Below are 144,179 nucleotides of genomic sequence, written 5' to 3'. Positions count from 1 at the left end.
TGATGTATTTATACATGTTAATTAGATCTCCTCTAAGGCGTCTTTTCTCTAGACCAAAATAAACCCAGTTTATCTAACCTTTCTTGGTAAGCGAGACCTTCCATCCCACGTATCAATTTTGTAGCTCGTCTCTGCACCTGCTCTAAAACTGCAATATCTTTTTTGTAATGTGGTGCCCAGAACTGAATTCCATATTCCAGATGTGGCCTTACTAGAGAGTTAAACAGGGGCAATATTATGCTAGCATCTCGAGTTTTTATTTCCCTTTTAATGCATCCCAAAATTTTGTTCGCTTTAGCTGCAGCGGCTTGGCATTGAGTACGATTATTTAACTTGTTGTCGATGAGTACTCCTAAGTCCTTCTCCAAGTTTGATGTTCCCAACTGTATCCCATTTATTTTGTATGGTGCTAGACCATTGGTACGACCAAAATGCATGACTTTACATTTGTCAACATTGAATTTCATCTGCCATGTATGTGCCCATATAGCCATCCTATCCAGATCCTGTTGCAATATGACACTATCTTCCTGAGAGTTGATGATTCTGCACAATTTTGTATCATCTGCAAAAATAGCAACATTACTCACTACTGCATCTACTAGGTCATTAATAAATAAATTGAAGAGCAATGGACCCAGTACAGACCCCTGTGGGACCCCACTGCTAACAGTCTCCCATTTTGAGTACGATCCATTGACCACAACTCTTTGTTTTCTGTCCATTAGCCAGTTCCCTATCCATGCACACAAACTCTTCCCCAGTCCTTGCATCCTCAACTTTTGCACCAGACTTCTGTGGGGAACAGTGTCGAAGGCCTTTGCAAAGTCCAAGTATATCACATCTACAGCATTCCCAATATCCATATTAGCATTCACTACCTCATAAAAGCTGAGCATGTTAGTCAAACAGGACCTGTCTTTAGTAAACCCATGTTGATGCTGAGAAATAAGATTATTTTCTACTATGAAGTCATGTATAGTATCTCTTAGTAACCCCTCAAATAGTTTGCATACAACTGATGTTAAGCTTACAGGTCTATAATTTCCTGGATCAGATTTTTTGCCCTTCTTAAATAATTGGAAAACGTGGGCTGTACGCCAATCCACTGGGACTCTGCTAGTTGCAAGAGAGTCACAAAAGATAAGATAAAGGGGCTTAGCTATCACTGAACTTAATTCTCTTAGGACCCGAGGATGCATGCCATCCGGGCCAGGTGCCTTGTCTATTTTTAATTTATTTAGTCTTGCCTTTACTTCTTCCTGCGTTAAGTATTTAATATTACAGTTAGAAGATTGAGACTCTTCTGCCTCTGTAATTTGCAACAGTGCTGTTTCCTTTGTGAAGACAGAAGCAAAGAAAGCATTTAATAACTCTGCCTTACCTTGGTTATCCACCATTGAGTTCCCACCCTCATCCTTTAGGATTCATATACAGTCAACCTTTCTTTTTTTAGAGTTGATGTACTTGTAAAACTTTTTTGGGTTAGATTTGATATCCCTAGCGATTTGATTTTCAGCTTCGATCTTTGCCAGCCTAATTTCTTTTTTACAATTTTTATTGCACTCCTTATATTTGCTTAGTGCAGCCTCAGTGCCCTCCTGTTTTAGGACCTTATAGGCATTCTTTTTCCTCTTCATTTTATCCCTAACCTTTCTATTCATCCATAGAGGCCTTTTTTTATTCCTAGACATTTTGTTTCCATATGGGATATACATACTACAATGTTGATTGAGAATACGTTTAAAAGCTTGCCATTTCCCTTCAGTGTCCTTCCCTTGTAGTACATTATCCCAGTTCACCAAACTTAGTGCCTGCCTAATTTGATTGAACTTTGCTTTTCTAAAATTCATAGTTTTAGTGGTCCCGCTGCCCCGTGGCCTATCAGTCACCAGATCAAACGTTATCATGTTGTGATCACTATTTCCCAAATGTTCTTGAACCTGCACATTTGATACATTATCTGGTCTATTAGAAATGATCAGATCCAGTAACGCATTCCCCCTAGTTGGTTCCGTTACCATTTGAGTCAAGTAATTGTCCTGTAGTGCTGCCAGAAATCTGCTGCTTTTACCAGAATGGGTAGCCTCAATACCCCAGTCAATGTCTGGAAAGTTGAAGTCGCCCATAATTATGACCTCATTTTTACTTGCAGCTTTTTCAATCTGCTGTAGTAATCGCAGTTCTGCAGCTTCATTAATAAGAGGTGGTCTGTAGCATACCCCAATAAGCAATTGGCAACTTTTATTTCCACCATGAATATTTACCCAAACGGACTCCACATCTTCGCAATCTTCCTCCATCTCATCGTTGAGGACAGCTGTAAAAGAAGTCTTAACAATTCTTATGTTTAACTCCACTCCATAACTCCATTATGTTTTATAACAGAAAACCCTAGCTCTGCGGCAGAAGGAGCTAGCACTTTGATTGTCGGTTTGGGATGTTCATATTTTGACTAGTAACGGTCCCACTCGTTTTCATGTTAAATGAAAATATAGAATTCTGATAAAGAATTGTTATTATTTCTTACTAGTTTAATGAAAGTGAACATCTAATTCCCTCTCCTTCTGCCCCCCTTGGTGGTGTCTTTTCACCTGTCAGGAAAAAGTGGTTTGTGGCAGTGAGTTGGTAAGCGCATCATCAGTAAGCCTTTTGAACCACACATCTCAGCTCTAACCTGGTGCCAGCCTGTCGCTTGGCTAGATTATTGCAGGAAGAATTTTATGGCTTGATGGTCCCTTTTCTTGTAAACAAGACATTTCCTGATGAAAGCTCTGGAATGTCATTCCTGATAGAATTACAAAAACTCAAACTTAAGGGGAACTCTGGAGCAAGTCTTTGAGCGTTAACTTGCACGCACATGGGGAATCTGACCGATATACTAAAGAAGATAAATAGAGGAAAGCCACGGAATGGGCAGTACATTTTAGAACCAAGGATAGTACCAGAGATATGAACCAGTGGACCAGAGATCTGTGGTCAAGGTGGGAATAACTTTATATTAACTGAGTAAAAAAAAAATCATCCAATAAGAAATAACGTATTTAGTTTAGTTCACCTTTCTAGTTTATTTTAGTGTGCACTGTCAGATTTAGGAGAATTGTGATATAAAGAAAATAATATTTCTGCTGGTTTCCATGTTTACCGTCTCCCTGTGATGCCAAATGTGAGATCTTTTCTGCCCTTCCTTTTTTTTCAACCCAGCTCAGTGCTACTTTTCCCTATTTACCCTACTGCCACAACTTACTGTCCCTCCCACACCAAACAGCACCTAGACAACAGACTTGCATCACTGTGTAAACTCTTCCACTTCATGGGGGGGGGGGGGTATTGGGGAACATATATACAGTACTTAAGAAGTTCAAGTCACTGTACAGTCATGACATCCGGTAATACAAGCACAAATACATACATAGTTAATGTGTGGATTGAGATATCACTAAAGTTGGTAGGCGTTCATATAGTAAATTACAGCAAAATAAGAAACAATAGGAGGAGGTCCGTGCCCTTGTAAGCGTACAATCTACAGTTCCTGCAGTTAGGACCCATTTCCACTGCTGTTGAATCTTGTGGGGAAATGCTGCCCATTCTGCCAATAGTATTGTTGTCCAAATATCATACATATGTGATTCAGGAGACATGCTGCATTTTATCGCAGTATGCACCCGAATCCTTATAGCTGTGCATGGCAGGGCTACAGATATTCTAATGTGTACTCTGGCTCAGTGGAAAACAGCCATTATTCAGGCAAAGTCACACACACCAGGTACAAAACAAAACAAAAAAAATAAGTGGGGGGACTTATAGGGACTTTACAAAGAAAGGGGTTTGCATATACTTTTGAGACACTTTATTTTGGCATTCAATTTTATTTTTCGGATGCTACAACCCCCTTTAGCAAAATATATATTATAATCGAGATCTAAGCTACATGTTGTGCCAATGCAATGTATAGCAGCAGATCGTACCAGTAACAGAAAGATTGGATGCAAATCAAATGGTATCATACCATGTGACGATAATGAATGTACACCCCTGTATATATACAAATCATTACCAGAGGGAAACATCATCATAATAATAATAATATTTGAATGCGTTACCAAAATCTCAGACCATTAGAATATTGTGCAAATATTCAATATTTTAGGTTGAAAGTGTGAGGCCAGGTTCACAGTAGGATGTTGCGTTGTGATGCGATGTTAAAGTTGCAATGCAACAAAAAAGTGGTAACGTACATAGACGCTGCATAATCGTTGCATTAACCACTTGAGGACCACGGGCTTACACCCCCCCTAGTGACCAGGCTATTTTTCACAAATTAGCCCACTGCAGCTTTAAGGCCTCGCTGCAGGGCCATACAACTCAACACACAAGTGATTCCCCTTCTTTTCTGCCCACCAACAGAGCTCCCAGGATGTTTATTTTTTTATAATTTTTTTAGTTTTATTTTTAAACAAATATTATAATTGTGAGAAAACGCGGAAAAGCCGCCGCATATGCCAAGAACGAGGCGGCTGATTCCGCGTCCAAAGCGGCGGTTTGCACGCATGGACACGCGTCTGGTAGTATGGTGGAATGCGGAAAAGCCGCTGCATGTCCTGACAGCAAAGCGGCTGCTTGCATGCGGCGGCGTGTGCTTGGTGTGGCTGGGTCTGTTAGTGCACCTAGACAGATGGAGAGCTATGCACGCGTGGGCCTGAATGCATGACCTTTATACCAGCAGGGGAAGTGTCAGCTGATCAGGAAGGTCAGCTGACTCCTGTAGGACTCATGATTGGCTGAATGGTTCGGGCGGGGCAGCAGAGTCCAGCAACTATATATTCTGCTGCTTGTCAGTTGCTGGTTGTCTGCCATTGCTAACACTTGCGTGAAGGCACTCAGACCTTAGCTAGACCTGACAGTGTGCCAGAATCGGCTGGAGCTAAGAATCCACACTGAGTCAGATTCTTGATAGCTGAAAGTACTAATTGTATGGTATTATTTGTTAGACTAGTTCCAGGGTGTTGAGATCAAGGCCCTCACACCCCAGACTAGGAATACTGTGTATCCTCTGTGTATTCTCTAGACTAGTTCCAGGGTGTTGTGAATACGGACCTCACACCCAAGACTAGGGAACTGTATTATCTTTTATGTTATGCTCCAGACTAGTTCCAGGGTGTTGTGAATACGGACCTCACACCCAAGACTAGGGAACTGTATTATCATTTATGTTATACTCCAGACTAGTTCCAGGGTGTTGTGAATACGGACCTCACACCCAGACTAGGTTGTGTTATTACTGTGTTACGTTAGCCCAGTTCAGGGCAAAGCCTTACATATTAGCAGCAGGGCTTCCTGCGCCCCAGCCTTGGTCCCTCGCTCAGGGGTCCACAGGCCGTTTGCGCCACCAGAGACAGATTCGTGGTAGAGTGGCCAGAAGGTCTATCTTACACGACTCTTCTCGGTCTCCCTCACCTCCAGGCGAACCTATGCAAATTGGGTACACAAGGTTGAATCTGGGGGAAAAGAGTCGCAGGAGCCCAAAGAAGAACGCTTTACATGGTTCCACTAGGCCAGACAAAAGCTATCGCCTAGGATTAGTCAAAATCATAGGTGAGCAGGGTTCATCCCTGAACGATGGTCGGCTGATCCTTCCTTGTTCGGTTACGTGGGAAGGTCGGACCAAGTCCGCAGAAGCCATGGTGGACTCGGGTTCGTCAGCGAACCTCATCGATTACGATTTTGCCAAAAGTCTGGGGATACCGTTATCTGCACCCGACCGGCAGATTTCGGTCACTGCAGTGGACGACTCTCCATTGCGCAGTGCCCAGTTTCTTTCCCAAACCCCCCTACTGTCATGTTGTTTAGGGGCAGTGCATGAAGAGAGTTTACAGTTCCTGGTCCTGCTGATGAAAGGGTCTGCTGTTGTTATCGGTATGCCCTGGTTGCAACTCCACTCTCCACTGATTGACTGGGCTTCAGGACAGTTACTGAACTGGTCAGCTCATTGTCATGAGCACTGTTTAAAGAAGGGTGAGGTGGATAAAACCAGGATACAGGTCGCAGGAAAGGCAGGACAGTGTACAGTTATTTCTAATGGTTCCTGTTCCTCACGGTTTCCTCTCATGCATAAATCTGATAGCAAAAGCCCCAAAGCAGACACTTTAGACAGGGGTTTTTGGCCCAAAACCTACCACCAAAAAAAACAGGCTGACAAAAAATCATTTCCTGTGTCCTCGCCCGGGGCAGCGCTGCAGGTGGATTCCCCTCCCTCCCTCCCTGGGTGGATTGATGGCCGGCCTGAGTATGAGATAAAAGGAAAATTCTCTAACTTACGTCCTGGAAAGCCAGGAAGGAGATGTCCGGAGTCCACTCCTCAGGGGGGGGGGGGGGGGGGGGGGGTACTGTGAGAAAACGCGGAAAAGCCGCCGCATATGCCAAGAACGAGGCGGCTGATTCCGCGTCCAAAGCGGCGGTTTGCACGCATGGACACGCGTCTGGTAGTATGGTGGAGTGCGGAAAAGCCGCTGCATGTCCTGACAGCAAAGCGGCTGCTTGCATGCGGCGGCGTGTGCTTGGTGTGGCTGGGTCTGTTAGTGCACCTAGACAGATGGAGAGCTATGCACGCGTGGGCCTGAATGCAGGACCTTTATACCAGCAGGGGAAGTGTCAGCTGATCAGGAAGGTCAGCTGACTCCTGTAGGACTCATGATTGGCTGAATGGTTCGGGCGGGGCAGCAGAGTCCAGCAACTATATATTCTGCTGCTTGTCAGTTGCTGGTTGTCTGCCATTGCTAACACTTGCGTGAAGGCACTCCGACCTTAGCTAGACCTGACAGTGTGCCAGAACCGGCTGGAGCTGGGAATCCACACTGAGTCAGATTCTTGATAGCTGAAAGTACTAATTGTATGGTATTATTTGTTAGACTAGTTCCAGGGTGTTGAGATCAAGGCCCTCACACCCCAGACTAGGAATACTGTGTATCCTCTGTGTATTCTCTAGACTAGTTCCAGGGTGTTGTGAATACGGACCTCACACCCAAGACTAGGGAACTGTATTATCTTTTATGTTATGCTCCAGACTAGTTCCAGGGTGTTGTGAATACGGACCTCACACCCAAGACTAGGGAACTGTATTATCATTTATGTTATACTCCAGACTAGTTCCAGGGTGTTGTGAATACGGACCTCACACCCAGACTAGGTTGTGTTATTACTGTGTTACGTTAGCCCAGTTCAGGGCAAAGCCTTACATATTAGCAGCAGGGCTTCCTGCGCCCCAGCCTTGGTCCCTCTCTCAGGGGTCCACAGGCTACAGGAATCTCACCCACCGCTCAGGGGTGAATTCCTCGGGAGTATAGGCCACCAGCTCCTCTGGTGGTCTTTACTCAGAGTTGTTACTGTTGCACCAAACACTTACACTCTCCCTGGTGTCTAGAGGTTAGACATATCTGATTATTGATGATTCCGCAGATCCTCAATAATCGGGTATATCTGTATTCTTGGGGATACTGCGGATCGCTAAGGTTCAGATTCTCTCTCTGGTTGCTGACACCGATCGTTACAATAATTTTTTTTCCTCTTTATCGCAATGGCCCCTTCGTCCCTCCCCCCGCCAGCCAATTACAGCGATCGGATGTCATAGGCATCAGCCTATGACAGCGGGATTACTCCTGACACTCTCAGGGGGACAGCCGTGTCACACAGTTGTCCCCAGTACAGCACTGCCGTGGATCGCAGCGCTGTACACAGTAAATAGACGGCGGTTTTGGCGTCTAACAGTCTCCTAGCGGTGATTTCATCAGCGCGTGCGATCTCCTGCAAAACCTTGCCACAGGACTTGACGCCTAGGCGTTAGGCGGACCTGGGGCTGCCACCGCGTTTACACCCATCGGCGTGACGCGGTCGTTTAGAAGTTAAGTAGGTACAGTGAAGCATACAAGCAATGAAAAGTATGCTTTCCTGTATCTGGTAACGTGTGTGTTTAAAGGTAACACAGCAGTGCATTACAATAACGCTATATGTTACAATATGATGCTAACGTTGCATCGTTAACGTCGCTTAGACTTCTTATTGCAATGCGGTAAGCTGCGTTATAAGACTTTACAATGCAGCACCGCAACGTCCTACTGAGAACCTAGCCTCAGACTCTAATCAGCTAATTAATCCAAAACACCTGCAAAGGGTTTTTATTTCATATATTAGTTTCACCTTTTAAGTTGTTGAATTACTAAATTAAATGGACTTTTGCACAATATTCTAGTTTTTCGAGTTCACCTGTATTAATAGGAATTTCCTGCATTGATAATTTGCTTGCTCCATCGCCATCATTGCTGAGAATCAGACATTTTGGACAGCTGATTAAAAGCCTGTGATTAATTCTATTATTCACCGTCTTCTTGTTTCCCACTTCTCTCTGGGAAACTGCGTCACTCCAGCCCAGAGAAAAGACATCTATCTCCTCATAGCTGCCTCTTTGTGTGAATATAAAAAGCCTCTTAATTGGGCAACACGGCTTCCTGCTGGCCATGTGTGACACTGTAGGTATGCTGCGCGTCGCCTAGCCGTTCACAAATTGCCGGATTCATATGTTAGCTATTAAGTAGAGAAGGAAACCTTCTTAGGCAGAAAAACATCAGATGTTTTATCTAACAAAGAATTTAATAGATGTTGTTTCTGCAGATATATATGTTTTTTTTTAGGTTTGCATCACTGTGAATTCTTATTGTTTGACAGAACATCTAACAATCAGAGCATAAAAAATAGCATTTTACTGGAATAGAGCCATGATCCGACTAACAGGGCATTTGGAAATGTCATGAGCTTCTTGTATTAAGGCATCAGCGCAAAGAATTTGTCTTCATTGTGGCCTATATTTTTTAAAGCAAACCTTTCGTTGTATGACAGATGTCAAGCTGAAACACTTAACCACCAGCACCAAGAGGCACTTGCATATACTTCTTTATCTTTTTTTTCTCTGAGAGCCAGCTGAATCCGTTTTTTTCAATATTCCACCCTTAGCCCTGAAGTTGGGACTTTGGGGTACCAACCTCTTCTCTTAATTTAGTCTTCTAAGCCCTAAATTCTAAATTCATGGTATGTGTACCCAAGTGGATACTTTAGTTAACCTCAAGAGGTACTTAAAGAGGCACTTAAGTCTCCCCAAAAAAATGAGTTTTACTCACCTGGGGCTTCCCTCAGCCTCCTGCAGCTGATCGGTGCCCTCGCCCTGTCTCTGCAATCCTCCCGTCCCCGCCGGGGAGACTTAAGGTTCACTTTAAACTTGCCACAGTCTATATATTATAACAATTCTTACAACTTAAAAAATAAATAAAATATAAATACATCTGAATAGGCATTCATAGTTATTATATTAATAATCGTATAATAATAATGAGAAACATTGTTCTAAGCTTAACCACTTCACCACCAAGAGGCATTTTTAAACTTCAGCATTCCTCCTATTCATTTGGCCATAACTTTATAACTGCTTATCACACCTAAACTACCTATATCCTGTTTTATTGCACCACAGATTAGGCTTTTTGTGGGCGATATTTGTTTTCATTAATTACTTTAATTTTTATTAATCCATTGGGAAAACAAGGAGAAGATACACTCTTTCTCCAATTCCACCCCCTATAGTTTTAAAATAAACAATGCTACTGTAGATAAAGCCCACACATTTTTTTATTTGCCTATTTGTCCTAGTTATCACAACGTTTACCTTATGTCCCTAGTACAATGTATGTTGATAATACATTATTTGGAAATAAAGGTGTATTTTTTGTTTTCTTTATTTACACTATGAATGATTTCAAGCCTTTATTTGCTAAAATAACAGTAATATACCCTTGCGACATACATAGTGTAAGAAATCAGAGTTCCTAAGGTAACAAAATATGTATTTGCTTTTAAATTCTGTACCTTTGTTTTCTTTTTACAAGTTTTTTTTTATTTTGGTACAGAATATATGAAAATAATTTTATTGCTTTTAATGCAGTTTGAAACTAAAAATAATTCACATAGCGTTGGCCTCAACCCTAAAACACACTGAAATCCATTCTACAACCTATCACAGTTAAAATGATATCGTATATGTCTCAGTTGATAGCTAGGTGGGCTTTTTTACCAGATCATTGACTCCGAAGTGTACATGTGACTTTCTACATTTTTTGTTTGTTGCGCAAAGTATTTTAGAGACATTCTTTGTTTGCATAGACCCCGAACAGTCTTACCAGCAGAAAAAAAGCCACACATGTCACCATTATGGATAGCTAACAACCAGGGCTATTCAAATGTGGGTGTAGTTGTGCTGAAACATTCCCAAGTGTGAGCATAATTTTGAAAAATACATTTTTGATAGTTTGATTATGTTTTTCCCTAACTAGTTTTTATGTGACATGAGTCCAAGCTATAATGCATCAAAATTTATTAAACAGCTTGTCACGGGTAAAATGACATTTGCCACATTTAGTAACAAACTGGTGGTGCAGCAATCCATTTTACTCAAAGTACAGTTATGGCTTGTTGCATTGCATTTTTTCCCACTTATTGTTACAGCACCATACTTTGTTTGCATAGCCCTAGAAGAGTCTGACCAGCAGAAAAAGGCCACATAGATATGTCACCATTATGGAAAGCTAACAACCATGGCTATTCAAAAGTGGTTGTTTTGTAAACAACCGACTCGTGTAGTTGTGCTAAAACTTTCCCAAGTCTGATCATAATTTGAAAATGATTTTTTTTTTATTGTTAGACTGAGTTTTTCACTACCTATTTTTTATGTAACATAGGTCCAAGTTGTAAGACACATTAAAATGTATTCTAAAGAGTGTCACGGGTAAAATGACAGCACATTTACCGAATTCCATTTTACTCAAGGTACAGCTTTTGCTTGTTGCATTCCATTTTTGCTGAAAAATGAAACTTTCCCAAGCGTGATCATAATCTGAAAATACTATTTTTTGACAGGAGCTGTTAGAGAGGCTTATACATTCCAATGGTACCGTAGTCCTTTTTTTTATAACTTTTTAATGCTTTTAGCCCCCATACCTAGCCTATTAACCTCATACCTGCCCATTAACCCCTGATCCTCCCTCTCCCTAACCAATTAGCCCTTGGGGTCTTTTTGATCCCCACATCCACTGCTGTTCTGTACTTTTTGGTACTTTTCCTCTTCTCTACCTACCCATATTTCTATCTATTTTCTTCTATTATTTTCCTTATTCCCTAAAACACATGTTCCTGTGCACCAATCCCTGCACTGCAAGTCCCGCCAGGCACGAGCGGTGGGTGAGCACATGCGCACAGCTGATTGAAAGGACGTGCCTGTGTGTTCTCTTTGCGATAACGAGTCACAAACTGGACGTCCAGGCACGTCCGATGGTGGTAAAAAGGACCGCAATCGCAAAAAAAACTGTAAAATTTAAAATACATACATATAAAAGGTACATTTCTACCGGAGTCAAATACTCTACAAATTACTTTTTTCCTATGTAGCTTTCACTTACAGTAAGTAGTAAAAATCTTACTAATCTGACAGATTATTTCCTCTTAGGGAATTCTCATTATTACCTTTAATCTTTGTTTATTATTTATGAAAACATTCCCTGGAAAGGATGTATACAAAGATGCCAGCCAGCCTCCCTTCTTGCTTGCATATTATTTTGGTAGTTGGACTGGGCAATTGGCATTCATTAAGTGCTTTTGTAAATAGAGAAAAGCCTGATAATCCTCCATGAGGAGATGGACTAGTTCAAAACTTGTCAGATTTTACCACCTACAGTAAGTGACAACAACCTAGTAAAAAGGTAATTTATAGTGCATTTTACTCTGGAAGAAAGTAAATGTTATATGTATGTATTTTAAATTTGACACATTTTTGTGATCGTTCTCCTCTAACCAGCAATGAGGTTCACATTATACGGAGTACTGCCCGAGCATCAACTTTCTGGAAGATGGTCTTTTCTTATTTCATGCACTGAAGGCTACAGAGGGCATTTGAGCAAGTCTAGGTGCCTCCTATCTAGTATGTGTGGCAGTTTGATAGCTTTTCTTTACTATTTTACATTTTCTCACATTCCAGCTGTTACTTCCAGGACTTGTGTGACTGTGATTGTTAGCTGTGGGGAAATAGCGAAGAATGAAGCAATGTGTATCTCCTTAGTTCAGTGATATTCTCAGTCTCCTGCATTCTACAACTCTGTTATTGCCGTGGCATAAACTTAAAGGATACCTTAGTCCAAAAGAAAATGTAAAAACAGTGCGAGCAGGCATGTATTGTGGGCTCTCCTCATGCCCTCCGTTCCCCTCCGTCTCCTCTGGCACCCTCCATTACTCTGTACTAAACCTCCAAAGCTACTTCCCGGTCAGAAGGGTCGGTGAAGACTGCACAGGCGCTGCCCGGCGCCGCATGTCCTTGATCACGCCTGCGGCCAGGAGTGCTCTACACATGCGCACTATATTACAAATACATAATGCTCATGTGCTCCCGGCCACACAAAATTTTCTTTTGGACTAAGGAATCCTTTAAAAAATCTCCCAATAACTACTGTGTTAAAAAAAAATATTTTTTTAATGTACAAAATCATTACAGTTAAAATTATTAAAACTTCTCATCTATGCCAAAAGAATCCTCTCAGTGACATTGGCATACTAATATGGCATGCAGAGGTTGAGACTGCACCAGTTGCTGCATTATCCCTTTATTGGTTCTTTATTGATATTGATTATCTTTATATACTGTAGGCTTAGAAAAATGGTAGTAATTAACAAACCATTCCTTTTCTTCTGCGTATACCTCTCTCACACAGTGAGAAAAGAAGGATGGCCGTGGCCAAAAGGAGAGGTCTTTGGCTCGGTGGGCTATTTGCAAGAAACAGCCTTTCACACATATGTCCTGCTGGACAGGGGACTGGGAGTAGACATGCACGTCAGTATTCAGTGTAGCAGTCCTTCTGATAGATGCTGTGAAAGTCTTAGATCTGGATCACGTTGGATCACTTTGCAAGATGCCTGGCAGGCTATGATGAGAGTGCTCAGGCAGGGAAGTATTCTGATGATCAGGTAAATATGCTGCAGCAGTTTTCTTTTCCAATACCAGTGCTCAAATTAAGTCAAAATGCAGAAGCAATGTGTGAACAATTGTTTACTCTTTCTCAAGAATTAAGGGACTAAGTAAGTATTAATCAAATGCATTTGATTAATGGACAGCAGAAAGTGTGACCACCACCTCCATAATAGTCCGAGTTTTGGCAGTATGCTCTTCTATAGTAGCCTGGTTTGTGTTAGCACAATGCCAAGGAGAAAAGACGTCATCAATGAATGTTGTTGCTGTCCATCACGATGAGCAAGACAGCCAGAGAACTGGCATGGTTTGAAAAGAAATGGAAGTGACAGTCTTCATATTATTCTTGCTACAGGGTCACTTTAACACCCACAATGCGAGTTCAGAAGGTGGTGTGAATGAGCATTTTTATATGGGCTCATTCATGACAATAAGGATATACATTTCTCCCCACAAACTCACAGCCAGAAGATGTTCATGGAAGAGCAAGAGGGGAATAGATTTTTTGAAAATACAAATAACAGCAGTAGAGGAAAGAAATGATGGGCATTCTAGACATCCTACCTACTTGTACTGTAATATTGACTTTGTCTTATGCTGGGGATACACGGTACGTTTCAGTACCATATATCGACCAGCTGATCCGGCCAGCTGATAATATTCAGCTGGCCCAATCAAGCCGCTCGACCCCCGCCCGCTAGATCCCCGCCGGCGGACAATGGCAGGAAATCGAGCGCTGATAAGGAAGTGCCGGTGGGGACGAGCGTCAATCAATACGCACGCACGGACGAGCGGGGATGCGGCTGAGGTCGATCTGCCGGCTAATCGAGCCGCCGGTCGACCCATGTATTGCAAGCATTAGAGGCTATGTGGCTGCACTATTGCATTGTAGCAAGAGAGGGGGGGTTTCCTCACTCAGTAAAACAAAAACCTGTTAGGGCTATTTTCCTCTAGCGGCATTTTGCAATATGATTCCAATTGAAAAATTACAAAGCGCTGCGTCATTCAAAACTGATAGAAATTGCATGGGAGCATTTCTGTTAGTGTGACATAATTGCATGCAATTTTTCTCGATCACAAACATAGGTCCTACTGCATTTTTCATGCACTTGACAACAATCACATTGTGACACCCATCGGAGTGCTCCATAAAAGCATACAATGGGTGAACTACTAATCACAAACAGCCTTAACTCATATATGTCAAACTCCGGCCCTTGGGCCAAATATGGCCCTCGGAGCCATCAGATATGGCGCTCAGGTGATTTCCCCACTTTGCATTATGTTTAGCCCACTCTATACCACCAGAGAAGCTACTTTGGTGGATAAGCCTTATATCACCAGGGAAGCCATATGGAGAGGAGGGACAGCACTAGATACGAGGGAACTGTATAGGAGAGGGAAGGGGCCACTATACACCAGGTAACTGTATAGGGGAGGGAGGACCACTAAACATCAGGGAATTGTATAGATGAGGGAGGGAGGACCACTTAACATCAAGGAATTTTATAATGGAGAGAGGTGACCACTAGACATCGAAGTCGGCCCGCAACTTGGTCCCAGAGCTCAATTTTGGCCCAATTTGTATTTGAGTTTGACACCCTTGCCTTAGATATAGGCTAATAAACCCTAGGATATGGTAAGCAGAATCAGGAAATTTGGGCGCCAGGGGCTAATGGTCTATTTGGGTGTCCCATAGGAGCTTATGCAAAATATCAGCTATTTTCCACCAAAGAAGAAATTTGGGGGCCTGATAAATTGCGGGTGCCAGGGCCTGTCCAATCGAAAACATTTTGTTTTGAGAATTAGTGTGTTGAAAAATATTTTGAAATTTGTTTTGAGAATTCTATCTATGTAAATTATCATTTTGAAATGTATTATCTTAGAGAAGTATCGCTTTTTTGTATTAACATTATTTGCAGCGGAGAGAGGGTGTTTTAGCGTTAGGCATCAGGCAGGGGGGTTTTAGGGTTAGACGTCAGGAAGGGGGTTTTATGGTTAGGCACCACCAGGGGGCTCTCAGGGTTAGGCACCACCAGGGGGCTCTCAGGGTTAGGCACCACCGGGGAAGGGTCTTAGGGTTAGGTGAGGGTTCTGTGTGAGAGTAGGCTTAGGCTTAGTATGTTTGTAGTAAAACATCAGTAATTTTCACCAGTGTTGTAATATGCTTATTACGACTAAATATATCTTCATTTTCATCCTTATAGAAAATATTTTTATGATTATAGATGATAAAAATATTGTTATATAGACAATAACTTTAAAATTCAGCTATACCACGCACCCTTTTTACCTGGCGCCTTTATTTGATGTTTGCATGATCGTGGACTCTGTTTTCTGCTTTTCTGCATTCTTGTGACTTTTCCAACAGTCAGCAGTCCAGCAGGCATAATTACCACAATCTTTCCAGGCAAAATACTGCTGTCAGGGTTGGGCTATTGCATGTCAATTTTGTTAACTGGAAAGTTGAAACTAGCAGTTAGAGTAACATTTTTTCAAGCACTATGTATTGTGCAGTTTGTTTTAGTCTGTGTGTTTATCTGGTGCGTCGCTCTCTCCCTTTCTTTTTACAGAAAATAATTTTCATTACTGTAGATCAGATATCTGCCACATAATTGCTTTTACTTGTGTTGAAATGCCCAAAGGCAGGAATGAAGATCAGACTATCAGCTTGTTCTCCCACGTGAATGCTTCCTGGTCATATGCAGGGAAATATGAGAGCCAGAATGTCTCCTGCAGCCTCACATTCTGCATGGGACAGTACATTATGTCACTTCCATTAGCGCAGAGCACAGTTGTGATGTAAATGCTATTAATATTATTTCCCAGTACTGCTTGATACATATTGAACTTGCAATTTCCAATAAATAACAAATTTTTCAGAACAGTAAACAATAAAGCAGTGGTATAGCTGCTAGCAAGAGAACCAAAAGCCCCAGTATGGCTCACCCTACTGCTGTCACAATACCCCCTCCTCAGTACTGTTGCCACTCCAATTACTGCCACCCATCCGGCACAAGAGCTGCTGCCCCCCCTAGAACTGCCAGCCCTTCAAGCACTGCTTTCATTCTTAGTGCCTAGGAATCCAATGGAAGATCTACTTTGCAGTACTGGCAGCTAAACCGAAACAGGAAAAAAGGCCGCAGGAAGCCTTACAGAAAAAAGGGCACTGCCATAGGCAGCCATTATAAAAGCCGCAATTGTCGGAAATGCAGGAAAATTTGGGCACCTGGATGCACCCGCTAAAATTGCTGTGCAATGGCTCAATTTGCATATATGCATGCCTTGGCATTGGTTATTTTACAGGGCACCCTGTGCACTCAAATTTCCCTGCATTGTCACTAATTGCGACTTTGCAGTGGCGCCTCCGGGTACACATATGGGGATATAATGGTGCTAGGAGGGGTGGTTAAGTGTTAGCCACCACCTAGGAGAGGTTTGGGGTTAGCCATAGGTAGAGGAAGGTCTTAGGTCTAGGCATCAGTAGCGAGACATTTTAAGATTAGGCATCACTAGAGGGAGGTCTTGGGGTTATTCATCGGTAGAGGGAGGTCTTAGGGCAGGTGTCGGGGACCTTTTTGGCTGAGAGAGCATTAAACACCACATATTTTAAAATGTAATTCCGTGAAAGCCACACAGTATGTTTAAAACTAAATACAAGTACAGTACTGTATATACTTGAATACAAGTCAACCCCGTACATAAATCGACTCCAATATTCAGCCCTCTTAAGCTGGAATTTTTTTATTGATTCAAGTATAAGTCTACCCAGCAAAGTTAATGGCTGTACTTGGGGCTAAGGACTGGTTAATCTGTCCCTTAAGTGCAGCCAATACCTCCTCCAGGCCCCAAGTGCAGCAATTATTCAGTCCTTTTTATGCAGCCCAGTATTTTTCCCCTGCCCTTTTTCTTGTTAATTGTTGTGGCCAGGACTTTCAGACTTGTGTTTTCTTGGCATTTCCTTTCCTGGAGGTATCACTTACCACTGGGTAAATTGCTGCAAATGAGAATGTCACTATTAGTACACACATTACACAGTACACACATTACATTCCACAGTGTGCTCAGTATTGCCTGTGACTTGTGTATAAGCCGACTCCTATACTTTTATGAAGTGAATCAGACCTACATTTCTAGATGTATACTTGAGTATATATAGTAAATGTGTGCTTTTTATGTAAGAACAACACTTTTATAGTCCATTAAGTCTCTGAATTATTTTTAATAACGTTGTTATGCCGTTGCTAACTAGTGATAAAGTACTTCTTACCATTAATGCAACTTCTGGTGCTGTATGGTGTGATAAACCCTCACAGACCATCAAGGTAGGTTAGGCAACTGGTGGAAAGTGGCACCGTGCCTGAAATATGCCTTGTACCTAATTGGGGCCACAATCAGGGCCTGCCCAAGATGAGAACTCACCCAGCAGAGCAGGGGCCTAGATTGCATTCGCGTGGGCTGCCGCATGAGGGCTAGGCTGAAGCCGAGGCCTTGATTTGCTGCTGCCTGTTGGTGATGTGACTTAAGGCCCGGTCAGCCACGGATGCTGTAGGGCAAGGTAGGGTGGATCCCAAGGATGCTGGATGCGATATGGAGGAAGGCATGGCGTGCGCTCGGCAGATAGCAGAAATGTTCTAAGCCTTAGAACATGTCTTCTATCAGCCGAGCACATGCTACACCCCCTGTTATTTTTTTTAAAGATTTGGCAGCAAGCCAGATGCAGCCATCAAAAGAGCCACATCTGGCTCAAAAGCCATAGGTTTCCATCCCCTGGCTTAGGGTTAGGCATCAGTAGAGGGAGGTCTTAAGGTTAGGCATCGGTAGAGGCAGGTCTTAAGGTTAGGCATTGCTAGAGGGAGGTCTTAGGGTTAGACATTGGTAGAGGGAGGGTTCTGTGTGAGAGAAGGGTTAGGTTAAGATATGGTATAATATCAGTAAGATAACTGATGTTTTACTATTGGAATAGTGATTTTTTTTTTACATCATTACCATTGCCAGTGGCTCTTTTCAAGTAGTCCAAATCTTAACATTTTTGCTTTGAAAAATACTGTATATACTCGCATACAAGCCGAATTTTTGACCCCCAAAAAGGGGGCCAAAAGTTGGGGGGTCGGCTTATATGCGAGTCTTGGGTGGTGGGTGGTGGTCCGCGGCGCCCCCCCCCCCTGACCGCTTCCTCCCTCCACGGCCGCCGCTGCTATTACCTGTTCAGCCGGCGGCCGCTTTCTCTAATCCGGGTGCCCCTCTCGCTCTGCTCTCCATCATGCGTATTAGTGTATCACAGCAGCGCGCCAGGCGCTGCTGCTGTGACGAGGCTGGAGAGAGCGGTTCCCCTTGTAACTGCGATGTGTATCACCGTTACCAGGGGAACCGCTCTCTCCTTCCTCGGCACAGCAGCAGCGCCAGGCGCGCTGCTGTGATACACTAATACGCATGATGGAGAGCAGAGCGAGAGGGGCACCCGGATTAGAGGAAGCGGCCGCCGGCTGAACAGGTAACAGCAGCGGCGGCCGCGGAGGGAGCGAGCGAGCGGGCGGGCGGGGGGTTGGGGGGGGGGGGGCGATCGCTATACTGGGCACTATACTGGGCACTATACTGGCTATACTGGGCACTTTACTGGCTAAACTGAGCACTATACTTGCTATACTGGGCACTATACTAGCTATACTGGGCACTATACTGGCTATACTGGGCACTATACTGGCTATACTGGACACTTTACTGGCTAAACTGGGCACTATACTTGCTATACTGGGCACTATACTAGCTATACTGGGCACTATACTAGCTATACTGGGCACTATACTGGCTATACTGGGCACTATACTGGCTATACTGGAAACTTTACTGGCTATACTGGGCACTTTACTAGCTATACTGGGCACTATACTAGCTATACTGTGCACTTTACTAGCTCTACTGGGGCACTACCTAACAATACTAGGGCACTATACTAGCTATACTGGGGCACTACCTACCCAGACTGGGCACGATACTAGCTATACTGGGCACTATACTGGCTATACTGGGCACTATACTGACTTTACTGGTTATACTGGGCACTTTACTAGCTATACTGGGCACTATACTGGCTATACTGGGCACTATACTGGGCACTATACTGGCTATACTGGGCACTTTACTGGCTATACTGGGCACTTTACTGGCTATACTGGGCACTACCTACCCATACTGGGCACTATACTAGCTATACTGGGACACACTGGGGGCATCACGCGGCCTGCACCAATCCAGCATTTCCTACCCCGGCTTATTTTTAGGTAAAAGTTGGGGGGTCGGCTTATATGCGGGTCGGCTTATATGCGAGTATATACGGTAATTGAATCCGTAAACCAACAATCTGCGCAATGAGATAAGAATTCTGGGAGATTCCGTGCATCAATCGATGTACTGTTCTCATCGGGGCCGGATTTTCCATAAGGCACTGCAGGCGCATGCTTACAGTCGCATCATGATGGAGAGGCGGCTCCCTCCTGTCCCCAAGCACCTCCCTCCCTCCTTCCCTGTGCAGAGTCCTGAACGGAGCATAAATGATAAGTTACTCTGGCTCCCTAAAACGAAGGGACCCCTGTGGCTACCTATGTTGAGCAGGGAAAGTAGAAAAGAGCTGACAGCTGGGCCAGCCAGCACACTTGTAGTGCGGTTCAGCGGGGGTTTGTGGGCTCCATGAGGGTGAAGTCTAGGGTGCCAGAACATTTGTGCCTATAGGCTCCTGTGATGTAAATCCGGGCCTGGTTCTCATGGTTACAAGCAGGTGCCATCTGATTTTGTTGTTTCCAGAAATGTATAGCGTGTGTAACTGTAAATTAAAATAGAGATGTAGCTGTTAAAAACATAAACTACAAAGGGATTTGTATAGCAGATATACAATAAAATAATTTTATAATAAAATATATATTTTATTATATTTAGGTTTACTTTAATGAGATTCCTATTTCTTGATTAATAGAACTTCTCTCTGTTGTTTTTCAGTGCTTTGCCCTTTGGATGAGCCATGCTTTATTTGCTTATGGGAATTTTAGGTATCTGGCTTTTTGTGGTTAGGAGAGAGCGAAATAAACAATGTGAAATAAGAAGTTGCTGCTGGTGGTATGAGTGTATCATCTGTCACCTAGCCTGTGAATACTTAGTGAGTATGTTTTGTAAAGTCAGAACCTGACTCAGCACTGTCCTGTCAACAGAAAGGAGAATGCTGACTTTGGTTTTTCAAGGTAACAAAGACATCATTCAGAAGATTTCCATGTTGCAGATATCTGCATCATTTGTGCCAAGCCTTGGAGTGCGCGATTTCTTCTCTAGGTACATTTGCTGGGATGTGAGTTGGTTAATAAACGCTATATGACAATAAAAATACTTAAAATTGACTTCCATTTTACTGTGTTAAATAGTAATGAACAAATTAAAGGTAGCACAACTATCACCAAAATCCTGTAAAATACATTTAAAAGTAGATTTCTTCTAGAGTAAATTGCACCCTGGTGTTGACATCACACTGTGGGAGCCTTGTTGCATTGTGGGAAAAATAACAGCTGTTTATAACTGCCAAAAAAGCAGCATTTCCTTTTACAGACATCACCAGCCAGCAGTAAAGATGTCGCCATGTGATAAATGTCAGAATGTCAGGTAGAGGAAAGATCTTACAATGGGCAAACACTGACTAAATAATTTATGAATAATTATTGAGTACTATTTTCATTACTTTATTTTTCCTGCAATTCCTCTTTAAAGAGAGTCTGAAGCCTTAAAAAATATCTCTTTTTACTTGTCAGTCCTCTTCAGCAATAAGATCCTAGCTGAAACGCTGCATTCCCACGGCAGAACAATGTATTTATACCCCCCAAATCCCAGGGCAGAATTCCACGACTTTCCAGGTCGTGGATTTTGCTGCTTGGGGGAGGCAGAGCTTTTCACTGTAGCTCTGCCTCCAGTACAGTCAACCTCCGCCTCTCCCCGCCCCTCTCAGTGAAAAAAGACTGAGAGGGGCGGAGATCGGCGGAGATTGACTCCAGCAGAGGCAGAGCTAATGCACAAAGTTCTGCCTCTATCAGGAAGTAATCCCCGAATTTTACCCCAGAGATTTGGGGGGTATAAAGACATCGTCCTGCCATGGGGATGCAGCATTTCAACTATGATCGAATTGCTGAAGAGGACTGGCAAGTAACAAGAGATAGTTTTTAGGGCTTCAAACTCTCTTTAAACAGTGGTACAAAGGTTAATATAAAAACATTGACTTGCATGCTTTATCCCTTTCCAATCCATTGGGTAGATCACCCTCAGAGTCAGCACTTACCTATCCATCCGCTGTGCAGGGGGAATGTCGGTGATCTCTGCGGGCTGTGCCAGGGGAGGTAGTGGTGGTGGGGTCACTAATGATACAATCTTTTTTTTTTTTTTTTTTGCTCAATCATACCAAATTATTATAGCAGAAGGGTGATCTGAGTGAATATACTTTGAATAGATATTTCATGTAGTCCCTGTAGTTTTACATAGAAATGGTAAGATTGGACAAAAAAACATCTTGAGTAGGCACCTTAACATTCACCAATGACTCATCAGAGGCACAGGTTTGGGATCAGGGACTTGAGTTTGCGCAGCCACCAGGAGTAACCAGATACATGAGAGAAACCAAGGGAATGTTAGGCAGACACTGACTACTCAGGGTGCCTCTAAAGCTACATACTCACGGGGGACAATTGTCCCCCGTAGCATGTGTGCATGCGAACAGGGAGTCACAGCTCCCTGCCGGCAACAGCTGTCCACACGTCTCGCCAGAAAGGCAGAGACGCGGCGGAAGCTGTTTGTGAATGGAGCATCCCCCAGCCGGATGCTCCATTCACTCGCGTAGGTCTCCTGTCGCTAGCCCGCGTACTCACGCGGGACTATCGACAGTTCCGGCGAAGTTGCGGCGACAGCTGTAGCCGGCGATTTAACCACTTAACGACCGCCTAACGCCGATAGGCGTCGGTGGGTCGTTAGTGGTATAGCATGGAAACGGCCGCTCGATCGGCCTTTCCATGCCAGTTCACGGAGACTGTCTCCGTGAACAGTGTGCGAGCCGCCGATTGCGGCTCGCACGCATAATGTAAACATCCGGGGAACAAAATCCCCACTGTTTACATCACACGGCGCTGCTGCGCAGCAGCGCCGTGACGTAGATCGGCGATCCCCGGCCTCTGATTGGCCGGGGATCGGCGGCATCTGATAGGCAGAAGCCTATCCTATCAGGCGCAGGACGGAACTCCGTCCTGCGCAACTCACAGGGTAAGGGAGAGGGAGGGAAAGCCGGGGAGGGCGGAAAGCGCTCCGGAGGGGGGCTTTGAAGAGCCCCCCCCGGAAACTGCGGGTAGCCGGCGGCGATCAGACCCCCCCCAGCAGGACATCCCCCTAGTGGGGAAAAAGGGGGGGAAGTCTGATCGCCCTGGCTATTTCCTGATCGGTGCTGCGGGCTGGAGAGTCCACGCAGCACCGATCAGAAGAAAATACCCTGGTCCTTAAGTGGTCAACATGTCAATCGCCTGGCGACAGCTCCGATGGGCGACGGTTCGGGGCGCGCGCGTTATACACATGGGTGACCTGTCGCCGCAACACGCGCGTGCCACGTGGTTGCGGCGACGGCCGTACCCCGTGTGTATGGGCCTTTAGTCTAATAGCAATCAGTGTGTGACGGCTGGGGTGGGAGGGAGGGGGAGCGCACTTTGGTGTCTCAGCCTTGGGTGCTGGAGGACCTTGTCCCGGCTCTGAACATGTGTGAAAGTTATATAGCACTTCCAAATAAACAATATTCTGTTGGATAAATATATAAGAAAAAAAGTTTTCGTCAGTAGTAATAGGAATAAGATGATACTCGGTCTCCCGACAGCAGTCTAATGTACTCAGGGGTAGATTCGTAATCTATCCATCCCACCCAGATAAGGTAGTACTTGTCATATTTATTCTTCCCCACCAGTATGGTTTTTCTTCTGCGTTGTTTAACTCTCAAACCATTCTTTACAGGATGGAACATTGTCACTTTTCCAGAACTTCGGTATAAGGCTCTTTGCTGCGTTTTGAAGGTGACCATGAGGTGGGAGGGATATGGAGGGTGCCATATTTATTTCCTTTTAAACAATACCAGTTGCCTGGCAGTCCTCCTGATCCACTGCCTCTCATACCTTTAGCCATAGACCCTGAACAAGCATGAAGCAGATCAAGCACTCTGACTCTGCTGACTCAGGTTTTACTGGATTAGCCATATGCGTGTTCCAGTATTTTGACTCAGACACTACTTATGGCAGAAAATCAGCAGAGCTGCCAGGCAACTGGCATTGTTTATAATGTAAGAAAGAATGGCAGCCTCCATATCCCTCTCACCTCGGTTCTCTTTATAAGACAGCGTATGTCGATGGTTCCTGTGATTTTAACAACCCCAGGTTCAAAAGACAAAAGGAGACCAGGAGCCCAATGGTGCAGAATCGTGTAAGATTCAGAAAAGCAAATTGCCAAGGATGTATATACTCACAAAGGGGGGCTGCCAATTCTTGCAACCACCATCAGAGCAGGTGGGAAATAAACCGTCCCGCTCGGTTTTCCAGGTCTGAGACAGGAACTGGGTGGTCGCTCTCCGGAAGATTTTTTAGGACAACTAAAAATCTATCACCTCTAAGGGCTCATTCACACTTGAGCAGGAATCGCGCGATTCCCACTTAGCACAAAACGCTATCGGTTTTTGAAAACTGCTAGCCCATGTAAGCCTATGGCAGTGTTCTAACTGCCATATACGTTTGTGGTTAGCGTTTACCAAAAACGCATGACATGCAGCATTTTGCCCACGATTTGCGATCGAGCGTGATTAGCATGCATAGCACCGCTAATCGCGATCACTCCCAAAACGCTACAGTGTCCAGTGATTTTTCTGCGTTAATCGCGGAAAAATAACTTCCACAAAGCGGTTTTAGGTTTACATGGGGCCTAAAAGCTGGAAGCCAGGCTTACAGATAACATCTTTGATACTTTTCAGTCAGGATTCAGGAAAAGGCACAGCACTGAAACAGCATTAGTCCGAGTAATGAATGATCTACTTACTGCAAGGGACAAGGGTGATTGCTCAATTTTGATTCTTCTTGACTTGTCTGCAGCATTTGATACCGTGGATCATGAAATACTAATCCAGCGACTGAAGAATTACTGTGGCCTAAGGGGTACTGTTCTTAGCTGGTTTCAGACCTTCCTATCTGGCAGGACACAGCAAGTATGTCTGGGCACACACTACTCTAATCCAGTGCCACTTCCCTATGGAGTTCCACAGGGTTCTGTACTATCACCATTACTCTTTGCAGTCTACATGCTCCCACTGGGCAAAATAATCCAGAACTATGGCCTAGGATACCATTGTTATGCAGATGACACACAACTGTATCTGTCCTTCAAGCCTGGCACCCAAGACCCATCAGCATCCATAAATGCGTGTCTAGTGGATTTACAAAATTGGATGAACACCAGCTGGCTGAGGCTGAACTCTGACAAAACAGAGGTGTTGGTGGTAGGTGGTCCACACATGATGGATAAAGTTCAAAACGCTCACCACCTCAAACTAGCAATTGGGGGAGATACTGTACAGTATAAAGACTCTGTGCGAAACCTTGGGGTGATCCTGGATGGAAATCTAAAACTCAAACAGCAGATATCAGCTGTCGTCAAGTCTTCCTTCTTCCATCTAAGAAATATAGCGAAAATCAAACACCTTATCCCAGCTGAAGACCTACCTGCCCTGGTTCATGCATTTGTATCCTCCCGCCTAGACTACTGCAACGCCCTGTTCATTGGATCTACAGAAAAGGTTCTGCGCCCCTTACAGCTAGTACAGAATGCTGCAGCCAGACTCCTAACCAATGCCCCCCGCAGCTCACACATCACCCCAGTACTGCAAACTCTTCACTGGTTACCAGTAAAATGGAGAATCAATTTTAAGATCTGCCTGCTGACATTCAAGGCTCTACACCACATGGGACCCAAATACATAGCAGATCTATTGGAACTTTATGCCCCTCCACGCACCCTCTGCTCTGCCAACAAGATGAAGCTGGTTATTCCCAGGATACACTTAAAGAGAACCCGAGGTGGGTTTGAAGAATACTATCTGCATACAGAGGCTGGATCTGCCTATACAGCACAGCCTCTGTTGCTATCCCAAACCCCCCTAAGGTCCCCCTGCACTCTGCAATTCCTCATAAATCACAGCCACGCTGCTGACAAACAGCTTGTCAGAGCTGGCTGTGTTTATCTCTATAGTGTCAGTCTGCTGCTCTCCCCGCCTTCTGCAGAACTCCAGTCCCCGCCTGCATCCCTTCCCTCCCTGCTGATTGGAGGGAAGGGACGGGGGCAGGGACCGGAGCTATGCAGGAGGCGGGGGAGCAGCTGAGACTGACACTACAGATGTAAACACACCCTCACAGCACGGCTGTGATTTATGAGGGATTGCAGAGTGCAGGGGGACCTTAGTGGGGTTTGGGATAGCAACAGAGGCTGGGCTGTTTAGGCAGATCCAGGCTCTGTATGCAGATCACATTCATTAAACACACCTCGGGTTCTCTTTAACATTTGGTGCTCGGGCCTTTTCCTACGCAGCCCCTACTCTATGGAACTCACTTCCACAATCAGTACGGGAGGCTCCCTCTCTGGACAGCTTTAAAAAAAGGCTAAAAACTCACCTCTTTACCCTAGCCTTTGAGACTGCATAATGCAGGTTCACAGCGCTTTGAGTCCCCAGGGAGAAAAGCGCTATATAAATATTATTGTTATTGTTATTGTTATTGTTAAAAGAGGTATGACAAGACACTTAAAACAGGGGTGGAGGCGCCAATGCATAAAAGATAGGCTAAGCTGTTAATCTTATAAACAGAGAGGTAATCTTACCTCTCATGAAGAATTTGCACCCCTGTTTAAGTGTCTCATTAAAAGAGCTTCTGCTCATGTGAAAAATACTCTGCCAGGGTTCTCTCCACTCAGGACCGATAATTCTGTATTAGGGCTAATTTGCCTTGTACACACATCAATACTACTTATTTGCTATGTAGATCTAGTCTAGTGCACAGCAGAACACGTATCTTCATCTAGTAATTACAAACCTCTATTTTAGCCGATGCCAATTGTCTACTTACTTTCCTGGATTCTGATAAATTTATCATAATCTACAATGTTTTCTCTGTGTTATTAACACAGCATTTGAAAACAGGATGTCTTTCTCTACTAGATGGAGTTTTAAAAATTGTGCCAGACCCCATGCTGAACTGTAGGAGGTTTGCAGATGCCTTGGTGCATACTGGCTCAGCCTATGCATTATGTATGTGTGCATAGCTTGGAGGGTGGCCACTGATATGAAACTAGAACACAGTGATTAAAAGGCAGCTGTAAAATTAGAGATGGAAGGGCTGATAAGTGTAAAAGGAAAAGTTAACACTTTTACAAAGAAGAAATACAAGCAAAATGATGTCCAGCTGAAATTCTTACAACTATGCCTGTTTAAAGGAAACCTAAAGGGATTAAAAAAAAAAAGACAGTTTAAATTACCTGAGGCTTCCAAACCGGTCCTCTAGTCCTCCGCAGTGACTCAGTATTGTTTTCGGCGACTGATTCAAGTGGATGGCCACTGCGCCTATGCGGCCCTGACCGCGTGCATCTTTGTGCGAGTCGCTGCTAGAGACTGGAGGATCAGTTTGTCCCGGCACAGGCACAGGGGGCTGCAAGGGGCTGTAGAGGGCTGGTAGAAGCTCCAGGTAAGTTAAACTGTTTTTCGTTTGTAATCGCTTTAGGTTCCCTTTACTTTAGACTGCAGATTCTTAAAAAAGGGGAAGGTAGTTTTCTCAATGTTACAGAGCTCGCGTACACAAACCTTATACTATTTAACACGATCTTGTGAACGTCACAGCAGATCGGATCATTAAGGTCCCCGACGACTCCACGCAAAGTACTGCGATCACTTATCTTCCCATGCGCACACGTCGTGTGCTGTCGTGTGACGTCGCTCATATCCACCGGCCGGAAAGTAGGATCGGGGAACACTGGTCATGAAGGGGACGTCGCTAGATCCATCTTCCTCTGTCAGCTGGTGAGTATTCAGCTTTACCCACCCAGAGTTTTATTAGCTGTAAATAGTTATCAGGGAGAGGTATGCTACGGTCTGACTGCAGTCTCTCTGCAGACAAACAGGCATCTAAAGCCATTGGGCCTGATGCAGTGCGCAGAGAGCTGTCCCGTTAAACCGCTGTACGGTCTTGGTCACTGTGCTGCAGCTCCGTTTCAGGGTGCTGGCAATCTTCTTATAGATATAATAAATACATACAATGTGCTGCCAGCCTGTAACATCTGTGTAAACCATTCAAAGTCACTTTTAGCCTAATAAGTCCCAAATGACATGCAGAATCCACGCTGGTCTTGAAAATTCCAATAGAGATGGCTCGAACCTCCGATTTTTGGTTCGTGAACCTCGAACGCAAACCTCCGCAAAAGTTTGGTTCACGCGAACTTCGGCAAACCGCAATAGACTTCAATGGGGAGGCGAACTTCAAAAATTAGAAACATTTATGCTGGCCACAAAAGTGATAGGACAGATGTTTTAAGAGGTCTAACATCTGGGTTTTTGCATGGAGGAGTGGAATACACGCAAAGTCCCGGGGAAAAAATCTGGATTTGATGCACAGAAATCACATTGCAATGCTAAATTAGAGGCCTAAAGTGCTTTAAAACATCTTGCGTGTGTATACATCAATCAGGTAGTGTAATTAGTGTACTGCTTCATACTGACAGACCAAACTCACTGTGCAACGCACCGCACACAGCTGCTTGTGTAGTGACGGCCGTGCTGGACTGGTGCACACCATGACGAGAGTGCCGGTGATGGCGGCTTTCCAGCCCATATGGTCGCCGGGCTAAGGTAGCTCAATGACAGAACAGTGACTGTCCAGCTGATTGAATTTGGTCTATCCACAATGAAGCAACAACCTTATTATCTTGGGTGTGCCCCCCCTTCGAGACACTCATATAGCCGGCAGTCATTGCTTCATTGTGATACGCAAGCCCCTTCACTGCGGCAAGGTAACGATCACGAAGGGGAATTGACACATGTACATGACTTTTGTTTTGTTGTTGCAATTAGGCAGGCATGTACACGCACCAGAAAAATTATTATAGCTGCCGCCTTAAAAATTCAGGAATCCACCAGGTACTGTGAACAATTACCGTATTTTTCGCCGTATAAGACGCACTTTTTCTTCCCCAAAATGTTGGGGGAAAAGTGGGTGCGTCTTATGCGGCGAAGGTACGGATTTCGGGATGCAGAGGTGCGCAGGGAAGCACTATATACATTACCTGCTCCTGCCGCCGCGCTCCTGGCTCCAATCCTGGCTCCCCGATCCTCTTTTTCCATCTACCGCTGCCCGCTGCTGCCCCCGCCGAACATCGCTGGCCGGTCTTAATTAGCTGCAGGGATACGCTATCAGCACACCACGTGCCGGGGTTACGCATGCCGCCGAACGCTGGCCGGTCCTAATTAGCTGCGCAGGGATACACTATCAGCACACCACGTGCGCCGGGGTCACGCATACGCATGTGTGACCCGGCGCACGCTGATAGCGTATCCCTGCGCGGATAATTAGGACCGGCCAGCGTTGTTCGGCGGCATGCGTGACCCCGGCACGTGGTGTGCTGATAGCGTATCCATGCGGCTAAGACCGGCCAGCGATGTTCGGCGGGGGCAGCACAGCAGCGGGCAGCGGTAGATGGAAGAAGAGGATCGGGGAGCCAGGAGCGCGGCGGCAGGAGCAGGTAATGTATGTGTACCCACACTACCTGCACAGGGGGACACCGGCACTGGAGGACACACGGACAACGGGGCCACAGGCACAGGGGACGCTACCACAGGGGACACTGCTACAATAGGGGGACACTGCCACAACAGGGGGACACTGCCACAGGGGACACTGCCACAGGGGACACTGGCATAATAGGGGACACTGCCACAGGGGGACACTGGCACAACAGGGGGACGGGGGACACTGGCACAGGGGGCTGCAGGCAGAACAGGGGGACACAGCAGGCACAGGGGGACACAGCAGGCAGAACAGGGGGACACAGCAGGCACAGGGGGACACAGCAGGCACAGGGAGACACAGCACATAACACTGTCCCCATATGTGGTGTAATAGTATGTAATGTAACTGGAAAGGGGGAGGTAAAAAGTCCTTAAGACACCCCTGCATCATAGACACACCTAGGTTTAGTTTTTTCTTTTTTTCCTGATTTTTGCCCTCTAAATCTGGGTGCGTCTTATATGCCGGAGCGTCTTACACGGCGAAAAATACGGTATGCAATGACTAGTATTACAAATTTGCAGCTGTCACACACATAGATACCGTGAACAGGTGCAGTGACACTGCGTGCGCTCATGTAGGTAGGTAGGTAGGTGCACTGAACAGGTGGGTATGCAGTGATTGGTATTACAAATGTGCAGCTGTCACACACACAGGTAGTCACTGAATGTGCTGGGCCTGGCAGTGGCACAGTAGGAATTACCAGGGGGCCAAGGTCCAGCAGCTGCGACTGACTGACAGGGCTATATATGCAACACAAGTGTCTGCGGGACACACACACACACACACACACACACACAAAAATAGATCACAAGAAAAACATTAGCTCTCAAAAGAGCTGTTGAGGATGAGGAGTGCTTTTTAGCAATAAGATCAGCAAGAAGGTGCCACCCAACAAACCTAACAAGCCTAACACAAGAGCCTAACTAAGCTTTCCCTATGTCAGCAGCCAGATTCTCTCCCTTCTCTAATTACTGCAGCCACACGACTGAGTGAAATGGCTGACGCTGCCTGTGTTTTATAAGGGGGGGGGGGGGGGGAGGCTCCAGGAGGGAGTGTAGCCTGATTGGCTACCCTGTGTCTGCTGACTGTGATGTAGAGGGTCAAAGTTGACCCTAATGATGTAGTATAGGGGGCGGGTCGAACTTGCATAAAGTTCACATTCGAACGCGAACCACTAATGTTCGCGCAAATAAGTTCGCATGCCAACCGTTCGGGCCATCTCTAAATCCCAACTGTCACAGTACCTCAGGAAGAAGAGAACAAGAAAACCTTCATTCCCTGGTGTACACTCTATGTTTATATACAGACTATGCTATGAAGGTTTTCTTGTTCTCTTCTTCCTGAGGTACTGTGACAGTTGGGATTTTCAAGACCAGCATGGATTCCGCATATCAGTTGGGACTTATTAGGCTATAAGTGACTTTGAAATGTGTACACAGATGTTACAGGCTGGCAGCACATTGTATGTACTTATTATATGTTTTATAGGGTATTTGATGTAACATTAACTGGATGCAGCAAGCCTACTGTAGCATCACAAATTAGTTCTTGGTAGCGCTCAAATTATTCTATTCAAATCTTATAGCGTAGGCCTTCTTTATATAGAGCAACAATTCTTTTTTTTAAGATCCTCAGAGAGCTCTCTGCCAGGAGGTGCCATGTTGATCTTCCAGTGACCAGTATGTGAGCGTGTGAGAGCGAAAACTCCAAATTTAGCCAACCAGCTACGCATTAACACCTGGGAACTTGTAACACTAACGAGTAACATGACCCCTGCAAGGGAAAATGTCTAACTGGGCAGAATTTTGACATTCTTTACTTAGGATTGTACTCAGTTTTTAATTGCCAGTGGTTTACACATTATTGGCTGTGTGTTGCGTTATTTTGATGGGACTGTTATACAAGCTGTACACGGACTACTTTATACAGTATTGTATGAAAGTGTTATATCTTCAGTGTTGTCCCATGAAAAAATATAATAAAATATTTACAAAAATGTAAGCGGTATACTCACTTTTACAAGATATTGTGTACATGTATATCAGGGGCGTAACTACAAATCATGGGGCTGCTCAGCAAAAACTCTGATGAGCCCCTCCGATGTTCACAGCTTTTCTCTTGCCAACCCTGATGACCGTCACAGCCTGGGGGACCATCTTACAAGGGTCATAAAACAAGTGTGGACATCAAAATCCTTATGCCCATAATAAAGCCTCAGAGGGAAACAGTAGTTGGTGCCCCCTTACAGCTCTGGGCCCCCCTGCGGTCACAGGGGCTGCTCCCCTCTAGTTATGACCCTGATATATATATATATATAGATAGATAGAAATACACACATAGTATATATTTATCTCTCCCTGTCACATGTCACATACCCTTTAATTTGTGGTGGATATATTGGATAAATGTAATACAGCGTGAAACCATGTAACTACAATTGTTTCTGTTCTTGCTTGACAACTCACTTATGTTGTTGGACATTTATTTATTATTATTATATTTGGCCATTTATTTATTATTATATTTCATGTGCCAACGTATTTTGTGAACAACAAAATGGGGGTGCTGATGACAAACAAGTAAAAAAAATGACGGCACAGTAGGAGAAGAGGACTCTGCCAGACCTGCTTTCCATCTCAGAGAGGTGCCCATCAAGGCATCAATGTACTTGTTCCAGAAAGAGGAGGTGTCAATATTTTCCTGATTTTCTCTCTCTCGTGTTCCCAAGGTGAGTAAAGAAAATGAAAGGAGATGTTGATTGTTTGTTAGGGGCACAACTGATTGGACTTGCAGAGAAATGTCAATCAGCACTTCCTGTATGTTGGGATCGTACTCACCTAAAGAACGCAGATTGGTTTCATTTAGCGATGCTTTTAGTGTATTTATTCACGGAGCAATCAAAGAGCCCCAATCCATAGCATCCAAGCAGAATAAGCTTTCAGCACTAAAAGCACTAATTTACTGAACACGGCTATCCAGCTGCTTGCTATGTGTATCAGCACATCCTTTGTCTCTTCATCTTGTTATTAAAGTGCACCTGCTTTTTTCCAATGTAGAATAATGCCATAGTGGAGGTGGATAGGTGAAAAAAGCACGTTCTTAGGTTCAATTTGTTCTCTATGTGTTTTCTGCATTAGTGAAGGTTTAAGCAGAAAACAAGTGCCTTGAAGAAGAGAGATAAGACTTACAGGGAGGAAGCCAGAGAGAGAGAGCGTAACATGACGGTTGTAGAAGGCTGTGAGATCTGTCCTCTGGTTTTAACACTGATTACTCTTTGAAGGCTGTTCTATTTACACTTCCACCTGCAAAGCACTTATCCTTCACACACATACACATTATTCCAGACCAGACAACTAGGCCGCTAGTTTTAACCCCTTAGCAGTCAATCATGCTTTAACCTGGTAATGCCCATGGTGCTACAGGGTTAACGTGCGGTGCTCCCACAGAGTTAATAACGGTAAAATTTCCGTATATTCCAAGCGCACGGCAATTTAACCTCATTGTTGTGCATCAGGCCCTAAGTATTTCTCCATACTTATTTTTCACCTTATTTATAAAATATCTTTTCACCTCTTCCTAAGCCGGAACTGCAAAATCACAATGTAACTTGTTACTGCCTTAATGGCGGATGGAACTGCAAATTGAAAACTCATATCTATTGATAGGCACAAGACTAGTAAGGGTAACTTAGTTTTCCTCCACTCCTATAAGGAGAGCTTCCTGTAATGTAGCACCTTCCAAGACACAGGCGCTGGTCATGGTTACAGGTAATGTAAACATTTATCTATTAAAAATAAAAAATGGGGAAAACTTTTTACACTAGCAGCTCTTGTAGCAATAGGTACAAGAGTTTTCAAACTGCAGTTCCAACGCACTTTAATTTTCTTGCCTTTTTTAAATTTTTGCTTAAAAGGTTTTCTATGGATAGGATGACATATCGTAGTTAAAGTGGATCCGAGATTAACTTTTACTCATTGCATAATTGTGTTCCTTTCATATAGTTTATAGGGAATTCCTCAAGCCAAATACTTTTTTTTTGTATTAATACTCTAATTCCCTATAAACTAAGCAAGCCTTGCCCACAGTTTCTCCAGAGTGCCTTGGCACTGTAGCAAGGGCTTATGGGAGCTCAGTCTGGGCAGGAGGAGGAGGAGGTTACTAGCCAGAGATTTCAGAGGAGGAGAGAGGAGGCGGGAGTGAAGTTTTCACAGACTGAGGGCTGGAGATGCTATAAGCCTGCCTGTGTGTAATGTGACAAACAGAACATGGCTGCCCTCATTGTATCACAGGAATAAATGATCATAAACTGTTGAAGCTGTTTGCAGCTAGATTTGCTGTGTAAACTATCTAAACTTTAGATAAGATATATAGACAAGGAGGCCGCAATAGCAGCATAGGGGGCGATATACAGGCTTGGAACACGAACAATCACTCGCGTTCCCATGCCTGTCGGCCGGTGACGGCCAAACCGGAAGTGTTCGCCGGCGGGTGCAGAGGCATCGGAGCGGAGCTGCGAGGGCACCGATCGGCTGCAGGGGGCTGAGGGAAGCCCCAGGTGAGTTAATCTCAATTTTTTTTGTGGCTTTAGGTTCACTTTAAGGTTGAGGAATGTTTTGTAAAACAACTCCTGTGTTGGATACTTTGGTCACATGATAAAAATAAATGAACTAGAATAGTGTTTCTTCTTACATTCTTGCTCTGAAGGTACACATACAGAACAATACAGAACAATACAAAATATGCTATTTTGGTAATAAAAGAATATGTTTTATTTGACAAAAATCTGTGAGCAACAATATTACAGCCAAAAATGAATAATTCAATGTAATTTAACAATCCTCAGATAACTTATCAAAGTAGATCAATAAAAAGCACTAGTGACCAAATACAATAAATAACATAACATAAATAAGTACACAGCACCCCAATGGCCCCTTTACAACCTATGAAAGTAGGATGTGACTAAATACAATTTATTATCCCTGATTGTGCTTACATCTGTGCCCATACTTACCATTTTTTTTATTAAAAAAAATACTCTAGCATGGTGATCATTGGTATGAAACTGGTCTCAAGAGAATATTATACTGTGAACTGTGAACGTTCAAAAGGCTCGTGACACCAATAAGGCAGGGTTCACACATATCAAAAATCATGTTCGAATTGCAACTTTCTGAAATCGTGATTGATACACGTCTACTGTATAATATCAATGGCATTGCATTTTTTTTTTTTTTTTTGCGTTCATATGTGAATTTTTTATTTTTTGGCATTTCAATTTCAACGACAGGCATGCTTTTATCGTGTTTCAATGCAAGTTAATAGGAACGCCGAAAAATTGCACGCATTGACTTCATTAACCTTCCTGGCGGTAACCCTGAACGTAGTTCGGGGTAAGCCACGCAGGAGGTTTTCTCCGGCCCTACTGGGCCGATTTTCTTAATTTTTTTTTTTTGCTGGACGCAGCTAGCACTTTGCTAGCTGCGCCAGCACACTGATCGCCGCCACCCCGCGCCCGATCGCCGCTATACGTTGCGGCGCCCCCCCCAGACCCCGTGCGCTGCCTGGCCAATCAGTGCCAGGCAGTGCCGAGGGGTGGATTGGGACTCCCAATGACGTCACAACGTCGCTGACGTCGGTGACGTCATCCCGCCCCATCGCCATGGCGACGGGGGAAGCCCTCCAGGAAATCCCGTTCTTTGAACGGGATTTCCTGATCGGAGATCGCCGAAGGCGATCAAAGAGGGCGGGGGGATGCCGCTGAGCAGCGGCTATCATGTAGAGAGCCCTGGGCTCGCTACATGATTTAAAAAAAAAAAAAAAAACTGCCGCGCTGCCTTCTGGCGGAATTTTTCATACCGCCAGGAGGGTTAATATGGACGGAAAAATCCTAAACAAAAATGTGTATAAAAGAATTGCAAAAAAGCCGATGAAAATTCTTGAACAGAATAATTCTGCATGCCAGCTCACTGCCCATACAATTCTATGGGGATGTTCACATCTCTGCCTTGTAACGGATCATGTTATTCTAACTGTATGCAGGTTTTGAATAAAAGTCTGTCCAGCCTCCATTGCAGTTCATACTCATTATAACGTGTGTGTTATGCAACACACACAGTGTAAATCTAACCTAAATCTTCATTGTGCATGCCTCCAGTCTAACACATAGCTATAGGTGGTAATTGGCCTCCTTATCCAGCTAGTCAGTGGTGGGTTCCAGTGGTTTGTGATATGATTTGTACAAGACAGAATACTTCCTAAGTGTCGAGGTTTATTGTACATTATGCAGACAAGGTCAAGTCTGCTAGGGAAAGAAGCCATATACAGTATGTACATCCAGAGGAGTAGCTATGAGGGGGGGGGGGGGGGGGTTTGAGGGGTACATCTGTCCCTGGGCGGCGCAGTATCTGGGAGTCTATGAAAGACGGTGGAAGGATCCAATCTTCTCCCCTGCTTCCTCCTGCTCTCTGCCTCAGTGTTTTGTTTTATTTTATCTCCCTGCTGTAATCAGCGCTTGCCATGTTTGCATCAGCAAAGTAGATCATGTGTATTTCTGCGCATCTCCCGACTTTCTAATGCCTGGTACACATGATGCAATTTCCTGCCAGGTGGATGGGTAAAATTGATAATTTCCAGCATGTTCGATCTGTTCCTGATGGAGAACAGGATCGATTTTGTGCAGTGCAGATCTGAAAATCTATCTTTTTTTTATCAGGCGCAGATCGGATATGTAGGAAATTATTCTAAAACTCAAACATCTCTAGGAAAGCATGATGGACCCCCTTATGGTTCACACCTTGTTATGAGGGGGCACAAAAAACGGACTTTGTCCCCAGGTGCTGAAAACCCTAGCTACGCCTCTGTGTACATCTGATGACTTGGTAGCTTGACTTATTTCCTGTTGCTACCACTGGAGTTTAGGGCAGTTCAGAAACTCTTCCAGTACTGACTATTTCTAGGGTTTTTATTTCTCCCCAGGTTTTCCTGACAGTCCTAGCTAGCTTCACTCTCTGTAGTTCATTTACAAAGCCTTTGGCTGGACTTATTTGTGAGAACCTTGAACGTTTCAATCCAGAGCTTTCTTCATAGCTCCAACTTGTTTGTGTAGAGCATGTGCTGGCCAATTCCATTTCCTCGCCAGACTCTCAGTTCCTATGCTCTGTTGTTTCAATATTTGCAACTAATCTAGATTTATTATAACATCTGGCCCTCTTTCATTTAGAATTCTTTGGAGACGATAAATTTATGAATGTCTATGATTGGTAGCTCATATTTTTGGCAGTCCTCCACATTTTACACATGTACAGGAGATCAGATTTTTAGTTAATGTTAAAGAGTCTAGTTTTGATGTTTTTGGAGATATGTGTATTCGTCCACACCAGATACGTACAGCCAAAACCAAAAGCATTTGCTTCTTAATTCTATCTTTAAAAACTTCTCCAGCACCTTCTTTTTAGGTTATCATAATAACTTTGTAGGCAAAAGAGCTTGAACTATCTTGCTCCCTCCCTGCCACTTTAAAGACTGTATCTATATTTACATTAATTTCCATTTCTTTCTCTGTCTTGACAGATGATAGATGCGTTTACAACCAGTTTCAACAATGTTTCTTGCAAATCTCCTTCTCACTGTTCCAGGAAACAAATCAGCAATGTATAACCTTACAAACCTGTTATCCAGCCACCATAGCAATCCTGGTTTTTATTGGTGGCTGGATAATGTAATGGTTAATGGCTCGGGCTCTGCCTCTGACACAGAACACCTGGGTTTGAATCTCAGCTCTTCCTGTTCTACTGACAGCCGCTATTCAGTGAGGAGACCTTGGGCAAGACTCCCTATCCCTGCTACTGCCTACTGTGCGTGCCCTAGTGGCTGCATCTCTGGCGTTTTGAGTCCGCCAAGAAAAAAATGCGGTATAAATGTTCTGTGTCTTGTCTTCCTTTGACCACTCTTGTCATTGCTCATGATGACTCAGAATCACTAGGAATTATGTTTAGGCTTCCAGTGTGGTTACTAGTAAGCAGCCTCTTAACAGTCCTGCCCTCTTCTTGGCAATAGTTTTCTGAATGCCTACCACATTATATGCTATTCAGAAGCTTGAATTTTGTATTTGATTTTATATTTATGATCACAGTGTTTGTTGTTCAATAGCATAATGCTTACGTCATTTACACACCATATAGTTGTACCATAATGCTGTAGCACAGATTAATGCAAAGGTCATGAGGTATTAAGGTTCCTTAGTGCGAGCGCAGGAGATTTGGGCGCAGCGGGCACCACCATAGGCTGTAATAGGAATTACGGCTATAGCAGAGGTCACTGAGTAACGTCGGCGCCGTCATAAGATGGAGCGCAAATTACTTTTAAAACACTGTAATTTGGCTGCCAGCAATAGCTGGAGGCCGAATTACATCATTCCCTACCATCCATGGAGGAATAGTAATTAACGCCGCTGGGACTTGTGTGCAGAAGTGTGATCCGTATATCGGCTTTATCCTGCGGCCAAATCTCCCAGCGGCATATTCCTAGGTATGCCCTTAAAGAGAAACTCCGACCAAGAATTTAACTTTATCCCAATCAGTAGTTTATACCCCCTTTTACATGACAAATCTATTGCATTTCACAAACAGACCATCAGGGGGCGCTGTATGACTGATATTGTGGTGAAACCCCTCCCACAAGAAGCTCTGAGTACCGCGGTACTCTGGGCAAACTGCCACAATGTAACAATGTTCACAGACAGGAAATGGCTGTTTACAGCTGTCTGTAACAGCCAGAACAGCTAGAAACAGCTACATAACCTGCCCACAGTAACAATGTCACCATGTAATACATGTCAGAATGTGAATCTGGGAGAGGAAAGATTTTACAATAAACAAACACTGACTAAATCATTTATACATAATTATTGTAAAAATGAAGCACTTTTTTTATTACATTATTTTCACTGGAGTTCCTCTTTAAGGGGCCCATACACCTAATGATTTTCCCGCCGATATACAGCAGATTCGATCACTGTGATCGCGCAAACGTTGACAGAACAATCTATTTCCGTCCAAAATCAATCGCTCCCGTCGATCAGTCCGTGCGGAAGATTTCGCTCGATTTCTTGGTGGGTCAGGAGTGTGTCGATAGCGGTGTTCGAATGCCCGATGAGCGACGCTAGTGGCAATACATTACCAGCCCTGGCTGGCCTGAGTCCCCGCAGTCACCGCTGCTCCTTCTCCGCTGGGTTCCGGCTGGCTTTACTTACTTCCTGTCTGACAGGAAGTTTAAACAGTAGAGCGCCCTCTACTGTTTAAACTTCCCCAGACAGGAAGTTCAGTGAAGCTTCAGCCCTGGAGCCCAGAGCGGAGAAGAAGACAGCGGAGACCGGGGGACTCACGCCGGCCGGATCAGGTAATGTATGCGGGCGGGCGGCAGCAGCGGCAGCTTCACAGATGGTGAATCGATTTCATGCTGAAATCAATTCACAATCTGTTTGCAGTAAAGGCAGCCATATGATCCCTCTCTTATCAGATTCGATCAGAGAGGGATCTATCTGTTGGTCGATTTGATGGCAAATCAACCAGTGTATGGCCACCTTTAGTGAAGATATTACTTTGCAAGCGCCAGTCAAACCTCATGGATTTCTTACATGTGACAGTTATGACACACTATTTCCTTTTATCTACCAAAGAGGAAAGTCAAACACAGTTTAACATACACAAATATAATAAGCATGACTTTGAGGAGGGTGGAAAGGTCAAGTGTATGCCTGTGTGTATATGAAACAGTAGTTAGAAAATGTTCCATTCACAAGTGTCTGATGGCTTCCAGTGAATACACCAATGGAGCTGTCAGAGTGGTGATAGTATTTTTAAACCTGATGAATGATGCTCACCTGTATAAGACATACAGATAAAAGCCCCAAGAGCTGTTCTCTCCAGGTCAGTTTTATCGGCAGATAATAAAAGTCCTCCCAGTATCTATGTAAAGCAAAGGTACCCGTTTTTAATATATACAACATGGCTGTGAATTTATAAGCGGTAGCAGTGAACATGTTATATAGGGGCTTTGTAACTGGAGTGTTCAACTCCAAATGTACGCCATCCAGCATACCTGAAAAAATATCAGTGGTGTGAAAAGCTGTAGGAGGCTCACCGGGGCAGTTTGGAACATTATTCTTGTAGACATGGAAATCTGTACAACTACAAAGTCATGCACATAGCTACTCTAAAGTTAAAGAGGAACTGTAGTCAAAATAATAATGAATAAAATGGCTTTTTTTTTACAATATTAAAGTGGTTTAACACCCAGCATTTCAACTTTGCTTTAAAAGATTGCTTACAGCTTAGAAACTATTATTATTTGCAGAAATTCACTGAATGGGTTAAACATGACATTTTAGTGTTGCATTTAGCTAGAAATCCGTGTCTGTGCTGAGGTTTAGATACAAATGTATCTATTTTCAATGTAAATAAACAAACACCTCTCTGAGAGAGCACAGAGGGCTTCCCAGACAGGCTTTTCAGAGGTCTATTTGCATTCCAAACAAAGATACATTTGTATCTACACCTCAGCACGGATGCGGATTTCTAGCTAAATGCAACACTAAAATGTCATGTTTAACCCATTCAGTGAATTTCTGCTTAAAAAAAAATCTGGCATAATAGTTGCTAAGCTGTGTGTAATCTTTTAAAACAATGTTGAAATGCTGGGTGTTAGACCGCTTTAATTTATAAATTATTTAATAAGTGTTTGCCTGTTGTAAAATCTTCCCTCTCCCTGATTTACTTTCTTTAATGTATCATAGATGGCAACATCTTTAGTATTGGCAGGTGATCTCTGGGGAATGTTCGTTTGCTGAGAGTCCTGAAGCCAGCAGAAAATATCTCTGGTCTCCCAGAACAGGATTTTTAACGTAAAAGTGAGTCTACTGAATAATTTACTGCATTCTACTATATGTCGTTACAGTTCCTCTTTGATAACTGTTAATTCAATGACTTTAGCCTCATGCCCAAGCGGCTTTTTATATCACCTTCCATCTGAGTGCAGAGTGGCACCTGAGGTAGGTATTAAGCTTTGCTAGGGTTAGGAAGGTTAGAGATGGTGTGATCATCATTAGGTTTTAGACCAGTGTTAGGGTCAATTCTTGTTCACACTTATTTTGCATGCGTTTTCCTATGTATAATATGCACATTTGTACGTGTTAATGTGTCTGTGGCCACTAATAATACATGAAATGTAAACATTTGAGGCGTGAGCAGTAAAAAAAACATACGGCTCCCAAGTTTGTTTTCTGTGGATGGAATAATGTATCAGATGTGAGCAAGCCCATTGATTACATGGGCTGTAAGTTTAAAGCACTTGTATATTGTAGAAATATCTGAAATATTGAACACTTTGTGAACACGGTTTTCAAATAAGTTTATTGGTTACAGCTTGGTGAAAGTATGAGGATGGCTAAAGTCATACTAGTTACACACGATGCAATTTCCCGGCAGAGATGGGTAGTCTGATGGGAAGTTGCATCTTGTGTACAGTATATGTCCAAACTGCTACCAATCAATAATGGGATCAATTTTCAGATCATCTGGGAGAGGTGGCAGGGCTTCCCAAAACAGGCTGCATCTGAAGAAATAACAGCATAGGTTTGCAGAGCCTAATTGTAGGCAAAATACATATCTTGCATTCAAAACGATGCAACAAATTAACATTAATGGAGGATGTTTGCTTCCAAAAACTGTTTGCAAGCAGAGTGTTCCGTACTGGACCCTTCCACCGTGATGAGGCCATCATTCTGGAAGGGACCCTAACCTCTAACTGATTACCAAACAAGCATAGTGTGAAGCTGGCCATAAAATGGTTTACATTTTCAGATCATCACTTTACAAAATCAATCCAATCATCAATTGGGAGCAGATCAGACAAGTCGGCAGTAATCGGTATGACCCGTTGATCTGACGGGAAGTTGCACCGAGTGCACCTAGCATTAGAGACTGCTTAGGGATCATGTTAAAGGTTAGGTTAAGGGCTAAGGAATGATAAAAGGTTTCAAGCAGTAGGCACTTGGGAGGCAAAGAGTTAGGTGCAAGGTTAAGGCTTGGAGTGTCAAGGGGTGACGCGTAGTTATGAACAGGTTATATTTAGTGTTATGTGAAAGAGAGATGTAAGGTTCAGGAATAGGACAAGTGTGTGGTTGGGGTATGTGGAGAGGACAATGTGCAGCTGTGGTCCACAAGGGTGGCTGAAATAATGATATTACAGTATTTCCGTTACCCTGATATCCTAAACCCAGTTAAATGGATCTGCGGTTCTGGCACAGAAAACGCATGTATGCTTTTGATGCCGAAGCTAAACTGAGCTAATTTATTGAATGGCAAACTGATTTTAAACAGGCCAAATGAATGCAACTCATATGAAACTGAGGTCACGCGTTTTTCTAAAAGTGAGGAAACTAATGACCGTTCAATGTGACCAAAATATGTGCTAAAATATGGATTGAAGTGTAGTGCCAGTAGTTGTTGGCCCAGCCATGGAGGTAAAGTCTTTGATGTTTGTCTCAGAGTCCACCATCTGCTTGCTACCCATTGCTTTCCTGGTCAGCAGACCCCCAAGTCTCCTGAGCCATGTGCGCATGTCCTCTTTAAATGAAGGTGTGTATAGTCCATATACCAGGGGGTCAGTGCAGGTGTGAAGGAGACCAAAGAGAAACAGGCTGTGGTGGACGTATTCAGGGGTGAGAAGGATCATCTCTGGTTGGAACCAGTACCATATTCCTAAGAGATAATAAGGAGTCCAACAAATCATGAAGGATACCACAATAACCAGTGTCATCTTCATAGTTTTTAGCCTTGCTTTGGAGATGAGGTCATTCTTACTTCGTGCAAGCTCTGAGAAATTATAAAAACACACATCAGTTATAAATCAGTTGTTTGTAGGTCACTAGCTGAATTATCTTGGGGTCTCCGCTGCAAACAAACACATTCACTATAGCTCCTAAGTGATGAAAAGCATGTTAAATATTTTAAAGTACAGGTGCTTTACAATGTGTATAGAAACATCAGTGTAAAATGCTGCTGTCCTCTTGTACAAGCAAAAATATTTCAGCTAGACTGTAATTTGCTAAAACTCTCCACACTGCCCTGAACATAATTTGATGCATTATGAATTATTCAGATTTTAGATACAATAGTATCTGAATTTTCTGTGAATTTCAAAAATAAACATGTTCCACGTAGCTTTCAAATCACCTTAACTTTCTTTCAATCAGTGCTACCCATTTCCTGTTGTGCCGTGATAAAGAATGAAAGCAGTAAGTAGGGCTCTGCCCCAGAAACATAATGTTTCTCCACCCATCCTCACCTAGTTAATTATGCAGTTCCCTGCCCATATTTTGAATGCCATTGTCAATGTACTAGGTACACACTTATGCGTTGTCAGAGATGGCTCTTACGATAAGTGCAAGTTTTCAATTCAACCAATATCAAATCTGGGTTTTTCTCACACCCCTTCTGCTGGGAATACACGATTACTTTTTTTTCGGGAGATAGATAGCTTGATAGATAATGTGTATTTATTTTATAATAAAATAAAGCCTGTGTATATCTTGAGCTAGTAAGACCTGTCATCTGCAAACAGTATAACCTGCAGCTGCTGGTTTCCTCACTCTGAAAGAGCTGTCCAGATAAGATTCCAGTGTGTAGTCACCAGTACAGGTGTCACTTTTGGCTTCCGACCATGTCCTCTTAGATTTCCCACAGTGCGGAACATCTTGAATTTTTTAATAATACTTTGCACTGAAGCCACTGGAACTTGAAAACATTTAGAAATGGCCTTGTAGCCCTTTCCTGACTTGTGAGCAGCCACAATGCGCAGCTGCAGGTCCTTACTGAGCTCCTTTGTCTTAGCCATGACTGTCTACAAACCAACTGCAGAGAGCTGCTGTTTTTCACCTGTTGAGTTGATTAAAACAGCTGTTCCCAATTAATCAGGGTAAATAGGATGCGTTACAACAGCGAGACAGTTTGTGAAGGGTATGAATGAATAATTTTGGACTGGACACTTTTGCTCAAATGTAAATAAAAACTGATGCTGTCTTATTATCTTTTGGGAGACACCTATGTCATTTCCCATCAAAAAATGACTTGCTGGTTGAATAAAAGTAACTTTAAGTCAAAATATGCCAGAGGTATGAATAATTATAAGCAGCACGGTAGCAACTAACAACATGATAACTCCAGATAATAACAAATGTTGCCATTGTGTACCCCTGATGCCTAACCCTGAGCGCACCCTACTGGTGCTGCCTAACCCTAATACCCCTCAGTGTGCCTGACATTAAGACCCCCCCCCCCTGGTGGTTCCCAACCCTAAGATCACCCTGGTGGTGCTTAAAGGGAACCTAAACTGAGAAGGATATGGTTTTTTCCTTTTAAAATAATAAAAGTTGCCTGACTCTCCTGCTGATCATGTGTCTCTAATACTTTTAGCCATAGCCCCTGAACAAGCATGCAGATCAGGTGCTCTGACTGAAGTCAGACTGGATTAGCTGCATGCTTGTTTTATATGTGTGATTCAGTCACTGCTGCAGCCAAAGAGATCAGCAGGACTACCAGGCAACTGGTATTGTTTAAAAGGAAACATCCATATCCCTCTCAGCTAAGGTTCCCTTTAAACCTAAGACCCTTCCTAGTGGTGTCTAACCCTAACCCCCCTGGTTTTTCCTAACCCTAAACGCCACCCGAACCTTTCCTCTCCCTCTACCACAAAGCCGCAATATGCGGCAAAAATAGGTAACTCTCTGTAAATCTTAGTACCGACATTTGATATTATTATTGCTGCTAATCGGGCACCATTATAAAAGATTACGGCAAAGAAGGCAGATAGAGGCGCCCGGAGGTGCCCGATAGCGGCTGCCGCTGTGCACCCAAATTTCCTCTCTTTGCAGCTAATCGCGGCTTTTATTATGGGCTCCTATGGCAGCCCTATTTTTTTTTCGAAAGAGCTCCAGCGCCTTTTTTTCTGCTTCTTCTATGTTCCCCTTCTTGTAACAATTGCTTCCATATGTCCCCCTAAAAACTAGTGCTGCCCTACGTGTCATCTGATAACCAGTGTGGCCGTCGACCAGTTATGCCCCTCCGATAATAACTTAATGATATTATGCCCCAACATAAATAACTTGGAAGGCCATTTGAAATGCTTTATTTTATTATGCACGTGGCACTTGAATGGTAAACTATTATTTTCCCTGAGATTCTGCATGGCAAAGTGAATGAACAACTGTGTTGCAGATGACCATGAGCCTAGATCTTTTTTTTTTTAGTGTTTTTCCATTCCAACATGCGTTACAAATGTATGTAGAGCTCTTAGTCACCTAGGGGAACCATAGGAATAGGGGAATTGTAAATGCATTTTGCTGCACTTCCTGAGGAAAGACTCTGAGCAACAAGTCATTACCCCCCTGTCATTCGCTATAACATAAATGAGGTTTGCAAGCTCCCTCTTAGCCTGACTTAAGAGGGATGTTGTAAACCCAATTAGCAGCCTTTCTTTACATCCTAAAGCCTAGATAAACTCGGACTGTGCAGATATTGGGCCATAGCAGGGAATCCCTGAGAAGCTTTACGTCAAGTTGGATAGTCAAAGAGGATTTTCATGTTCTCACTTCTGCGCTGACATCTTTCACTCTATTCTACCATTCATGGGGAACACGTGGTCTCTGGTGACAAAATCTGGGTTATTAACCAGTTCCCCACCACATGTTATTGTCCCTTGAAAACATCATGCTCCTCCCATTAATTCGCTTATAACTTTATCGCTTATAACTTTATCCCCACTTATCACACTAAAATGATCTATACATTATTTTTTTCGACACAAATTAGGCTTTCTTTAAGTGGTACATTTTGCTTAAAAAAAATGTTTTATTATATGCCTTTTAATGGGAATAATAGGAAAATTTTTTTAAAAATTATTGTTTCTCAATTTTCAGCCATTATAGTTTTAAAATAAAATGTGCTATGATAGATAAAACCCATGCTTTTTATTTGCCCATTTGTCCTTGTTGATACAACGTTTAAATTGTGTCCCTAGTACAATGTATGTGGACAATATTTTATTTGGAAATAAAGGTGTATTTTTTCCATTTGTGTTTCTTTAAACTACGGAAGATGAATAATTACGGTACAATGATCAATACAAATTGCTTAGCTTTGTTAATAAGTATGTCATAAGGGTATATCACTGTGTCCCTAAAGTAACTATTTAAGATTCTTTGAATGCTGTCACTTTTTTTGTTTTAAGCAAGGTAACCATAGTGGAGAGGGAAATAAGGGGTTAAAATTGGGGACATTTTATTTATTTAACATTAGTATGTGCATTTTTATTTTTGGCCACTGGATGTCGCCACACGATCCTGTGTCAGTACACAGGAATTAGTGTAAAACTGTGTCTTTTACTTTTGTTTTGTAAATGCCCATCGGCATGATCTGATTGATGCCAGATGATCATTCACTACTGGCAATCTGCTCAGTGAATGGCAACACATGTTCCTATTCCCCAATCAGTACTGTACCATGGGGGGGTCGCAGGTGCGAGTGTCAGCGCATGCACGGGCGCGCGCTACTGTAAACTGCAGGATACATGTATCTACGCCCCTGGAGCTGAAGTGAAGTCCACAGGGGCGTACATACACTGTCTAGCCGTGCTGTATTAGTTAAATATACTTAAAGAGGCACTGTAGTTGCATATAGTAGACTGCAGTAAATTATTCAGGATTCCCACTTGTACAATAATTTTCCTAGTTTCAACATCAGAAACCCTTCCTATATCTATATATTGCTGTATATTGTATGTGACCCCGCCCTCCCCGTGATGCTTAGCCTCAGGCTGTTTAGTTTTGCGGAATTCTCAACCCAGAGCATTCTGGGAGACTGGGTATTATTTGTATTGGCTTTGGAGCTCTCAGTCAACAAATATTCTGCAGAGATCACCTGACAGGACTAAAGATGTTGCCAATAGTGATACATTTCAGAATGTAAATCAGGGTGAGGAAAGGTTTTACAATGGCAAACACTTACTAAATATACTAAATAATTTATGAATGAATATTGTAAAAAACATAAACAAAAAAAAAAAAAAAACATTTTATTCATTATGTTATTTTCACTACAGTTCCCCTTTAATACATTTGGTTAATAATACACAATGGTCCTAATTTACTATGGTCTCCTGAGCTTCAAATCATTGGAGAAAGCATTACCCAGAAAACCTGTGTTTATTATTAACAAATGTCTCTACAGGCTTCTTATCCATGCAACATGGCTATGGTCATGACAGGTTGTGGTTGGAGCCAAAAAATGGTAAATTTAGCAGGGGTGTAACTACAATTCAGTTTCGGCCAACCCCCAGCAAAATCTTTGTATCAATTCCATTTCTGTGGAATAAAAAAAAATAAGGCCCAAACTGCCATACAAACAGCCACACATAAGGTAATGAAATAGTGTATGTACTGTTTTGCACAACAATCGTAATCATATGGATGTTTTCTGTTCTTCATCCTAAAGGTGAGTGCTAAATCTGACAAAGGCGTGTTGCCTATGCAGCACCAAAAAAAAATGGCAGGGATAGTTCACTGGCGCTTTCCACAGAAATGTAATTTCTCCTCTGTGTTGTGCATAATGTGAATGGACCGTAAGGTGATCACGCCTCTTCTACTAGCTTTCATTGGTTCTTGAAAAACTGGTCTTATGCTTGGAATACACAATACAATTTTTCAGCAGATTTACTGTCCGATTGTTTTTCCATTCGATTTTCTGATTGATTTCCATTCATTTCTATGAGAAATCGATCAGAAAAACGATCGAAAATCAGATCGGACCTGTCAGAAATGATCTATCGAACCATCTATCTGGCAGAAAATCTCATGGTGTATTCCCAGCATTAGGTTACATACCTGTTTGAGATTAAAAATAAAGGTATTTGGGTTTATTCATTTTGACAAGTAGAGCATATTTAACCTGTCAGGGAAGCAATCTAAAAATCATCATGAAAACTTTCACACAATTTAAGCTGACAGCACACATCAACTCATATGTGATGATATTAATGATTCAATTTATTGCAACTGAATTGAATTCTCATCCGTGGTTGACTCAATGTAACTACACTGATTGCAGCTGTGTTATTGTGTTAGTATCATTAACCCCTTCGGGACCGGTTGCCTTAAGGACCAGGCATTTTACATGCGGGAGGGGTATGGGTTTGGGGGTTCAGGCAGCCGATCCCTGCTGGGGTTTGCTGGGCTGTGTATCCCCCCCTTCTTCCAGATGTCCCCCCTTCGCCAGCAGCCTTTACTCACCTCCCAGGCTCCAGCGATGAGCAGCTGTAGACACCTCCGCTCTCGCTGGCTTCCCGGCTCGTACTGCCGCTAAGTGCCAGTGCTCTAACGAATTAACCCACACCGTCGAGCTAACCTACTTCCCATAGACTTAACTATTCCATCCCCTTCCCTAACCCTTAACCCTCCTGCTATGCGTTTGTCACTGGATGTAGGAAGATCAGATGGGTAGGTTATTTCATTGGCACACCGGGTCCCGGCTTGATGATGTCATCAAGCCGGGACCCGGCACTTAGCATCAATACAGCAGGGATGCTGGCCAGAGCGTAGGGGAGCGCCGATCGTCGGGGGAACGGCAAGAAGGTGAGTGGATCCTCTTCTTTCCCCCCCACCGCCGTAGCTCTATAAGTGATCACTATGATCCGCCGGCGATCATAGTGATCACGTGATCAGAAGCCATGCGCGATGGCTTCTGATCACTGAGGGGGGATGTCAGCTGTCATATGACAGCTTAATCTCCACTCTCCGGTGCGCACGACCGCGTCGGGACGGTTCGTAATCGTGGACGTTGAATCTACGTCTAGTCAGGGCGGCAGCACCACCTGCTGGACGTAGATTCAAACTATGTCAATCCGCAAAAGGTTAAAATGGCTTAGTTTAGAATGGAATATTCTTTTTACTTGCACTGCCAACATTGTTATAGGATTAGCTTTTGGGATCCCTGCTATTGTCAAAATAACTAAGCACTGAATTGTAACACCTGAATTTACAGAGACAGTTGTCGGGAAAAGGCCACAAAAGGCTGGGCCTTGGGCAGCAAGCCCAAGAGGGCACCTGGTCATGAAAAAGAGGTTGATATATATGAAAGAAGTGGCTGGAAATGGGGAGAATCGTAAGAAAAAGGAAATCTAATATTCATGCAAGCTGTTCAAGAAAGAGAGGGGCTGCAGTACATAGATGCACATGGAAGAGGGGGCTGCAAATGGAATAGGAGGGGCGCTGCTGCACATTGAAGGGGAGTCACAGTACATTTGGCCCAGGGACAGAAAATATATGAATCCGGCCTTGGCAGTCATATCAGTCAATGGAACATATTCACTAAACTGCAGTAATGAGAATAACTTGTTTACTTACGATGATGAGTAGAACGTAATGCATTGTATGTAATGTAGTTATTTAGGCTCTACTCATGGTACGCAAGACTTTATGCATCACATTTTAGTGAATATACCCCAATGTGAAACTATAGCAAGAATATAAACAGTCATAAATAAGAGTTTAGGAATGCGTAGCACATGATCATCTGATTATAAAGAAGCAGTTCTCTCGCTCCATATAGCAATATAACACCAGAAACTGTGCAATCACAACCTCATCCAGACCGTTTATTGTCAAAAGATTATAAACTTGTTCACCCAGTATTGTGGCATATATCATGCTACAGACGTGATTTGGGAAGCTATATTGCGGTAACCTCACAGAAACTACAAAAAAAATCTGAATAATTTATTTTGCCAAGCATGACCGGGTCATGCCCGGGATTGGGTTGGCACATACATAACTCACCACATCATATTAACAATGTACAATGCAAAGACAAAAGACAATACAGTAACAATCACCTACCATGGAGACACACCAAAGAGGTGACACAGTAAGGTGTGCCACATTCGTTACAGGTCTTGCAGACAGAGTGCTAAACTGCATTAAAACAATGTAACAGAACACGGATGGTGATTGTTTTAATATTGGCCATGACTTTTCCAAAACAAATGATCAAAACATGACTGTTATAGTTTTGTAGGGTCATTTAAAAATGCTCATGAAAGAAAGACATTTGAAATCAAAAGATCCGGGTCTCAACATTGATCTGGACTTTCTAAGCCTCCATCTAACAATTTCAAAACTAGTTGTATCCCTGTGATAATCTTTCCTGCCACATTCCTGAACTCCTATTTATGATTGTTTGTACTAGTGCTACATTCCCACATGGAAACAGAAAGAATTGAATCAGGATGATATCATTTATTGGCTAACTTACAAAATTTAGACCATAAAGCAACCCTGAAGCTAAAAATCTTAGTGAATGAATAGAGTTGGGCCGAACGGTTCGCCGGCGAACGGGGTTCGCGCGAACTTAGGTGGTTCGCGTGCGGGTACCGCACGCGAACCTTTTGCGGAAGAAGTTCGGTTCGCCCCATAATGCACCTGAGGGTCAACTTTGACCCTCTACATCACAGTCAGCAGGCCCAGTGTAGCCAATTAGGCTACACTAGCCCCTGGAGCCCCACCCCCCCTTATATAAGGCAGGCAGCGGCGGCCATTACGGCCACTCGTGTGCCTGCATTAGTCAGAGTAGGGCGAGCTGCTGCAGACTGTCTCTCAGGGAAAGATTAGTTAGGCTTAACTTCTTCCTGGCTGCATACCTGTTCTGTTCAGTGAGCCCTCAGCCCACTGCATACCTGTACTGTGATCCTGCCACTGCATAGCTGTTCAGTGATCCTGCCACAGCATACCTGTTCTGTTCAGTGAGCCCCCAGCCCACTGCATACCTGTACTGTGATCCTGCCACTGCATACCTGTTCAGTGATCCTGCCACAGCATACCTGTTCTGTTCAGTGAGCCCTCAGCCCACTGCATACCTGTACTGTGATCCTGCCACTGCATACCTGTTCAGTGATCCTGCCACAGCATACCTGTTCTGTTCAGTGAGCCCTCAGCCCACTGCATACCTGTACTGTGATCCTGCCACTGCATAGCTGTTCAGTGATCCTGCCACAGCATACCTGTTCTGTTCAGTGAGCCCTCAGCCCACTGCATACCTGTACTGTGATCCTGCCACTGCATACCTGTTCAGTGATCCTGCCACAGCATACCTGTTCTGTTCAGTGAGCCCTCAGCCCACTGCATACCTGTACTGTGATACTGCCACTGCATACCTGTTCAGTGATCCTGCCACAGCATACCTGTTCTGTTCAGTGAGCCCTCAGCCCACTGCATACCTGTACTGTGATACTGCCACTGCATAGCTGTTCAGTGATCCTGCCACAGCATACCTGTTCTGTTCAGTGAGCCCCCAGCCCACTGCATACCTGTACTGTGATCCTGCCACTGCATACCTGTTCAGTGATCCTGCCACAGCATACCTGTTCTGTTCAGTGAGCCCTCAGCCCACTGCATACCTGTACTGTGATCCTGCCACTGCATACCTGTTCAGTGATCCTGCCACAGCATACCTGTTCTGTTCAGTGAGCCCTCAGCCCACTGCATACCTGTACTGTGATCCTGCCACTGCATAGCTGTTCAGTGATCCTGCCACAGCATACCTGTTCTGTTCAGTGAGCCCTCAGCCCACTGCATACCTGTACTGTGATCCTGCCACTGCATACCTGTTCAGTGATCCTGCCACAGCATACCTGTTCTGTTCAGTGAGCCCTCAGCCCACTGCATACCTGTACTGTGATACTGCCACTGCATACCTGTTCAGTGATCCTGCCACAGCATACCTGTTCTGTTCAGTGAGCCCTCAGCCCACTGCATACCTGTACTGTGATACTGCCACTGCATACCTGTTCAGTGATCCTGCCACAGCATACCTGTTCTGTTCAGTGAGCCCTCAGCCCACTGCATACCTGTACTGTGATCCTGCCACTGCATACCTGTTCAGTGATCCTGCCACAGCATACCTGTTCTGTTCAGTGAGCCCTCAGCCCACTGCATACCTGTACTGTGATCCTGCCACTGCATAGCTGTTCAGTGATCCTGCCACAGCATACCTGTTCTGTTCAGTGAGCCCTCAGCCCACTGCATACCTGTACTGTGATCCTGCCACTGCATAGCTGTTCAGTGATCCTGCCACAGCATACCTGTTCTGTTCAGTGAGCCCCCAGCCCACTGCATACCTGTACTGTGATCCTGCCACTGCATACCTGTTCAGTGATCCTGCCACAGCATACCTGTTCTGTTCAGTGAGCCCTCAGCCCACTGCATACCTGTACTGTGATCCTGCCACTGCATACCTGTTCAGTGATCCTGCCACAGCATACCTGTTCTGTTCAGTGAGCCCTCAGCCCACTGCATACCTGTACTGTGATCCTGCCACTGCATACCTGTTCAGTGATCCTGCCACAGCATACCTGTTCTGTTCAGTGAGCCCTCAGCCCACTGCATACCTGTACTGTGATCCTGCCACTGCATAGCTGTTCAGTGATCCTGCCACAGCATACCTGTTCTGTTCAGTGAGCCCTCAGCCCACTGCATACCTGTACTGTGATCCTGCCACTGCATACCTGTTCAGTGATCCTGCCACAGCATACCTGTTCTGTTCAGTGAGCCCTCAGCCCACTGCATACCTGTACTGTGATCCTGCCACTGCATAGCTGTTCAGTGATCCTGCCACAGCATACCTGTTCTGTTCAGTGAGCCCTCAGCCCACTGCATACCTGTACTGTGATCCTGCCACTGCATAGCTGTTCAGTGATCCTGCCACAGCATACCTGTTCTGTTCAGTGAGCCCCCAGCCCACTGCATACCTGTACTGTGATCCTGCCACTGCATACCTGTTCAGTGATCCTGCCACTGTATACCTGTTCTGTGAACCCGCCACTGTATACCTGTTCTGTTCAGTGGACCCGCCACTGTATACCTGTTCTGTGAACCCGCCACTGTATACCTGTTCTGTTCAGTGGACCCGCCACTGTATACCTGTTCTGTGAACCCGCCACTGTATACCTGTTCTGTTCAGTGGACCCGCCACTGTATACCTGTTCTGTGAACCCGCCACTGTATACCTGTTCTGTTCAGTGGACCTGCCACTGTATACCTGTTTAGTGAACACGCCACTGCATACCTGTTGTGTTCAGTGAACCTGCCACTGCATACCTGTTCTGTGAACCCGCCACTGTATACCTGTTTTGTTCAGTGGACCCACCACTGTATACCTGTTCTGTGAACCCGCCACTGTATACCTGTTCTGTTCAGTGGACCTGCCACTGTATACCTGTTTAGTGAACACGCCACTGCATACCTGTTGTGTTCAGTGAACCCGCCACTGTATACCTGTACTGTTCAGTGAACCCACCGCATCAGTGCGCATACCTGTGCAGTTAAGTGAACCCACCTACCTACGTGAGTGCACGCAGTGTGATATACCACTCCGTGCATACCCGATATGGACAAAACAGGTAGAGGAAGAGGTAGTGGCAGAGGCAGAGGAAGGCCACCCGGCAGGTCTGCGCGAGGTCGTGTAAATGTAATTTCGTGTGGACCTGGCCCACAGTACAGTGCTCGGAAGAAGGCACGTCCCATCACCTCCCAAGATTGTCAGGACGTGGTTGAGTATTTAGCGACACAGAACACCTCATCTTGCTCAGCCACCAGCGCTACTACTAGCACCACTTCCGCTGCATTTGACACTTCGCAAGAATTATTTAGTGGTGGTGAAATCACTGATGCACAGCCATTGTTACAGCCAGATGAATTTTCACCAGCTCATATGTCTGCGTTACGCGACAACACTATGGATGTAACGTGTAAGGAGGATGAAGGACCTACACATTTGGATTTTTCTGAGGCAAGCGAAGCTGGGCAGGATGATTACGATGATGACGATGATAGGGATCCTCTGTATGTTCCCAATAGAGGAGATGAAGAGGGGGACAGTTCAGAGGGGGAGTCAGAGAGTAGTAGGAGGATAGAAGTTGCTGAAAGAAGCTGGGGCAGCTCTTCGTCAGAAACAGCTGGTGGCAGAGTCCGGCACCATGTATCGCCAGATTCGCCACCTATGTACAGCCAGCCAACTTGCCCTTCAGCATCAGCTGCTGAGGTGCCCACATCCCAGGGTGGCTCAGCGGTGTGGAAATTTTTTAATGTGTGTGCCTCAGATCGGACCAAAGCCATCTGTTCGCTCTGCCAACAAAAATTGAGCCGTGGAAAGGCCAACACTCACGTAGGGACAAGTGCCTTACGAAGGCACCTGCAGAAAAGGCACAAACAGCAATGGGATGGCCACCTGAGCAAAAGCAGCAGCAGCACACAAAAGCAAAGTCACCCTCCTTCTCCTCTTCCTCCTTCAGGTGCATCATCTGCTTATGCCGCTCTCTCCCTTGCACCTTCACAGGCACCCTCCTCCACTCCGCCTCTGCCCTTGAGCGGTTCCTGCTCCTCTGCCCACAGCAGCAGTCAGGTGTCCGTGAAGGAAATGTTTGAGCGGAAGAAGCCACTTTTGGCCAGTCACCCCCTTGCCCGGCGTCTGACAGCTGGCGTGGCGGAACTGTTAGCTCGCCAGCTGTTACCATACCGGCTGGTGGACTCTGAGGCCTTCCGTAAATTTGTGGCCATCGGAACACCGCAGTGGAAGATGCCAGGCCGCACTTATTTTTCCAGAAAGGCCATACCCCAACTGCACCGTGAAGTTGAGAGGCAAGTGGTGTCATCTCTTGCGAAGAGCGTTGGGTCAAGGGTACACCTGACCACGGATGCCTGGTCTGCCAAGCACGGGCAGGGCCGCTACATTACCTACACAGCCCATTGGGTGAACCTGGTGGTGAACGATGGCAAGCAGAAAGCGGCGGACCAAATTGTGACACCTCCACGGCTTGCAGGCAGGCCTCCTGCCACCTCCTCTCCTCCTGCTACATGCTCTTCGCTGTCCTCCTCCTCCTCCTTGGCTGAGTGGCAGTTCTCCTCTCCAGCTACACAGCCCCAGCTCCGCAGGGCCTATGCTGCATGCCAGGTACGACGGTGTCACGCCATCTTAGACATGGCTTGTCTCAAAGCGGAGAGTCACACTGGAGCAGCTCTCCTGGCTGCTCTTAAGAAACAGGTGGATGAGTGGCTGACCCCGCACCACCTGGAGATAGGCAACGTGGTGTGCGACAACGGCAGCAATCTGCTTGCCGCTTTGCATATGGGGAAGCTGACACACATACCCTGCATGGCACATGTCATGAATCTGGTGGTTCAAAGATTTGTGGCAAAGTACCCTGGCTTAGCGGATGTCCTGAAGCAGGCCAGGAAGTTCTGTGGGCATTTGAGGCGCTCTTACACAGCCATGGCACGATTTGCAGAAATTCAGCGTAAAAACAACATGCCGGTGAGACGCCTCATTTGCGATAGCCCCACTCGCTGGAACTCGACCCTCCTCATGTTCTCCCGCCTGCTAGAACAGAAGAAAGCCGTCACCCAGTACCTCTACAACTGGAGTAGAACGAAACAGTCTGGGAAGATGGGGATGTTCTGGCCCGACAACTGGACAATGATGAAAAATGCATGCAGGCTCATGCGGCCGTTTGAGGAGGTGACCAACCTGGTGAGCCGCAGTGAGGGCACCATCAGCGACTTAATTCCCTACGCGTACTTCTTGGAGCGTGCTGTGCGTAGAGTGGCGGATGAAGCTGCGAATGAGCGTGACCAGGAACCGTTACGGCAGGAACAGGCATGGGACCAATTTTCATCAGACCCAGCTGTTTCCTCAACACCTGCGGCAGCACAGAGGGGGGAGGAGGAGGAAGAAGAGAGGTCATGTGCAGAAGATGAGTCAGACTCAGAGGATGATGAGCAAGGTGTTTCTTTGGGGGAGGAGGAGGAGGAGGAGGGGACAGCGGCAGGAGAACAACCGCAGCAGGCGTCGCAGGGGGCTTGTGCTGCGCAACCTTCCCGTGGTATTGTTCGCGGCTGGGGGGAGGAGGTTGACTTACCTGACGTCACTGAGGAAGAGCAAAAGGAGATGGAGGGTACTGGATCCGACTTTGTGCAGATGTCGTCTTTTATGCTGTCCTGCCTGTTGAGGGACCCCCGTATAAAAAACCTCAAGGGGAATGAGCTGTACTGGGTGGCCACACTACTAGACCCTCGGTACAGGCACAAAGTGGCGGACCTGTTACCAACTCACCGGAAGGTGGAAAGGATGCAGCACATGCAGAACCAGCTGTCAACTATGCTTTACAATGCCTTTAAGGGTGATGTGACGGCACAACGCCAGCAAGGTACCACTGCCACTAATCCTCCTCCCGTGTCCACGCAGTCAAAGACAGGACGCTCCAGCGATCTCATGGTGATGTCGGACATGCGGACGTTCTTTAGTCCAACGCCTCGCCGTAGCCCTTCCGGATCCACCCTCCACCAACGCCTGGAACGGCAGGTAGCCGACTACCTGGCCTTAAGTGTGGATGTAGACACTGCTGTGAACAGCGATGAGGAACCCTTGAACTACTGGGTGCGCAGGCTTGACCTGTGGCCAGAGCTGTCCCAATTTGCCATCCAACTTCTCTCCTGCCCTGCCGCAAGCGTCCTCTCAGAAAGGACCTTCAGCGCAGCTGGAGGCATTGTCACAGAGAAGAGAAGTCGCCTAAGTCACAAAAGTGTTAAGTACCTCACCTTTATAAAAATGAATGAGGCATGGATCCCGGAGGGCTGCTGCCCGCCCCAAGACTAAGTCAGTCCCCGCACATACAGCATCTCTGCCTGCACGCCGTGTGACTGGCTGCCTGGCCTGCCCCAAGAAGACTAAGTCGCTCCCAGTCCCTCCACACAGCATGTCTGCCTGCAGGCCGCTTCACTACCTTCTCCGCCACCACCAACAGGGTCCGGGACTCCAGGCGGATTGCTGAATTTTTTAGGCCGCTGCTAGCAGCGGCCGCTGTAATAATTTTTCGGGTGCGTGTACATGACTGCCTAATTTTTCTGGCTGCACTGCGGGCAGCTGCAACAACAAAAGAAAAGGCATGAACATGCGCCCATTCCCCTTCGTGATCATTACCTTGCCGTGGTGAAGGGGCTTGCGTATCACAATGGAGCAATGACCGGCGCCTAGATGAGTGTCTCGGGGGGCACACCCACGATAATAAGGTCGTTGCCTCATTGTGGTCAGACCAAATTTGATCAGCTGGACAGTCACTGTTCTGTCATTCAGCTACATCAGCCAGGTGACTGACCATATGGGCTGTAAAGCCACCAAAACCTGCACTCTCGCCATGGTGCGCACCAGTCCAGCACGGCCGTCACTACACAAACAGCTGTTTGCGGTGCGTTACACGATGAGTTTGGTGCGTCAGTGTGAAGCAGTACCTTAATTACACTACCTGATTGATGTATACACATGCAAGATGTTTGAAAGCACTTTAGGCCTGTCATTTAACATTCAATGTGATTTCTGCCCTTAAAACGCTGCTTTGCGTCAAATCCAGATTTTTCCCGGGGACTTTTGGCATGTATCCCACTCCGCCATCCCCCCCTCCAGGTGTTAGACCCCTTGAAACATCTTTTCCATCACTTTTGTGGCCAGCATAATTAATTTTTTTTTTCAAAGTTCGCATCCCCATTGAAGTCTATTGCGGTTCGCGAACTTTAACGCGAACCGAACCTTTCGCGAAAGTTCGCGAACCCGGTTCGCGAACCGAAAATCGGAGGTTCGGCCCAACTCTATGAATGAAGCCATTCGTGAGCTAGATAACTTGCTACTGATCATCCTCTTACTGCCTGTTCGCTTTTGTTTTTGAGCTCTTCAATATTCTACGGGCCTCTCAGTCAAATATCCTCCAGGAAGTGCCCATGGCTGTGCACAAGCACTATGTGAGTTCCAAACTGGGCATGTCCAGTAAAAGAAAGCATTTGTGCGCAAAAGAAAGAAGACACACACAAGCACTTTCTTTCACTAGGCATGTTCAGATCGGAACTTGGGCATGCCCAGTTCAAAACAGGTTGTTCATTGGCCAGTGAATATCCCGAAGGCTGTAGGGAAAAAGGTCCTGAAACGAGGAATGGGAGGGACTCCAAACACAATGATCAGCTGGAGCATGATCCGTAGTGGGTACTATAGTCCACCATGTTTTAAAATTGTATGTTTTATCACACTTTAAGGTGGTTTAAGCTTTCAGCCTAAAAACCTAAAGTTTAGAAGTCTGAAGAATGTTTTTAGGCAAAAGGCTAATACTTTGAATTATTTAAGTTGGCAAATGAATGGTACTATACTGATTCAAAACTTTCAAAACTATCTGATAGCTAACACAGTACAATACTCTGCTATTTCCACTTTGCTTGATATTGCTACCTCTTTATAGTTAGAAGTCAAGTTTAAGTTACACATATGTACAGAGCTTGGAGCAGCAGCGTGTGTACAGAGCATGGGGCAGCAGCGTGTGTACAGAGCATGGAGCAACAGCGTGTGTACAGAGCATGGAGCAACAGCGTGTGTACAGAGCATGGAGCAACAGCGTGTGTACAGAGCATGGAGCAGCAGTGTGTGTACAGAGCATGGAACAGCAGCGTGTGTACAGAGCATGGAGCAACAGCGTGTGTACAGAGCATGGAGCAACAGCGTGTGTACAGAGCATGGAGCAGCGGCGTGTGTACAGAGCATGGAGCAGCGGCGTGTGTACAGAGCATGGAGCAGCAGCGTGTGTACAGAGCATGGAGCAACAGCGTGTGTACAGAGCATGGAGCAAGAGCGTGTGTACAGAGCATGGAGCAGCTCTGGGGAACTTAACAGAGTCAGGTATGACCCCAGCCCTGTGCTCTGCTGAGTGAATGCTTCACTTTCCCCTTCATTACCAATGTCAGCTGTCATTATCTGTATCCAAACTGCTCCTGATCGATCCTGTTGTCGATCAGGAGCAGATCGGACATTTAGGAAATAATTGTCAGATCCTGTCAGTTGGAAGGGAAATTGCATTATGTGTACCCAGCATAATGTCCTACAATATTATTATACTGCATTGTGCATGACTGAGGGAGACCTTTCAGGAATTCCCCCCTTGAAAATCCTGGGTTTGCCACTGTATAAGGTAATAAATATGTCAGCCTCCATATCCCTCCCGCTTCAGTTGTCCTTAAACTATAGTTACAAGCTCATCTCACCATTCTTGTGCTTCATCTGCTTGCCGATCTCCCATAGAATGCGTGTGTAGCACACAATCATGACACCCAAAGGAGTGACAAACAAGGTGCAGAATGTGAACATATTGTAGACTGTCTCTTGCCAGCGCTCAGGGAAGCTCCCATGTGTGGCGCACTGTGTGAAGTTGGATCCAGGGAACGTCTGCAAGCGAAACAGGAACAGCTGCAAAAACAGCAGGAAAGTAATTAAGTGTTTTGAAAGTCACACATGAAATGTAAAGATATTGGTTCTTATCAGCATAGTCAAACTGGGACTGAAAAAGCATCCATGGCATATAAAATGCAGTAGCTCACATTTCCATCTGTGAAACAACATTAGCTAAAGCTCTATCTTTTATTGAGGATCATGTACTGCTGTGCAGATAAGTATGAGGAAATTAGGAATAATTACAAATTAAATGTTAATTGAAGCAATTATTATTATTTAGTATTTATATATCGCTGACATCTTCCACAGCGCTGTACACAGTATATTGTCTTGCCATTTAAAGAGAAACTGTGACAAAGAATTGAACTTTATCCCAATCAGTAGCTGATACCTCCTTTTACATGGGCAATCTATTCCTTTTCACGAACGGATCATCAGGGGGCGCTGTATGGCTGATATTGTGGTGAAACCTCTCCCACAGGAAACTTTGAGGACCATGGTCCTGGCAGTTTCCTGTCTGTGAACCTTGTTGCATTGTGGGAAATAGCTGTTTACAGCTGTTTCCAACTGCCAAAAAAGCAAGCAGCAGCTACTTCCAATGACATCACCTGCCAGCAGTAAAAATGTCACCATGTGATAAATGTTAGAATGTAAATCAAGTAAAAAGTTCTGGGGTAGTGAGCCCCTCAAGGTGCGATCTGGCCACCCGACAATCACTCGGCTGCTCCCATGTTAATCACTAGAGGAATATGTAAAAAAGAGAGGAGCGCTCTGAGATTTCCAGCAATGATAGATCAATTAACACTAGGAAAGGTCTCACCTAGTATTAGTGTGGCCGGTACAGCGTACTCAGCCGCGATTCGCATGCGTCCCTCTTAGGCAGCCGGGGACCGGGCTCTCCGTGGCAGCAAGGCAGAGACAGGGCGGAGGCAACGTCACCAGCTCCAGACCTCCTTGCGATGGTAGCGAGGACGTCTGTTCAAACACACGCTGGAAGGCGTGGTGAGCAGCGTCCAATTGTCCGTGAATGGTGAAAATAGAGGCAGGGGAATAGACTGGCCACAGTGTTACAATATGGCACAAAATACATATGGGACTATAAAATAAAGGTTTATTAAAATGACAACGCGTTTCCCGGAGGAACATCCTCCGCTTTCTCAAGTCTTACATTTACAATTGACAAGCACAATCCTTTATATAGCATACATCCTACATGATAGCCAATCAGCTTAGCCTGGGAAATGACCTCAAGGGATCCTAATGATCCTAATAGATCCGAAACTACCTTAGTACCCTTAGTAGAAAGGAAAGGAAAGTCTATTAGTTACTATGCATGCACTAAGATAGTAAGGCAGGTAATCAGTCACCCAGTGCATAGTGGAGGAAATCTAGCAAGGACCAGAAGTAAAACATAAAAGTTCCCACTGCAGTTTGAACTCCCACATTCTCCAAAGTATAACGTGACAATACAGAGCCATCAAAAACCCCTAATAAGGACTCATGGGTTCGAACTAGGACCCAAAGGGACAATTATCAATTTATAACATACATACACACATCAAGGTGCGCATGTACAGTTAACCTATATGAACATACATATGAGTCTGGGGGCCCGGTTCACAAAAGGGCGCCCACCCCCAGCGCGGCCGTCCCCGCGTGAATCCCCGGCGTCCCCGCGCGAATCTCCACGCCCGCGCGCAACCAGACGCCCCGCGCGAAACAGCCACCGCCCCCGCGCGCAAACGCGAACCCCCGCGCGAAAGCGACAACGATCCTGCACGAAGATCCGCGCCCGCGCGCGAACACGACAACGACCCCGCGCGAAAACACGCGCGAAAACGGCCGCGCCACAAGCCAGCACCCCCCTGCGAACCAAGCCCTGTGTCTTACAGTCCCCACCTAGCGTGGGGACTGCGAGGCAGACATACCATTCTTTGTCACACTCCAATACTATTGCAAAGTGGGTTGTAGGTGGCTCATCTCCTCAAGGCACTTATTCAGACCCCCCGGCTCCAATGTCCCCAATTTCAAGATCCAAAAGGACTCCCGTCTACAAAGCATGCGATATCTCTCATACTTATTGGAATGATGCACTTGTTCTATTATGGTGACCCTCAGAACGTCAAAATTCCTATTGTGCACTAAATTACAATGGTTAGACACCCCATGTTTTGGCTCCCCCTTGGTAACATTAAATCTGTGTTTATTAAGTCTGGTTTGGAATTTTTGGGTAGTGCGGCCTACATAGGCCAGGTTGCAGGGGCATGTTAGTAAGTATATTACATATGCACTTTGGCAGTCTACGCGACTTTTAATCGGATATTGTATTGAACCATTGGTTTGGAAGGTAACTGCACCATCGTTAATAGTTTTGCAACTGAGACACCGTGTGGACTTACATGAATAACACCCCAACTTCGCCTGATTCTCATTGTGGACTGGATTCCTGTTCATTGGTAATCTACTTGGCGCTACATAGCCCCTGATGGTCTTACCCCTCCTGAAGACCAGTTGGGGTCTCGGGGGGAGGGTTTGTTTAAGTACTGGATCACTCAGTAGAACTGGCCAATATTTTTCAAAAATATGTTTACATTCTCCAGCCTGTCCAGAAAAATCGACAATAATGGGCAGGCGATTGGTGATTGGATTCGCTGTTTCAGGATTCTTTCCCTTCCTAGAATCTTTGGGCAATAGACAATCGTGTTGTGAGAGGGCAAAGGCCCTCTCCTGGGCAGACTCTACCAAGGGAAGGGGATAATGTTTTTCCAAAAATCTTGATTTCAATACTTTAGATTGACGATTGAAATCATCGTCATTGGTGCAATTTCGGCGCAATCGTTTAAATTAGCCGAATGGCACATTTTTTAGCCACGGCTTGTGGTGGGCACTATGGTAATCAAGATACCCATTTCTATCGGTGGGTTTAAAATAATTCACTGTGCTAATGTTGGCAGTATCAGAATCGACTCTAATCTCTAGGTCCAAAAAATGTATCTTATGGGGGTTGGTCTCCATAGTAAAAGATAGACCCAATTGGTTGTCATTCAGGTATTCCACGTATCTCATTAATTCCTCCTCTGAACCCTCCCATACACATAGAATATCGTCTATGAAACGGCGATGTAGGACGAGGCCCGCCCGGAACGGGTTGTCAGTGGACCACACGAGTTGGTCCTCCAACCAACCCATATATAGATTTGCAAAGGCCGGAGCGAACCTCGTCCCCATCGCCGTTCCTCGCAACTGTAAATAGAAACAATCCAGGTAGGTAAAGTAGTTAGTCTTCAATATAAACTCGATAGAATCAAGTATGAATTGTTTTTGGGCGTCCGGCATAAGCGGATCGCCCTCCAAATAGTAACCAATGGCCCTGAGGCCCAAATCATGTGGTATATTAGTATATAGTGCACAGACGTCAAGGGTCACCCATCTGTGTAGGGGAATGGACCATTGTAGTTCCTTTAGTACCTGTATGGTATGGGTCGTGTCCTTTAAATAAGCAGGTAGCTGGCAGACGAACTTCTGGAGGTGGAGATCGATATAGTGGGAAAGACCACTCGTAATCGAGTCCACCCCCGCGACAATCGGTCTGCCAGGGGGATTTTTGGTGCATTTATGCACCTTTGGTAGGTGGTAGAAAAAAGGGATTTTGGGAGCCTCGATGTTAAGATAATTATATTCGTCGATCTTTATTACACCATTGGAAAGGGCCTGGCCAATAAGCTCTCTATATTTTTTAAGAAAGTCAGCCGTGGGGTCGTAGGTAAGCTTCTTGTAATATAGGGGATCCCCCAGTAGTCTAAGGGCCTCTTCCACGTATGTATCCCTGTCCTGAACCACCACCCCACCCCCCTTATCTGTCTCCCTGATGACAATAGTGTCATTCTACCTCAGTGATTTCAAGGCCTTCCTTTCAGACCTAGTGAGATTGGATCGGCGAACCGATTTGTTAGACAATTTTAGTATATCATTAGTAACCAGTTGGCAAAAGGTTTCTACTTGAGGACCTTTGTATTGAGTAGGATTGAATTTAGACTTGCCCTTTAATTTAGTTGGAATAGAATTGAATAGTAGCGAGTCTGCAAATTCATCAAAACCAGTGGAAAGGGGATCACTCAGATCCACTGTACCCACTATGTCCACAGTACTAACCTCTACATCACTAGAAGTTTTCTTATTTTTCTTAAGGGCAAAGTACCTTTGTAAGGACAGCTTGCGGATGTATGCATGTACATCAGTAAGGATTTGAAATGTATTCACCTTATCACTAGGACAGAAGGACAGTCCTTTATTTAAAATGGATACCTCACTAGAGGATAAGATATAGAAGGATAGATTAAAAATGGGAACTACAGGATTAGGGTCGATGGGGACATTTACGATTGGTGTTGTTTTTTTCCGGGCTCCAGTCCCTCTTCTACCCCTTCTGTGAGATCTAGATCTGACAGAGATCTTTTGAGTCTCTCTTTCCTGAAGAACTCCGTGATTCGTGGATATGTGGGGACAGGGAGCCGACTCCTGGATATTCGTTGTGGAATCGGAACCCTGTCCCCCCCTAAAAAAATCTTACAGGGAGAATCACCAGACGGGGATCTATACCTGGGGGGTCTAGTGGCAGTATTCTCCATCTTGTCTACGTCACTATCACCCTCAGGTGCACTTTTAGCAGGTTCAGCATGTACCTGGGCCTCAACAATCAATTGAGTAATATTGGTCAAGGGACTATTAATGGGCAGTATGGCAAGGGTCTGAGCCTCACTTACCAATTGCAATGCACTGACCAGTGGACTACAAGGGGCAATAGTGGGTAGGTCTGTATAAGAATTTTCCAGCGACATTTCAAGGCTGTCATCCGCTGCCATTGCCAACAGTGATGCGGCGGCCTCGGACGAGAGTCCATCCGTATTTAGCTGCATAGTCTCGGTTATAGTGGGCACAGATATGGGGATAGGGCTATTCCTAGGTGTACCAAACTTTGGTTTGGCCGCCATGGGTGGCTTGGTTGTTTTTTTGGAGTTGTAGAAAACCCTTGTACCATTATTCTGAATAATTCCTGTCTGGGTTAGTCCTTTAGAGATATTGACTCTTTCTCTGTAGTTCAAATATTTTGCCCTTTTCACAGGGGGTTTAGGGAATAATCTCTCATAACGTCCATAGGGGGCAGAGCATATTCCAGGGAGAGAGGATGCACGGTTAGCTCCATGGACATTGTCAGCTCTCATTGGCCCGTTTTGATAATAGCTGGGTTGTACTCCCATTTGAGCACCATATCTGGGTGCTGTAGGGATCGATATAAGGGAGGGCAGTTTTGTTGGCCCTATGTTATCACAGTCCTGAGGGGGGTGTATTGGTACTCTGCCAGACCGTTCTAACGTGTGCTCTTTCCCAGGCACTTTACATGCTCTGTTCTGTCCCCTAACATAGTCCGCCTGATCCCTGGCAAACTTCCCCACCTTTTTCCGGTACAATTCCCCTTCAAGATGGCGGAGTCTGCCAGTGACCCTGCAGTCCCAGGACATAAAAAATGGGTCCCCCTTATATTTTTCAAGTGAGTTCATTTCCCTCTCGATGTCCACCTGTAATAGGCGGATAATGGATTCCCTTTTAGCAATAATGATATCCATAGCCTCGATTGACTTGCTGTCCCAATAGTTATCCCATGTCTCCGTATAATCTACATCAGACATAAATGCGGATTGTAAAGGGACCCTGAGACCTCGTTGCACAATTCTAGCGTTCTTATACTTTTCCATAAACAATATATCTATTGAATGTTTCATTTCCTTTTCCAATAGATCCTCCAAGCTCCTCATCTGAGTAATAATAATTTTCTCTCTAGGACCATCCCGTGTTAACCACTTGAGGACCTAGGGCTTTCTACCCCTTAAGGACCGGCCACTTTTTTTCCATTCAGACCACTGCAGCTTTCACGGTTTATTGCTCGCTCATACAACCTACCACCTAAATGAATTTTGGCTCCTTTTCTTGTCACTAATAAAGCTTTCTTTTGATGCTATTTGATTGCTCCTGCGATTTTTACTTTTTATTATATTCATCAAAAAAGACATGAATTTTGGCAAAAAAATGATTTTTTTAACTTTCTGTGCTGACATTTTTCAAATAAAGTAAAATTTCTGTATACATGCAGCGCGAAAAATGTGGACAAACATGTTTTTGATAAAAAAAAACCCATTCAGTGTATATTTATTGGTTTGGGTAAAAGTTATAGCGTTTATAAACTATGGTGCCAAAAGTGAATTTTCCCATTTTCAAGCATCTCTGACTTTTCTGACCCCCTGTCATGTTTCATGAGGGGCTAGAATTCCAGGATAGTATAAATACCCCCCAAATGACCCCATTTTGGAAAGAAGACATCCCAAAGTATTCACTGAGAGGCATAGTGAGTTCATAGAAGATATTATTTTTTGTCACAAGTAAGCGGAAAATGACACTTTGTGAGAAAAAAAAAAAAAAAAAAAGTTTCCATTTCTTCTAACTTGCGACAAAAAAAAATGAAATCTGCCACGGACTCACCATGCCCCTCTCTGAATACCTTGAAGGGTCTACTTTCCAAAATGGGGTCATTTGTGGGGTGTGTTTACTGTCCTGACATTTTGGGGGGTGCTAAATTGTAAGCACCCCTGTAAAGCCTAAAGGTGCTCATTGGACTTTGGGCCCCTTAGCGCAGTTAGGCTGCAAAAAAGTGCCACACATGTGGTATTGCCGTACTCAGGAGAAGTAGTATAATGTGTTTTGGGGTGTATTTTTACACATACCCATGCTGGGTGGGAGAAATATCTCTGTAAATGACAATGTTTTGATTTTTTTTACACACAATTGTCCATTTACAGAGTTATTTCTCCCACCCAGCATGGGTATGTGTAAAAATACACCCCAAAACACATTATACTACTTCTCCCGAGTACGGCGGTACCACATGTGTGGCACTTTTTTGCACCCCAAGTACGCTAAGGGGCCCAAAGTCCAATGAGTACCTTTAGGATTTCACAGGTCATTTTGCGGAATTTGATTTCCAGACTACTCCTCACGGTTTAGGGCCCCTAAAATGCCAGGGCAGTATAGGAACCCCACAAATGACCCCATTTTAGAAAGAAGACACCCCAAGGTATTCCGTTAGGAGTATGGTGAGTTCATAGAAGATTTTATTTTTTGTCACAAGTTAGTGGAAAATGACACTTTGTGAAAAAAACATTAAAAATCTATTTTCCGCTAACTTTCGACAAAAAATAAAATCTTCTATGAACTCACCATACTCCTAACGGAATACCTTGGGGTGTCTTCTTTCTAAAATGGGGTCATTTGTGGGGTTCCTATACTGCCCTGGCATTTTAGGGGCCCTAAGCCGTGAGGAGGAGTCTGGAAATCAAATTCCGCAAAATGACCTGTGAAATCCTAAAGGTGCTCATTGGACTTTGGGCCCTTTAGCGCAGTTAGGGTGCAAAAAAGTGCCACACATGTGGTATCGCCGTACTCGGGAGAAGTAGTACAATGTGTTTTGGGGTGTATTTTTACACATACCCATGCTGGGTGGGAGAAATACCTCTGTAAATGACAATCTTTTGATTTTTTTACACACAATTGTCCATTTACAGAGATATTTCTCCCACCCAGCATGGGTATGTGTAAAAATACACCCCAAAACACATTGTACTACTTCTCCCGAGTACGGCGATACCACATGTGTGGCACTTTTTTGCACCCTAACTGCGCTAAAGGGCCCAAAGTCCAATGAGCACCTTTAGGCTTTCACAGGTCATTTTGCGGAATTTGATTTCCAGACTACTCCTCACGGTTTAGGGCCCCTAAAATGCCAGGGCAGTATAGGAACCCCACAAATGACCCCATTTTAGAAAGAAGACACCCCAAGGTATTCCGTTAGGAGTATGGTGAGTTCATAGAAGATTTTATTTTTTGTCACAAGTTAGTGGAAAATGACACTTTGTGAAAAAAACATTAAAAATCTATTTTCCGCTAACTTTCGACAAAAAATAAAATCTTCTATGAACTCACCATACTCCTAACGGAATACCTTGGGGTGTCTTCTTTCTAAAATGGGGTCATTTGTGGGGTTCCTATACTGCCCTGGCATTTTAGGGGCCCTAAGCCGTGAGGAGGAGTCTGGAAATCAAATTCCGCAAAATGACCTGTGAAATCCTAAAGGTGCTCATTGGACTTTGGGCCCTTTAGCGCAGTTAGGGTGCAAAAAAGTGCCACACATGTGGTATCGCCGTACTCGGGAGAAGTAGTACAATGTGTTTTGGGGTGTATTTTTACACATACCCATGCTGGGTGGGAGAAATACCTCTGTAAATGGACAATTGTGCGTAAAAAAATCAAAAGATTGTCATTTACAGAGGTATTTCTCCCACCCAGCATGGGTATGTGTAAAAATACACCCCAAAACACATTGTACTACTTCTCCCGAGTACGGCAATACCACGTGTGGCACTTTTTTGCACCCTAACTGCTCTAAGGGGCCCAGAGTCCAATGAGTACCTTTAGGCTTTACAGGGGTGCTCACAATTTAGCACCCCGCCCACTTGCCAGGACAGTTAACAAACCCCACAAATGACCCCATTTTGGAAAGAATACACAACAAGGTATTCCATGAGGGTAATGGTGAGGTCATTGAAAATTTTATTTTTTGTCACAAGTTAACGGAAAATGACACTTTGTTAAAAAAAAATAAAAAAAAAAATTCTGCTAACTTGTGACAAAAATTTAAATCTTTTATGAACTCACTGTGCACCTCACATAATACTTTAGGGTGTCCTCTTTCCAAAATGGGGTCATTTGTGGAGTCTGTCCTGGCATTTTAGGGTCTCTGCAATCATTACATGTATGGCCAGTATTAGGAGTTTCTGCTATACTCCTTATATTGGGTATACAAGTAATGCACTCTGGGCTGAAAGGAAAAATGAACGGCAAACATACCTTGCTCCCCATCAATGGCAGATCTTCCTCCACATCAATGGCAGTGATAACCTCAGGAGAGAGACACCCCGTGCCACCCTGCACTCAGGGTGAGCCACCAACTTATGTGACTGGGCCTCAGAACTTTAGTATACAGCATTATGCCTGTAGGATACAGCAATATGCCTGCCAATAGAGATGACTCTGTGTGGCATTAAAGCATCATCATCGGCCCAAATCACATATAAACCGGGGGTGTCCACACTCAAGGGAAATTCAAACATGCCGTCTTATATCGCCAATCCAGGACAGATCAGCAATATCAAGCATGGAAACCGATCCTTCTTCCCACTTTTATGCTTACCCGTTTGGTCTTCAAGCTTACCTCTCCTCTCCCTGCGACAATGTGCAAAAGACCACTGAGTGTGTGCCTACTCCTGTGTCTGGAGTTCCCTAGGTTCTAATAGTGTACCTGCTCGTGGTACCTCTCAAAACACGGCCCTACGCATAGGCCAGGCTGGTCAGGACAGCGGGGACAATAAAAACTGGTGTCATTCCTTCTTCCAGTCCTGCTGCAGACACGACAACGTTTTCTTCGGATGCGTTGACCTGGGGCACACGGAATCTGATAGGCGTAATGCCTACCATGCAGTCGGCTAGTTGCATCTGGGGGGGGGGGCCTGGCACCTCCTGGATACAGGATGTCCAGAATGATCTGTTCCTGAAATTGGAGGAAAGATCCAGTTCTCCCAGCCTTACTGTAGAGAACAAAGCTGTTGTAAACTGCCAATTGAATCAGATAAAAAGACACTTTCTTATACCAGCGTCTTGTTTTCCGGGTAACTAAATAGGGCGCTAACCTCTGGTCATTGAAGTCCACCCCTCCCATGTTGACATTATATTCGTGGACGACAAGGGGCTTTTCAATGACCTTAGTTGCCCGTTGAATTTGGACAGTCGTGTCTGTGTGAATGGTGGACAGAAAGTAAACGTCCCTCTTGTCCTTCCATTTCACCGCGAGCAGGTCTTCAGTACGCAAGGCGGCCCTCTGCCCCCGTTGAAGTCTGGTGGTAACGAGCCGTTGGGGGAAGCCCTGGCGACTAGGCCGCGCAGTGCCACAGCATCGGATTCCTTCTAACTTTAAGTGCTGAAAGAGGGCCACACTTGTGTAATAATTGTCCACAAAAAGATGGTACCCCTTCCGGAACAAGGGTGACACCAAGTCCCACACAACCTTTCCACTGCTCCCCAGGTAGTCAGGGCATCCGACCGGCTCCAATTTTGAGTCTTTTCCCTCATAGACCCTAAAACGACATGTATAGCCTGTGGCCCTTTCACAGAGCTTATACAGTTTCACCCCATACCGGGCGCGCTTGCTTGGGATGTACTGTTTGATGCCAAGGCGCCCGGTAAAGCGTAAGAGGGACTCGTCTACGCAGATGTTCTGTTCAGGGATATAAGCATCTGCAAATGTTGAGGACAGGTGGTCTATGAGGGGCCGAATTTTGTGGAGCCGGTCATAAGCAGGGTCTCCCCTTTCAAGACAGGTTTCGTCGTCGTTGAAGTGCAGGAAGCGCAGGATGGACTCAAATCGTGTCCTGGACATGGCAGCAGGGTACAAGGGAACATGATGTACTGGGTTCGTAGACCAATACGACCGCAATACATTTTGTTTCATTAGTCCCAAGTGAAGGATAAGGGCCAAAAAGATTTTAATGTCGGAAACTTGGACTGGTTTCCACCCGAAAGGCTGGGCATACATGCTCTCCGGGTGCTCGGTGATGAATTGTGTGGCTTTACGATTGGTCTCAACCACAATTAAGTCCAGGAGAACCTGGGTGATGAACAGCTGCAAAAAGTCTAGGGCCGTTCCTAGATGAGCTGTCGCCACCTGGACTCCAGACTGGGCGGTGAAAGGGGGCACTACGGGTGCGGCGGAATCAGGGGATTGCCAATCTGGTTGTGCCAGCACCTCTGGGAGTCTATGGGTACTACGGGCCCGTCTTCTTCTTGGTGGCTGCGACGGGGGTACTACTGCACTTGCCACCGTACCAGTTTCCACTTCCATGCTGACGCTCACCACTTCGTCAGGGTCTACGGAAGCACTGGCACTAAGTCCAGGAGATGCTGCGCTGCTGGTGCCTGCCTCACCAAGAAAACTATCAACAGCGCTAGCACCACCCTGCTGCCCTTGAGGCGGATCCTGCGCCACCTGCGGTCTAACGACTTGGGGTCTGGTACGCCTGGCTGTAGCCGGGACCATAGCCTCGTCATCAGTATCGGTCAGGGAACCACTGCTTTCTACAGGTTCAAAATTGGACCCGGAAGATTCGACGGATGATTCTTCCCAAAAGAACTCATCCGACTGGTCCATATACCTGTATACCTCGTCATCGGAAAGCCCCCTTCTTGCCATTTTGGATTGCTAAATTTATGGGGTTTTCCTCCGAGACTACCCAGAAAAAAAGAGCACCTACCTAGCAAAAAGGGAGTATTTGAGAGGTATTGGGGTTGGTGGGAAGTGGGGTCTCAGAGGCAATCAAACAATCACGGGACAATCAAATCCAATTACAGCACAATCGACTCCAATCACAGCACAAGCAGATCTGATGCACTCGGAAGGTGATGGGGGGAGGGTGGGATTGGGTGTGGCGGGAAGTGGGGTCTCAGGCAATCAAACAATCACGGGGCAATCGAAGCCGATCACGGGACAATCAAATACAATTACAGCACAATCGACTCCAATCACAGCCCAATCAAATCTGATGCACTCGGAAGGTGATGGGGGGAGGGTGGGATTGGGTGTGGCGGGAAGTGGGGTCTCAGGCAATCAAACAATCACGGGGCAATCGAAGCCGATCACGGGACAATCAAATACAATTACAGCACAATCGACTCCAATCACAGCACAAGCAAATCTGATGCACTCGGAAGGTGGTGGTTGGAGGTGGTGGGGGGAGGGTGGGGTTGGGTGTGGTGGGGGGGGGGGGGAGGGTGGGGTTGGGTGTGGTGGGAAGTGGGGTCTCGGGCAATCAAACAATCACGGGACAATCGAAGCAGATCACGGGAAAATCAAATACAATCGCAGCCCAATCAAATACAAGCGCAGCACAATCGAATACAAGCGCAGCACAGTCAAAAACAATGCACTTGGACGGTGATTAGGGGGGGGGGTCTGAGGGCGATTTGAGGGAGTGGGGGGTTGATCAGGAGCCTGCACGGGGCAAACTGAGTCCTGATCTGATGAGAGGCAGACACAGGGGGTTACTGATCGCAGATCAGTTAGTGATTGCTGGGGAGGACAGATGTAAACAAAGAGCAGGGGATGTAATCAGAAGGGGGGTATGAGGGCAATCGAGGGCCTGGGCAGGTGATCGGTTACCCCCGCGGGGCAGTTAGGGTCTGCTCTGATGGGTGGGGGTGCCAAGGGGTGATGGACAGGTGATAGACAGGTGATCAGAGGGGGATCAGAGGGGGATCAGAGGGTAAGGTAGCTGTATACAGATGTATACAGTATACAGGGGGGTAGTCTGGGATGGAGTCTGGGGGTGATCTAAAGGTAGGGGGGGGGGATCAGGGGTGACTAGGAGGCAGTTAGGGACCTAACGCAGGGGATAGCGTTTAAAGTTAGTGATAGGTGGGGGGGTTGGGGTTTTTAAAGGGGTGCAAGGGTGCTGGCAGGGGTCTGCTGGGGTGATCAGGGGGGGTATGAGGCCTGGGGTGGGAGATCAGGGGGGCTGTAGGCAAAAAAAAACGTGTGTGCTGTATACTCACAAAGTGCTTCCTCCTCGCTAGTGGTCTCTGCAACAATGAGACCACGAGGCGAGGAGGAAGCACGTATAAGGCACTTTGTTTACTTAACAAAGTGCCTTATACATTCTGATTGGCCATTGTTACGGATTCCTCCGCTCGCCGGCTCTGCTAAGTGGCCGGCGAGCAGAGGCAAAATGCCAGGCTTCCGACTCCCGGCGGAGGATCGCGTCACGGATGACGCGATCGCTCCGCCCACGCCCATACAAGGACCGCCGCATTTTGTCTATACGGCGGTCCTTGCGGCGTCAGCTTCCCGGCCGCCATTTGTCTATACGGCGGTCGGGAAGTAGTTAAAGGCCGCTCTCCCCCCGCAGGACAACCCAAGGATAATCTGAATACCTTCCTATTAGCATAGTATTCCATAGTTCAGGCAGTCATAGGCATAAAACCACAATTAATAAAACAAATTAGCTAGCAATAAAAGCGATATTGATATACAGTAAAACACAATAACAATTCCAGGAAAGCACATATGGCAGTCCTAGTTAGACCCAAAGAAGGGAATGCGCGTACCCCTGTACAGTTGCACGCATAAACATATACACATATAAAGGTAACCTTGATACAAGGTATTAGTCACCAATCAATCGGATGGCCTCCGCTCCACAGTCCCGTGTAGTCAGCGACTCAAGGTAAAGATCAAGTAAAAAGTTCTGGGGTAGTGAGCCCCTCAAGGTGCGATCTGGCCACCCGAAAATCACTCGGCTGCTCCCATGTTAATCACTAGAGAAATATGTAAAAAAGAGAGGAGCGCTCTGAGATTTCCAGCAATGATAGATCAATTAACACTAGGAAAGGTCTCACCTAGTATTAGTGTGGCCGGTACAGCGTACTCAGCCGCGATTCGCATGCGTCCCTCTTAGGCAGCCGGGGACCGGGCTCTCCGTGGCAGCAAGGCAGAGACAGGGCGGAGGCAACGTCACCAGCTCCAGACCTCCTTGCGATGGTAGCGAGGACGTCTGTTCAAACACACGCTGGAAGGCGTGGTGAGCAGCGTCCAATTGTCCGTGAATGGTGAAAATAGAGGCAGGGGAATAGACTGGCCACAGTGTTACAATATGGCACAAAATACATATGGGACTATAAAATAAAGGTTTATTAAAATGACAACGCGTTTCCCGGAGGAACATCCTCCGCTTTCTCAAGTCTTACATTTACAATTGACAAGCACAATCCTTTATACAGCATACATCCTACATGATAGCCAATCAGCTTAGCCTGGGAAATGACCTCAAGGGATCCTAATGATCCTAATAGATCCGAAACTACCTTAGTACCCTTAGTAGAAAGGAAAGGAAAGTCTATTAGTTACTATGCATGCACTAAGATAGTAAGGCAGGTAATCAGTCACCCAGTGCATAGTGGAGGAAATCTAGCAAGGACCAGAAGTAAAACATAGACATAGAACAAGTGCATCATTCCAATAAGTATGAGAGATATCGCATGCTTTGTAGACGGGAGTCCTTTTGGATCTTGAAATTGGGGACATTGGAGCCATATTGTAACACTGTGGCCAGTCTATTCCCCTGCCTCTATTTTCACCATTCACGGACAATTGGACGCTGCTCACCACGCCTTCCAGCGTGTGTTTGAACAGACGTCCTCGCTACCATCGCAAGGAGGTCTGGAGCTGGTGACGTTGCCTCCGCCCTGTCTCTGCCTTGCTGCCACGGAGAGCCCGGTCCCCGGCTGCCTAAGAGGGACGCATGCGAATCGCGGCTGAGTACGCTGTACCGGCCACACTAATACTAGGTGAGACCTTTCCTAGTGTTAATTGATCTATCATTGCTGGAAATCTCAGAGCGCTCCTCTCTTTTTTACAGAATGTAAATCAGGGAGAGGAAAGCTTTTACAGTGGCAAACACCGACTAAATCATTTATACATAATTATTGTAAAAACGAAGCAATTTTTTACATTACATTAATTTCACTGGAGTTCCTCTTTAACGGTCCCTCAGAGGGGCTCACAATGTAATCCCTCCCATAGTCATATGTCTATGTATCATGTAGTGTATGTAGTCTAGGGCCAATTTTTAAGGGGAAGCCAATTAACTTTTCAGAAAGCCATTGCCATGCCTACTGCCTGCATGTTTTACAAAGTCAGAGACTATTCATTACAAATCGTGAGTGTGATTATGGGGTTGATGCACGAAGCAGCGGTAATATTGTCGTTATTACCACCAGCAGTATACCGCAAGTTATGCTATTGACGTGACCCATGATACTTGAGTATCACGAGCGTTGCTTCAGAAACACATATTACTAATGCACATTACCATAGCAATGCTTGTGGTACTTGAGTACTGTGGGTAGCGCTTATAGCACAAGTCACACTACACTACTGGCAGTAGTAACACTACACTACTGGCAGTCAGGGCCGGATTTCTGGCAAGGCCACATAGGCCATGGCCTAGGGCACCAGAAATTTAGGGGCGGCTCAGTGAGGGGCAGTAAAGCTGTTCTATCTATCTACAAGGACAGATTTAACCTTCGAACTCCCTGTCCTGTACTTGTGTCATCCCTGCAAGACCTGTAAGCTCTATCCTGCAGGTACACATCAGCCTAACTCTTATGGTGACACAATGGTTTAATCATTAATGAGATAGCAAACATAACATAACAGTTCTTAAGGAAAACATAACTTATAATCTATACGCATATTACTAAAATAGTCATTGTTTGTGACAACTGACATCCAATGATGGAAAGTAAGTAAAATTCTCATTGGGGCACACAGAGATAACAACCAAACAGACGGTATAGTTGGCCTTGGGCGGTGAAAAGTACAAATCCGGGCCTGCTGGCAGTAGTAGTAGTAATAGTGCATCAATCTCAGTTTTACAGGTCCACTTATCTTCCCAACCTACATTCATATTTCTTCTACTTTGTGGTGTCTACAACACTTCCAAACCAAGCCTGAGCCTCATCTGAACGGCATGTGTGGTACATCTACTTACGTCTGTTTAATTTTTTTTACTGAACATTTTTAAATTACCAATGCAACAATTTCATCTCTCATGAGAAACACAAATTCCAACATAGAAAAACGTAGCGGAGCTATACAGAGAACTCTAAGTCCCATAAATACCAAATTACAGTCTTCTCACGTCTTGTGCTAAGACTGATCTGCAATACTTGTACATCAGTAAGAGAATTCCCCCCTGCCTACACAGCAAGACTCGCAGGAGGTATTGTACAGCGATAAACAACATTTCAACCTTGCTAATTATAAACCAGCCAAAGCCTAGGCCTAATGCCTTAACTTGCCTTCGCTCAAAATCTCATAAACGTTTGTAGGCGTAAGGACAAGGCCAGAAAAGTTGAAGGAAATAAGACATAGTAACGTGAGAAAGAGACTAGAACAGACAAGAAAGAAAGAAAGAGAGGAAGCGAAGGGAGGGAAGGAACTGTGAGAATTCGTGTCCCACACCTTTTCCCACTCTTCACTTGTCCTTTTTCCTTTAAGATCTATCTCCCATTTTTTAACATAGTTATGTTACATTTACTTACTTCTGTTTGATCAATTTACAATTTGGTGAATTTCTTTTCTTATGGAGATTAAGATAATATCAAACTATCACTGCAGATTTCAGTTCACGGTCTTTGGAATTTTCACATTGGCACACTGTTGAATATTAGCTGCATCTAGGGATTGGTGCATTAAACCATATGGCACTTTACCCAGGCTTACTGTACATAAAAACAACAGAAGGAAAAATGTGTTCCCAGACATGTTTATATGTCCAACGTCAAATAATACAAATTGTAGAGAAAAAACTGCCTAAAATAGTTAGGGTTAATACTATGGACTTGGACATAACTATTACACTAAGAAAAGTGTCCATCTAGACAGGACATATCCCTTTAACAATTAAAACTATGTAGCACACAGGCCGACATAGTGACCATAGAAATTCATATTGTAGCAGGTTAGACTTATAAGCGTGGGTATAATACAAGCCATATGCTATACATCTCCTGTGGTATACCCTCTATGATAATGCATGCGTTTGTCAAGCGTATGAAAATTGTGTATGAAGAGTCTCACCCAGTCCTGCAAGATGGTCTATTACAGGCTGACGATAGACCATCTTGCAGGACTGGGTGTGACTTTTCATACACAATTTTCATGTATTTCTTTGGTCACTATATGTCGGCCTGTGTGCTGCATAGTTTTAATTGTTTTTAATTGTTAAAGGGATATGTCCTAAATAAACTTGACTTACTTTACCTTAGCGGTTTTTTGATTGCTGATTATGGTTGCCTAGATGGACATTTTTCTTAGTGTAATAGTATCTGTCCAACGTCATCTAAAATACAGAAGCAGTTCAGTTCAGAGAGCAGCATTCAGAAAGTAGAACAGTCTGCTCACTATCAATAGTTCCCTGATATTAATCTATTACCTGGTATACCTTCTGCAAAACAAAAGCTGGCCATACATTACTTGATATATGGCCAGATCGACCATTAGGTCCCTCTCTGATCTGGATCTATTGCCTGCTCAAACACTGCACAGTCATTTCCAAAAGATGTCTGCATTAAATCTATTGGTAATCATCCTAGCGCTACTGCCTTCCCCCGGACCGACTGCCCAAGTGTATAAGTGCCCTCCCATCCTATGCTGAGGCCCTCTACCACGTGGCCCAGTGAATGTAGTTATGTCATAGCATGTGCCAGTGTGATATGGAACAGGCACTTGCAGTGACATCAGAGACAGGAGGAGGCCAAGAGTTGAGCTGGCAGATAAGTGAGCCTTTAAATTGCGCACAGGCATGGGGGAAGGGAAACTTATATACTTGGGAGGACACTGGCCGGTAGTCCGTAGATCTTCTGCGATATCGAACACCATTATCACCGCCATTATCACCGCACACCCAATCAAGCCTTTGTGACGGAGATATTTCATCATTTCCGACTGATCAGTTTGACTGGCTTCTGCTGGAAAATCGATCGAAACATCGACAAGGGGGACATTTTGCAGCACTGATTCACTTCTGATTCATTAAAAATATCAAATCAGAAGGTGGATCGGTCTGCAATGTCAGGTAAAGTATGGACACCTTTAGTATTCAATCAAATTTAAGCAGATAAAGATCAGAATTATCTTCGTATTGCTTGATGAAGTACAGGCCTATACGTTTGTCAATCGCACACTCCTAGCCTGTGGCCCTCCCCACCACATCTTATTCTGATAAAAACAACCCAATCATTGTTTGATAGAGGAGCCTTATTTTTTAATAAGTTTTCGATAAACTATATACAAACTTTAGATTTTTCGACTGAACTGAGTGTGTACAGGTGTCACCTGATGTCGCTGACTCCCAGGCCTCCCTTCCATTGGTCTGAAGAACTGTAAAAAAAGATAAGAAGGAAGCGCTCCTTGTGTGGGGGCCATTAGGCAGCATGGTGAAGTAGTGGTTATCACTCTCACCTTCCAGCGCTGGGTCCCCAGTTTGAATCCGAGCCAGAGCATGGAGTTTGTATGTTCTCCCTGTGTCTGCATGCTTTCCCCCAGGCATTCTGTTTTCCCTCCCACATCCCAAAAACATACAGATAAGATAATTGGCTTCCCCCTAAGATTGGCCTAAGGGCCGGTTCACACGGACACTTGGCTGTGTTTACCCATGAAGCCTCATCAGGCTTCTAGGGTCGATTCACCGCTGCGTCTTCATGTCCCCTTGCGGGGGACAAAAAACGCTGATCGTGACGGGACGCCGACGATCGCCACAGAAAGCACCTGAACTAGGCAGTATTATGCTAACCTTCTGGACCAGCTGAAGGAGGCAATTTAGATGAAATGCCATGGAAAGTTGACCAAAGGAATCCTTTTATTGCATTACAATGCACCTGTCCACACAGCCAATGGTGTGGCTGTAAAATTGAATACCTTGGGTTTCCACTTGGTTCACCATTCCCCTACTCACCTGGCTTGGCTCCTTCAAACTATTATCTGTTCCTAAACTTGAAGAAACTCATAAAGGGGCATCATTTTAGGATAATCCTGATGTCAAACATGCTGCTCGGAGCTGATTTGAGGCCCAACCAAAGGACTTTTATTTGAACGGTCTAGAAAAACTGCAGCTTACTAAGTTCATCAGTCTCAGGGGGGAATATGTTTAATAAATGTGTTATTTCATAACTCTGGCTCTCTTCTGTCTGGGCAAAGCCATGAACTTATCAGCACCCTATGCACATTTAAGCATAGTTTAGTGACTATACCCCATGGTTGCGTGCATGTTAACAGGTGCAGAGAAGCATAGTTTGTATGTACTGTATGCTTCACTGTATTCTTTGCATGTGTAACGCGTGATGTTGCTTTTCCCCTCTGTTGTGTTGCGTTCCTGCTTTTTTCGGGATATGCAATGCAACGTACCACTGTGAGGCTGCTTACACACCAAGACGTTACAGGCGCACGTTAGTGCGCCTGTAACGCTCCCCCAACGCACAGCAATGTAACACAAGTGGGCTGTTCACACAGCCCACGTTGCGTTACATGTAACGCTGCACGTTCTGTGCAAAGTGCAGCATGCTACGGCGTTGGAGCGGCTATAGCCGCGTTAGACTGTTTGCACATGCGCAGTGGGGGGCGGAGGAGGCGGGGAGAGCCAGCTACAGTAGCCGCACACATGGCTACTTAATATTCACTGCACTGGCGGGCGCTGATTGGCCGGCGGGACCACGTGATGCGGAGTGTCTCGCTCCGCATCACGTGGTCCCGCTGGCCAATCAGCGCCACTCTGGGAGACATTATAGGACTCGAGCCGCCTAACGCGGCTCACTCTACCGTCGGCTCTTGCAGCACCATACGTTGTGTTAGGTGCACGTTATGCGACCTTAACGTGCCACCTAATGCAACGTCTTGGTGTGCAAGAAGCCTTAATGTAGCCTATGCCTTTCATATCTATTGGACTGATGTTACAGGCTGCTAAACCTAACCAAAAAATCATAGCATTTGTGAAAAGATAATGATGCCCAAAATATCATCGCGAAATCTCATGGCTTTGATACTGGACAAAACTCAGTTAAGAATGATCACATTAAGCTGACTGTTTAAGACTGCTAACTGCTGCAGACGATGATAACATTTTAATGACATTGATTTATATCAGCAAAAAAACAATCTGTGCCTTCTGATGTACAAATATATGGATGCTGCACTTTCTTTGATTATGTTCAGTACACAGTATATTAGAATTTGAACAGGATATTACTGTATTGAACTCTTACTCTTTGAATCTTTTGAAGTTAACCCAATAAATGGCATCATCCTGATAAAAAAACAACTTTCTGCCTCAAATGTTGGCTAACACGGTGCAGCATTACAGATGTAAAGAGAGCACAGCTGAAGACTGAAACTTACAGATGAAGATGGAAGTATATATATATATCAGAAGAATATACAGCTAAAGACCGAAGAATACAGATGAAGAAAGAAAATAGAAGCGCAAAAAAATATTGGTTTAGTATTTTTTTTTTTCGTTTTATTAATCACAGTGGGGGTTGAACAAAAAAAAAATAACCTTGCAATTATGTTTCATAAACATTTAACCTGACAAAAACATCAGAGAAAATGTTTACAAAATGTCCCTGCATGACAATATGCCACTGCTGCAGCCTCACCAACAATGGAACGAGGATGAGAAATTACTTTGTTAGTCAATTTTCCATCTCAGGCTGGGCTCACAGTTACAGATTACCCAGCAAGCTCATGGTGAACCAGAACTCCAAGGATTGTGTAAGGGGCGACAAAGGACCAAAAAGCCCTCTTACTAAAATACTATGCAAAGCAAAAGTTTGCCTTCTTTATAAAGACGGTATTTGCTATTATTTACTCACTTGGAGTGAGCATATGATGTCTCCCACGATGCATCATTGCTGAATATGCAAATCATCCTTTGTTGTCCCTGTGAGCTAACCACACCTCCAGAACCACTGTAATGCATTGATGTGTCTGTTTATTAATTGCACAGACATGCTTTGATGCACATATGCAGACTTTTATGCTTAGTAAATGTATGATCACTGTTGTTCAGCTATTGCTGGTTTATGCCAGTATGTATAAGATGTAATAACGCTGTAATCTTTATAAAAAATAGTGGTAAAATGAACTTCTATTAAGAAACGATTGACCTGTACCTGGGGTGATGCCAGTAGCAGACTGCCAATCCAAGCGGTCCAAAGCATGATGCGGTTGCGCTGTCCTGCACTGGTGAAGCTGAGTGGGTACAAGATGGCCCAGTGACGGTCAAGGCTGATCACCACCAGCACTAAGGCAGCAGAGTACATGGCAAATAGCTTCCCAAAGTTAAGGATCTTGCAGGAAAGTTCATCTGCATACCACTGCACCATAATATTCCACATGGCATCCAGTGGCATCACCAGGAAGGTGACCAACAGGTCAGCCACAGAGAGGCTCAGGATGAGGATCCGAAGATGAGACTTACATCGTTTCCCGCTGATGCTGCACAGAACAGCCACATTGCTACAAGATGCTATGAGGAAAAAGCAACAGGTGACACCTACACGAGCTTTAGCAGCTGTTGTGAATGTAGGTTCTCTCCAGGGGCCTGGGAAACCCAGAGCTGAGAGGTTGGCATCAGGCAGGACCAGATGGCTTTGATTCACGATAGCAGAATGCATGGCCATTGTCTGCAAACACACATAGAAGAAAGAATAAAATGTCATATCTCACAGCAATGTCACACTGTTCATGCTACTCATCAAAGCGTCATTTAAGGAGTGCTGTAGCAAAACAATCATTCATGATAAAGAAGCAAAATAAAATGGGATTTAGGTAAGTGTCCACACACTGGCAGCCTCTGAACATGCCGTGGAGACAGAAGGGGATGCTGGGATCAGTAGGAAGAGCATTGTGGGGGGGGGCATACATCATATAGGGGCGCCAGGAATAGGGGCGCCAGGAAAAAAGGACGCAGGGTAAAGCTGAAATTTTAAGATATTGTCTATAATATTGTTTTTAATAACAGTGATAAAAAGGGCAAAATATGGTCTATAACAATGAAAATGAAAATATATTTACAGTTGTAACGAGCATAGTAAAGCATTGGTAAATAGTACCAATTGTAACGCTGGGTATTTATGTGTATACGATAAATCGAGGTGAGATCATCACTTGTGGTCATACACGTGAAATCAGAAGTATGCGGTACAAAAGGACTAAGGCAGAGCTAGGTCAAATAACAGGCTAGGATCATACACTGGTAATCAGATGGTAGAAGTACAATGGGCTGAGACGGGTGATAAATCGTTTAACAGGCTGAAGTCATACACATAAGCTCAGATGGCTGAGGTACAAACAAGGATGAGACAGAGACAGAGTCGTTAGGCTAGCCGAGGTCTATACCGAGTATCAGATAACTGTAGTACAGAGGGATGAGACTTTAATCAAAGTGGAGGGCACGCCGGGTCATACACAGAATAATAATCAGGATAACTACAATATACAATATACAAGACTGATCTAACTAGAGTACATATATACCGGCAGTGTCTGCATATATGTATATATATATATATATATATATATATATATATATATATATATATATATATATACATATATATATATACAGTGGCGTCCCTACCATGGGGCGGCCAGGAGCGCTCCGCTCTGGGTGTCAGCTCCAGGGGGGGTGTCATCAAGGCCTCCCCAGAAGCCTTGATGACACAGGAGGGGAAGCAGCGCTGAAGGAGGGGTGGCAGCGTCGGCGGGGAGGGGGGAAATACCCCCCCACATCTCCCTCACCTGGGTCCCCTCCTTCGGCGCTTCCCCTCCACGGGCGCCGGCAATGGGCACTGACAGGGCTGCTGATAGCCGCCCTCAGTTTACCCGAACAGGGCTACGGGAAGATGGCCGCCGAAGCCCGCACTGGAGACAAAAATAGACGACAAGATGGCCGCCGACGCCATCTTGCCGTCTATTTTTGTCTCCAGTGCGGGCTTCGGTGGCCATCTTCCCGTAGCCCTGCACTGATGACGCAGCAGGAGACGGCGCGGGACATTCAAGAGGAGCTGCGGAGGCTGCCTGGGATTCGGAAGAGAGGTTTCATCTGCAGGTAAGTGAATGTTTTTTTTTTCTTTTACAGGTGCACCGGCCCGGCCACCCACCGCTGCTGCCCACCTACCCACCGCTGCTGCCCACCACCTACCCACCACTGCTGCCCACCTACCCACCAGGCTACCCACCGCTGCTGCCCACCTACCCACCGCTGCTGCCCACCTACCCACCACTGCTGCCCACCTACCCACCAGGCTACCCACCGCTGCTGCCCACCTACCCACCGCTGCTGCCCACCTACCCACCACTGCTGCCCACCTACCCACCAGGCTACCCAGCAGGCTACCCACCGCTGCTGCCCACCTGCCCACCGCTGCTGCCCACCTGCCCACCACTGCTAGCAGGCTACCCACCACTGCTGCCCACCTACCCACCACTGCTGCCCACCTACCCACCAGGCTACCCAGCAGGCTACCCACCGCTGCTGCCCACCTACCCACCACTGCTGCCCACCTACCCACCACTGCTGCCCACCTACCCACCAGGCTACCCAGCAGGCTACCCACCGCTGCTGCCCACCTGCCCACCGCTGCTGCCCACCACTGCTGCCCACCTACCCACCACTGCTGCCCACCTACAAACCACTGCTGCCCACCTACCCACCGCTGCTGCCCACCTACCCACCACTGCTGCCCACCTACCCACCAGGCTACCCAGCAGGCTACCCACCGCTGCTGCCCACCTACCCACCACTGCTGCCCACCTACCCACCACTGCTGCCCACCTACCCACCAGGCTACCCAGCAGGCTGCCCATCTACCCACCACTGCTGCCTACCTACCCACCAGGCTACCCAGCAGGCTACCCACCACTGCTGCCCACCTACCCACCACTGCTGCCCACCTACCCACCACTGCTGCCCACCTATCCACCACTGCTGCCCACCTACCCACCGCTGCTGCCCACCTACTCACCACTGCTGCCCACCTACCCACCAGGCTACCCACCACTGCTGCCCACCTACCCACCACTGCTGCCCACCTACCCACCAGGCTACCCACCACTGCTGCCCACCTACCCACCGCTGCTGCCCACCTACCCACCGCTGCTGCCCACCTACCCACCGCTGCTGCCCACCTACCCACCGCTGCAGCCCACCTACCCACCACTGCTGCCCTCCTACCCACCAGGCTACCCAGCAGGCTGCCCATCTACCCACCAGGCTACCCACCACTGCTGCCCACCTACCCACCACTGCTACCCACCTACGCACCACTGCTGCCCACCTACCCACCACTGCTGCCCACCTACCCACCATTGCTGCCCACCTACCCACCAGGCTACCCAGCAGGCTGCCCACCTACCCACCAGGCTACCCAGCAGGCTGCCCACCTACCCACCACTGCTGCCCACCTACCCACCACTGCTACCCAGCAGGCTGCCCACCTACCCACCAGGCTACCCAGCAGGCTGCCCACCTACCCACCACTGCTGCCCACCTACCCACCACTGCTACCCAGCAGGCTGCCCACCTACCCACCACTGCTACCCAGCAGGCTGCCCACCTACCCACCACTGCTGCCCCCCTACCCACCAGGCTACCCACCATGCTACCCACCTACCCACCACTGCTGCCCACCTACTCAGCAGGCTGCCCACCTACCCACCACTGCTGCCCCCCTACCCACCACTGCTACCCAGCAGGCTGCCCACCTACCCACTAGGCAATCAGGCTGCTCACCCTTAACCACCTACCCACCAGGCTATCAGCTTGCCAACACTCAAATCTGCTACCGATATTGTGTATTTTGTGGTCAGATCTGCTACCGACATTGTGTATTTTGTGGTCAGATTAACTGCCGACATTGTGTATTTTGTGGTCAGTTTAACTACCGTCGTGTATTTTGTGGTCAGTTTAACTACCGTCGTGTATTTTGTGGTCAGTTTAACTACCGTCATTGTGTATTTTGTGGTCAGTTTAACTACCGATATTGTGTATTTTGTGGTGAAATCTGGTGCTGACATAGGGCTTGATTCACAAAGCGGTGCAAAGTGTTTGCACGCCTGTGAAAAGCCCTTTATCACGCCTAAACTCAGTTTAGGAGTGATAAGAAGAAACTCGCGCGATCTCCCGCGCGCAAAGTTTTGCGCGCGTAGCGCACCGCGCTGCGCGCGCAGTGTGCCCTGCTTCGCGCGCAGCGTCCATTGAGCCCTATGGGACTTTGCGCGCGCAGCGCGGTGCGCTACGCGCGCAAAACTTTGCGCGCGGGAGCTTCGCGCGAAGAGCAGCACAAATCGGTGATAACTCAGCTTTGCACCGCTTATCACGCCTAAAGTCTTTTAGGCGTGATAACTGAGTTATCACCGCTTTGTGAATCAAGCCCATTGTGTATGTTCTGGTCAAATCTACCGCAAGATTGAATGATTTTTTTCTGGTCAAATCTGCCGACATGATTGAATGTATTTTCTTGTGAAATCTGCTCATATAACGTGTAATGTCTGGTGAAATGTTCTCGCATTACGTGTATTTTATGTTGAAAGCTTCTGACATTTTGTGTATTTTCTGGAGAAAAGCTGCGCAATGATGTGAATTTTCTGGAGAAAGGTTGACTAAAACTTGGGTGCACTTTTAAATTAGCTCCGCCCCATCCGGTCATAGCCACGCCCATTTTTTCGCGCAGGTGGTGGACCGTGGGTGGGGGGGTGTCTTTCAATACCTAGCACCGGGTGTCAAATGCCCTAGGTACGCCACTGTATATATAGCTCTGAGCACTAGCTAAACTAGGCTCAGTAGTAAGGCAAGGTCCAGCGCTCAGTGAACTGATAGCTATAACGGACACTGGACAACTGACAGACTAGGACTTAAATACCAAAGAAAAAGCATAGATCCACGCCCCCAGAAGTCCCAATCAATCAGTGCGCTTCTGGGGAAATCAGTGTCAGCTGACTATAACGTCAGCTGACACGCCTCACACCCATCTTCTCAACCTAAAAGGGCTGCTAGAAATCGTGCGCATTCGCCTGAGGATATGGCCGGAAGCGCCGCACCAACTCACAGCCACAGGGGAGCCAAGGATGCCGCCAGACGAGGCGGAAGCGAGCGGCTGCCTGGAGCTGCCGGCAGCCACGTCCGCAAGGTCAGTTACACCAATATTTTACTACAACAAAACCTAATCCTTCTCTCACACAGAACCCTCCCCTGGTGGTGCCTAGCCCTAAGAGCTCCCCTGGTGATGCCTAATCCTAAGAACCATCTGGTGGGGCCTAACCCTAAACCCCACTTCCTGAAACCTAACCATAGAATCCTCTTCCTTATGCCTAAGCCTAAAACCCCCTTTCTCCACTACAAATAATGTTAATACAAAAAGGGATACATTTCTAAGATAATACATTTCAAAATAATAATTTACTAATTTATAATTGTCAAAACGAATTTAAAAACTATATTTTTCAAAACACTTATTCTTAAAACGAACAATTTCAGTTGGACAGTCCAGATGTCCACTATTTATCGGGTGCCCAAATTTCTTCTTTGGTGCCAAATACAGTAGCTGATAATTTGCATTAGTGCATATGGGGGTGCCCAAAAAGTCCATTAGCCCCAGGCACTCAAATTTCCTGATTCCCATTGAGGGCTCCTAAAGAAATGTGAATGGGGTAAGACAGTGGATAATAAAACTGCCCATAGGATTTTAGTATCCAGTGTTTTGAAAAGTGCTGGTGATCAAAAAGCTCATCAAAAGTGCTCTTGGTGTAAAAAGCCCTGACCGGTAAGAAGCAATGTTACTGGCAATGTTAATCTGTAAACATACCATATTTCCCAGGGAACTACAGGAAACACTGATCCTTCATGCACCCCGTTACCCACTAATAAACACAATTTTAAACAATACAGTACATAGAATTCTCCCGAGTCTTACCTGGCCTTCTATATTAAATATAAGCAGGACTTGGTGACTTAATGAGGTCCTTCAAAGGACCTTCTTGTCACAGTGTCATCTTTAATATTTGTGATGTTCTTGCAGGATGTATCTCTGAGCAGGACTGTTTTCAAACAATGCAGAGATAATGAAACACATCGGAAAGCCATCTGTTTGTAGTAGAGTGTAAGCTGTCTGCACAAATCTCCACTCTCTGTTGCGCACCAGGCATGTGATGGGTACTTTTATACTTGGCATCAGGGTAGGAACTCACATGTGCTCTGCAAATGAAAGGAGCCGGAAGAAAATGAAAATGCTGATTAGTGCAAACATGAAAACTGAGTAGAAAATGTGTATAAAGAGACAAAGTTAAAATGTATTTACAAATGTGAGCTTTCTTAAAGTACTCGGGAATATAAAGGCTTGATGCACAGTGCTCAGCTGCATAATGCACACATTATAATGAGTGTGAATTGCAGTGGAGACTGGACATAGACTTTAATACAAAGCCTGCATGTAGTGAGTTAGAATAATGCGATCCGACACAACATAGTACTGTGAACAGCCACATAGAATTGTATGGGTAGTGAGCTGATATACAGAATTATTCTGCTAAGCAACTGAGCACTGGGAAAAAGCCCAGAGGGATATGGCGGCTGCCATATTTACTTTTTTTTAAAGGGAAGGTTCAAGCAAAATAAAAAAATGAGTTTCACTTACCTGGGGCTTCTACCAGCCCCATGCAGCCATCCTGTGCCCTCGTAGTCACTCACTGCTGCTCCATTCCCCCGCTGGTAGCTTGCCGACCTCGGAGGTCGGCGGGACACATTGCGTACATTTTTACGCATTCCCGCTAGGGCAGGAACATTAACACATACATTTTTACGCGTTACTGGTTTAATGCGTACATTTTTACGCATTGAACCAGCAATGCGTAAAAATGTATGTGTTGATGTTCCTGCACTAGCGAGAATGCGTAAAAATGTACGCAATGTATCCCGCCGACCTCCGAGGTCAGTAAGCTGCCAGCGGGGACCTGGAGCAGCAGTGAGTGACTACGAGGGCACAGGATGGCTGCATGGGGCTGGTAGAAGCCCCAGGTAAGTGAAACTCATTTTTTTATTTTGCTTGGACATTCCCTTTAAGCAATACCAGTTGCCTGGAAGCCCTGCTGGTCCCTTTGGGAGCAGTAGTGTATAAATCACACACCTGAAACAAGCATGCAGCTAATCTAGTCAGACTAGTCGGAAACACCTGATCTGCATGCTTGTTCAGGGTCTATGGCTAGGAGTATTAGAACCAGAGGCTAAGCAATAGTGTTGGTGAGCAAATTTGGAAAACATTGCCTTCGGAAACCCAAATTATGCCAAACACCGCACTCAAGCACCCAAGCTAGTGGACAGGGTCACAGGGCTGCAGTCCATGACACCCTACATGTGACTCCAATGCTTCTTCCTTCTAAGCCGGAAGAAGTAAGCACCGGAGTCATGTGAGAACCAACAGGAACCACACGTGAGTGACCTCCCCATGACCCTGTCCACTAGCTTGGTTGCTGAAGTACGGCGATCACCATAATTCTGGTTTACAAATACAGGATACCAAATTCGAACACCAATACTACGCAGCAGGACAGCCAGGCCAGAGCCGGGACAAGGGCCTCCAGCACCCAAGGCTGAGACAGCACAGTGCACCCCTCCATCCCGCCCACCACAGCCGTCACACACTGATTGCTATTAGACTAAGAGATTCCCCGTTGCCCCATCCCCCCAATTTCTTGTTATCTGGCTTGCAGTCACTGCCATGTATTCCCTTTTCTTATTTCTCTCTGCTTCAAGCACAATAGGGGAATGATATCTGAATTACTTGCGCGCCCCCTCCTACACTGCGCCCTGAGGCTGGAGCCTCTCTCGCCTCTGCCTCGGCCCAGCCTTGAGCCAGGCAATCTGCATAGATTAAAAGTAAAATGATATGTCAGCCTCCATATCTCTCTCAATACAGGTGTGCTTTAATGTGCAGCATTTGCTGACCTTGCTCTAGTATGCAGGGATGTGACAAGGTCCTAAGGACTCAAGGCAGAGATGCTAAAGTAACCGCCCTCCATCTTAAATCAGATCGCTTGCTCAGCCACCCCCCCCCCTCCTTCCATCACTTGCTCAAACTGATACTGTAAGGTTCCCCCATGTGCCCCCTCCCCCCTTCCTTCAGATCATTCATACAAGACTACAAGACACTGCTTGTGGCCTGCTTGCTTAGGATGATGTTTCCACCTCTTCACCTGTTTGCATAAAGGAGTTCAAAAACACAGACTGTAAGTGTGAAAGCAATGCTTGAATCTAAAGAACACTAAAATACTCCACTAATGTTTTCTTTAAGTCAAGTCTCTCGTCAGATCTATCCTTGTAGATGCTTTCAGGCTCCTCACGATCAGTAGCCCAGCCACCTCCATCCACCCTCTCAAACCCCAGGATGGAGAATGATAAGAGATTGCTGCAGCAGGACTTTTGTTAGGGTGTACCTGGTAACTCGTGTAAATGCTGCCCATTTGGGAGTAATGCATAAATATACAATACTGTATATATTCTTAGAATTTCTATGTTTCAATTGCTGGCCATCACTTTTCTTTTGGCAGTAATGTCACAAGAATCCATATAAAGTGAGTTCTGCCACCCCTTCAGCCAGATGGGGGCACAACAGCAGCAATGGCAGAACAGTGACCCGAAAAGAAAGCTACAAGGAAGGAGAAAATACTAGTCAATGGATTATCACAGTTTATTTTAAGGTTGGTGTGATTGTTCTTTACAAGTCTATGTTTAGAAAGTGTGTCTGTGCATGCTGGTAAACTGGGACAGACTTGTCCGGAGATCCACTGTCATGATCGCTGCTGCAGCAGATATTGCTGGAAGTAGTAGTGCTGCAGCTCAGGCAGTTCTGATCTCTTTCCATGCAAGCTGCATAGCTTTGTCTGCCTTTCCCTGCTGTCAGCTTGTGACTGATTACCATTCACCTGTGTGGGAATCTGCATGTCTGCTCCCATTGGATGACCTCAGTATAAAGATCTGCTTCCTGCAGGACTCCTCGGGTTTTCATAGCTTCAGTTTAAGCCTGTCTTGCTGTCGCTTCAGCCCCCGATCGTGTTTCTTGTTCTAAAGATACTTTGCTGGTTTTGCATCATATATTGGTTCATTGCCCATATATATGCATACCAGCACGTTTATTATTTTCCTTGTATTCGTGTTACGTTGATACATCAGTGACGCTGATATATACGTACACGAACTGTTTATATCCTGTGTTCAGCTAGTCAGTTCTAGCACGTTGATCACCCGTGCTGAGCTAGTTATCCTGTTCCTGGTCCTGTTTGTGGATTGCGTTCATCTCTGCGAGGAGATAACGAATCCTTCTGAATCCTGTCCTGTTACCGTTTGTGGATTGCGTTCATCTCTGCGAAGAGATAGCGAATCCTTCTGAGTCCTGTTCCCTGTATCATTCCAGTCCTAAGTCAGTGTTCCTGCTTATGTCATATATCGGTTCATTGCCGATATATACATATGTTAGTCAGACGTTACAAATAGTTTCATTGATAGCTGTAATTGTAATACGCTAGGAAATCATACTTATTGTATATTTATCTGTGTTACATTCATCTATCTTGATCCTGCTATTTCCTGACTATCCTGTCCTGTCTTTGTGAGGCACGCCATCGCTGCAACGCATTGGCTGCCTCATTCCAGTCTGTCTTGTTGTGGACGCTTGCTGTCACTAAGTAGCGGCTAGCTAGCAAGCGTTCATTCTGACTACCTGTCCTGATTTCCTCAGTTCTGGTTTATGCGCTCAGCGCTACTTTGCGCTGAGACGTTATAGCGAAAGTATTGTTTGTGGCTGTCGGATCTGCACTGGCTCTGTGCGCCACAATCTCCTATTGGAGTCAGTCCTCCCCTCCACTATACTAGGGATAGCCTGTTTCCTTGTGCTAGTGTGTGTACCTCCTTCACGTCAGCTCATGCGTTGCATGCTGACTGTGGAGAATACACCACCAAGCCTTACATTATGAAAACCCCATTACCAATCCCCATTGTGGGGGGGATTCCCAGAAAGTATGACACTGTTAATTATGGTTCCTGTTCCTTCAAGAAATTTGAAGAACTTAACTCTGAAACAGAAAATGAGTTTTTCTCTGAATGTGCCAGGTTCCTGGCCAATCCCGATCTCCAAGCGACTCCTGTTTCAACCTGGGCACTCCAGCTAGTTTATATTTTGTTTAAAGGGCAATTGCTTCAGTGGGCATTTGATGTTCTCGATCATTCCGATTTGAAAGAGAGGCCGCTGGAATTTCTAGCGTTTGTAATCCATAACTGGTTGCGCATAGATCCATTGCCTTTTCCTCTAAATGAACTCCTGGCAGCAGGCCAATCAGCTGCCCCTTCAATTGTTTGCAAAAATGATCAGCAAGCAGAGAGTGTTTCTGATAATTTTCCTGCAGCCTTGAATAAATCACCAAAAACAGCAGGGTCTAAGGCAAAACGCAAACGTTCTAAGAAACGTGTCCGATCTGCAGAGTCGTTATCCTTAGCGACTTCAAGAGGTCCACCATCATTCCTGTTCCTAAGAAGCAAGGCATCTCTGACCTCAATAACTACAGGCCGGTAGCCCTGACGTCCGTTATCATGAAGACCCTAGAGGGAGTGGTCTTATCCACCCTCAAGCTATCCACCGTGCCCCTACTAGACCCACTCCAGTTCGCCTACAGGGCAAATAGGTCCACTGACGACGCCCTAAACATCTGTCTGGAATACATCTACAACCATCTAGACAGGAAGGACGTGTATGCCAGAGTACTGCTATTAGACTTCAGCTCAGCATTTAACACTATATGCCCACGCACTCTTCAGAATGTTCTGGCCACACTTGGGGTCCACCCGACCCTACGTCTATGGATCGTTGACTTTCTCTCTAACAGATCCCAAGCTGTCAGGCTGGGGGACATCTACTCACGAGAAGTGATAACCAACACAGGGGCACCCCAGGGCTGCGTCCTGTCCCCGCTGCTCTTTTCCCTCTACACAAATGAGTGTAAATCCACGGTAGACTCTGTCAAAGTCATAAAATTTGCGGATGACACCACCATTGTTGGCCTCATCACCAAGGACAACATCCAGGATTACCAGCAACAGGTGGAAAGACTATGCCACTGGTGCAAGGAGAACAGCCTGGTGCTCAACACAGCCAAAACCGTTGAACTTATAATTGACTTTAGGAAGTCGGCTCCTTCCCCTCCCCCCATCTACATTGACGGCACCGAGGTGGCCAGAGTACCCTGCGCTCGCCTGCTGGGCACCACCATCTCCAGCGACCTCAGCTGGAGGGTCAACATCACTTCAACCCAACGGAAAGCCCAGCAAAGACTCTTCTTCCTCCGCCAACTTCAGAAGTTCGGCATGGCGCAGGAGATTCTAACATGCTTTTACACTGCCACCATTGAATCGATCCTATGCTCCGCCATCTTGGTCTGGTATGTGGGAGCCACCGTCAGCAACCGGCACAAACTACAGAGGATCATTAGGTCGGCGGAGAGGATCATCGGTAGACCTCTGCCTCCACTTGACCACCTGTACAACACAAGGCTGAGAGCCAGGGCACTGAGGATCGCAAGCGACCCCTCTCACCCAGGCCACTGTTTTTTCACCCCACTTCCACTGGGGCGCAGACTCCGAGCCATCCCCACCAAGACCACCAGACACAAGAACTCTTTCTTCCCGATGGCCGTTAGCCTCCTGAACTCTCTTAATATTCTACCACCCTCTTTCAGTGCCTTACCACCTGCATAGGAGCGACAGTCTTTAGCAGCGTGTCTTTGAAAGAGTAACACTGAGCTATACGTATATCCAATGCTGATTGTATGTTGTATATTGTGTTTGTATGATTGCATATTGTGTATGTCCATATTGGAGTACGAGGTATTACTGTCATTTTAACGTCTTCCCTTCTTTATTCTATGTACCGTTCCATTATGCCAAACCCAATTCCGGGCTTGACCCAGTCATGCTTGGCGAAATAAAATGATTCTGATTCTGATTCTGATAATAAGGAATCTGCCAATCACCTGCTAATTAACCCAATATATGTCCCTGCCACAATCATATCTGCAAACTGTGATCTGCCTGTTAAGTATGCTTGGAATCCTCCATTTGAGAAAGGAGAGATGGAAGCTCTGGTCAATGAATGGAAGAATGATTCAAGTTCATTTTGTCAATTTTACAGTGCAAAAAGTGAATTAGTATTGAATGCATGCATTAAGTCTGCCTATAACCTAATAAAAACTGGTGTGTGTGGGTATGACTTTGTGGATCCATTGATCGATGTGTGGAAAATGATTTTGGATGATTTTTATGCGATTCAATCAGTTGATACCAGGGAAGACACACTGTCAATTGGAGACTGTCCCACTTCTCCAGTTACTGAGTCCCTGCCATGTCTTGTGAATGTTCCTGTAACTCCAGCCTGTACCATGGATAACTCAGTGTTACTTCCCAGTAAAACAGAAGCCACTGATACTTTCTTAACTTTGCCCTGCACACATTTCTCAGCAGAGAATCCAGAGGTCCTGCTGACTTATGAGTCCAGCCTAGCCAGTACTCATGAGTCTTTGTTCAGTGAAACAGACACCAGAAAAATCTTGCCTGTCTCTGCAAACACTTCTGCAGAAATTACCTGTGTTAATAAAGTTCAACTCCTGTCTGATCCAGCACATGCCAATAGATGCACTACATCAGTTTCCGAGTCCCAGCAATCCTGTCCAGAAACCTCAGAACCCCAGCATCTGAATTTTCCAATTTTACAACTGAATGGTGATTCGGATGCGCAAACATTGTGTTTTGATCTTCCTGTTTCTACACCTCACTTTAGTTTCGTGAATAACTCAGAGCGTCTGCTATGTGAATCCGAAATCGCAGAATTATTACCGTGTTCAGAAAATGTTCCAGTAAATTTGCCCTGTACCATGAATTGTGCAGTAGATCTCTCCAATGAAACTCAGGTCACAGAATCATTATGCTGTCCAGCAGGTGCTTCCATGGTTTTGCCCTGCAATATGGACTGTTCAGTGATCCTGTCCAGTGAAGCTGTGGTCGCAGAGTCTTATGCTTCACCCAGTACTTTGGATACTTCAAACCCTCTAGCAGAGGAGTCTGAGGCACTGCTTACCTCAGTTGGGGTTGCAGTAATATTCACTTGTCTAGCAGCTGTTTTGGAATTACAGTCTGCTCTAATAAAACTTGATGAATTTCTGCCCAGCAAAGCAGAAGCCATTGAAATATTGTCCTCGTCAGCAAGTGTGTTAGATACCTTGCCCTGTACACAGTCTGATTTAACCAATGTTGTTGAGTCCCTCTCCAGTGTTGTAACAGCCGAGGAACTCCAGCCTTGTCCTCTGAATGTTTCAGAAGTCTTGCCCTGTAACATGGATAATTCTGATTCTCTGGTCAAAATAATAGAAATCTCAGAATTTCAGTCCGGTCTGATGAGTGTTCCTGAAACCCAGCCCTGTATCCTGAAAGATTTTGGTTCTCTGGCCGCTGTGGCAGAGGTTCCAGAGTCCCCTTCCTGTCCAGGGAATTCCTCAGTTTTGCCTAGTCCAGTGGGGGCTGCTGCAATACTGACTTGTTCTGCAGCGCCTCATGAGCTCCAATCCAGTGTATTAGATGAGTCTCTGTCCAGTCCAGAGGTAGTTGTGGAGTCCCTATCTGGTTCAGTGCATACATCAGAAGATTTGTCCTGTCTTGTTAGTGCCCCTGAATCTGATTTGTTACTGACTTTGCTGGAATCAGCGACATCTAAGTCTGATCCTGCATTCTCGTGTAAAAGTCCAGTAGTTGCGAAGTCTAGTCATGATGATTTTTTTTTGGCCAGTCCTGGTTTTGGTCCTGTCTTGGCTGACCCTGAGGCTCACAGTTCCTTGACATGCCCAGAGGTTTCTCTTGTGCCAGTGTGCCCAGATGTTCTTTGTGTGCCAGAATGCCCAAGTGTGTCTAAGGTGTTAGTGTGCTCTGATGCTTCCTTAGTGGGAACATGTTCTGATGTTGCCAGTCTGCCTGCATGCCCAGAGATGGTTCTGGTCCCTGAAAGCCCTGATCTTGATGTTTGTCCTTGTGGCCCTGACTCGGGAATTGCCCTAGGTTCCATAGGGGTTCTTGATAGTTCTCCATGTGAGCCTAAGGGGCGTTCTGACCTATGGGGATCTCTTTGGAGCTTCAAGGTGTTCTGGGAGGTCTCTGAGAAAACTTGTCCTGGTGCCTTGGACTGGTTCAACAGTGGGTTTTGTGTTGGTAAAGACAGTCCCGGTGGGCATTGCAAAGGCTTTGGCGTTTTTGAACGGTTCCTGGAAGGCGGTGGGGATCGCTCAGGGAGTTTCGGAGGGCTTTCTTCTGGAAATCATGGTTCTGATGCGTGTCACACTGGGCTTGTAGTACTGATGGGCATGGTTCTGTAGGTTCTGGTTCTGATGGGTCCAGTCTTGTGGGGACTGATTCTGGAATTTGGTCTTGCCGGGCTGTCCCGGTCATCATGAATTATCAGTCAGACTGTTTTGTTGGGAATTTCAGTTTTGAAAAGCGTCTGGAATCCGCTTTTAAGGGCGGGGGTACTGTCATGATCGCTGCTGCAGCAGATATTGCTGGAAGTAGTAGTGCTGCAGCTCAGGCAGTTCTGATCTCTTTCCATGCAAGCTGCATAGCTTTGTCTGCCTTTCCCTGCTGTCAGCTTGTGACTGATTACCATTCACCTGTGTGGGAATCTGCATGTCTGCTCCCATTGGATGACCTCAGTGTAAAGATCTGCTTCCTGCAGGACTCCTCGGGTTTTCATAGCTTCAGTTTAAGCCTGTCTTGCTGTCGCTTCAGCCCCCGATCGTGTTTCTTGTTCTAAAGATACTTTGCTGGTTTTGCATCATATATTGGTTCATTGCCCATATATATGCATACCAGCACGTTTATTATTTTCCTTGTATTCGTGTTACGTTGATACATCAGTGACGCTGATATATACGTACACGAACTGTTTATATCCTGCGTTCAGCTAGTCAGTTCTAGCACGTTGATCACCCGTGCTGAGCTAGTTATCCTGTTCCTGGTCCTGTTTGTGGATTGCGTTCATCTCTGCGAGGAGATAACGAATCCTTCTGAATCCTGTCCTGTTACCGTTTGTGGATTGCGTTCATCTCTGCGAAGAGATAGCGAATCCCTCTGAGTCCTGTTCCCTGTATCATTCCAGTCCTAAGTCAGTGTTCCTGCTTATGTCATATATCGGTTCATTGCCGATATATACATATGTTAGTCAGACGTTACAAATAGTTTCATTGATAGCTGTAATTGTAATACGCTAGGAAATCATACTTATTGTATATTTATCTGTGTTACATTCATCTATCTTGATCCTGCTATTTCCTGACTATCCTGTCCTGTCTTTGTGAGGCACGCCATCGCTGCAACGCATTGGCTGCCTCATTCCAGTCTGTCTTGTTGTGGACGCTTGCTGTCACTAAGTAGCGGCTAGCTAGCAAGCGTTCATTCTGACTACCTGTCCTGATTTCCTCAGTTCTGGTTTATGCGCTCAGCGCTACTTTGCGCTGAGACGTTATAGCGAAAGTATTGTTTGTGGCTGTCGGATCTGCACTGGCTCTGTGCGCCACAATCTCCTATTGGAGTCAGTCCTCCCCTCCACTATACTAGGGATAGCCTGTTTCCTTGTGCTAGTGTGTGTACCTCCTTCACGTCAGCTTATGCGTTGCATGCTGACTGTGGAGAATACACCACCAAGCCTTACATCCACCTTCACAGTTCACCTGAGCAGAAATGTTTACCATTGGGAAAACAGTTAGGTTGGACAGATGCACCATCCAGTGCAGGTACTCCCTCCTGGTCACAGGGGCTGCCAAAGAGCTTGGTGCCAATCAGTGTTAGTCAACTCAATGGTACCTTCAGAGGCTTTATAACATAAACTTTGCATTGACATCACCACTTAGTAGGATATATGAACCTAGCATCTAACTACTTCAGTTATGGCTCATTTGAGAGGGTTGCCTTTCATTTTGGATACTCCTTATAAAAACATCACACCCAGAGCTGAAGGACATAATCTAAGCAGGGGTCTGAATTACCCCCACCCCTCACCCTTTAACAATCTACATGCTCCAAGAAAACCAATGACTTATTTTATGAAAAAAAAAAAACAACCCAAGAATAAACATTATCCATTTCAGTGCTGCCTCTGTACATAGCTAGAATCAGCACCAAGGAGAGCAGATGCCAAGTTGTCAGTGAACCTTAGATTTCTCAGCAGATCTCAGAGTACTGGCCTTGTTCATATATCAGTTTTGATACGGAAGCTAGCCAAGCTGACTCACAGTGGTATGAAGTCCTAATGTACATATGTACTGTATTATCTATAAGCTATTCACAGTGTTACCCAGCAAGCTTATGGTGAACCAGAACTTCTAGGAGAGTGTAATGCTGGGAATACACGGTTCGTTTCTGGCGCTCCGTTCTCCTCTCGATTGTTTTTGCTGCTCGATTCTGCAGTCAATTCTCTTATCTTTCACTAGTTTTTCTTATCTTTTTCCATTCACTTATATCAGAAATTGAGTGGCGAAAGAATCGAAAGAGAGATCGGACATGTCGGAATTTATCTATTGAACCCTCTAATCACCTAAAAAACGAACTGTGTATTCCCAGCATAAGGGGCTGAAATTCATCAAAAAGCCTTCTTACTAAAATGCTATGCAAAACAGAAATTTACCATTTTAAAACAAAAGGTATTAGAGCTTATTGGGGATTTTACCGATATTACTTTGGGTGCATGCACATGAAAAGACAATGGAAGCAACCATTGATGGTGTCCTGAAGCAAAGTTATGATGTCCTCTCTCCTCTCTTACCTTGGCAGCATATCACCTTCGATACACAGAACATTTGTACATGGAGTACAGCAAGCCTGGCATTTAAGTGATGCCTAGTCTGGCAGTACTCACAGATACACAGCCTGCAGGGAAGCTGTACTGGGTGGTATGGTTCCTGAATACACTGCTGGAAATTATATTAGTTCTCCTGCATACTTTTTGATTGGTTAAATCACTGTGTGCAGAAGAGACCCAAGGAGTCCATCTTCTGTAAATGGTGGCACAATACTGTACACAACACAGGCTCTGTGTCTCTGAGTACCCATCGATTCCTCCCTTCCCCACAGTGCACACATCTTTGGAATTGCTGAAGGAACTTAGTTGTCATCATATATTGCTCACCCAGGGGAGGAATGTGTAGGAGGATAATGACTCAAATTGTTTGATAAAATCCAGCAGTGATAGGCAGAATAATGTATTGTCTGCTAATGACCTATGACAGCTAGAGTAACTGAGCAGGGAGTAGCGTTCCATCTTTGTCCTCCTCTGCAGGATTCAATTTTAAAGGTACCCATACATCTAGCACAGGGCCGGTTGTCTCATGAAGCAAGGTGAAACATTTGCATCAGGTGCAGAGATTACAGGGGCGCCATGTTTGTACTGTGTGTTTACACTAACAGCATGCAGTCAGAGTTGGAGGAGAAGCGATAGGAGAGCTAGGTGCAGAGGTCATCATTGGGGAAAAATCAGCTTGTTGTGCTGTGTGAGGAGTCTGACAATGAGTGAGGAGGGGGGAGGCGGGATAGCAGCAGTGTTTCATTTGATTTGCACAGCAGAAGGGAGGAGGTAATGCTGCTGTCCGGACTGAGGAGGAATGGAGTGACTGGGTGAGCAGTTTGTTTGTCGCAGACTCACAGCCAGCCAGTGTGCTGCAGCATGTCATGTGAGAACATTACATGAAGCAGAGTAAATTGTCGTGTGCTGTGCGATCATTCCAAATCGGGGGGGGGGGGGGGGGGCATCTTCACAAGTTTGCCTCAGGCAGCATATAGTCTAGAACCGTCCCTGATCTAGCAATGTATGGGCAGATCGACTAAGAGACACTTCTCTCTCTGATGGAATCTGATCTGAGAAAGATCTGTTGGCTGCCCATTCAGCATGAGCCTCCATGGAAGCACAGCATTGTGCGAAACGGCCGTCAGGCTCCTCTGTACCCTGCACCCACCGCACAACCACGTGTCACTGCACAACCTAATGGTATGTTTTATGCTTCAATGTATGTGATGGTTCCACTACAACTTTGATGCATCCTTTCTATCAATAAATGTTTGTACAGCGCAGCAGTGCCAGCAGATTCTTTTCCCTACTGATGTCAAGATTTTCCATTTTTCTCCATCGACACATTCAACCACTTTTGGGCCGAAATCAGCTGAATCATTGATTGATCAGGCATGCTTATTGCAGCACCGATTTTCATCCATTTCAATACAATTATTGGATCAGATGGTCGATCGGGCTGCAATATCACTAGATGTATGGCCAGCTTTAAAGTGTCCAGTGTTAAGAAGAAACACAAAACAAGAATAGGACTGTAAACAAGTAAATTATAAACTGATCTCCCCTGGCCCTGGTACATGTTATGCATCTTTGCTCTCTGTCCATTGAATAAACGTAGGGGTTTATTCACTATAACAAATAGCGAGCGTTAACTCTTGTAACGCTCGCTATCTCCTTTTGCCGCCTTTTTATTGGAGTTAACATGCCTTATTAGAGTTAACATGCCTTATCAGAGTTAGAGTGCTTTATCAGAGTAGCATAGCGAGCGCTACGAACTTATGCCTGCTAAATGGCATTGACAAGAGCTCCACTCATCCTGCCCTGAGCCCCTGAGGGTCCAATCACTTTAAAGGACATTATCCCCGCACTTTGATTGGCCCAATAGGCTGCCTGTCAATTTTCCTGTAAAGTGACAGGCAGCCTATTGGGCCAATCAAAGTGCGGGGATAATGTCCTTTAAAGTGATTGAACCCGCAGGGGCTCAGGGCAGGATGAGTGGAACTCTCGTCTTTGCCAATTAGCAGGCATAAGTTCGTAGCGCTCGCTATGCTACTCTGATAAGGCACGTGAACTCTGATAAGGCACGCTAAGCGTGCAGTAAGGGAAGCAAAACTCCGGTAACACTCGCTATTTGTTATAGTGAATCAACCCCTATGTTTTTTAGGAAGCAAGTAGATGACACATTTACAGGGAATTTTTACAATATTTTGCTGCCGTTAGCATACATAGCTGATATGTGTTCTTTTTTTTCTGTGTGCTGATATTTCAGCATGAAATTTCCGAGCTATAAATATCCTCTGGATCTATGTTTCAGCTCACATAAAGCTAGTAAGGTAGACAGCGTGAAGCCAGGAATCAGTCATCTTGTGTTGCTGGTCTCTCAGCACACACAGTACTTTTAGTCTCCTTGTTTCACTTGTTCATGTCTTCTCTAGTTACTGCTTACAAACAGTTCCCCAGCTGTGAATTTTCACTGGGATCCTAAATGCTGGTACATCATTAAATCCTAAGCATCATCTGTTCTCATAGTGATAGTGGAGAGGCTGAGTGCCTTGCCGTGCTGCTTTCTAGTTAGAATGACTGCAGTACTTTGGCTAGCGCTCACCTTGTAGGCAGACAATAGGTTAGATAGGTGGGTGCCCCCAGTATAACTAGGTAGGTGCTGACAAGTATAGGTTAGCTAGGTAGGTGCCTCCAGTATAGGTCAGTATAGATTGGATAAGTAGTTGCTCACAGTATAGGGTGTCCATACTTTTTATAGTATTTTTCACCTATTTTTTTGGTACTTTTTATTGCAGAGGGCTGAAAAGTTATTTTAAACAGAAGATTTAAAATTATCTCCTAGGAGAAAACTCGGGAGAAAAAGTTAATCGCATATATATCTCCTAGGAGATCATTTTTCATTTTTTATTGAAAATATTTTTTCAGCACTCAGCAATTGAAAAAGTACCCCAAAATAGGTGAAAAACTACTGTTATTTTGACTGGTGGTTTAAAAGGTATTTTATGGGCAAGATTTAAAATATCGTCAAGGAGAAAACACAGGAGAAAAGGTGAATTGCGTATGGGTCTGTGTACTAATGCTTATCTCATCATGCCACATATCGGTCAGGTATGCTTTACATGTGAATAAGAATTGGAACACAAAAGACAGCAAAAGCTGAGATATTTTATTCTTTCTTAACCTCCTTGGCGGTATGGACGAGCTTTTCTCTTACTTTTTTTTGCAGAACATGTAGCTAGCACTTGGCTAGCTACATGTTCTGTCCGATCACCGCCGCTCCCCGCAGATTCGCCGTGATGCGCCGCTAAAGGGGCTGCCGCTCCAAAAAACGCCTAGCGCGTGATTCGCCAGGCTGTGCAATGGGAAGGATCGGAACTGCCCATGACGTCATGTCCGATCATCACCATGGCGACGGGAGAAGCGACGATAGGAAATCACGCTTCACGCGGGATCTCGGACGCGTAAGTATGGCCGGCGGGGATTTGGTGGTTGGATGCGGGTGCGAAGGACATGGCGTACTACTAGCTAGCGTACTGCTAGCTACAGCAAGAAGAAAAAAAATTATTTTACAAAAACGGTAATGCGTACTTATGTACGCATTACCCAGAACGCCGGGGAGGTTAAGCTCAGTGTGGACAAAATTGAATTTTCCTTGCTGCTTCCCTATCAGGCATAAGCAGCATAACAATCAGTGTTGATAACAGAGTAATAACTTTAGTTCCTCCAGCTTGTGGCTAAGGGGCGACATTTGGTTTGGCATTCTCGCTGAGGCCTCTTGCACACTTGCGCGCTGCGTTGCTCCATGGTAAGCTTCCCTACTGCAAGGGTCATGATCTGTGCCTGCCACATGGATTACGCAGTAAGTGTGTACGACGGGAGCATGGTGCTACGTGCTGCTCATGTGTGAAATGTTGGAAATCCCAGCATCGTACTTTCTGCCCAGCAGTGAGTTCATCACTAGCTGGGGGGTGGCCTATGCCTATGGTCATATGAAGCCTCCTATCTGCGAACATCCCACTAATCTCTGCAGTCTCCAACTAAATGCATCTTCTGCCATTACTCCTTGCAATTAGGGAAGGGAGGGAAGGAGGAACAATGACATGGCACACAGTGGGTGGTGTAAGGAGGGGAAGAATGCGCTTAGTTGCTGTCGTTGCTTTAAGATCAGATGACATTTACTTTTTATAATATGTTTGTAGCTGTGTGTGTGTGTATGTAGTGTGTATGTAGTGTGTGTGTGTGTGTGTGTGTGTGTGTGTGTGTAGTGTGTGTGTGTGTAGTGTGTGTGTGTGTGTGTGTGTGTGTAGTGGTACTGTGCGTGTGTGTGTAGTAGTACTGTGTGTGTGTGTGTGTGTGTGTGTGTGTTTTTGTGTGTGTGTGATGGGGGGGGGGGAGTGCTAGAGGGCCAAACTAGCGAAAGTAAACACATTGTTTGCTGATTGCCGTTAGGTACACTATCAGGGGCGTAACTAGACTTAAAGGCAGAGCTGGATCAACCAGGCAACCTAGGCAGGTGCCTAGGGCCTACTGGGTGGCAAGGGGCCCAACAGTCACCTTCTCTGACCTCTCTACACTTGAGCCTGCGACTCCATTGCATCTTAATCCATCTCTGCTTAAAAGTAATCTGTAACAGAAAAAACAGCCCCTGGGCAGTACTTACCTTGGGAGGGGGAAGCCTCTGGATCCTAATGAGGCTTCCTCTGTCCTTTTCACCCTCCAGGATCCAACACTGGCAGCCCCCAAAAATCAGCCAACAAGCTTATTGGCTGTGGCGCTGGCGCAGGAGCGGATGAAATATTTACCTTCCGCTCTACTGCAGAGGTGCAGTAACGGCTTTCCGGTGGGCACGATAGCCAAGCCATACCGGGTCCACTCTACTGCGCAGGCATACTCGCGCTGGCACAGTAGAGTGGACATGATCCAGCTCAAATATATCCGACCACAGGAAATAACCCGTATACCAGTGGTAGTTGCTAATCAGTGGCTGTTACTACTGCCAGCATAGTGGAGGCTGCTAGTAATCAGTGGCTGTTACTACTGCTGGCAGAGTGGAGGCTGCTAGTAATCAGTGGCTGTTACTACTGCCAGCATAGTGGAGGCTGCTAGTAATCAGTGGCTGTTACTACTGCCAGCATAGTGGAGGCTGCTAATCAGTGGCTGTTACTACTGCCGGCATAGTGGAGGCTGCTAATCAGTGGCTGTTACTACTGCCGGCATAGTGGAGGCTGCTAATCAGTGGCTGTTACTACTGCCGGCATAGTGGAGGCTGCTAATCAGTGGCTGTTACTACTGCCGGCATAGTGGAGGCTGCTAATCAGTGGCTGTTACTACTGCCGGCATAGTGGAGGCTGCTAATCAGTGGCTGTTACTACTGCCGGCATAGTGGAGGCTGCTAATCAGTGGCTGTTACTACTGCCGGCATAGTGGAGGCTGCTAATCAGTGGCTGTTACTACTGGCAGCAGAGTGGAGGCTGCTAATCAGTGGCTGTTACTACTGCCGGCATAGTGGAGGCTGCTAATCAGTGGCTGTTACTACTGCCAGCATAGTGGAGGCTGCTAATCAGTGGCTATTACTACTGCCAGCATAGTGGAGGCTGCTAATCAGTGGCTGTTACTACTGCCAGCATAGTGGAGGCTGCTAATCAGTGGCTGTTACTACTGCCAGCATAGTGGAGGCTGCTAATCAGTGGCTGTTACTACTGCCAGCATAGTGGAGGCTGCTAATCAGTGGCTGTTACTACTGCCAGCATAGTGGAGGCTGCTAATCAGTGGCTGTTACTACTGTCAGCATAGTGGAGGCTGCTAATCATCAGTAACTGCTACTTCTACAGTGGTGGCTGATAACTTACAGGCAAACAAAATGGGGAGGCAGTGAAGCGCCACAAGGTGGCCCCTGAATGCATTACTGCGGCTATGGCCTATAGTCCGCATTGAATTGACAACGGTAGAGAACTTTGTGACCCTCCAGAAAGGATCAGTGAGCTGCCTCTGTCCCCCGGACTGGACTTTAGACATGTCTGGCCTAGAAGGGGCCCTGAAGGTGCACATTGGTCAGTGGCTTCTTTGCGTGCATAACATCAACTCCCACTACAAATGTTATATGGTTGTGTTATAAATATAACGCAATGCGAAGCAATGCCCCAGTGTGAAACTAACCTTTATCTCCAGTCTGGAGAACTTCAATAAATTAGATTCCGGATCTCTGTTCTTTAAATCATCAGTTAGGATAAGTCAGTGAGCCTCACTTACACAGCTTCACAGCTCTTCAGGATATTAAGGGATTAAATGTTGTTTAGGTGGTCTTGAGAATTACTAGCAATCGTCCCCTGCTGGAAAACTATTCTCTCCGGTGTGATTTCTTATTACTGTGTCATTACTGAACTTGGCACTAGCCCTGGAACTGTGCTTACCATCACCATTTCATTATACATGTCTAAATACCATACAGAATGTCAACTTATTTACATCATGATGCAAAAAAAATAATTCTAGATTGGTAACTGTAACCTACCATGATAATGAATATTCATGAGTGAAGAACGATGAATCATTCCCATGAAAAGCATCTGATGGCTTTCAATGACATTGCTAATATCTGTCTTCAGTCCTGGAAGCTCAGCGCAATGTGATTGCTGGAAAGAATCAAGTTTGTTTTCCTGCAAATCTGCTGATGGTAATTAAAGAGCGGAGAAAGACGATACAATGTCATCTCTCTGGCTCAGTACAATGAGGATGTCACCGAGGAAGCACTAATGGGTTACTGACTGTAGGGCAAGGCATTAGAAAGTATTGTTCCCGCAAGAGATCAGTATGAAGTATGTGTTGTGTGTTTCACCGGAGACAGGCTTATGTCTCCTCCTGACCAGAGGCAAGCAGTGATCAGCAATCAGCCTTGCATTGTCAGAATAACAGATAAATATGTAAAAAAAACGCATTGTGTAACAGAGAAGATTACCACAAATAAAACAATAAAAATATAACATTTAAACCTATTTCTTAGATGTATTGGCTAATACGAGAAAGTAAGAAAGCAACACAGAAGAGTTACAGATAGATAGATAGATAGATAGATAGATAGATAGATAGATAGATAGATAGATAGATAGATAGATAGAACACACTGGGCAGAATTGCATATGTATTCGGAAGAAAGAAAGAAAGAAAGAAAGAAAGAAAGAAAGAAAGAAAGAAAGAAAGAAAGAAAGAAAGAAAGAAAGAAAGGAAAAAGAAAAGAATTGGGACAGTTGCAATAATCTATTGGGACAGACAGTTGGATAGATTATTAGAGAAACAGAGAGAGATACTAGCAAATAGATAGATAGATAGATAGATAGATAGATAGATAGATAGATAGATAGATCAACCGACCTCTGAGATTATTACATAGATAGGTAGATATACAAACAGACAAGTAAACACCAGAGCTGTATAGTAAGCTTACATTAGATATACTGTAGATGTGTATTTTGATTTTCATCTCATGTAGCTATGTAACAGACTGACCTACAGAGAACTTATAGACATTATTTGGTACCTTGCCATATTCAGATATAGCTTCTTAATAATAATACTTACTTACTTCAGTCCTTATATGATATTATCAGTTACCGTAAATGAAAGATTCACCTGATTTCACCCCAACCTCCCATACTCCAGTCCTTCTATTGTTCAGCAGAGCTCCACAGTAAATAGAAATACAAAGCACTGAGTTATAAATGCATTATATAGCGATTTAACTCTAAAAGTAATGACCTGTTTTGTGGAGAATGTTAGTTGCCATATAATAGCTGGTAAAAGATCTGAAACATTTATCTACTCACCAAATCCTGCTTCGCTGGTATAGTTCCATCTCCATCCTCAGAGTCATAAAGTTGGAGTGAGTGTTTCTGCGTGCTTCTGCTGCACAGTACAGCGTTCCTGCTGCTGATGGCTGAGGAGGACGCTGAGAGACGAGCAGTGAGTGCAGGGGGAGGAGAGTAAGTGCATCATGCCAAACAGGCAAACCATTGACAATAAAGTACTGCTCCTAGCACAGTAAGGTACCACAGCATGTACTCCTATAAATAACAGAGGCGGAGGGAGAGATACTATTATCGGAAGCTTTTTGTACCTTTAGCCTCCTCTGGGTTATTGAATAGAGATGGTCAATAGGATATTAGTAGGTAGGGATGAGCTCTTGGGATCGGAAAAAGTTTTGAGTTATGTTTTTTGCATTGAAATTTGGCTGCCTGTTCCAAGTAAAATCATGAAAATCTGAAATTGCACTGTTTCGAGTACCACACTCTGTTTTGACGATTCAAAAATTGGCTTCAGAAACAAGAATTTCGGCAAATGACATTATTATGATGGTTACAAAAGTGAACATTGGCTTCTTGAACAATTTTAGGCCTATAGTAACATCAACAAAATGGCCATTGGGGATTTCCTGGTCCCTGGAGGTCACACTTAAAGGATACCAGAACTGACATGTGACATGATGAGATAGACATGTGTATGTACAGTGCCTTGCACAGAAATAACTATGCTGTGTTCCTTTTTTTTCTCTGCCTGAAAGAGTTAAATATCAGTTATGCAAGTGGCTGACTCAATCCTGACTCAGACAGGAAGTGACTACAGTGTGACCCTCACTGATAAGAAATTCCAACTATAAAACACTTTCCTAGCAGAAAATGGCTTCTGAGAGCAAGAAAGAGGTAAAAAAGGAGAATTTTTTTTATCAGTGAGGGTCACACTGTAGTCACTTCCTGTCTGAGTCAGGACTGAGTCAGCCACTTGCATACCTGATATTTAACTCTTTCATGCAGAGAAAGAAAAAAAGGAACACAGCGTAGTTATTTGTGTGCTAGGCACTGTACATACACATGTCTATCTCATCATGTCACATGTCAGTTCGGGGATCCTTTAAGAGGCAGAATGAGCCTTTTTTTCACATGGGTTCCCCTGCCCTGATCCCTTGGACCACTGATCCATGTGGAAAACCGCTGTTTCTGCCACTCTAATGTGGCCTCCACGGACCGGGGATTTCCTGGCAGCCATCTTTTTGGTGTCACTATTTGCTGAAAATTCTTCTTTCAGAAGCCGCTTTTCGCATTCCCAGCCAATGCAATACAGATGCAGAGGCTGTCTATGGCCATTCAGTGCTGGGAGTTTGTCAGGATTGGCAGTTGCGCGTGACTTCCTTAAAGAAGTATTCATGGTTAATTTACAACAATAAGGGACTTTATTCATGTTTTTGTGTTTTTTTTAACTCTTTGTGGAAATGGGTAAGAAGTACATCAGTACCCCTATACTTATTTTTTTTTTTTTTTGATTTAACATGTCAACTTTATTGAAGATAATGCAGTACGATACAAGGTAGTTATTTAACCGCACGCAGGCGGCAATTACTTTGTATTAACAGACTTAAGGGTTAATGGAGTGGAACATTGAAATATTGTGTAGGTATTGAAATAATTAAAAAGTCCAGAAGAGGATGCCTGCAGATGACAGAATAAATTGACCAACAAAGAGACATGTTATAACATGACAACATAGCAACAAACCCTAACAATGAAAATTATATACAGTAGGCAGCCGAATTCCCCACAAACCCACCCCCACCCCACCCGAACTGCAGCATCATAAGCTGTGTAGAGATCTAATAGACAGTTCAGATTTTGCATCGTGTATATCGTGAGTTAACCCAGGTATCCTATATGGCGTAAAATTTGCGCTCAGTCCCTCTGCGTGAATAAATGGCCTTGTGAAGAGGAAGAATTAAGTTAACTGCCCTTATCCAGTCAATTAATTCAGGGACCTCGGGTTGTATCTAGTGCCGTGTAAGGACCTTGCGAGCTATATGCAGAACATTAAGCAGAAAAGTTTTTGTGTACTTATTATGAGTGACATTTTGGTCGTCTGGGGATCGACCAGGGATAAGTTTTTAGAGTTTGTAGAGTTTATTCAAGATAATGCATTTGAATTGTCTTTCACAAGTGAATGAGGAGGACACGAAATCACCTTTTTGGATTTGCGATTGGTTGTTGAAGATCACAAAGTGGTGACGGAGGGATTTAGAAAACCAACGGCCACCAATTCAGTTCTGCATGGAGAGAGTTATCATCTGAGACATACAATTGAGGCTATCCCGTATAGCCAGTTTGTGAGGTTACGCAGGAATAATTCAGAGTACTCTAAATTCGTAGAACAAGCTATGGAGTTAAAAGCAAGACTCCTAGCCCGAGGTTACCAGGAGTTAAATATTCAGCAGGCATTTGAGAAAGCTTCTGAATTGGATCGAGCAGGCTTGCTCAATTATAAGACAAGGAAAAAGAATAGAAACAGATTTCCGTTTGTGTTTGATTATAACCCGATGCACAAAAGAATTAAAGAGATTATTTTGAGACATTGGCCAATTTTGAAAGATGATAGAGAGATTTCCCAAGATAAAAAACAGAGTCCTTTGATTACGTTTAGGAGGTGTGAAACAATAGGAAGTAGAATCACACAGAGCGAATTTAAGCTTGTTAGTCAGGGTACTTGGTTAGATAATATGAGATATAAAGGCTCTAGGCCTTGTGGCCATTGTGTGGCTTGTCCTAATATGGCAAGATGTGACAGGGTACGGCTAGGCCCTATTGACTGGAAAATCAAATCCTTGATTACATGCAGAACTGAATTTGTGGTTTACGCGATCATATGTAGTTGTAATCGGTACTATATAGGTATGACAACCCGTAATTTGCGGAGACGAATTAGGGAACACGTTAAGTCGGTTAGTTCAAAAGAAGGTTGTCCACGACTAATTGAACATATGAATGAGTTTCACGGAGGGAGGACCTCAGAAATGAGAGGGTTAGGTTTACTACATATTCCCCTCAATAGTAGAGGGGGAGATAGGGAAAATATTTTGTTACAGAAAGAGGCATGGTTAATTAGTATAACTGAAGCCTTGGGTCCTCTTGGACTTAATGAGCGGAATGACTTGACGTGTTTCCTATAATAGGCTGTAACTTGGATTTATAATTGACAGAATTGAGGCAGTTATTGAGACCTAGGTCTTCTCTCTCCTCCCTTCCCTTCACCACCATCTTTCTTCCTTGTCCCCTCCTTCCCCCCCCCTCCCTTTCCCCCCCCCCCCCCCTCTTTTTTCCATCCCCCAGAGAGAGAAAACAATTCCTTTCTCCCTTGATTGATTGGCCCCTTTTTCTATCATGGTCGGATTTTTAGTCATATGTAATATTACTGACTTTTTATACCTGGTATAATGTTTAACTTAAAATCAACTATAAATTAATCTATATTTATGGAAAAAATGGTGTAATTTGATGAATTAATACAGGATATGGAGATTTTAGATGCGATAGGTGATTAAAAGCCTTGTTTTTCTTACAGTTATTATTATTTGAATGAGTAGATGATTAGTGTTTAAGAGGTGATAGTCTTTATAAGGACCTTTATGCACTTTCTCTTGCCACTTTGGTTTCCACACTCGTTCTTCTTGGATCTGGCTAATGAAAGCACTGATGCTCCCTGTGGCAAATTTTCTTCTTTTTTTCAGGATGCAGTTTGCATCTTGGCCAAAAGATGGCAGCAGGCGCAAGCTTTTTCTTCCCATGCGCAGGCACGGAGCGCACGCGTAGGGTGGAAGTACGTGGGCAAAAGGGAGGAAGTGAGCGTGACGGCATGACGCCTTAAAGGCGGAAGACGCCGACACGACACACCAGCAACCCACGATGCGCCGATACCGGACGTAGGAGCCGGAGCTACCACCACACCGGGACCCAGATAGCGCGACACCGCCCCTCTGATGAGGCCCACGGATAGCTAGGGCGAAACGGCTGTAAGGGCAGTCACCCTGGAGAATCCCTGAGCATCGGTGCTTTTATCCAGATCCACACCTGCTACCACAGGGGTCACGCAAGTATAGCCTGCACTGCAAAAATCTACGCTCCCTGCATGTCATGTGCTTTGCAACCTGCCTTGTTTATGCTGAATTATGGGCATGTTTTGAACTGTTGTTCTGAGGATCAGAGTGTATTGTCACAAGGTGCCTGATGCACAGCAGTGACTTCGAAACCTATCAATGTGTGAATAAAGTGGTGACATCTTTTTATCCTGAAGTGCTTGCCAAGCTAGTCTCTTCTTTTTTTGACTTATTATGAGTGTCATGAGAAATCATATTAAGTAGGCAAAATTTAGGGTCAAGAGCAACAGAGCAGCCCATTTTGTCGTTTAAGAATTTGACGATTTGCTGCCAATAAATGTTTACCTCGGGACAGGTCCATATCATATGATAAAAGGTGCCTTGGGACAGGGCACATTTAGGACATAGAGGTGAATATCCAGTACGGAATTTAGCTAGTCTGACCGGAGTGAGGTAGGCTCGATGCACCACATAGAGACTAAGTAGCCTGTCTGGAATGTGGGGGGAAACCCTAGCAGAATCTTCAAGAGCCTCCTCCCAATCTTCATCCGAGACCCCTATACTTATTTTACCTGGGGAGTGGGCAGGCATCTGGGAGTCCGCTTGTTAAAGGGCACCCACGGATGCCACCATGAACACCCCGGGGCATGGACCACCCCACCTACAGTACCGAAGGATTGGACAAGAGCTCTGGGGGAGAGGGAGAGGCTTGGTCGTCCCTCTCTTCCAGAGCCCCCCATACCAGGAACCATGCGGGCTGGTATAGTTCAGGGTGCGAAGCCCCACGTGGTCCAGCCTTCGCATTCTGGCTATCCCAGCCTGCATGGGTGACAAGGGGCTAAAGAGGCTTGGGAGGGGTGACCCCATGCTGTACGTTTTCATAAAATGTAGTATAATGTGTGTTCAAAACTCAGATTGCAGTACAGTGTATTGCAGAAAAGTGCCATTTTACACAGTTAAAAAACATTTTTCCTATGAAACTTTTTGGTGATAATGAGCATGTACGGACTTTGCTATTACAGTAACCATGAAAATAGGTGCCATGAAAATTGGAACCCGAAATTCATTATTTGCCTACGGAACACCGAATTTCATAGAAATTGTAATATTGTAATTCAGCTGTTCCGGTCAATACTACTAGTAGTTTCGACTTGCATGCACATTTAATGCAAACTGTATGTAGCATGGAATCGGGCCAATCAAAATTGGCGCAATGTGCATTAGGGAGGTTGCCGCAATTTCAAGCTGCATACAGTTTGCATGCAACTTGGAATTACAGTAAAACTCACGTTATCCAGCATTCAGGCAACCAGCACTCGCAAGCAACTGGATAACTTTGATGCCATGGGGTTGTGTGCCTCTCTGTCTTTCCCCAGCCATGCAGAGCATTGAGCAGCAGAGTGACTTACCAGAGAACCAAGCGCCACACTCCACTGTGCTTTATACAGCCACCAGCTGTTCTGCTGCATCCTCCAGGCTCCTGATGCATGTCATGTGATCTGATGCATGTCAGGTGACACACAATGGGAGCCTACTGAGAATCCAGCAGAATATTCAGTGGCTGTAAGAAACAAAGAGGAGTATGGTGCATAGCTGGGAAAGGGGCTCTCATGTAACTGGAAAGTACCATTATCCAGTACCATGCAGCCCCATGCACATGCAAAAAGGGTGCCAGGTAAAATATGGGTGCAGGAAATAGCTGCTAGTAGAATACTGGTACAAGTACCAAGAGTCTAATATTGTGTAGTGCTTATTATGGTAGTAAAATATCTGTTAATGTCACTGATATTTTACTATAGCTAAACCTAACCCTCTTCTCACACAGAGCCCTCCCACTAAGCCCAACCCCCCCACCCCTCCTATGCCTAACTCTAACTGAGTGATGCATAACTTAAAAATAACACCAACGATGCCTAACCTTAACCAAACACCCCCCCGCGCGCACACACGCACGCACGCACACACACACACACACACACACACACCACACACCACACACACACACACACACACACACACACACACACACACACACCACACACACACACACACACACACACACACACCACACACCACACACACACACACACACACACACACACACACACACACACACCACACACACACACACACACACACACACCACACACACACACACACACACACACACCACGCATGCACGCACGCACGCACACACACACCACACGCACACACGCACGCACGCACGCACGCACACACACACACACACACACACACACACACACACACACACACTGCAATCCCGCAGAACAATGAAGAATATTGGGAGCTGCGCCCCCATAGGCAATTTGTAGCCGCAGTTTGCATAGCAGGTGACCCCAGTGCCTGCTATTTTATCTCCCGGACCCAAATTTCTCCCTGTAGTCACCATGTGTATTGGCACCTATGGTGGCACCCAAACTCCCATGCTGCCTCAGGAGCCCAAATTTCCTGCTTTCGGCAGTCCCCACCTGAGCTGGATAATGAGGTTTCACTGTATTGCATCTCACTGACCGTCTCTATTCCCATACCTCACAACTTTATGAGATAAGATAGTGGGACACTGTAAGACACACCCCTGCCATACCTCTAACCACTCCCCCACCACACCCCTTGCCTTGCTGGTCCTTTTTATCAGCATCCGTTTTTTTTAACTTTAACATTTAAAAAATAAGAAATATATCAATTTGATTGATGGGAATACAGTTTAGAGTCAGTTAAACACAATCAGTAGAAAAATACATATATATATTTACATAGATCTGTACACCAATCCTGAAAGAGGGACACATAAGGATGAAAGAGGGATTTAGTTCTCAAAGAGGGACTGTCCCTCCAAAAGAGTGCTATGTCTATTCCTGTAGAATGAATCCTAAAATACAGTGCAATGGTTAAAAAAGAAAAGAAAAAGTGACAAATAAAGAAAAATCGTGACTGAACCACTATAATTGGCAATTAAATAGAATCTAATTTACTGACAACAATGTCATCCCAGTACACTCTCTCACTTGTGAAGTACACAGCCTCAGGGCAGTTCATGCTGGTATGAGGTTGGCACAGAGCCTCTGGCACACCGTAGAGATGCACACAGCATCTGAGGCTCTGCACTGCATACCTACTAATATGAGCTCCAAGCAGGCTGATTTGGAAGAGCAGTCAACAGTACTGACCCTACACATAGGCAGGCCCTCGTTTCCTGAGGCTAGAGAGCTTGTGGCAATCCAGCAAATCTGTTACCAGGAGGCAAAAAGTTTTCAAATCTTTCTTGTCTGTCATATCAGACAATAGTGAGGGTTGCTAGTGAGCGAAATAGCAGTCATGCAGCTGCAATCATGTACAGCATGTGCTATGAAGATTTGTAGTAATTGTATTGAAGCAGGTATTAATGTTTATAGCCACTATTTAGCCGTTTATAGACGCTATTTATCATTTATAGCCGCTAATCCTGGCTTAGGGTTAAATAGACAGGGGTCTTTAGTGTTAGTTAGTGGGTTTAGAAGCTACAGTTAGGCACCATGTGGGGGGGTTAATGTTAGGCCACAGGGGTGTAAGGTCACGCACCACAGTGGCAGTGGTGGCACCAGGGGGGAACTTGTGGGGGCTGTAGCACCCCCTAAATTCTCATTAGCAACCTGATACTGCCTGCCACTATGGCAGTACTGTCAGGGTGCTAATATCTGGGAAGGTGGCAGCCAGGCAGGGGAGGAGGGGCATATGCAGAAGAAGACCAAGTAAAAATACTTACATTGCCGTCCGCCAGCACCACATGTTCTTACTTCCTGGTCCTGTGTTCCATTTTATAGTAACAGAGCCCCAGCCCTGTTACTATGAGATGGAGGCCCAAATGCAATTCACTTTTTCACCTGAGTTTTCTCCTAGGTGATAATTTTAGACTTGTCAATAAAATACCTTTTAAGCCACCAGAAAGGAAGAAAATACTCAAAATAATTTTGACAGTACTTTTGCATCTACTTTTTGGTACTTTTTTAGTTAAAAAATGCTGGAAAGTTATTTTAAATCAAAGATTAAAAATTATCTCCTAGGAGAAAACGCAGGTGAAAATGTGAATTGCATTATGGACCGGAATGCGGGACCAAGAAGTAAGTACATAGGGTGTGTGGATCCCGACAGCGCAAGTATTTAACCCACTATCGCTCTCCATGCGCCCCTCCTCCCCCGCCTGGCTAGCCTATACCTGGCTACCTATACAGGGGACACCTATACCTGGCTACCTATACAGGGGACACCTATACCTGGCTACCTATACAGGGGACACCTATACCTGGCTACCTATACAGGGGACACCTATACCTGGCTACCTATACAGGGGACACCTATACCTGGCTACCTATATAGGGGACACCTATACCTGGCTACCTATACAGGGGACACCTATACCTGGCTACCTATACAGGGGACACCTATACCTGGCTCAGATAAGCACTCCAGAAGGATTTAAAAGTTCATGAATGTATTTTTCATGTAATGATATACAAACTTTGGTCATCATTCCAGGAACCTTCCTCTAGGCGGAACCAATACACAATGATCCAGCGGGAGGTGCAGGACATGATGGGGTGTGTAAGCTCTAACCTCTAAGCAGCTGCTGCTTGGTTCTTATGGATTAAATTAGCTTTTGAGTTATTTATCACAATACCTAATCCCAACCACCCCTTTACCAAAATATCACTTGAGGTGTAGCTGCAGACACATAGCCCACCCTAGTGTGTTTTTTTGTGCTGTAGTGGTTAGCACTCTCACCTTGCATCGCTTGGTCCCCGGTTCAAATCCCAGCCAGGTCAGGATCTGCAAGAAGTTTGTATGTTCTCCCCGTGTCTGCGTGGGGTTTCCCCGGGCACTCCTGTTTCCTCCCACATCCCAAAACACATACAGATAATTTAATGGGCTTCCCCCTAAAATTGGCCCTAGACTAAAAAATATACTTTTCATGCACTGCACAATACATACATAGACATATGACTATGGTAGGGACTAGATTGTAAGCTCCTTTGAGGGACAGTTAGTGACAAGACTATACAGTATATACTCTGTGCAGTGCTGTGGAAGATGTTGGCGCTATATAAATACTAAATAATAATAATAATTTATACTAAGGAGGAGGGCCTTAAGCAAGTCCTCAGGTCCAGGGGCCCAGGTGCAGTTGCAACCTCTGGATCTGCTAGGGCTACACTACTGTTAATACCATAGTTGCACACTTTTGTTGTTTTGTTGTCCCATTCACAACTTTCCCATTATGTATGAATTAACATTTTATTTTTGCAAGGTGCAAAGTGAATCTTAAATAGAACAGTTTTTCCCCTTGCATTCCTATGTGCACTCTCTCTAATATCTCTTCATTGCATACATCACATAAATCTTGTATGTACCTGAAGGGGAACCGGGTAAAATTATTTAAAGAGAACCCGAGGTGGGTTTCTGACATCAATATTAGGACACAGAGGCACACTCTGCATACATTGCCCAGCCTCTGTGTCCTTACAGTGTGCCCCCATACTCTTTCCTTGTGCTCTGCTGTCCCCCATTATAAAAACCACCAGGCTATCGACACGCAGATTGTGGCTGTTTACCTTTGGCTGCCTCTCAGCGCCGCTCCCTCTATAGCGTGGCTTCCCACCTGTGTCCCTTCCCTCTCCGCCTCCATAAGCTTTCTCCAATCGGCTTACAGAGGCGGGGTGGGAAGAGACACAGGTGGGGAGCCGCGCTATACAGGAGGCATGTCGCTAGCCTGGTGCACTGGTGTACCAATAGGGGATGCGACCCCCTAGGGCCCGCTCAGGGACTTTTGGGGGCAGGAGAGGTCGCAGCATAAGAGGAGAGTGTGGAAGATCGGTGGGGAGGGGGGAAATTCCCCCCCCCTCCCTCACCTCGGGCTCTCCTCTCTGCGCTCCCCCTCCTGCAATTATTGGTGGCAGCGGGCAGGCAGCAGCGGCGGTGGCGGCAGAATGATACATTACCTCCTTCTCGCTGGAGGACTTCCGTTCTCTAAGAGCTTCTTTCAACTTCCTGTGTAAACAGGAAGTTGCTCTTAGAGAACGGAAGTCCTATAGCGAGAAGGAGGGAATGTATCATTCTGCCGGCACCGCCGCTGCTGCTGCTGCCTGCCCGCTGCCACCAATGATTGCAGGAGGGGGAGCACAGAGAGGAGAGCCCGAGGTGAGGGGGGGGGGAATTTCCCCCCTCCCCACCGATCTGCCACACTCTCCTCTTATGCTGCGACCCCTCCTGCCCCCCCAAAAGTCCCTGAGCGGGTGGGGGGGAGGCGGATTTTTTTTTTTTGCAGGGGGGCCCGGAGATTTCTAGGTATGCCCCTGGCCTGGTGGTTTTTATAATGGGGGTGCTAGACTGGGGGCACACTGTAAGGACACAGAGGCTGAGCATTGTATGCAGAATGTGCCTCTGTGTCCTAATATTGTTGTCAGAAACCCACCTCGGGTTCTCTTTAAAATAAACACATGATGTACCTACAAATGAATATTACACATTTACCTGTTTTAATGGCAGAAGCCCATCTGGCTGACTGGTATTTCTGGGTGGGAGAGGGGGAATTTGTATCTTTTTTGGCTGTTTGAAAATGCCTCTTTTCATCACAGGATGAATGCCAAGCAATACTGTATGTATTAAAAACTGTCCTTCCTGAGCTTAAGAAGCACCAGCCATTGGAGATAAACACACCTCTGACTACAGATGGGTTCTGCAGGTGGTCACATCTATTCCTCCAGCAAGAGCACCTGGTCCAGATGGCTTTATATTCTAAAATATGCAAACAGCTCCCAGCTAACTTTAGCCTTTAAAGTAAGATGTTACTCAGCATAAAAAAAATTCTCTAAATCGTTGAAGTTTCCCTGAACCAGAACATTTTTTAACTTACTTTTAATTCTGATTTATGTGCAGTGCTGTGACATATGTCACATCACCATCTGCACCTTCCAGTGCCCCCTGTAGCCCCTGCTCTGCTCAGCCAAAATCTCCATTGTCGAATATGGGCGGGGAGGAAGTGGCAGTTCCCCTCATCTCCACCCACCCCTAGGAACTCCCCCTTCACTCCCCACTGATCACTCCCAACATCAGTGCATGTAATGGCACACAGCCCAGGAGAGCTGCATCTTGTGTGGGCTTAGGGAGATTGATCTCAGAACAACAGTACACTAGGGGCCATATTCAATATTGGAGGGGGCGCTGGCAGCTGCAGATGGTGCTGGGACACATGTCACAGCAGCGCACATAAATCAGAATGAAAAGTATGTTAAAAGTTTTCCGATTCAGGGGTACTTCAAACACAGTAAATAATGAATATGAAACAGTATAAGATTGGTTTAATGTAATTTGAAGGCATATTTATACTTCACTGCAGCTAAGTGATAACTGCCAGTTTCAGGACAAATAATCAGACTTGTAACTAAAGAAAACACAATATGAAAATAAACCGATAAGATAAACAATTTTATCTATCCTTCGACTCTTCTTTTTTGAAAAGCATTATTGTTGCAATGTCTCATATGAATGATACAGTCTTTCACACAGTCTCAGTGTCCCAGAGCTAAGTATATAAACTATTCCCCTTTTATCTAGTCCCTGAACTCAGAATCTGTTCTCTTCCAGGCAAGAATTTTATGGCTGTAATTCCTTATCAGTGAGGATTATACTATAATCCACTGGTGTAACAATAGGGCCTGCAGCCCCTGCTCCCGCTCCCCGCTTGGGGCCATTTTGTGGGGGCTGGAGGGGTGGCAGCCTGAGGGGAAAGCCTTGGCCACAGTCGGCGGGGAGAGGGGAAGGGGAAGTTTCCCCCCTCTCCCTCACCTCGAATGCTCTCCTCTCTGCGCTCCCATCCAGCTTAAGTTACAGTGTGGGCAGCGGGCAGCGGCGGGCAGATACATACCTTCCGTGCGTTCCATCGCATACTCCTCGCTCTAGCGTCTGTTGTCACTTCCAGAAGTGACGTCAGCCGCTAGAACGAGAAGGTATGTATCTGCCCGCACACTGTAACTAGCTGGAGGGGAGTGCAGAGGGGAGAGCCCCGAGGTGAGGGAGAGGGGGGGAACTTCCCCTCTCCCCGCCGACTGTGGTCAAGGCTTTCCCCTCATGCTGCCACCCGTCCAGCCCCCACAAAACGGCTCCAGCTGGCCTCAGGGAGGGAGGGGGGGGGGCCCGCTCTGAAATTCTGCAGGGGGGCCCGGTGGGGCCTAGTTACGCCATTGATATAATCTGACAAGGTTGTGATTGGGGAGAAACTGTCATGTGCTTGCTTGACTAGAAAGGAGACAAAAAATAGGGGCACCAAAAGTTAAAACTATACGATAAAATCATAAAATTTCAAACTTCCCAACAGAGGTAGCTAATAGATGGATCAGACGAGAAGGGTCGGCACCACTCAAAAGTAATTATCGCTCTTTATTCAAAGTGCATACACGGCAGCAGGACAGACCGCTGTTTCGGGACAATTCCCTTCATCAACTGCATCAGCCAGGGAAGGGAATTGTCCCGAAACAGCGGTCTGTCCTGCTGCCGTGTATGCACTTTGAATAAAGAGCGATAATTACTTTTGAGTGGTGCCGACCCTTCTCGTTTGATGGATCTGTGGGACCTCAGGGGGCACTGAGGTCTGGGTACGGGCACACTCTCCCTGTGGCTTTCCGGTGCTGCCTTCCTTCCTCGTAGCTAATAGATGGAACAATGTTGAAGGCACTAAAATAGTTAAAAACTGTTTAAAAAGAAGGTAAGGGTTGACTTACCTTTATAAGCAGACTGATCAATGAATCAAGAATTTTTAGTATTTAGTAAAGCACAAAAAGACAACATGTTTCACAGCTTTACATTTCTTCCTCAGGTCAAAATACCATGCCTACCAAATCAGTGCTATGGAGCTGTGAGGTGCTCCATGTGGCAGACAGGGAAGGAAGGCCGATTGGGTGGTGCGGTAGTAATGTCACATGGTGGGCGGAGTGAGTAAGGAGACAATGCTCCTCTGGTTGAGGCCCGCTGTAAATATACTAGATTCCCAGCAGGGGCTGTTGTTTGAGTCCGCCTTGGACGAGTTTCATCTAGAGTGGGCATAGATTCAGTGAACTCATTCAACAATGAACACCAGCAAGAATTACTGTGTCAAACAGCTGAAACAGCATTTTTTTCTGGAAATGCTTCTGGTTTATTGCCCTCCCCTTTTTTTGGGAAGACCCACTAAGTGAACATTAAATCTACGCTGCCAGCTCTTCTGGTCCTTTGCTCTATCCTGACTGTACAAAACGGGGACGAGTCTGCATACAGGCATGTAGTGGGACAGCAACAACTTGGAACTAAATGCTCTCAAAACCATGGAGATGATAATAGACTTTAGGAGATCTCCCCCCAGCACCTCCCCTTAACCATAAATGGATCCACAATAACCCAGGTAGAGTCATTCAAGTTTCTTGGGTCCACAATCTCAAACAACCTAAATTGGGATAACAATACGGCCACTATCGTCAAGAAAGCGCAGCAGAGAATGTACCATCTATGGCAGCTGAGAAAGTTTGGCCTACCTAAAAATCTAATGGTGCAGTTCTACACAGCAATCATCGAATCCACCATGACATCATCTATGACTGTATGGTTTGGCTCCTGTTCAGCATTAGAAAAGGGGAGGCTGCAGCGCATCATCCGAACAGCGGAAAGGATAATTGGCTGTAGCTTACCTTCCCTGCAGCATCTTTACACTAGCAGGTGCAGAAAGAGAGCAACCAAAATTGCCTCTGACCCCTCTCACCCAGCTCACTCCATCTTCCAGCGCATGCCTTCAGGAGTAAGATTCCGGTCAATCGCTACCAAAACCTCTAGACACAGGAACAGCTTTTTTCCTCAGGCGGTAGCCATACTTAATGCTGAACCACGCTAGAGCTGAGAGGACTTAAAAGTAATCAGCACAGAACTGAAAATGAACAATTCGCACCTTGCTTACTGCCACTATACTCACATACTTGACTTGTAATATACATATTGTCTGACCTTGTATTGTTTTTTTTTGTGTTTTTTAAGCAACTGCCAAGACAAATTCCTTGTAGGTGCAAACTTACTTGGCGAAAATTAATTGATTCTGATTCTGATTTACCTCTCCTAATGTCCCCTGGCACAGAAACAATGGAGTCTTCCATGGAACTTATAGTAAATCGTGCCGACTCAATGCATGTAGCAAAGAGAGCTGGATGAGGCTGTATAACGTGCATTGCGCAAATAGCGTAACTAGCGTTACAGACACCACATATGTGTTGTGAGCATAACACAAGTTATACTATGTGTTCAACATACATTATGTTGCTTGCATAAACATCAGTAAAACTGCCATACCCACAAATTTGGATTTCATGAACAAGTTCCATTGTGACAAATCACTCTGATGCCTGAAGAGTAATACGGTCCCTGCTGCTGATAATATTCTCATATACAGGGGTAGTAAGAGAGACAAGTGAATGGTGAGAGGGAGTGTAAAGTCAACCATCATTGTACATGAATTAGAGTGAAGGAAATGAATAAATAGGGAAATACAGTATTATCTCACAGGATTAAATCATTATAAAAAATGATCTCCTGAAGCTCGGGACACCTTTAACCTTTTAGCAGCCAATTTATTAGAGGCTTGTAAGTGCTTCAAGGCAATTTATTTTAGCACATTTTTTGATTTCTTATTTGTTACAGTTCCTTGCTGCTAATTAGTGCTGCTGTAATGTGTATTTATTGCCACTTGTCACTAGGGGACAGCGTGAGACAATAACAAAGGACTTTTGCTTTCAGTTTCTATATTTTCTGCTAGCAGAGATACATCAAAGCATTCCAAGAATTTAAAACACAAAATGTTCTGCCTGCTGAGGTCAAAAACAGTGCACTTATCTCAAACAAGATAATTCCTCTGAAGCTGCTAATGGATTAAAGCCCCATACACACACTCAACAGTGGCCTTTTATGCAGCACAATTCTCAAACAAAGTGGCTTGCTATTGTTCAAACAACTGATAAGACTGATAAGACGTCAAGATTGACGGCTTATCAGTCTTATCAGTTTTGTGAACAATAGCATGCAACTTATTTTTGGTTGTTTAACTTGTTTCACAACAAAAGTTGTTTGATAATTGTGCAGCATAAAAGACCGCTGTTGAGCGTGCGTATGGGGCTTAAGAGTACAATTAAAAAACCTAAGTCTGTCCCTGAGTAAGTAGGAGGAGTAAGAGACTTTGTACTTGTAATGACCTTTAATAATGAGACAATGCATTTTTGGTGGACTAACTCTTTAAAAGCAAACCTTCAGCCAATTTATACGATTTGGATAGACTGGGTATAATTTGAAGCCTCTTTTAGGTTGGTAGAGAGATAGGAGTTTCTTTAAATGTAACTAGTCTGAATATTGTGAGAAATCCAGTGGTTTAAGTTTAATAAAACAGCATAAAATATAAGACAAGACAAGACAAATAACATTTATATCGCGCTTTTCTCCTGGAGGACTCAAAGCGTAAGCTGTCCATAAGCTGTGTATTCTCTACAGTGTGGCTGTAAGTTCTCAATTTCTGCCTTTTTGTGGAGATATGGTTGTGTTTTAGAAGTCTTGTACGGGTAGCTGAAGAACAATATTTACCTGCATATGCTGCAGTGTACCAGGTAGAGCCGGCTCTATGCAGGGGCAAGAGGGGGCGGGCCCCCACTCAAATAAATCTTGTGCTCCCTCAAGCAGGTGGGGTGGCAGCTGAGAGAGACGAAGGAGTGATGGGCACAGCGGTGGGGAAGTCTCCCCCCCCTTCCCTCACCTTGGGGCAGGGCCGGATTACCGACCAGGCAATAAAAGCAGTCGCTTGGGGCCCCCATTCAGAGTCAAAGGGGCCCCATCAGCACATAAGCCAGCCCTCGCCATCCTGTCAGCGGTGGTTGGATGGTATAATGGTTAAAGGGACTCTGAGCAGTGCAGTAACTATGGAAAGATGCATATCATTTTAAAGCTCTCTTTCTCCTCTTTCCAATGATATATAAACTGCCACCCTATGCCTTTTAGTTTTGCGGCCACTGCAATTTCGATCGCGAAAAAAAACAAAAACTAAAAGGCGTAGGGTGGCAGTTTATCTATCATTGGAAAGAGGAGAAGGAGAGCTTCAAAATGATATGCATCTTTCCATAGTTACCTTGTATTACACAGGACGACTTTTCTCCAAAGTCGGCAGCTCTATTCAGCACAATGCAATGAAATATAAGGAACCCAGGGGGATATAATTACAAACATCATGCTGGTAGGTGTGAGGATGTAATTAATTAGTTGTGGGTATGCTTAAAGGCATACCCACAGGCACTGCTCGGAGTCCCTTTAAGGGCCCTGCCTCTGACACCGGAGACCAGGGTTCGAATCTCAGCTTTGCCTGTTCAGTAAGCCAGCACCTATTCAGTAGGAGACCTTAGGCAAGTGTCTCTAACACTGCTACTGCCTATAGGGCGCATCCTAGTGGCTGCAGCTCTGGCACTTTGAGTCCGCCAGGAGAAAAGCGCGATATAAATGTTATTTGTCTTGTCTCGTCTTATCAAATGATGCCGTGCGCTGCTGATTGTCTTCAGAGTCACTAGCCAGGCTCTCCTCCTAGGTCCCCCTTCTGCTACTGTGCGCTCTGCCGCTGCCCACTCCTCCCTCCCTTCCCATAGAGAACCACAGCTGCAGCAATAATAATAGCAGTAGATGGCAAATGCTCACTCACCTATCCATGATCCAAGCGATAGAGATCCCGTCATCTGAAACCCATCTGTCTCTTCTACAGTGCAGCCGCTCGCTCTGAACTTCCTGATTCTTAGATCAGACAGGAAGTAGGAAGTAGTAATAGTAGTAGTAACAGAGCGGCAGCACTCTAGAGGAGACAGATGGGCTCCGGATGACAGGACCTCTATTGCTTGGATCGCAATAGGTGAATGAGTCATCTGGTGCTGTCATTCTCCCCCGCTGCGGCTGCCTTCTCTGCTGGACTATCGTATTCACTGGGATGGAGGCTGCATGGTGGCTGTCTAGTTTGGGAGGAAATCGGTTGTTCGGTGGTGGGGGTGGTTATGTAATTCTGTCTGGGGAACGGCTTCCGGTTTGGCGGTGTCCAGAGCTTTCTGCTATTGCCAGGCTGGAGATGCAGGGGGAAAGTGCTGCTGCTGTGATATCTGGCGCCCTCTTCACAGAGGTGCCCCAGCCCCTGAGTGCAAATGTCCCAGCCATTCATCTCTCACTCTGCATTTTGCCGCTACTATTCCCTGCATTGTGCACCCACAGAGGAAAGCGGGCTTTTGCCCATAGCAACCAGTAGCTCGGCTGCCCCAGTGTGTGCTGCATGTTGCTGTGCAGTTGCATCTTCTGATTCTATTACGACATGATGGGGGGCCCCAAATCAGTTACTTTGCTTAGGGCCCCAATTAGCCTTAGTCCGACTCTGCCTTGGGGCTCCCCCTCTCTCGCTCCCCCTCCAGATATCAGCGGCTGGCAGCGGTGGCAGATCATATCTGGAGGGGGGAGCGAGGGAGAGGGAGCCCCAAGGTGAGGGAAGGAGATGTCCCCCTTCCCCACTGCTGTGCCCATCGCTCCCTCTTCTATCCACTGCCACCCCACCTGGGGACATCTATACACCTGGCTATACTGGGCCCTGGGGACACGGTAAGTCCTGGTTACATATACTGGGGACATCTATACGCCTGGCTACATATACTGGGAACAGCTATATGCCTGGCTACATATACTGGGGACACCTATACACCTGACTACATATACTGGGGACACCTATAGACCTGGCTACCTATACTGGTGACAACTATACACTTACTGGTGTTTGCACCAGCAATGCGCACATAGCACAACTTGCGTTATGTATACAATGGCACATTTCTTTCCTAATGCACGTTATGCTATTTGCATATTGCGCTTTATACAAGCAACCCCCTGCTATGTACATAATACAAGATGCGCTATGCACACAATTTGCACTACATTTGTTCTGTAAACACCATTAAAATTGCTGTATTCTACTTGTGCACAACAATTTTACTGTAGGTTAGTAAATCAAGCCCACTGTTTTAGACCATCATGTGTGACCATTTCACTGTGGTTTGTTTTAGGAGCTCAGACTGGACTGGTAACTGACATATCAGCGGTCAATGAGATTTACGAGTTGGTGCAGATTTATGCAAATCGTGTATGCAAATGTATGCAGCTTGAAAATAGACCAATCAAATCACATCTTGACTTCATTTGATTGGATTGGTCCATTTTCAAGCTGCATACATTTTTGCATGGAAAATTTGCATACTTCATCAGCACAGAATTATTTGCATCTTCTTGTCTATCCCAGTAACCACAACAAAAATAACCTTCCTCTCTTCATGTGCTATTACAAAATATACTTTATTGATGTCCATCCTAATTGTTGTGTTCTTGTCTATCCCATCTGGTAGATATTTTTTACCGCAGATGCGTTTTTCAAATGTTTTGCATGCATTTTAATGCGTTTGCAGTCCGCATATACAAAATGCATGTGCGTTTTGTATGCATTTTTCATGCATTTTTATATTTCCATTTATGCAAATCACGAGGAAGACAACAAGAAGCGGAAATACATCACAAAACAATTTTTTGGGGGGAAAAACGCATATAAAGCATACCATTGCGTTCACATTGACTTTCATTATGTGCATTTTTGATGCGTTTTTGCATATTATGCAAAAAACACAGCATTTTTGAAAATGCACGCATATAAAACGCATATGCGTTTTTTTCTGCGGCCCATAGATTTCCATTAGCGGCAAAAATGTAGCGTTTTCCCTAACACTAGTGTCTGTGCTATGTGTGCACCTAGCCTTAGGCCCCGTTCACATCTGAGCAGGAATCGCGCGATTCCCACTCACCGCAAACCTTTAGTGTTTTTTTAAAATGCCTAGCCCATGTATTCCTAACGCGTTACTTGCAGCGTTTTGGCGACGATTTTGGAGCAATCGCGATTACCATGTGTAGAACCGCTAATCGCGAACGCTCCTTTGTCCAGTGATTTTTCCGTGTTAATCACGGAAAATCACTCCTGGTAATTGCTAGCGTTTTGCTATTTTAGATGTGAACAGGGCCTTAGAGTTTTGCACTTGATGGGTGATGTGTTGCTTTAAAGCAAATCTGAAGTGAGAGGAATATGGAGGCTGCCATATTTGTTTCCTTTTAAACAATGCACATTACCTGACTGGCTGTCCTGCTGATCAGCGCCTCCTATAGACTCTGAACAAGCATACAGGTCACTTGCTCTGATTGAAGTCTGACTGGATTAGTCACATGCTTGTGTCAGTTTTCAGACACTGTTGAAGCATGAGAGATCAGCAGGACTGCCATGCATCTGGTATTATTGAAAAGGAAATACATTTGCCAGCCATCAAAGTCCTCTCACTTCAGGCTCCCTTTAACCAAACTGTTGTTACAGTTTACCACATAGACTTCAAGTATAAATATTATGCTCCACTGAACTAGGACTTTTTTTTAAAGAAATATAATAAACAAAAACTTGAGTTGGTGCAGGATCTACTTACTCCAGTACCTTTTTGTTAACTACTAACAATATTAATGGAATTACACAAGAATTAAAATTGCTTAGAGCCAATATTAGCTCTGATGAAGAACACTAACTTCATATGACATAAAGTACTAAGCATTTAAGTGAACTAGTCTATGTGTCCTTGAATGTTCATTATTAATGGCATCAACCTCTATTACCATTTTAATGTGTCTTAAAGGGGAACTTCATCCTAAACAAACATACTGTCAATAAGTTACATTAGTTATGTTAATTAAAATAGATAGGTACTATAATCTCTTACCCACCCTGTTTTAAAAGAACAGGCAAATGTTTGTGATTTCATGGGGGCAGCCATCTTTGTCATGAAGCAGCCATATTTTTGGTTGAAAGGAGGTGACATGGAGCCTGAGACACAGTTCCAACTGGCCTGTGTCCTGATCACCCCTTAAAGCTGCGCACCCTATGCTTCAAATGTCAAATTCAAAATGTAAAAAAAAAAATTGCACCAAAACAGCAGAACGAGACCAACAACATAGAAAATCCCATCATGCTTTGCACAGCATCAGGGGAAAAATGCGGCTTGTATAAGAGAAACAAAGTTCTGATGCTGTGAAACTGTTAAAGAAACACCAGGACTTTTCAGTGCTGCTGAGTCGATTTTTAGTCTGGAGGTTCACTTTAAGAATTAATTGACCCTGGGATTGAGCTTGTTCTAAAACCTACCTCTATTTCCTGACTTAGAGAGTGGGCCTAACGATTTTGTTTACCTTCTCTTCATATGAGAAACAGTTTTTTTTCTGGGAATTGGTAGTTCTCTATGAATGCTTCCTCAGCATCACTGCAGTAGTAGAGTGGGAGAAAGTAGTTCCTAGATGTAGGAGGAGTAATTATATCTGTTTTTATGTTTTTACTCTTGTATCTTATTTATGTGTGTGTTTGCAATCTGAGTGGATCAAGTAGATTATAAAAGCAGCCGATTGAAGGGGATGATTGATAATGTAATATTAATAATGAATCATCTGCTTTATGATCGATACAATTTCTTAAGGTTTGTACACAAATCCAATGATGAACAATAGAAGATCAAGTAGTAATGATATATTGTTAGCGATGATGTCAGTACACATAGCACTGTAAACTAACCATTAATCCTTAGATCATTTTCACTCGCAGCTGAAAACGGCACTTCTCCTTTTTCTGCAGCCGTCCTTTGCGCATGCATCGTTCATATTCTACCGATTCCGTTACACACTTTTGAATAATGATTGTTGGCCAAAGCGATCTGCTGGGTAGAATGGCCAAAGAGAATGAGATCCGTTGTTAATTGTTGTCTTTTTCAGTTGTTTGCCTTCCTTTTCTTTTACGATTATTGGCCCATTAGTTGTTCTTCGTTTGGTTTGAATGACTTCCATGTGACATTAATAAAAAGCTTTACAGTAAGACAGGTTCTCTTGTCCAGTGCACACTATAAAAATATAGCAGGAATGTTCCGTATCAGCTGTACTCTCTGCCATAGTTTGATTCGGAACATTTTGTCTCCCTGATGTACGAGAGGGTTCGGGTTATTAATAACAGTCTGTCTCTTAGTGGGGGTGACTTATAAAACTCATTTCAGGAATCATCCCTCCTTACTTTTCTTTGTCTCATCTATAAAGAGAAAAAACTTTTTGGCACTGTGCAAGAAAAAAAAGTTTGATTAACTAAACTTGGAAATTACTTTCTTGACTTATTTTTCATACTTTTTTCTTTGTTGTGTGTACATCGAAAAAAAAACCCAAAATGAAACCAGATGCTTACCTATGGCTCAGAACTCTCCCAGCAACGGGAGTGCAATGGAGCATGCGCTGCTGGGGCCGCGCATGCGCAGTACACCCTGATCGTTCATACAAAGAATCATTCGTAAGCGATCATTCAGCAAAGTGTATCATTAGTGGCCACCTTCAGGTTTATTTTAAAAGCAAAAAAATGGAATACTTATGGACAGACCTATTCAGGCTTTGGTGGAAATAGCCAAGCCCGGTCGGGTCTGTGGTACTGCACAGGTGCAGATTACTCGTGCATGCACAATAGCACAGACCTGCTCAGGCTATGGCGGAAAAGCAGAGCCCGATTGGGTCCATGCTGCTGCTGTGCATGCGTGAGGACAGAGCAGCAGACTTACAAAGATATTTTTTGGGAAAGATTTGACACACAAATATTCTTCAAATTATGCCAGAAACATACGATCTGCATGTTTGTTCAGGGTCTATGGCTAAAATTATTAGAGGACGAGGAACAGAGGACAGGGACCAAGTTGCGCCTGGGGCAAGGTCAGGTTTTGGCGCCTAAAGGTCAGGTTTTGGCGCCTAAACTGCCATTCATTTAGCCGCCTTTTTAAGAATTCAACAAACTGCGCCTGGGGCAAGATACCCGCTTGCCCCCCCCTAGATCCGTCCCTGACAGAGGATCAGCTAGACAACTGGTATTGCTTAAAAGGAAATAAATATGGTAGCCTCCATATCCCTCTTGCTACAGTTGTCCTTTAACCCCCCTGGCGGTTTAATTCCCGCGGCTGCGCGGCCGCAGGAGGATTTTTTTCACTTTTTTTTTTTTTTTAGCATGTAGCTAGCCTAGCGCTAGCTACATGCTTCCCCCCTCCCTGCGGCATCCCCACGTATATTCCGATCGCCGCCGGTGCCTCTTGCCCATAAGGAAATCCCGTTCTGAACAGGATTTCCTTGAGGGCTTCCCCCGTCGCCACGGCGATGAACGGAGTGACGTCATCGACGGATGACGTCGTGACTTCACAGGGAGTCCCGATCCACCCCATACCACAGCCTGGCGGCGATTGGCCAGGCTGCGCAAGGGGTATGCGGGGGGGGGCCTGTATCCGTGGTGGTTAGCGGCGCATCGGCGGCACATCGGCGGCGGACGGCGGCGATCAGACCAAACACGCAGCTAGCACAGTGCTAGCTGCGTGTTTGAGAAAAAAATTATGTCAATCGGCCCAGCAGGGCCTGAGCGGCACCCTCCGGCGGCTTACCCCGTGTCACACACGGGGTTACCGCTAAGGAGGTTAAAACCAAAGTACTTTCCTTCTGTTCAGACATCCTCCACTAATAATATAATGAGCAGTGGTCAGTCAACCAAACAGAATAATTTGCAAAAGCTGTCCATAATCAAGAGTACTGTACCATTAAGGTGGCACACGTTACAATTTTTTTTTTTAATTCAGTTTAACCAATCTGATCTGATCTTTCGGTTGATCAGACGTTTTGAAGACATTGTTTGATTTTAACCTCCCTGGCGTTTAATTTCTTTTGGATTTCTGTGCAAAAAGTGGTTCCATTAATTTTGATGACATTTTTACCTGTAACTTACCAAAACGTGTCAATATAGTATACATTTTTAGTATGATAAAAGTGTCGACATGAAATCATGCCAAAAATCAATTACATTTATTACAGGTAATCACAAACAGAAAAATCCTTCTCTCATGGCTGAAGAAATTAAATAAATGTACATATGCAGAAATAGGGACCACACATAGTGCCGCATCACAATCTGGGCAATAAAATCGAGTCTCTTTCTTGACTTTTTTTTCCATGAGGGCCTTTTTTGGCGCGAGCGCTGTAATCACAACGCAGGAGATTTGGGCGCACACTGAGTAACTTCGGCGCCATCAGAAGACGGAGCAGAAGTTACATTTTAAAACACTATAATTCCAAAATACATCACTCCTCACCATCCACGTGGACCTAGAGGGGGAATAGTAATTAACGTCGCTGGGACTTGTGCAGCAGCAGGATAAGCCATACCGGCTGTATCCTGCACCCAAGTCTCCCGGCTGCGATTACATATGTACGCTTTTTGGAGCAGCACACCGCACATTTTATCACTCAGTTGTTGCTTGTGTGCATTTGCTGGCAAATACTTCACTACCCCACCTCTTGTTTCCCCTTTATTCCTTTAGATTGTAAGCTTGCGAGGGCAGGGCTCTCTCCCCCTTTTGTGACTTGGAATTCATTATACATTTTATTAATCATGTTACTTTTTTCAATGTCATTACCAATTCTGCATTTTGTATTGATTCTGTATTTTGTCACCAATGATGTATTTTACATATTGGTGTATGCCATTGCCTGCATTATTATGTTTCCCATGTTTGTTTCTTACTTTGTAAAGCACCATGCAATATGTTGTCGCTTTATAAATCAATTATAATAATAATGCTCCACAAAGGGATGTCCAGTCAGGAATCATGTCGGATTCACAGAATAGGGCACTCGGCGTCCCACTCTACTTGCCTCCAAATGCACTGAGTGGTGCATGACAGATATGGCCTGACAAATTTGTCACACACAGGCCTCAATTCACGGAGCATTATCAAACACTTTATCAAACGTTTGATAATTTACCTCATGGGTAAAATCTCATTTTAAATTCACTAAGGTGTTATATATTCATCGAATGTTTTACCGATAAAACGTTCAACAAATATATAACACCTTAGTGAGATTTTACCCATGAGGTAAATTATCAAACGTTTGATAAAGTGTTTGATAAACGTTTGATAATGCTCCGTGAGTTGAGGCCACAGTCATAGTACAATATAGGCCTGTCACTGTGTTTTTTTTTTTTTTGTAAAACAGATATGCATGCCAGAGGCACTGTTCAAGCTGTTTATAGTATTTCTGCAGCTCTTTCCAGACAGCCGGATAAAATGTAATAGCCTGATCAGTCAGTCCACACCTCCCATGGTGTGATTATAGTACATTACTACCTGGGGCTTCTCAATCTCCATGCCACATCTGGTGCTGGTGTGAACAGTGGTGGCATTGTGCACTGTGCTAAGGAGGCAAATGTCCTGTTGATCCCGCCACTGCAGCACGCCATCATTTTCCTCTTCTGCCAGGTCACAATTCCCCTACTCTTCAACTTTGTGGCAGAAAAGGTGGGTGGAAGTTGGCACCAGTTGGCCCTCCCCTCACCATGCCATAAACGTCTGTTTTGTGCAGGAGATTGTGAGCTCATCTGAGAGACAGTAAAGCATTGCGGAAAATCTCAGCACAGAATAATAAAGATTATAATCATGTGAAGTTAGTCATGTATTTCATATTTTATAACATGTGAGTCAGGTTCATAACCTAGAGTGCATTATTGATGTGTTTTTTCCATTGACTTTGTGCAAAGGCTAGTTCTTTAGCAAACTGGCACAATTAGTAGACAGACAGTCCGGCACTACCATCAAAGAGTTGTGTGTAATTTCTTATAGGCACTTACAGTACATGCTAAGCCTTTCACTACCTGGCACCCACTGTATTAGCATGTAATTGCAACTCATTGGTGGTAGTGCAGGACTGTCTGTCTAATGATTCCGCTATGAACTGATCTTGCAGTCTGTCCAGGGCACACCATATGAGAACACAATCCCGGTTGTGGGCACAAGCACCCACGTTGGCCTGTAGGGCTGCCTACACCCCCTCCTTCACCTGCTATTATTAACCTCCCTGGCGGTAAGCCCGAGCTGAGCTCGGGCTATGCCGCGCAGGAGGATTTCTCAGGCCCTGCTGGGCCGATTTACTTACTTTTTTTTGCAACACGCAGCTAGCACTTTGCTAGCTGCATGTGCATTCCGATTGCCGCTGCTCTGCGCTCGATCGCCGCCGCTCTGCGCTCGATCGCCGCTGTTCGCCTCACCGCACTGCCCCCCCCCAGACCCTGTGCTCTGCCTGGCCAATCAGTGCCAGGCAGCGCTGAGGGGTGGATCGGGAGTCCCTTAGACGTCACGACATCCATGACGTCGGTGACGTCATCCCGCCCTGTCGTCATGGCGACGGGGGAAGCCCTTCAGGAAATCCCGTTCTTTGAACGTGATTTCCTGATCAAATATCGCCGGAGGCGATCGAAGCAGGCAGGGGGATGCCGCTGTACAGCGGCTATCATGTAGCGAGCCCTAGGCTCGCTACATGATATATAAAAAAAATATTTAAAAAATAGTGTTGCGCTGCCCCCTGGCGGTTCCTAATAGACCGCCAGGGAGGTTAAGCAAACTACTATTTTTCTTTTAATATCACAGCTTGAAGGAAGATTACTGCATAAGTACATTCTTTTGGATGTTCAGCAGCAGTGGTAATTAATGATCCCCAAAAAGCACATTTTAGGGCTTAACATGAGGGTAGCATCCATCTTATCATTTGAGAAATTGGCGATCTATAGGTCGGAAGCCAGATTGTTTGAATTACTGGCCATTTTTTTATAGAATGTAAAAATTTGGCTGTGTGAATTCTATATTTTTGGCATCATTTTAATAGGTTTTCAATATAATATTTGTGAACCAGATACTGGTGAAATTCCAAAAATCTGAATACTGTGTAAAAGTCTATTTATTTTAGTAATTCAACTTAAAAGGTGAAACTAATATATGAATTAGGAACCCTTTGCAGATGTTTTGGATTAATTAACTGATTAGAGTCTGACACTCTGAGCCTAGAGTATGGAACACAATATTCTAATGGTCTGAGATTGATTTTGGGATTTTCATAAGCTGTAAGCCATAATGATCAAAATTAACAAATAACAAATAAAGGCTTGAAATATCTTGCTTTGCATGTAATGAGTCTATTTAATATATTAGTTCTAGCATTTAAGTTAAATTACTGAAATAAATTGACTTTTGCACGATATTATAATTTTTGCGTTTCACCTGTATATGAGCAGTGTAGGAAATAAACGAAAAGGGAAGGAGAAGAGGCGTCCCAAGGTATGATAAAACTAGGTTAAAACCAATAAAATGAAAAAAAGGATGAGGAGGGTTAACTCAATGAAGAAGACAACATTAATATAACAAATTCATTTTATTTTGCATTGGCAACACATTTCATGGGACTTTTCCCACGTCCTCAGGCAGATTAAAGTGCCGGAGTTGTGCTTTGAGGTTAAGGCACCGCAGGCACTTTCTCCTGGACACCCAAGGAGTTGGGCTTATACATCTCCGCCTGCTTTTAGTGGTTGGTTGTCCCTGCTGCAACCTCCCCTTGTGAGTGCCACCTTTCCTTACATTACCATCTGAATGTAGATTGACATACTACACTATTGGGACTCTTGTGGTCTCTGTGCTTTTCTTTTCTTTTTTAGGGGGTCTACTCACCTTCCGTGCCTACAGTGTAGGAAATACAGTTTTGTTATATAATTTAGTTAAAAGAAAGATATTTTAGGAGCATTCTAATTATTACACATCTATTCTAAGGATGCAGGATTGGATTTTTAACAACCCATGAATCATCAAATCTTTACGGAGTCCAACTACAGCCAAACCTAATTTGGATTGATTTGCTCTGCAGGTCACCAGCCAGCCAATACTAATGCTAAGAACTGAAATGATACATTTTCCTGCACCAGGATTTGATGAGGATCAGAGCTATATGCATCATCAAAAAATAGTTGTCTGAATTCCCATGCGACCACAGTGAACTAATATGCCTCAAGTCATTTGTGAAGGCTGTCCTTTTCACCTTATCAGTTCATCCTTTGAACAAGCCAGGGCTATCGAAGCTGTAAAATGCTATGCTGCACACCCCACGTAACCTTAATTACCCCAAATTACATTTCCCTCCAAGTTGCGACAACTCGGAGGGGGAATAGTATTTAACGCCACCTCGGAGTTAAGCGGCTCGCCCTGCGCCAAACTGCCCGGCGTCAAGACGCCGTGTGCTCCGGACTATGGGTAGCTGCTCCTCATTGTATGCGCTGTTCCATTTATTGTAAATATTAAGGTAGATTATAGATTTCCACTGGATTCGACCATCAGATTCCTATTGGATACCTGTTATAACATTTTTTCAATAGATTTAAGAATAAAATCTATTAAAAAATCTACCGAATTGCAGTGTTTCGATCTGTCGCTAACTGACCTAGATTGTCATCTGCTCTAATCAATCTATTTGATTGATTTTGGGCTGATCGATGCATTGATTTCTAGCTGATTCGATCAGAGCGAAATCAATAGGAGAAATCAATGAGTGTATGGCCACATTTACTTAGGGATTAAAGAGTATTCATTCAGAGGGAAAATTCTAACTGAGAAAAAGGAACATTTGTGAGGATTCTTTTTATCTTACCAACATAGGTTTTCCATAGTATGGCATTAAACATAGCTAAGATACAGTAGTTTTCAGATACAATGCTACATGTTAACCGTGCTGTGCTTATAAAGTGCACACTATGCCACTGTGCTAGGGCAACATGGTGGCATAGTGGTTAGCGCTCTTGCCTTGCAGAGCTGGCTCCCCGGTTCGTATTTCCGGTCAGAAACCTACTAGGAGCGATTTCTAATCGCTAGTGATTTAACCCTCTGGGCGATACAATTGCATCGCCCAGGAGGGGGCGCAGCACTTTTTTTTAAAAAAAATTCTTTTTTAAATCATGTAGCGAGCCCTGGGCTCGCTACACGATAGCCGCTGCGCAGCGGCATCCCCCCACCCACTCCGATCGCCTTCGGCGATCAGAGTAAGCAGGAAATCCCTTTCATAACGGGATTTCCTGCTGGGCTTCCCCGGTCGCCATGGCGATGGGGCGGGAAGACATCACCGACGTCATGGACGTCGTGAGAGGGAGTCACGATCCACCCCTCAGCGCTGCCTTGCACTGATTGGCCAGGCTGCGCAAGGGGTCTGGGGGGGGGGGGGCTGCGCGGCACGGCGGGTAGCGGCAGATCGGCGGCGAGCGGCGGCGATCGGAAGTTACACGCAGCTAGCAAAGTGCTAGCTGCGTGTAACAAAAAAAAATTATGCAAATCGGCCCACCAGGGCCTGAGAAATCCTCCTGCGCGATATACCCCGAGCTCAGCTCGGGATTATCGCTCAGGAGGTTAAAAAAGCTCTTGCTAATGCAATGCTATGGGGGATTTTTATAAAATCACATCGCTCAAGTGGGATCACACCCATAGCATTACATTAGCAAGAGATTTCAAATCGCAAAGCGCTCAGAAAATCGCTCCTAGTGGGTGTCTGACTCTATGGGCCTGATTCACAAAGCGGTGCTAACAGTTAGCACGCTGGTGAAAAGCCCTTTATCATGCCTAAACTCAGTTTAGGTGTGATAAGTTTAGGTGTGATAAGTTTAGGTGTGATAAGTTTAGGCATGATAAGTTTAGGTGTGATAAGTTTAGGCGTGATAAGTTGGCATAGGTGGCGTAGTGGTTAGCTCTCTCGCCTTGCAGCGCTGGGTCCCTGGTTCGAATCCCAGCCAGGGCACTATCTGCAAAGAGTTTGTATGTTCTCTCCGTGTCTGCGTGGGTTTCCTCCGGGCACTCCGGTTTCCTCCCACATTCCAAAAACATACAGATAAGTTAATTGGCTCCCCCTAAAAAATTGGCCCTAGACTACAGTACTTACACTACATAATATAGACATATGGCAATGGTAGGGATCAGATTGTGAGCTCCTTTGAGGGACAGTTAGTGACAAGACAATATATATATATATATACACTGTACAGCGCTGCGTAATATGTCGGCGCTATATAAATACTAAATAATAATAATAAGTTTAAGCACCAACTGGGTTAGCACTGCAGTGCACAGCTGATCAAAAGTTTTGCGCTAGCAAAGTCTGGTGCACTTCGCATAAAGTTTAATGGCGCTGCTTTGCGTGCGGGACCTTGCGCGCGATCTAAACTTATCTAAACTTAGCATTCCTAAACTTATCATGCCTAAACTTATCACACTTAAACTTATCACGCCTAAACTGGCTTTTCACCAGTGTGGTGCAATGGTTATCACGCCTAAAGTCTCTAACTGAGTTAGCACCGCTTTGTGAATCGAGCCCTATTAGTGACAAGAAAAGGAGGCAAGATTCATTTGGGTGGTAAGTTGTATGGCCCCGCAATAAACTGTTAAAGCTGTGCAGTGCTGAATTGTAAAAAATGGCCTGGTCACAAGGGGGTGTAAGCATGTGGTCCTGAAGTGGTTAAACACCCAACAAACAAAAAAGTATTAAAAATAAGTCAAGAAAGTAATTTCAAAGTTTAGTTAATCAAACTTTGAAGTTTTTTTTCCTTGCACAGTGCCAAAAGATTTGTTCTTTTTATAGATAAGACAAAGAAAAGTAAGGAGAAATGATTCCTGAAATGGTCAACATCTGCAAGGAGTTTGCATGTCTGTGTGGGTTTCCTCCTCGCAATCCGGTTATCTCCCACATACCAAAAAACATACAGATAGGTTAATTGGCTTCCTCCTAAATTAGACTACGATACATACATAGACATATGACTATGGTAGGGATTAGATTGTGACAAGTGACAAGACAATATACTCTGTACAGCGTTGCGGAAGATGTCAGCACTATAATAATACTAAATAATAATAATAGTAATAAAATTCTCTTCTCCCAGCCAATCTGCTAGCCTGTTCTCATTCTTGCCTACAGGTTTTCTCTTGTTTCTCTTTTCGTTTACACCTCCTTCTCATTTGTTTAGTTTACTCCGACTCCTCATGGCCATATGTATTTTTGCACACTATACGTGTCTGTCCATAACTGCTTCTTTAAGCTGTTGCATAGGCATGTTCATAGTTTCACATATGCTGTCTATCCATCTTAGCCTCTGCCTTCCTCATCTTCTTTTGCCCTCAGTTTTTTGAAGCATCAAGAATTTCTCCAAATAATCCGGTCTTTTTTTTAAAGTATTTGAGTTTTTATAGTAGTATCAGCTCTTCTAGTGATCACTCTGGCCATACATTTTTAAGGAAACCTGAAGCAAGTGGTATATGGCGGCTGCCATATTTGTATTGTTTTAAACAATATGAGTTGCCTGGCAGTCCTACTGATCATTGTGGCATCAATAGTGTCTAAAACAAGCATATAGCTAATCTTGTAATATTTTTGTCATAATCATCTGATCTGCATTCTTGTTCTGGGTCTATGGCTAAAAATATTAGAGGCAGAGGATCAGCAGGACTGTTAGGCAACTGGTAATGTAAAAGAAAAAAAATATGGCAGCCTCCATATACTTCTCACTTCAGGTTCCCTTTAAGAATTTACTTGTTTTATATTCTGGCAGGCCAAGGTAGAAAATTCTCAGTAGCTTTCTCCACACTCGCAGTTCAAAAGCATCAATTTTTATATGCTTGACCTTATATATACAGTGGCTTGCAAAAGTATTCGGCCCCCTTGAAGTTTTCCACATTTTGTCATATTACTGCCACAAACATGAATCAATGTTATTGGAATTCCACATGAATGACCAATACAAAGTGGTGTACACGTGAGAAAGTGGGATGAAACTCATACATGATTCCAAACATGTTTTACAAATAAATAACTGCAAAGTGGGGTGTGCATAATTATTCAGCCCCCTTTGGTCTGAGTGCAGTCAGTTGCCCATAGACATTGCCTGATGAGTGGTAATGGCTAAATAGAGTGCACCTGTGTGTAATCTAATGTCAGTACAAATACAGCTGCTCTATGAAGGCCACAGAGGTTGTCCAAGAGAATATTGGGAGCAACAACACCATAAGGTCCAAAGAAGACATCACACCAGATAGGTCAGGGATAAAGTTATTGAGTAATTTAGAAGCAGGCTTAGGCTACAAAAAGATTTCCAAAGCCTTGAACATCCCACGGAGCACTGTTCAAGCGATTCAGAAATGGAAGGAGTATGGCACAACTGTAAACCTACCAAGACAAGGCCGTCCACTTAAACTCACGGGCCAAACAAGGAGAGCGCTGATCAGAAATGTAGTCAAGAGGCCCATGGTGACTCTGGATGAGCTGCAGAGATCTACAGCTCAGGTGGGGGAATCTTTCCATAGGACAACTATTAGTCGTGCACTGCACAAAGTTGGCCTTTATGGAAGAGTGGCAAGAAGAAAGCCATTGTTAACAGAAAAGCATAAGAAGTCCCATTTGCAGTTTGCCACAAGCCATGTGGGGGACACAGTAAACATGTGGAAGAAGGTGCTCTGGTCAGATGAGACCAAAAGTGAACTTTTTGGCCAAAATGCAAAACGTTATGTGTGGCGGAGAACTAACACTGCACATCACTCTGAACACACCATCCCCACTGTCAAATATGGTGGTGGCAGCATCATGCTCAGGGGGTGCTTCTCTTCAGCAGGGACAGGGAAGCTGTTCAGAATTGATGGGAAGATGGATGGAGCCAAATACAGGGCAATCTTGAAAGAAAACCTCTTGGAGTCTGCAAAAGACTTGAGACTGGGGGGGAGGTTAACCTTTTAGCAGGACAACAACCCTAAACATAAAGCAATGGAATGGTTTACAACAAAACATATCCACGTGTTAGAATGGCCGAGTCAAAGTCCAGATATAAATCTAATTGAGAATCTGTGGCAAGATCTGAAAACTGCTGTTCACAAACACTGTCCATCTAATCTGACTGAGCTGGAGCTGTTTTGCAAAGAAGAATGGGCAAGGATTTCAGTCTCTAGATGTGCAAAGCTGGTAGAGACATACCCTAAAAGACTGGCAGCTGTAATTGCAGCAAAAGGTGGTTCTACAAAGTATTGACTCAGGGGGCTGAATAATTACGCACACCCCCCATTTGCAGTTATTTATTTGTAAAAAATGTTTGGAATCATGTATGAGTTTCGTTCCACTTCTCACGTGTACACCACTTTGTATTGGTCTTTCATGGGGAATTCCAATAAAATTGATTCATGTTTGTGGCAGTAATATGACAAAATGTGGAAAACTTCAAGGGGGGCGAATACTTTTGCAAGCCACTGTAGTTCTACTTTCACAGCCAAATGTTACTACAGGGAAGTACATAGCTTTAACTATCCGGATCTTTGCTGGTAAAGTGACATCTCTATCCTTAGTATCTTGTCCAAACTTCCCATAACTTTCCTTCCACACAACAAGCGTCTCTTAATCTACTCAAGGCCACTACTCAAGAAACCATTCCTTGATCCAGATATTCTGAGCAACTACAGACCTGTCTCCAACCTCCCCTTTCCGGGAAAAGTTATTGAGAAGGCTGCATAGCTCCAACTTGAATCCAGGCTCTCAACGAACAACATCTTTGACCCCCTACAATCTGGCTTCAATAAGCACCACAGCTGTGAAACAGCCCTTGTCCAGATTTGCAATGACCTGTTCATGGCCAGAGACAGGGGCAAGTGTTCCATCCTGATACTGCTTGATCTCTCAGTGGCTTTTGATACAATTGACCATGACATCTTACTTAACAGGCTGCAAGAGTACTGTGGCATTGATAGTTTAGTTCTCCAATGGTTCTCCTCCTTCCTGGCTGGCAGAACACAAAGGCTTGGGGCCTTTCCAGTCCAACCCTCTACCACTAAAATATGGTGTGCCTCTGGGCTCAAAACTATCCCCTTTGTCGTTTACCATATACATCCTACCACAAAATAATTAAAAAACACGGTCTGACATACCACCGCTATCCCGATGACACCCAGCTATTTATGTCATTCAAACCCGACATGACAGACACCATGCCAAAAATAAACACATCTTAGCTGAGCTTCAAGAGTGGATGAATGAAAATTGGCTTAACCTAAATGCTGACAAAACAGAGGTTCTTGTCATTGTAGGTCAGCGCCCATAGCAAAGCAGCTCCAGACAAAGTCAACACCACAGAGGTTAGGCAACTTAGACCCTACTAGCTCCAATACTGTGTGCAGCTTGGGTTTACTGATTGATGGGGAAATAAACTTCAGGAATCAAATCTCAGCTGTGGTGAAACATTCCTTCTTTTACCCAAGGAATATTGCAAAAATTAAGCACCTCATTCCATCAGAGGATCTTCCAACCTTAGTTCATGCCTTCATCACATCATGGCTGGAATATTGCAATGCCCTCTATGCAGGCCTTCCAAATAAAGACCTACACCGCCTGCAGCTAGTACAGAATGCTGCTGCAAGACTGTTAACAAGCCAATCCTGGCATTGCCACATAGCACCAATCCTTTGCTCACTACACTGGCTACCCATAAAATGGAGTAATCTTTTTAAAATTGGAATGCTAACATTCAAATCCCTACACGACCAGGGCCCTGGATATCTGAATGATTTCTTGCAACTGCATCACACCTTCCACAACCTCAGATCAAAAGGATTCAATAACTTTACCACTTTACCACCCCCAGAGTTCAACTAAAAACCTTTGGAGACAGGGCTTTCTGTCATGCTACCCCTACCCTGTGTAATGCCTTGCCAAACGTAATCAAGACAGCTCCAACCCTGGACACATTTAAATCAAAACTGAAAAGTTTGATTTAAATGTGTCTGTTTAGTCTAGCATTTATGATCACATAACATTTACCCCTGTACGCACCGCTATGTACTGATCTGAGACAAGCTTTGGGTCCTATGGGAGAAAAGTGCTTTACAAATGTTTTGTTGTTGTTGTTTTTAATCTCATGGCTGCAGTCACCATCTGCAGAGATCTTTGATCCCAGGAGGATGAAATCTGTTATGTCTACTTTTTCTCCATTTATTTGCAAGCGGGTCATTGGAGCAGACGACTTGGCTTTAGTTTTCTTGATGTTAAGTAGTAGACCAGCTTTGGCACTTTCTTGTTTAACATTCACAACCAAAGCTCTTCAATTCTATCCTTGATGTTCGAATTCAGCAGCATGTGGTACGGAAAACTCGAACACACACATTTAGGATTATTTCAGCACGGAACAGCAGGATGTGTTTCATTTAACTCCAAACTGGAAGCGGGAAGTATTGGCGCTACTATGCTCTGCTTTAAAAGTTTTGCAGTTATTGGACAACTCCCATACCCTGATTGTTAATATCCTCACAAGCAAATGTTTTCTCTTGATCTGTGCAATCTCAGCAGAGTAGATTTTCTTAGAATCATCGACCACTAGTTATGCATGAAGCAACCAATAACACAATACTTAATCGAAGCAGCCTTGAATAGACTGCAATGAAAAGCTCATTCCTGATTGGATGCCACATTCGCCCACACACCATTAGTGCAACATGTTATTAATTGGCCTATTAGCTTCAATAAGCCCGTATTCTTTCTAAGAATTGATACACGTGTATACAAGGGGAGTAGAAATGCTTGGCTCTATTGATTTCATAAAAATAAAAATCTAAGATAGCTGAAAAATATTCTTAAGTGATTCCTTTTTAATCTCCATTTTTCCTTTGATGGAAAAAGCACTTAGAGCACAGCAGCAGGCAATAATTTAGTGTAAAGGGATCACAGAGCATTTGGACAGCAGCGAGTATTAGCCACACCGTTCATTAGGGAGAGCCTGAGGCAGTCATTGCGGTATCTGTCAGATCAGCAGGTCAGTCAGCGTCACGCTTACATTGATCAGAACACGATGCAATGAGTCATTCCTCTGATGAAACCCAGGTGATGTGCATTTACAGCGCTCATAGACTGAGATCCTGAAGATATATGTCACTAAGGAGAAGCACCCCGAGTCAATTATTAGTCATTCTGTCATGTTGTGTCTATGTAACACTAAACCGAACAAGAAAACACAGCCAACAATTTCTGAGAGAAAAAAGTACTGTCAAGGTGCAAGATTTCATTTTTGTAACATGAAGTGAGAGGAATATGGAGGCTGACATATTTATTTCCTTTTAAACGCAAATTGCCTGTCCTGCTGATCCTCTGCCTCTAATACTTTAATCTATAGAGCCTGAACATGCAACCGATCAGGTCTGACTGCATGTGTTGCGTGCGTGTGTGATTTAGACACTACTGCAGCCTAAGAGACCAGGCAACTTAGATCAGTAGGGCTACCAGCATGGGCGTAACAAACACCCCTGCAACACCTGCCATTGCAGGGGGGCCCAGAGCCTTCTCCCCAACCGCAAGTGCAGCCAATTAGCAAATAATCCTCCCTGTTCCCTCACAAAAAACATGTACAGGAGCATGTGTATTTTTTTGCTGCTTTCAGACTCTGCTTCACAGCAAAACACTCTCTGCCGCCATTTGCCGGCTCCTGATCATGTGACCTGCATGGGGTTCGGGGACCAAATCATTTTTGCAGGGGGGCCCAAATAAGTCTAGTTATGCCTCTGCCTACCAGGTAACTGGTATTGTACAACAGGTAAATATGGCAGCCACCATATGCCTCTCACTCCAGGTTCCTTTTAAATAATAATTCACTAATGTTAATAAATATACATGATACATTTTTCAGTTGGATCAAAGAAAAAAGTTAATGCCAATTTTATCCTAAATTCTATGAGTGATGGATTGACTTAAAGCCCGACTCTGGGCACAAATGATAGCTTGCCTTGCGTATGCACCATACCTGGGCTGGGAACTTTTAATACAGGGCTAAACCCGATAAGTAGTTGCTAAAAGGTGGGCGTGCTTACTCTAACTGGAGATGGTGAATGAGATGCAAATAATTTCAAGTTGATGCAGGATTATGCAAAATTTGTATGAACATTTATGCAGCTTGAAAGTGGACCAATCAAATTTTACTTCAGCAGGATTTGATTGCTTCATTTTCAAGCTGCACCAATTTGCATACACAATTTGCATAATGCTGCATCAACTTGTGAGCAGTTATCAGGGAGCAGTGAGTAGTTACCAGGCAGCAGCAAGCAGTTGTGAGAGTTTGATAGGCATTTCAGTGCCTATCAACAGTCCCTGGAAAAGAGGCCTTACGTATTCCTTGATAATTATTATCATAGACGGTTGTACAACATAGGACAACGCAATACAAGGCAAACAGGGTTCAAAATACATAACTTTCTTAAATGTACTACCTCTAAACCTAAGTGGCTTTCAAAGAATCTGCCTAACCCCAACCTTCTCCTTATTCCAAACTTACAACAAGGCTCACATAATGAAGAAGACCAACACCAGCACCAAAATCCTCAGTGCTGACATCACCCACAAAGCTTGCACTGACCACAGTACCAAAAAATGAATAAGACTCAGATTACACAAACTGCTGTCATCTAACATTGTACATGTAATGTAAACAAGATTACACCTAATACCAATTCCATGATGGGTTAGTCACATCATTTTCATCTTCATTTGTACTATGAGCGAAGGTGTACTGAGTTCAAGTCTAAAGTTACAGCTCTCATTAGGGCCCTATGGAAGAGTGGCATATCTCCGACTGCTGGAGTGCTGAATGTTGCCTAGCAGTTTGGGATCTGGACGTCTGAAGTTCCCAGTTAAATTTTTGGGGACAAGCTGTTGGCACACACTACACTCTGGCGCTTTGAGTCCGCCAGGAGAAAAGCGCGATATAAATGTTATTTGTGTCTTGTGTACACTGCGTGGGGCAAGAGTTCCGCGACCATCTATTTGGATGTCACATTCGCCATATGTGCGCATGCCATCCAGCTGCACATGCGCTCCATCCAAGCAGCGCTTCTGCCAATCACAGCAGGTCGGATGAGGAGAGGGCATGTGTGGGACGGAGGGACACACAGCAACAGGTTTGGAAATCATTATTATAGATTAAGGCCTCCTTTCCATGACCTGTTGATAGGCAGTGAAATGCCTCTCAAACTCTCTCAACTGCTCACTTCTGCCTGGTAACTGCTTGTTGCTGCATGATAACTGCTTACTGCTGCCTGGTAACTGCTTGCTGAACACACAGCTCAACAGTTCGTGGAAAGGAGGCCTAACTCCTGTTGGAACAAGTGGAGGATCTGCATTTAAAGTGTACCTAAAGGCATCCATGTATGAGTGTGGCCACACAGGCATTTTTCCTGCATGCAAGAGCAGCTCTGTGCTGGTGTGCAAGTGCGGCGCTATCAGTGCGTCTGCACAGTGTGGCCACGCTTGTTCATGGATAGGAGCACAGGTGCAAAGAGGAAGAGGGTACAGGCAACCAGCAGTGCACTCAGGAAGGATCGGAGAAGCCTGTGGTGGATCCAGAGCCTTCCCTTTACTGGGGTTAAGTATCTAACCTTTCTGCTTTTTTAAAAAAAGATGGGTTTGCTTTAACAATTGCAAGGTGAGATTTGCCTTCTTAGAACAGAATTATTGCAAGTTTCCTTCTGTTTTAGGAAGGCAAACTAACCTAAGCATTGCTTTTTAGTAGAAGAGCTTTTCGGTCTCTTTTAGCTCCATTTACATTCCTAGTGGTTTGGGTCACCCCGAGCTGCTTGGTTACTCTGGACTAGTCCAAGCCCTATCCCATACAGCCATATCAATCCCTACCATGTACTGATGAGGACCAAAAGCCCGAAACAGGCTGTCTACATGTGGGGTTGGTGTGGCTCTGTAAAATGTAAAGCTATAGGCTTGCTATACACCAGCAGTTCTGGATGCTCGCCTGGCTTAAGGGGGCCATACACTAGCCGACCAACCAACCAATCGACCATCCAATTTGATAACTGAATTGGATGAAAATTGGTGCTGCCAAGTGCATGCCCGACCGACAAAGTGACGAATTTCGGGACAGAAATTGGCCGCACAGTCGATCACGCAAGCTGGAAAATTTCTGGCCAAAGTTGACTGGTTGGGTGCGCGGTGGTACGGCGGCCGAATTGCGAACGAGCGACGAGACGACGAAACTCCTGCCGCTGCAATGTATAAATGTATGTAGTGTAGTGCATTTATACATTACCTGTCTGGTGTCAGCCTCCACGCGGTTTCCGTCCATCTCGCCGGGATCCGCATACATGCCGGCGGCGCATAGCATCAGCCGCTATGCACCGCTAGCGTGTATGCGGCTGTTACCCGGCGAGATGGACGGATACTGTGTAGAAGCTGCTACAGCACTACACTACACTACATACATTTATACATTTTGGCGGCAGTGGCGGGGCGGACGCGGAGGCTCAGCTGATTCCCTGATGATTTCATGCTGAAATCGGACAGGAATCCGCCTGTAGTGTATGGGCAGATTCGACTAGAGACAAATGTATCTCTAATTAGATTCGATTAGAGATAAATTTGTCTCATGGTCGAATCTGCCCATAACCGTTCTAATGTATGACCACCTTTACAGGGACGAAAAAGAGATAATTTACATATTCAGTAGTGGTGCATTGTGGGTAACCACAAATGTTCACTTATAGCTGAATTATTGCAAGTTTCCTTCTGTTTTAAGAAGGCAAATTACACCAAGCATTGCTTTTTAGTAGGAGGGCTTTTCGGTCTCTTTTAGCCCCCTATAAATTCCTAGTGGTTTGGGTCACCCCGAGCTGCTTGGTTACTCTCTTTAACAATGGCTAACTGTTATTCCATCTAATCTGATGCAAGCCCCAGTTTAGGCAATCTGCTTATTATAGGAAAGTGCTCTACTGTTAAAGGTTTTCTGAGTGCAAGTTCAATACTTTCCGGCCTCATACAATTACCTTTACCACAAAGATAAGTTAGAACAACATAGATGTAAAATGTAATAGTAGGAAACAAAGATAAGAGAAACAATTCCAGGTATTCTTAATTCTATTACAGCAGGAAAACATGTCAATCAAGGCTAAATATATTAGGTGTTTAACTGCTAGGGAGCCAGCACTGAATGAAGAGTATATGTGTATTTGTCTTTGATAACTTGATGCCATTATTTTCAGTGACAGGAAGTGGAGAGATGTCTACAACCGTCACAGCGAAAGCAAAATAATAAATCCACATTTATATTGTGAAAGAAACAATATGTCAACAATTCTTTATGTTAGTGGTTGACACTCTTGCCTTGCAGCACTGGTTTGAATGCTAGCCAGGGCACTATCTGCAAAGAGATGTTCTCCCCCTGTCCCTTGTGGGTTTCCTCCGGGCACTCCAGTGTCTTCCCACATCGAAAAAACTTACAGATTACTTTATTGGATTCCCACTTGGCACTAGACTATGATGTACATATGACTATGGCAGGGATTAGATTGTGAGGGACATTTAGTGACAAGACTATATATACTGTGTACAGCTCTGTGGAAGATGTCGGCATTATATAAATACTGTATAATATTAATATTGGTGTTCCTAGGGATAGGAAATGAGGAACATCTCTGATGGAGCCACAAACAGAGATAAAAACCCTAAATATTGTCCCCTCCTCTTTTTCCAGTATCTGGGGCTAGAAGATAAAACTGAAGGACAGTAATTGTCTGTTTTGACTACAGCAACCAGCCAAGATGTAATTTCTTCTGTTGCTTAGAAAACAAAAACAACCAGCTAGCTAACTGTGGTGAGGACCATCATATGTTCTATTACGTCTTCTACCTTTATGTCTACTTCCTCTTATTACAAATCCACCCAAATTGATTAAACATGCACAAGTTAAGAGCTCCATAGAACCAGCAAGTTTCCCATGTAGAGTTACCATTGGTACACATTTGTTTGAGCAGACAGAGGCGCCAAAAGGAAACAATATTCTAAAACTTTTAAAATGAGAGGAGGCAGAGGTGGACTTACCTCCTCCAAGCAGACACACACGAGTACTGTGTATATTCAAAAGTAACAACAATTTATTTACATATTCCAGAAAGTGCAATGCGTTTCGCGGGTATATCCCGCTTCATCAGGCAATGGAGATGGAGCATAAAACTCAGATAGGTCTGGTGCAAAGCTCAGCGCCTCTGTCTGGTACAGTGGTTACCTGGATGGTAACCCATGTTTGTGAGTATAAATACATACGTACCTTTCATAACAACTTATCAGTACATACTACACTATATTGGACTCTCTGTGTTTTCTGTATTGGTACATTTTTGTCTGGACCAGCAGGAATCCAATGTTGACAAACTGAATTGTGATTTCCCACCATCAGCATTGCCAGGATATATTAGATGGAAATTTGACCAATTTTGACAGGCATTAGTTCAGATTTCTTACCTTTTTTATGTACAATACAATGCAAGTTGGTGTGCTAGTATACTGATTAGTGCAGG

The 144,179-nt window shown here is 44.9% G+C and overlaps 1 protein-coding gene across 2 annotated transcripts; it reads right to left on the bottom strand.

Moving 5' to 3' along the window:
- Nucleotides 1–39,609: 39,609 nt before the first annotated feature.
- On the bottom strand, nt 39,610–114,809 carry LOC137561174 (gonadotropin-releasing hormone II receptor-like). Of its 2 annotated transcripts, none has more exons than XM_068272433.1 (5): nt 114,725–114,809; nt 84,966–85,246; nt 79,164–79,676; nt 58,094–58,295; nt 39,610–41,792 (listed from the first exon to the last, which is right to left on the bottom strand). In XM_068272433.1, exons 3-5 carry the CDS (start codon nt 79,671–79,673, stop codon nt 41,389–41,391), a joined length of 1,116 nt encoding a protein of 371 aa, XP_068128534.1. In that variant the 5' UTR covers nt 79,674–79,676; nt 84,966–85,246; nt 114,725–114,809; the 3' UTR covers nt 39,610–41,388. The 2 variants fall into 2 exon arrangements, with proteins under 2 accessions (XP_068128534.1, XP_068128533.1); XM_068272432.1 differs by lacking the exon at nt 114,725–114,809 and adding an exon at nt 103,733–103,824.
- Between the last annotated feature and the right edge of the window lie 29,370 nt (nt 114,810–144,179).

The sequence above is a fragment of the Hyperolius riggenbachi genome, chromosome 3 (genome assembly GCF_040937935.1).
Source record: "Hyperolius riggenbachi isolate aHypRig1 chromosome 3, aHypRig1.pri, whole genome shotgun sequence".
Classification (NCBI taxonomy): Eukaryota; Metazoa; Chordata; class Amphibia; order Anura; family Hyperoliidae; genus Hyperolius; species Hyperolius riggenbachi.
The sequence above is the reverse complement of the archived record's forward strand: the minus strand, read 5'-3'. Positions and strand labels throughout refer to the sequence as shown.

Excerpts from the sequence above, each read along its gene's own strand:
- LOC137561174 (XM_068272433.1), bottom strand. The coding sequence starts at position 79,673 with ATGGCCATGCATTCTGCTATCGTGAATCAAAGCCATCTGGTCCTGCCT. Across the intron at positions 58,296-79,163 it reads TGCTACTGGCATCACCCCAG|CTGTTCCTGTTTCGCTTGCA; the intron begins GTACAGGTCAAT and ends CTGTTTTTGCAG. Across the intron at positions 41,793-58,093 it reads GCAGATGAAGCACAAGAATG|AGCTTGCACGAAGTAAGAAT; the intron begins GTGAGATGAGCT and ends ATAATTTCTCAG.